This window comes from Sorex araneus, chromosome 2 (assembly GCF_027595985.1).
Source record: "Sorex araneus isolate mSorAra2 chromosome 2, mSorAra2.pri, whole genome shotgun sequence".
NCBI classification, from domain to species: domain Eukaryota; kingdom Metazoa; phylum Chordata; class Mammalia; order Eulipotyphla; family Soricidae; genus Sorex; species Sorex araneus.
This window is the reverse complement of record NC_073303.1, coordinates 130,560,941-130,689,895: the sequence shown is the minus strand read 5'-3', so window position 1 is coordinate 130,689,895 and position 128,955 is coordinate 130,560,941. Positions and strand designations below refer to the sequence as shown.

General features: G+C 62.4%; 14 protein-coding genes across 30 annotated transcripts in view; 9 read left to right on the top strand and 5 right to left on the bottom strand.

Moving 5' to 3' along the window:
* Nucleotides 1-4,919, bottom strand: part of IQANK1 (IQ motif and ankyrin repeat containing 1) — a 5,467-nt gene extending 548 nt beyond the window's left edge. The window contains exons 1-10 of the mRNA XM_055124495.1: nucleotides 4,844-4,919; nucleotides 2,921-3,054; nucleotides 2,675-2,839; nucleotides 2,390-2,581; nucleotides 1,874-1,999; nucleotides 693-962; nucleotides 510-602; nucleotides 313-421; nucleotides 140-230; nucleotides 1-60 (exon numbers count right to left, since the gene is read on the bottom strand). The exon at nucleotides 1-60 is cut by the window's left edge and continues 75 nt beyond it. Coding sequence (XP_054980470.1) covers nucleotides 1-60; nucleotides 140-230; nucleotides 313-421; nucleotides 510-602; nucleotides 693-962; nucleotides 1,874-1,999; nucleotides 2,390-2,581; nucleotides 2,675-2,839; nucleotides 2,921-3,054; nucleotides 4,844-4,919 — 1,316 coding nt within the window. The remainder of the gene's footprint in view (nucleotides 61-139; nucleotides 231-312; nucleotides 422-509; nucleotides 603-692; nucleotides 963-1,873; nucleotides 2,000-2,389; nucleotides 2,582-2,674; nucleotides 2,840-2,920; nucleotides 3,055-4,843) is intronic.
* A 6,445-nt stretch (nucleotides 4,920-11,364) lies between these two features.
* Nucleotides 11,365-19,079, top strand: FAM83H (family with sequence similarity 83 member H). Its single transcript, XM_055129609.1, has 5 exons — nucleotides 11,365-11,483; nucleotides 13,322-13,783; nucleotides 14,078-14,242; nucleotides 14,308-14,432; nucleotides 14,642-19,079. The coding sequence occupies exons 2-5, from the start codon at nucleotides 13,337-13,339 to the stop codon at nucleotides 17,403-17,405; spliced, it is 3,501 nt and encodes a 1,166-aa protein (XP_054985584.1). The 5' UTR covers nucleotides 11,365-11,483; nucleotides 13,322-13,336; the 3' UTR covers nucleotides 17,406-19,079.
* A 578-nt stretch (nucleotides 19,080-19,657) lies between these two features.
* MAPK15 (mitogen-activated protein kinase 15) lies at nucleotides 19,658-23,520 on the bottom strand. Of its 2 annotated transcripts, XM_055128071.1 has the most exons (13): nucleotides 23,414-23,520; nucleotides 22,633-22,731; nucleotides 22,484-22,513; nucleotides 22,310-22,400; nucleotides 21,735-21,865; nucleotides 21,505-21,668; nucleotides 21,275-21,414; nucleotides 20,998-21,055; nucleotides 20,653-20,790; nucleotides 20,470-20,572; nucleotides 20,292-20,391; nucleotides 19,996-20,210; nucleotides 19,658-19,905 (listed from the first exon to the last, which is right to left on the bottom strand). In XM_055128071.1, the coding sequence occupies exons 1-13, from the start codon at nucleotides 23,480-23,482 to the stop codon at nucleotides 19,729-19,731; spliced, it is 1,515 nt and encodes a 504-aa protein (XP_054984046.1). In that variant the 5' UTR covers nucleotides 23,483-23,520; the 3' UTR covers nucleotides 19,658-19,728. The 2 variants fall into 2 exon arrangements, with proteins under 2 accessions (XP_054984046.1, XP_004618758.2); XM_004618701.2 differs by having other exon boundaries at nucleotides 20,292-20,572.
* Nucleotides 23,521-26,227: 2,707 nt separating this feature from the next.
* On the top strand, nucleotides 26,228-27,555 carry CCDC166 (coiled-coil domain containing 166). Its single transcript, XM_004618700.1, has 2 exons — nucleotides 26,228-26,629; nucleotides 26,713-27,555. The coding sequence occupies exons 1-2, from the start codon at nucleotides 26,228-26,230 to the stop codon at nucleotides 27,553-27,555; spliced, it is 1,245 nt and encodes a 414-aa protein (XP_004618757.1).
* Nucleotides 27,556-31,156: 3,601 nt separating this feature from the next.
* On the bottom strand, nucleotides 31,157-39,975 carry ZNF623 (zinc finger protein 623). Of its 4 annotated transcripts, none has more exons than XM_055125586.1 (3): nucleotides 39,821-39,959; nucleotides 39,249-39,580; nucleotides 31,157-33,993 (listed from the first exon to the last, which is right to left on the bottom strand). In XM_055125586.1, exon 3 carries the CDS (start codon nucleotides 33,920-33,922, stop codon nucleotides 32,510-32,512), a length of 1,413 nt encoding a protein of 470 aa, XP_054981561.1. In that variant the 5' UTR covers nucleotides 33,923-33,993; nucleotides 39,249-39,580; nucleotides 39,821-39,959; the 3' UTR covers nucleotides 31,157-32,509. The 4 variants fall into 4 exon arrangements, 3 of the variants coding, with proteins under 3 accessions (XP_054981561.1, XP_054981562.1, XP_054981560.1); XM_055125587.1 differs by having other exon boundaries at nucleotides 39,249-39,498; nucleotides 39,821-39,958; XM_055125585.1 differs by lacking the exon at nucleotides 39,249-39,580 and having other exon boundaries at nucleotides 39,821-39,975.
* A 1,676-nt stretch (nucleotides 39,976-41,651) lies between these two features.
* GFUS (GDP-L-fucose synthase) lies at nucleotides 41,652-46,041 on the top strand. Of its 2 annotated transcripts, none has more exons than XM_004618632.2 (11): nucleotides 41,652-41,766; nucleotides 42,621-42,777; nucleotides 43,077-43,191; nucleotides 44,038-44,166; nucleotides 44,362-44,435; nucleotides 44,578-44,711; nucleotides 44,793-44,857; nucleotides 45,097-45,163; nucleotides 45,300-45,379; nucleotides 45,511-45,610; nucleotides 45,761-46,041. In XM_004618632.2, exons 1-11 carry the CDS (start codon nucleotides 41,742-41,744, stop codon nucleotides 45,814-45,816), a joined length of 1,002 nt encoding a protein of 333 aa, XP_004618689.2. In that variant the 5' UTR covers nucleotides 41,652-41,741; the 3' UTR covers nucleotides 45,817-46,041. The 2 variants fall into 2 exon arrangements, with proteins under 2 accessions (XP_004618689.2, XP_054981563.1); XM_055125588.1 differs by having other exon boundaries at nucleotides 45,758-46,041.
* Nucleotides 46,042-46,541: 500 nt separating this feature from the next.
* Nucleotides 46,542-49,317, top strand: PYCR3 (pyrroline-5-carboxylate reductase 3). The gene is made up of 6 exons (XM_055125974.1): nucleotides 46,542-46,682; nucleotides 47,552-47,616; nucleotides 48,031-48,210; nucleotides 48,321-48,533; nucleotides 48,656-48,748; nucleotides 48,850-49,317. The coding sequence occupies exons 1-6, from the start codon at nucleotides 46,577-46,579 to the stop codon at nucleotides 49,030-49,032; spliced, it is 840 nt and encodes a 279-aa protein (XP_054981949.1). The 5' UTR covers nucleotides 46,542-46,576; the 3' UTR covers nucleotides 49,033-49,317.
* Nucleotides 49,318-49,515: 198 nt separating this feature from the next.
* On the bottom strand, nucleotides 49,516-52,832 carry TIGD5 (tigger transposable element derived 5). Its single transcript, XM_004618697.2, has one exon. The coding sequence runs from the start codon at nucleotides 52,677-52,679 to the stop codon at nucleotides 50,847-50,849; it is 1,833 nt and encodes a 610-aa protein (XP_004618754.2). The 5' UTR covers nucleotides 52,680-52,832; the 3' UTR covers nucleotides 49,516-50,846.
* A 61-nt stretch (nucleotides 52,833-52,893) lies between these two features.
* On the top strand, nucleotides 52,894-60,312 carry EEF1D (eukaryotic translation elongation factor 1 delta). 12 transcript variants are annotated; one of them, XM_055125966.1, is made up of 10 exons: nucleotides 53,075-53,207; nucleotides 54,421-54,435; nucleotides 55,383-56,416; nucleotides 56,976-57,099; nucleotides 57,291-57,362; nucleotides 59,323-59,419; nucleotides 59,489-59,586; nucleotides 59,672-59,890; nucleotides 59,971-60,165; nucleotides 60,239-60,312. In XM_055125966.1, the coding sequence occupies exons 3-10, from the start codon at nucleotides 55,383-55,385 to the stop codon at nucleotides 60,275-60,277; spliced, it is 1,878 nt and encodes a 625-aa protein (XP_054981941.1). In that variant the 5' UTR covers nucleotides 53,075-53,207; nucleotides 54,421-54,435; the 3' UTR covers nucleotides 60,278-60,312. The 12 variants fall into 12 exon arrangements, with proteins under 12 accessions (XP_054981948.1, XP_054981941.1, XP_054981938.1 ...); XM_055125963.1 differs by having other exon boundaries at nucleotides 54,421-54,504; XM_055125967.1 differs by lacking the exon at nucleotides 53,075-53,207 and adding an exon at nucleotides 53,674-53,795 and having other exon boundaries at nucleotides 56,979-57,099.
* Nucleotides 60,313-61,108: 796 nt separating this feature from the next.
* NAPRT (nicotinate phosphoribosyltransferase) lies at nucleotides 61,109-64,452 on the top strand. Its single transcript, XM_055124494.1, is given in 12 exon segments — nucleotides 61,109-61,334; nucleotides 62,019-62,146; nucleotides 62,223-62,305; nucleotides 62,421-62,551; nucleotides 62,622-62,737; nucleotides 62,835-63,031; nucleotides 63,099-63,239; nucleotides 63,364-63,448; nucleotides 63,546-63,626; nucleotides 63,799-63,901; nucleotides 63,974-64,128; nucleotides 64,213-64,452. Coding segments are annotated over 12 exon segments (1,686 nt in total).
* Nucleotides 64,453-64,730: 278 nt separating this feature from the next.
* On the top strand, nucleotides 64,731-70,038 carry MROH6 (maestro heat like repeat family member 6). Its single transcript, XM_004618695.2, has 14 exons — nucleotides 64,731-65,820; nucleotides 65,904-66,056; nucleotides 66,152-66,306; nucleotides 66,496-66,613; nucleotides 66,730-66,914; nucleotides 66,999-67,136; nucleotides 67,245-67,359; nucleotides 67,433-67,576; nucleotides 67,651-67,824; nucleotides 68,153-68,320; nucleotides 68,497-68,616; nucleotides 68,722-68,824; nucleotides 68,931-68,996; nucleotides 69,096-70,038. The coding sequence occupies exons 1-14, from the start codon at nucleotides 65,143-65,145 to the stop codon at nucleotides 69,341-69,343; spliced, it is 2,565 nt and encodes an 854-aa protein (XP_004618752.2). The 5' UTR covers nucleotides 64,731-65,142; the 3' UTR covers nucleotides 69,344-70,038.
* A 1,021-nt stretch (nucleotides 70,039-71,059) lies between these two features.
* On the bottom strand, nucleotides 71,060-74,601 carry GSDMD (gasdermin D). Its single transcript, XM_055128608.1, has 11 exons — nucleotides 74,484-74,601; nucleotides 73,860-74,092; nucleotides 73,592-73,784; nucleotides 72,899-73,067; nucleotides 72,701-72,812; nucleotides 72,540-72,590; nucleotides 72,117-72,173; nucleotides 71,840-72,015; nucleotides 71,624-71,765; nucleotides 71,431-71,504; nucleotides 71,060-71,330 (listed from the first exon to the last, which is right to left on the bottom strand). The coding sequence occupies exons 2-11, from the start codon at nucleotides 74,086-74,088 to the stop codon at nucleotides 71,091-71,093; spliced, it is 1,443 nt and encodes a 480-aa protein (XP_054984583.1). The 5' UTR covers nucleotides 74,089-74,092; nucleotides 74,484-74,601; the 3' UTR covers nucleotides 71,060-71,090.
* A 4,589-nt stretch (nucleotides 74,602-79,190) lies between these two features.
* ZC3H3 (zinc finger CCCH-type containing 3) lies at nucleotides 79,191-113,826 on the top strand. Its single transcript, XM_055126279.1, has 12 exons — nucleotides 79,191-79,292; nucleotides 79,709-80,849; nucleotides 81,156-81,349; nucleotides 91,439-91,592; nucleotides 101,653-101,837; nucleotides 103,860-103,902; nucleotides 103,976-104,137; nucleotides 104,430-104,499; nucleotides 105,456-105,587; nucleotides 112,031-112,212; nucleotides 112,291-112,640; nucleotides 113,603-113,826. Exons 1-12 carry the CDS (start codon nucleotides 79,205-79,207, stop codon nucleotides 113,632-113,634), a joined length of 2,733 nt encoding a protein of 910 aa, XP_054982254.1. The 5' UTR covers nucleotides 79,191-79,204; the 3' UTR covers nucleotides 113,635-113,826.
* Nucleotides 113,827-113,975: 149 nt separating this feature from the next.
* Nucleotides 113,976-117,943, top strand: MAFA (MAF bZIP transcription factor A). The gene has a single exon (XM_055126280.1). It carries the CDS (start codon nucleotides 116,031-116,033, stop codon nucleotides 117,402-117,404), a length of 1,374 nt encoding a protein of 457 aa, XP_054982255.1. The 5' UTR covers nucleotides 113,976-116,030; the 3' UTR covers nucleotides 117,405-117,943.
* The last annotated feature ends 11,012 nt before the right edge of the window (nucleotides 117,944-128,955 follow it).

The window sequence follows — 128,955 nt, the reverse complement described above, 5'->3', positions numbered from 1 at the left end:
GTGTCCTGGTAGCGCAGGAAGGTAGCCGCCTGGCCCGAAGGGTCTATTACGAGGGGCCATCTGGGGCAGCACAAGTCAAAAGGGTGGGCCAGAAACCTTGGTTGTCCCCATTCCAGTGTCCCCAGCCCTGGCCACTGACCGGCCGTCGGCATAGATGCGGTCACCCACATCCTTGATCAGGACATCATGCAGCTCGGTGACTTGGCACTTCAGCCCGGGAAACTCCTCCTCTGCAGGGACGGGAGGTTGGGGTCCACCAGGGTCCCCCACTGGCACACCCCTGCACCTGCTGCCCTGGCCGAGCCCACCCACCCTCCGGGGTCTGCTCCCGCAGCTCCAGCCTAGCCAGGGCCAGCGTCTCCTCGGCCTTCTGGGCCTCCTGCCGGAGCCTGTCCACTCGGTCCTCTGCGTCCTTGATGGCCTGGAGGAGGTGCCACACTCCCCTTAGCACCTGCCAGCCTCCCTATGGGGGAGCACCTGCCCCCAGGGCCAGATGGGGCGGGGCCCACCTGTAGTGTGATCTGGGACAAGCCCTGGTGCCGCTGCTCGCATTTGTCATGCTCCGCGACCCTCCGGTACAGCTCACAATAGGCCTGCTGCAGCTGTGGACACAGGCTGCACACCTCAGGACACAGGCTGCGGACTAGGTCCCCCCACCCCGTCCTCCCAGTCTCCCCCACAGCAGGGCTCACCTCCTTGTGGCACTGCTGCTGCCCTTTGGTCAGCTGCTGCACCTTGGTGGTCAGGCTGGGTGCGAAGAGACACAGGTCAGAGACCTCCTTGCTGCGTGCAGCCCGCCCACCCATGCCCCACTGGCCACACCGCTGGGTCTCGGCCTCCTTGCGCCGCTGGGCTTCCTGGGCGCGGCGCTGCTGCTCCGCCTCCATGTTCTGAAGCATGGCGTCCGTGAGGCTCAGGTCCCACGACTGCAACACGTGGACCACAGCATCCAGAGAGGCCACCTGAGGGGAGAGGACACTGGCCAGGGGCAGTGGGGCATATGCAGCCCCTCCCGGGAGGCACTCTGCCACCTGCAGCACTTCCACCACAGGGCCTGTCCACGGAGCCTTTATGACCCTCCTGGACCCGGGGGGACTCCCCTCAGACCTGGGGGAGCCTGTCCCCTCTCTTTGGTGAGAACTCGTCATCCAGCTGCTGGGTTCCTGCAAACCCCTCAGCCCTCCACGCTCTGCTTCTGTTCTGGATGACCTCTGTCCTCGGGTCCCTCTTTGTTGTCATCGGCATCTACTCTGCTGTTCATCCCACCCAGTTTCCAGCTTCAGTCTCAGGCTGGCTGTTTCAGTCTGTTTCACTCGGAGAGTCCCTGCAGAGCTGTGGATTATTCCCCCACCCCGGGGTGCTTGGAGACTGTCCATGTGCCTCTCTTTGTCACCCATTTCAGACAGCCTGAAGGGTGAAACTCAGCCTCAGGAACACCAGATCAACACCCCTAAGAGCCACCTGCACCCCACCCCCTCCTTGGCACCCACAGCCTGGGGGACCAGGCTGGAGCAGGGGGCTGCCTTCCAGACTGAAAGAGGAAGAGCCCAGAATCACCAGGGGGTGTGGAAGCTGGACTCGGGCATCCACTTTACAGTAGGGGGCGCTCTGGATGCCTGTGAGAGTTTGCAGGTGTCCTAGCTGTGTCCTCTGCGCCTGAGCCTCCCTCTGCGGACCACAGGGAGTCCATTTAGCAGGACAGGGAGGGAGCTATGGTGGGGAGGTGTTCCGATACCCTGCAGAGCTTCTTATCTGAGGCCCCGGAAGCACCTGCTGCCTCCCTACTCGTGGGGTGGAGGAGGGTGGGAGAGGGACCTGCGGCACTTGGAGACTAGCGGGAAGGCTCCGGGCTCTGTCCCTTCCAGTCCCACACCTGGGCCGGCGTGTTCCCATCCTCGGCGTACACGCGGGGGTCGGCGCCCAGCTGCAGCAGCACCTCCACGGCCTCCAGGTGTCCACCGAAGGCAGCGCGGTACAGCGGGGTGCGCCCGAACGCTCCCTAAGGGGGGGCCAAGCCTCGCAGCCGCCGCCCCACCCCGCCCCTGCCGCCTCCCGACACGCCCCTGCACCCGCCCGCGCCTGCCCCGCCCCCGCGCCACGACCCTGCCCCACGCCCCGCGCCCACTCTCCCCCACGTCCCGCACCTGCCCCCCCGCGTCTCGCGCCCCTCCTTCCCACGCCCCGCCCCTTGTCCCGCCCACGCCCTCCCCCCACGCTTCACCCCTCCCCACGCCCTGTCCCGCTTTTCGCACTGCCCTGCCCCTGCGCCGCCACGCCCCACGTCACGCCACACCACGACCCCCGCGCCCTCTTCCCGCGACACACCCCTTACCCGCACCCTGGCCGCCCCGCGCCCCGCCGCGCCCCCACGGCCCTGCCCCCGGCCCACCTTGCTGTTGGGATTCGCGCCCAGCTCGGCCAGCAGGCGGATGGCCTGTGGCTGCCCGCCCGCGGCCGCCTCGGACAGCGGTGTGTTCCCGTAGCCGTCCTCGCTCTCCACTGTGGCCACGCGCCGCTGCCGTCGCCGCTCCGCGCCCGCCTCGTCGCGGCCCACGCCGTCGCGACTCATCTCCGCCTCCACCTGCGGGCGCCGCGTCACCCGCGCCCCGCCTCGCGCCCCCGCCCCCGAGCCCCGCGTTCCCCGCGCCGCGACCCCCGCGTCCCCCGCCCGCACCTCCTGCAGCACAGCGCCGATCTCCGCCAGGTTTCCGTCGAAGGCCGCCTCGCGCAGACGGACGCACCGCCGCTGCTCCTCCCGCCGCCGCCGCTCGGCCTCCTCCTCCTCCTCACGCCGCCGCCGCGCCGCCGCCTGCTCTCGCAGCACCACCTCCAGGTAGGCCTGGGGCCGGGGGTCGGGGACCAGGGCCGTCACTGCCCACTGTGGCCTCGCCCCTGCCTCCTGGCCCCGTGCTGCACCCACCTCCCGCTGCAGCCTCTCCATCTGCTCCAGGTAGGCCTCCCGCTCCAGACGCCGCCGGGCTGCCTCCTTCCGCGCCAGGTGCTGGCGGACCGCGCACTGCAGCACCGTGGCTGCCTGGTCCTCCCGGGTGGGTCCTACGGAGAGACGAGGTGGCTCCTGCCCTGGGGCCAGGCGGCGGCACGGCCTCCTGGTCCCAGGCTACAGACTGCACAGCTCCTCACCCAGTGCCCTGCAAGCTGGCAGGGACATGGAAGGTGGGGGGGTCCCTCCCAAGAGCCCAGGACTGCTCAGGCTGCACGAGGGAGCACAGTAGGAGCGCCGCGACCTGAGTCCCTGGCCTCACTGACCCTTTCTCTAAACCGGGCTGATGGTAGTAACTGGTGACCACCCCCAAGTTTGTCCAGTCTGACTGGCGCACACCCCCAATAGTCCAACACCCACCCTGGCATCACATACAGGCCCCTGAGTTCTGCCAGGAGCAGTCGCTGGTAACTGCCAGGTGTGCTGGCAAAACAAACCAAAGCATCAGAGCCAGGCCCGCAGGAGTCCCATCCATGTGTCCCCAAATTCAGGACAGCAGGACAGCAGCCAGCAGCCTGGGGGTGGCAGGAGAGAGCAGGTTCTTGGCCAGCAGAGGTGGTCGGGAAAGGTGAAGCCGAGTGGGATGGCAGGGAAGCAAGATGGGGACGATGTCACAAGAACACGTGTGTCAGATGCAGACTGAGGGGTTACAGAGGACAGTGCAGGGGCAGGACATGACACGCCAATGAAGCTCCAGGTGCCACCTGCACCGAAAAGAGAAGAAAACTCCCCAGAATGAACGCAGGGCCTGACCCATTCCTGGGAAGAATATGGCACCTCCTGGCCAGTGCCACATGCTGGGGAGGGAGCAGGCCTGCCCTGAACACCTCTGGTAGGAAGCCAGCCTCAGTCTGGTGCCAGCCTGCTGGGGCACTTCCTGGACACTTCCCTCTGGGTACTGCTGAGTCACTCCACTGATGGAAGACCTCTGGTGCTGCCCCCTGAGATCCTGCTGCGGGGCTGGCCAGTATCTGGTCTGCATCTGGCCAAGGGCTTGGAGCAGTCACCTCTGAGGGTGGCCAGTGGTCCAGGTGACCATATTCAGGAGCTGCAAGGCCTCCAGACCCAGCAGCCAGCTGTGTGAGAGGCCAGTGATATAAACTGAGGGGCCAGGGGAAGGCCCTGCTGTGAGCCGGAGCCTCCAGGCGCCACCACGCTCCAGGGCTGTCAGCCTGAAGATGGAGTGGTGTAAAGCCCAGAGAGGCTTTGTCAGTGGGGGCTGGAGAGTGGGGGTGGCCTCCCTGCCCCCCGTGGGCGGGGGTTCCCGAGACACCCTCATCCCTGCTCCTTTCTGCCCCTGCCCTGCCCTGTTCAGGGTGTGGCCTGGTACCCAGCTTGCCTTCAGGGGCCCTGTGACAGCCAGCCCTGCACTCCTGGACCCCAAAATGTGGCAGAGAGGAGGTGACGAGACCCCAGAGGTATCTGCCAACCACTGTGTCCAGGGAAGCCACAGCTTCTGACCACCGATGGAGCTGAGTTTTCTCCTGCCTGCTGGCCAGGGGCTAGCGGCACCTCATTGCCCACAGGGCTGATGGAAGCAGGCATGGAGCAGGAACTCTGACCTTCACAGGGGCTAAGTGGGCATCTGGGCCTCTCCCTGCTGGCCCCTCTGCTCTTTTCTTTTTAGTTTTGGGGCCATGCCCAAGAGTGCTCAGGGACTCCCCTGGATTTGGGGTGGGGACCCTGTGGATTCAGCCCTTTGAGCCTCTTTCCTGCCCATCCCTGGCCATTGGGCCTCCACTGCCTATTTTCAGAAGATCCAGGTTCCAGCTGGGGAAGTGACAACCCAAATGTGGGGTCCCTCCGAGGGGAGGACTGTGGTTCAGCTGCTTTATTCCAGACGCAGGAGCACGATGTGGATGGCCTTCCGTGGGGGAGGCCACCCTGTCCCCCGCTTCTCAGAGCCCATGGAGGTCATCCTCTGCCAACCTCTGCTCTCTGTGTCACTGTGCTGCCGGGGTCTGACCAGGGACTTGTCCTTGGGGCAGCGACAGCTCAACACACGCAGAGCTTCCTTCAGAGCTCACTGCGACAGACAGGGACTTAGCCCCGAGTGCATACTTCCGGACTCTCAAGGGCAGAAGCACGATAGCACCCCACCCTAGGGTGTGGAGAACAGACTCCCCAGTGCCATGCTGGGCATCTGCGGGACATGTGGCTGAGTGGGATAGAGGGAGGGCTGGTAACAGGTCACCTTGGTGCTACCACATCTGGTCTGTATCCTGGTGATGGCACCAGTGATCAGTGTATGGGAGGGCAGAGAGAGCAGGGCAGAGGAAAGCAGAGGGGGGCAGAGGAGAGCAGGGCAGTGGAGAGCAGAGCAGGGTAGAGGAGAGTAGGGCAGAGGAGAGCAGGGCAGGGCAGAGGGCAGGGAAGAGTAGAGAGCAAGGCAGGGCAGAGCAAAGTAGAGGAGAGTAGGGCAGGGCAGGGCAGAGGAGAGAAGTGCAGGGTAGAGGAGAGCAGATCAGAGCAAGGCAGGGCAGAAGACAGCAGTGCTGGCCACCCGAGAGAGGCTGCACCTGCTCCTGCAGGTCCAGATCCCACCTGGTGAGGTGGGACTGTTCTCAAGGCTCATCGGAAGCCACTGCCCTAGACAAAGATGGCTTGTCAGTAGGGAATGTGGACCACCCTCGGAGCCGCTCCCAGTTCCACATGCACAGCTGAAAACGGGGCCATCTCTCACCTTCCTGGGCAGATGCAGGCCAGACCTCTTTCTTGGCTTCTGTCCAGGACTCAGCCAGCTACCCCAGGACATGGGCCAGGTGGGACAGGGCCGACAGACCCCAAGTGGCCGAGCCTATGACAGCTCTCAGACCCAGAACCAGCTTCCTGGCTCTGTGCCCCAGTCTGGGCAGCCCAGCTGCCAGGTGCCAGCTCAGCTCATCCCGATCCATAGTGGATAATGTTTCACACACACCCCCTGCACAGGGGCGGCTGTGCTGGGTCCCAGGGACCAGCTCAGGGAGTCGCTCGCCGGCACTTTGCAGAGCTCTTACCAAGGGGGGCCATGAGCAGAGAGGAGCTCTCAGCCTGGGATGGGAGTGACAGCTGTCAGTTTGAACATGCTTTGGGCTGAGACACCGGAGAGGGTTCAGTTGAGTGTGGGTTCGGGGTGGAGAGAGAAACTCATCACGGCATAAAGATGCACCTCTGGTGCCAGGGCTAAGATGGAGACGTTAGGAAGTGGCTCAGGAGAGGCCTGGGGATACCAGGTGTCCTGCTGGCCCTGGAGACCCTTGCCTACTGCCCCAATGTTGGCTCCTGCCACGCGAGGGCGCCAACGCGCAGACCAAGGGCCCCACCAGGGCCAGTAGCGTGTTCGCTCTTGGCTTCCAGCTTCGGGTGGCCCCTGGGGCACTTACTCTGTGGTGGGCAGTGGCAAGGACTAGGCCCTGGGACCCGTATGAGCTGCACACCCACCTAGACCCTAAGTACCAACATGTGCCCTCCTGCACGCCAGCCACCTTATGTAGGCCTGGGACTTCCGAGCGCCTCCTGGCACCCCGCACCCTCCCACAAACCCTCTGGCACCCCTCCCACACCCTGCACCCCTCTTATGCACCCTCCCACACCCCCACACCCCTCCCGTGTATCCTTGCGCACCCGCGAACCCCTCTCATGCACCCTCCCACACACCTGCACCCCTTCCATGCACCCTCCCACACCCCTCCCATGCATACTCCCACACCCCCCCATACACCTTCCACACACCTGCACACCTCCCTTCAACCCTCTCGCACTCACACTTTGACACACACCTTCCAGAACACACACAAACCATCCTGTGCACATTTTTATATGCCTGCAGCCCTCCGCACACCTTCCAGCACCCCACACAGTCTCACCCTCCCTCACACCTGCACACCTTCCAGCACAACAGCACAACCTCCTTTACACTTTCGGCACACTGGCACGCATGCACACCTTCCTGCACACCGGCTTGTGGCCCGACTCACTTCGACTGATTCCCCCACACACACCCACCTCACCCCTCCTGCATGCCTGCTTCACCCCTCCTGCACGCCCACCTCAACCCTCCTGCACGCCCACCTCACCCCTTCCTGCATGCCCTCTCACCCCTCCTTCACACCCTCCTGAATCCCCTGCACACCTGCACACTGGTGCTGTGGCTCGTTCTCCCACACAGCTGTGAGGCCCTGTTCTCTCTGCAGTTGCACCACTGCAAGCATGGAACCCGGGGCTGACCCTGCCCTTCTGGCCCCAGTCAAAGTCCTCAAAGCCTCTTACCTATGGGGGTCTCTGGGTCCTGAGTGGGTGCGGACTCCTGTGGCTGCTGGCCAGGCTTCCTTTGCAGCTGGGATGTGTCCCTTGGCTTCCCTGGAGAGGAAGCTTTCCACAGACAGTCCCTTCCCCTGCAGACTCAGCTGAGTGCTGGTGGCTGGGGGAACCCTCCCTGGGGCCCATATGCCAGCGCAGTCCATGACCAGGGAGCAGGACCTCATCCTCCCAGACCCCGCCTCCTGGGTAGGTGTCTCTGACAGGCAGCTCCTCCCTCTACTGCCACCTCTTCCACTGCTCTTCCGGACCCTTCTTCCTGGTGTTCTGTCTGCAACAGCCAGGCAGGGCAGGGCTGGCAGGGCAGGGCAGGCTGGGAGAACCAGTCCAGCAACTGTGGCACAGCAGGCTGGGATGGGGCCCTGGGCGTGGGGTGACTCAGCCAGCCTGAGGCCGGGGAAACAGGGAGCAGGCTGTCTGGGGCCCTCCCAGCAGGAAGCCAGGGATGCCAGTGACCCACACCGCTCTGTCCGTGACTCCTCAGACCCCAATTCCGTGGGTAGAATGGCCAGACGCCAACAGCAGCGCTTCGGGCCCACCCCAAGGCTGGACCGTCCCCTTCAGCCCACCACTGTCCACAAAACGCCACAGGCTTTTCCCGAGCTGCCTCAACCACCAGCCCACACTGCTGGCCAGCACCCTCCTCGTGGTCCCCACAGGGCCCAGGCAGCTCAGGGCCTGCTGGCACTTGGCACTGGGAACCTGGGGCCAGCGGGCAGGAGAGGGTGTGGCCAGCAAGGGTGTCTGGACGGTCACCGTGGCTGGGATGCAGCTGCAGCTGCACCAACCCAGGATGGAGTTCCCAGACCCGGGCTGGAAGGGGGAGCTGGGCGGGGCAGGGGGGGGGGCGCAGTGCCTGCGCAGGGCAGGACCAGACTCGCTGTGCACACAGCCTGGCCTGGCTGCGGAGCCGCCTCCCCGAGTTTCTCTGTCTCCCTCCCCTCCTGGCCCACGAGGCCCGTGTCCGTGAAGTCCTGCCCTGTGTCAGCGTGTTAGTCAGCCCGGGCCGGCGAGCCACCGCACCGCAGAGGCCCCATAAACTTAGGGGAGTGGGGCTGCAAAGCCCACAGGCAGACCTGCGCCAGGCCAGGAGCAGGTGCAGGGCCCTCCTGATGCGCTGGGCCCCCGGGAGCAGACGCCTGCGAACAGGGCACAGGAAGCAGCATGTCTGGGAAACGGAGCCGCGCTCGAAGACCCCGTGCCAAGAGGGTGGGCAGGGCACAGCAGGCATCGGCTCTGGCAGCGGGGTCCCCGCCCCCAACCGCAGGGGGCGCTCAGGACCAGGTGGGGGTGGCCCCCACAGGACACGTGACCAGTGGCCAGCTGTCTCGCCAGGGACACCCCACACTGGCCCAGCCAGAGCAGGCCCAGGCAGCTGAGAGGCCACTGCCGGCAGCTGCTGCGGGGTCCGAGCTGGCGCTAGTCCCCACCACGGACATGGACGGCTGTGGGGGCAGGGGCCTCACGCCAGGCCTGGGCCCAGAGCTGCTGAGGCTGCATGAAGTCCAGCTCTGCCTGGCCCAGGAGCAACTGCTACTGGAGGACCGGCAGCAGCAGGCCCAGCTGCAGATGCAGCTGTGGCAGCAAGAGCAGGCCTGGCTGCATCAGCTGCGGCAGGACCAGGCCTGGCTACAGCTGTGGCAGGAGGAGCAGGCCTGGCTGCGGCAACTGCGGGAGGACCAGGCCTGGGTGCGTGTGGAGGGACTGGAGCTGGCCATGGCCTTGGAGCAGCTGCGCAGCCAAGGCCTCGAGGGCCTGCATCCTGACGGCCAGGTAAGTTTCTCCGGACTCCGGGTGGCAGGGGGCCACTGCGGGTGAGGGTCAGGAGGTGGGCTGCGGGCTGGCCTCCCTACTGCAGTCAGGCTGCTGCTGCCCCGGCCCCATGCAAAGACCAAGAGACCTCGCTGGGCAGGTGGAGAGAGGGGGCCCAGGGCAGCACCTGTTAAGTGCAGGGGGAAACTAAGGCAGAATCGTTTCCCCCCGGCCCCCAGCCACCCAGGGCCCGGTTGGAGGCCAGGTGAGCACTCAGAGCACCCCCAGCCACCACAACCGCTTCCTGGTCCTCGCCCTGTTTACTGCACTGTGTCCCCAGGCTTGAGGCTGCGGACGCGGCACGCAGCTCGCCTCCCTCCTCCTCCTCATTCCAGGAGGGCTGCGCCTCAGACGCCGCTGGGGCTATTTTGGGGATGCCGGGTCTACCCTGCTTGGCACGGAAGGCCAGTCACCACTGGGCAAGCCGTGCTGGATCCAGGCGTCATCCAGGGCCCACGCAGAAGCTGGGGCCAGCGAGGCAGAGAGGTCCCCTGCAGACCTGCTCACGCAGGGCCCAGAGCTGCAGATGTTCTCAGCTCAGAGAAGGAAGGGATAGAAAGGAGAGAGGTGACAAGACGGACAAGAGGTGCACAGGGCAGAGTGCCCCTTCCTATCCCACAGAGAGCAGAGCCCAAAGATGGATGGAGCCTCAGAGAGGGTGACCCGAAGGGGCTGAGGGGGAGAGTGGACCCCAAACCTCGCCTGGAAACCCCAGCTCGGACTCAGACCTGCCTCTACCTCTCCACGTGCTCTCACAGCAACCCTGCCAAGAGCTGCAGGGGTGTGGACTCAGGGTCAGCCCAGAGAGGACATCCAGCCCCGAGCCCTCAGTCCACCAAGCCCAGCTCAGAAGGCAGGGGCAGTGGGGACAGGAGACCCCCAAACATCGGTGTGGGCCTGGGGTTAACTCACCAGTAGCAGCCCTCGGCTTGGCCCCTCGGGGTGATGGTGGCCCCTTCCGAGGCACGGGCGTGGAGGGCCCCTTCTTACCACTCATTCTCTGAGGCTTGTGAGGAAAGGGGGGTGCGCAGGGGCCCTGCTGGGAACAGACCACAGCGCCCCACCACGGGGCAGCCTCCTGTTCTGTCCACCTGTGCCGGTGTGAACAGTGGCCATGAGTGGACATGCTGGCAAGGACCACAGCCTCTTGCCAATCCACTCTTTCATTAGCCCTGGACCCCCCACCAGCATTTCTTTTTGGATCACACCTGGCGATGCACAGGAGTCACTCCTCGCTCTGCACTCAGGAATTACCCCTGGCGGTGCTCAAGGGACCATATGGAACGCTGGGAATCGAACCCGGGTCGGCCGCGTGCAAGGCAAACCTCCTACCTGCTGTGCTATCACTCCAGCCCCCCCACCAGCAATTTTGCCCCTGACCTCCACCCTGCAGCAGTGGGGGAGCCTCCTTCCTACTCCCCAGTCCTCTTATTGACCCTAGAGTCCACTTCTGGGGCCGGGTGACAGTACAGTGGGTAGGGTGCTTGTTTGCCTTGCATAGGACAGACCCAGGCCTCATCCCCTGGGGTTTCCTGAGCACCACCAGGTGTGGTACAACAACCCAAACCAAAAAAGTTCACTTCCTTTGGGGTACACGCTGGGGCGCCTCTGCGAGTGGCGCCTGGCTAGGGGACCTGAGAAGGGCCCGGTGCAGAACAGGTCAGAGAGGACATGCGGGGGCGTGTGGCGTGAGCAGAGACGCGCAGCGAGGGGAGCGGGGGGCGTGGCCGCGCGCAGAGCCGGTCCCGTGGGGTGCTCGCAGCCGGGAGCAGAGGAAGGGGCAGTGCAGGCAGGCGCCGAGCAGAGGCCGTGCTCGCAACCGTGCGTGCGGGGTCCGCGCGGGGCCGCACCTGCCTCACCTGCCCGCCCCGCCCCGGCGCCACCGGTGGCCCCGCCTCCCGCGTGGGCCGGCGGTCTCCTAGCGACGGAGCCGGAACTTCCGCGTCCCCTTGACTTCCGGGGCGAGGGTCAGTGGTCAGACGAGTGGACTTTGCACTTGGGGTTACCACTGGGGCCCGGGGGGCGCGGGGCCGGCAGGGGCGCGCAAGGCGCGCGAGACCGAGTGCGCGCGGGCCGGGCCGGCGCGGCCCGCGGGGTCCGGGCGGGGGTCCGGGCGGGGGGCGCGCGGCGCGGCGGCGGCGGGGGTCGGCGGGCGCAGGAATGCGGGCGCGCCGGGGTGGGGCGCCCCGCCCCCAGGTGCTGCCCGGGCAGGCCGGCAGCGGGAGCGGCGGGCGGGGCGGGGGCGGGCGCGTGAATCAGGCCGTGCGGCGGGCGGGCCGCGGCTGGGAGTGGCTGCAGGACCGACCGGACCGCGAGGCCGCTGGGCGGCGGTCGGCTTCTGCTGCCTGGTCCCGAGACCCCCGCACCTGGCCAGGTAGGGCCCCCTCCCCGGCGCGAGCGGGGCGGCGCGGGGCGGGCCCCCCCGGCGCCACCGGTGTCCGGCTGCCCGCGGACCAGGTGGATTTGACGCCCCAGCGGGGAGTGGGAAGGGTGGGGGAGGGAGACGGGGGCGTGAGGCCCCGGCTGGAGGCCGGGGGTGGGGGCGGCCGGCCCAAGCCCAGACCCTCCTGGGGGCGCCCTGCAGGGACCATGAGCTTGGTTGGTCTAGTGGCCTGTGCCAGGGCAGAACCAGCGCGAGCCTCGTCCATCGGGAACAGACCAGTGCACCGGGGCTGGCCGGCGGACGTCCAGTCCATCCCGCAGCCGCTAATTTCCTAGGGTGCGCTAACCCCGTTGAGCCCAGCGATTATCACCCCGCAATCATGACTTCCGGTCTGGACTCGTGCGGGTCCCACCGTCCTGCCCGGCGCCAATTCACCTGGGCACATTCCACTTCCGGAAGGGCAGGGGTCTGCAGACCGGGCTAGGGAGCCACTCGGTACCCCCACCCCAGGCCCGGGGAGCTTTATCTGGTTGTTTCGGAGACCAGAGGTCAGTAACTGCTGCTGAGTCACGCCAGTGGGGTCCAGCTGCTCCCTCCCAGCCACAGGTGCGGAGGGACGCAGCTGCGGTTCCCCACTGCTGGTTGGAGTGACCCTGTCCCCAGCCAGGCTGGGGGATAGTCCCTGACTTTGTGAGGCCCCAGGCACCGGGACCCTCATTCCAAACCAGCCCTGTCTCAAGAGGCGCCTCTGGCTCCTTCACAGCTTCCCCCAACCCCCACACTTCTCCTCCCACAGGGACCCTGTAACCACCCATTCAGAGCGTCCCAAGCCTGTGGGGCCTATAGCATGAGGCGGTGCAGCCCATGTGCTCTACCGGCACAGCCCTGCGCCCCGCCCGGTTGGGAAGCACACCGCCCAGCCCCGGGAAGGCTGGTTCCTGGCACCCTAGGCCTGCAGCAGGGGCCCTGTGGCCCCCAGAGCTTGCCCCTCCTGGCTCCTTCAGCCCAAGGACCCCACCAGGACCTGTGCCCAGGCCCCTGGGCGCTCGGCAGGTAGCAGCGCGTCTGAGCTGGCCCCTCCTGCTTGGCCTGCCACTCCTGGGGCCAGCTCCCACACAGACCCGCCCCGCAGACTAGAGGGTGGAGAGGGCAGTGCGGTTCTCTCCCAGGTGGGGTAGCATGGGCGGAGGGAAAAGGTCTGGGTGAGCTGGACACAGCAGTCTCAGGACAATCCTTGTGTGCCGGGGTGGCAGGAAGAGCTAAGGGAGGGCTCGGCCCTCAAACCCTACAGGCACGGGGAGTAGGCCTGACTCACCCAGCACCCGGTGCAGGCCGGAAAAGTGTCAGAAAACCAGGCAAGATGAAGGTTACCATAGCAAACATGTGATGACTCGGACCAGCCTCGCATTTTCTATTTTTTTTTTTGTTTCTTTTTGGGTCACACCCGGAAATGCACAGGATTACTCCTGGCTCTGCACTCAGGAATTACTCCTGGCGGTGCTGGGGGGACCATATGGGATGCTGGGAATCGAACCCGGGTCGGCTGCGTGCAAGGCAAATACCCTGCCCTCTGTGCTATCGCTCCTGCCCCCGCCTCGTATTTCCTTTGTACCAACAGTCGCCCACCAATTTTTCTGTCAGAGAAGCTGGGGCTATATAAGGTAGAAGTGATGGCAGGGAGTCAGGACACCCGGGCTGGGCCCCCAGCTGGTTCTGGTTGCCCCAGCAGGCCCCAGGCCTGGAGCCATGTCCACTGTGTCCGACAGTGTGAGGGCTGGGCTAGGCCTGGTGCTCTGCCCTGGTGATATGCTTCCCTACCCCCTCCCCAGGTCCCTGGCCCCGACATGGCTCGTCGCTCACAGAGCTCCTCCCAGGGGGATAACCCCCTGGCACCCGGGTACCTACCACCTCACTACAAGGAGTACTACCGCCTGGCAGTGGACGCACTGGCCGAGGGTGGGCCAGAGGCCTACAGCCGGTTCCTGGCATCGGAGGGGGCACCGGCCTTCCTCTGCCCAGAGGAGTTGGAGCATGTGAGCCGCCACCTTCGGCCCCCCCAGCACGCTACCCGGGAGCCGCCGGAGGGCAGCCCCCCTGACGTGGACTTGGACGGCTCCTCGGGCACCTACTGGCCCATGAACTCAGACCAAGCAGTGCCCGAGCTCGACCTGGGCTGGCCGCTGACCTTCGGCTTCCAGGGCACGGAGGTCACCACACTAGTGCAGCCCCCTCCGCCCGACAGCCCCAGCATCAAGGACGAGGCCCGGAGGATGATCCGCTCAGCACAGCAGGTACCTGACTCTGGGCCCGAGGCGGGTCACTGCAGGCTACCCTTCCCTGCCACAGCATATTGTCCCCCTTTGCATCTTCAGAGAATCACTTCTAGTCCTGTTTTTGGGTGACAGGCTGCTAGTTCCGATGGGGGGGGCAGGGGAGGGGGGCAGGGGCCATCTGAGGGCAGCAGCACTGGGCTGTCCTTCGGGGCTTCCGTCTGGGGCTGGGAGCCCCCCAGGACGGTGGAGCCGTGGCAGAGAATGGTGGAACAGTGAGGGTCCTGCCCTTTGCACGTGCCCTGACCCTGGCAGGTGGTAGCTGTAGTGATGGACATGTTCACCGACGTGGACCTGCTGGGGGAGGTGCTGGAGGCAGCTGCGCGCCGGGTGCCCGTCTACATCCTTCTGGATGAGGTGAACGCAGAGCACTTCCTGGATATGGCGGACAAGTGCCGTATCAACCTGCACCACGTGGATGTGAGTGATTGGGCACGGTGGGAGAGGGGCAGCTCAGAGCCGATCTAAGGCCTGTCCTCCCATAGTTTCTGCGCGTGCGCACCGTGGCGGGCCCCACCTACTACTGCCGCACGGGGAAGTCCTTCAAGGGCCACGTGAAGGAGAAGTTCCTGCTTGTGGACTGTGCTGTGGTGATGAGCGGGAGCTACAGGTGCGCCCAGCGCTGGGCGGGGGAGGGGGGAGGCCTCCCACATGGGACCCAAGCAGCAAGGCTTTACTCCCCCAGCCCCGTTGACTCCCCTATCAGTCCCCACCAGGCCCCCCATCAACCCCCACCTGACTCTCCCCAGCCCCCCACCGGACTAGCCCCACCCTCCCCTGGTCAGCCCCTCTACTCCTGACTCTGGCCTTCCCAACCAGTTTCATGTGGTCCTTCGAGAAGATCCACCGGAGCCTGGCGCACGTGTTCCAGGGCGAGCTGGTGTCTAGCTTCGACGAGGAGTTCCGCATCCTCTTCGCGCAGTCGGAGCCACTGGTGCCCTCGGCCGGGGCGCTGGCCCGCATGGACGCCTACGCACTAGCTCCGTACATGGGGGCCGGGCCCCTCCTCAGCAGCCAGATGACCGCTGCCCCAACCCCCTTTTCCTTCCCCAAGCGAGCACACCTCCTGTTCCCGCCGCCCCGGGATGAGGGCCTGGGCTTCCCGTCCTTCCTCGACCCCGACCGCCACTTCTTGTCGGCCTTCCGCCGGGAGGAGCCCCACCCCGGGCTGCGGCCGCTGGCGCGCCGGCTGGACGCGGAGCCCGCGGAGCTGGCGGGCGCGCGCAGCTTCTTCCAGGCACGCCACGTGGAGCTAGACGCCTTCAAGCGGCACAGCTACGCGGCCGAGGGCGCGGGGGCTGTGGAGAACTTCGCGGCGCGCCAGGTGTCGAGGCAGACGTTCCTGAGCCACGGTGACGACTTCCGCTTCCAGACCAGCCACTTCCACCGCGACCAGTTCTACCAGCAGCATTACCAGTGGGACCCGCAGCTGGCGCCGCCGCGCACTCATGGCCTCTTCGAGAAGCTGCGCGCCGGCCGTCCAGGCTTTCCGGATGCCGACGACCTGGCGCTGGGCGCTGCGCCCCGCTTCCCCGAGCTCGGCCTGGATGCGCCCCAGCGGCTGGACTATGTGCCGTCCAGTGCCTCGCGCGAGGTGCGTCACGGCTCGGATCCCGCCTTTGGACCGGCGCCTGGCATGCGTGGCCCGGACCCCCGCCCCAACCTCGGCCAGCGCTTCCCGTGCCAGGCCGTGGCAAGGCTGGGCACAGAGGCGACACCCGATGCCGAGCCCGAGCCCGAACGCCGTGCCGGGCCCGAGGGCCGTGCTGGCCTGCGCCACTGGCGCCTCACCTCTTATCTGAGTGGCAGCCACGGCGAGGACCCGGCCGAGGAGGGGCTACCCACGCCCATGGATGCCGAGCCCTATGAGGATGACGCACTGTCCGGCGGCCGCGGCCCCGCCGGCGACCCACTGCCCTCTGCCTTCCGCCTGCCCGGGCCCTTCCCACCCAAGGGTCTGGCACCCGGCGGCAGCGGGGGTGAGGGCCCTGAACGCGAGGGCCCCGAGGACACCGGCCTGGCCAAGCAGGACTCGTTTCGCTCGCGCCTGAACCCGCTGATCCAACGCAGCTCGCGCCTGCGCTCCTCGCTCATCTTCAGTTCCTCGCAGGCCGAAGGCACGGGCAGCGCTGCCGCTACCGAGAAGGTACAGTTGCTGCACAAGGAGCAGACGGTCAGCGAGACACTGGGTCCCGGAGGCGAAGCTGTGCGCACGTCCGCCTCCGCCAAGGTGGCCGAGCTCCTGGAGAAGTACAAGGGCCCCGCCCGCGACCCCAGCGCGGGGGGCGCCGTCACTGTTGCCAGCCACAGCAAGGCCACGGTGAGTCAGTCATGGCGAGAGGAGGTGGCCGGCCCGGGCACAGCGGTCAGCGAGCGCCGCAGCCTGGAGAGCTGCTTGCTGGACCTGCGGGACTCGTTCGCACAGCGGCTGCACCAGGAAGCGGAACGGCAACCTGGCGCGGCGGCACTCACGGCCACGCAGCTGCTGGACACACTGGGCCGTGGCGGCACCGACCGGCTCCCCTCCCGCTTCCTCTCTCTGCAGGGACGGGACAGCCCCCCGCCAGAGGTGCCGCACTCGGACCCAAAGGGCAGCCCCACACCAGGGTGCCCCCCTCCAAGAGGTAGTTCGACTGAGCAGAAGACCAGTCCCGCCTCTGGTTACCCCGAGCGCAGGGGCAGCCCGGTGCCCCCCGTGGCTGAGCGCAGGGGCAGCCCGGTGCCCCCCGTGGCTGAGCGCAGGGGCAGCCCGGTGCCCCCCGTGGCTGAGCGCAGGGGCAGCCCGGTGCCCCCCGTGCCTGAGCGCAGGGGCAGCCCAGTGCCCCCCGTGCCTGAGCGCAGAGACAGCCTCACTCTCACTTTCCCTGGCGAGTCTCCGAAGCCTGTGTCTGCGGAGGAGGCCGGTGGCGCCATGGACGTCCTGCGCAAGGGCTCCCTGCGCCTCCGGCAGCTGCTGAGCCCCAAGGGCGAGCGGCGGGCTGAGGATGACAGCGGCTTCCCTGCGCCACAGGAGAACGGGCAGCCTGAGAGTCCCCAGCGGCCGTCCCTGGGCCGAAGCGACAGCTCAGAGGCTGCCCCTGGAGACGAGCGCAGCCCGCGGGCACGCCTGGCCTCAGCCACAGCCAACGCCTTGTACAGCAGCAACCTGCGGGACGACACCAAAGCCATCCTGGAGCAGATCAGCGCACATGGGCAGAAGCACCGCGCCCCCGGCCCCGGCCCTAGCCCCGGCCCGGCCCACAGCAGCCCGGAGCTGGGCCGCACCCCCGCAGGCGGCGGACTGGCCCCCGACATGTCCGACAAGGACAAGTGCTCGGCCATCTTCCGCTCGGATAGTCTGGGGACTCAGGGCCGCCTGAGCCGCACGCTGCCTGCCAGCGCTGAGGAGCGCGAGCGCCTTCTGCGCCGCATGGAGAGCATGCGCAAGGAGAAGCGCGTCTACAGCCGTTTCGAGGTCTTCTGCAAGAAGGAGGAGCCCGGCAGCCCCAGCGCGGCCGAAGGTCCCTCCGAGGAGGATGCCAGGGACAGCAAAGTGGGCAAGTTCATGCCCAAGATCCTGGGCACTTTAAAAGGCAAAAAGTGAGTGTGGAGCCCACAGCATGGGCCTTGGGACACGCCCAGGAAGCGGCTAAACTGGCCCCAGCACCTCTCTGGTCCAACCCTCCTTCCTGTCTCTCCCCTTCACTCAGGGAGCAACTGCCTTAGCCTGCCCCTTCGGCGCCCCACCTCTGTGCCTCAACCGCCTCTCAGGGCTCTATGCTCAGGTTCCCCACCCCATCCTCTCCAGCCATGCCTGGCGACCCGGGACCCCTCCCCACCTGGAAGCCAGCTCCCCACTGAGTCTACCACCTTTCTTGGGGGCTCACCGTTGGAGCTGGGCTGCTGGTTGTGAGACAAGTGGGACCAGAAACAGGATGCACCTCTGATGAAGCCCAGTGGGGTGACAGAAAACCCCTGCCGCCACTCATTCGCCCCAGACTCAGGGCCCTCACGCTCTAGCACGTGTCACAGGTGCCATCTCCGGCCATACTCCACAGGGGCTGGAACAGGTGAGGGCTGAAGGTGGCCACAGCCATTGCTCTGAGGGCCCCGGCACTGCAACCTTGTCCCTCCAGGCTTCCCTTTTGCCTCCCGTGCCTTTCTCACCACCAGAGTGTCTTCAATTTGGAATGACTCATTCTAGTGCCATTTGCTTAGAAAGTTTCTCAGTGCAGGTGCTAGTGTTGGGAAATTTATTTTTGCTATTTTGAGGGGGGCACATCCAGTGATGTTGGGGGTTACTCCTGGCAGTGCTCTGCGGGGTGGGGGTGGGTGCCCTATGGGATGCCAGGAATTGAACCTGGGTCAGCCACATGCAAGGCAAACGCCCTACCTGCTGTATTACTGTTCTGGCCCCAGGTTTTGCTGTTTCTTCCTGAGGTTTTTTTTTTCTTTTTTGGTCACACCTGGCTCTGCACTCAGGAATTACCCCTGGTGGTGCTCAGGGGACCATATGGGATGCTGGGAATTGAACCCAGGTCAGCCACGTGCAAGGCAAATGCCCTATCTGTTGTGCTATCTCTGCAGCCCCTTCCTCCTGAATTTTTTTTTTTTTTGCTTTTTTTGGGGGGGTCACACCCAGCGATGCTCAGGGGTTACTCCTGGCTTTGCACTCAGGAATTACTCCTGGCGGTGCTTGGGGGGCCATATGGGATGCCGGGGAACGAACCCGTGTCGGCCGCGTGCAAGGCAAACAAACGCCCTACCCGCTGTGCTATCGCTCCGGCCCCCTGAATATTTTTAAGTAAAAAAATCTCCAGTCATTCAGGCTGAGTAAAGAATTAAAAGCAGGACTGGATCAGGAGTACCCTGGGGAAGTCACTTGCTTTGCATGCCTTCGACCCAAATTTGGTCCCCAATGCCCCATATGGTTCCATGGACCCACTGGGAGTGATCCCTGAACACTGTTGCATGTGGCCTAAAACCCCAAACTTAAAAACTACTGTCCCAATGTTTGGGGACCGGAGGTAGTGGGCACAGTTTGGTCACGAGAGCCACCATTAGGTGAGGGCTGGGTAGGGCCACTAGGGCCCAGATTTGCCCTTGGACGTTAGTTGTCCCCAGGCAGCTGGAGGGGAGCCCTAGGCGGGTCCAGGTGCTGCCAGAAGAGCCAAGTGGGCATCCTTCCCAGGGCAGGCCAGAGGCGGGCTCCATCCAGGGGCCTCGTGTCTGCCCTCCCAGCTCCTCAAATGTGATTTCTCTCCTGGAGTCAGCAATAAAGCAGCACACAAATGACTATCAGGCTTTTTTTTTTTTTTTGGTGGGGGGGGAAGGGGCACACCTGTCTGCATTCAGGGGTCACTCACTCCAGGCAGGGCTCGGGGAACTATGTGGGGGTGCCAGGGAGCCAACCTAGGTTGGCCAGCAAGGCAAATACCCACTGAACGCTCTGGCCCCTTGCACTGACTTTTAGCTTCTAAACTCGGTTTCCCCCTGGGCACAGCTCCCCATCCCTGTAGGGTGCCTAAAGGTCTCCCCAGTCTGGCCCGTGCCTGTGCCTGCGTCCACCAACCCAGCATAATCTCCCTCAGCCACATGCCAGGCCAGGAGGGGGACATTTCTCTAGGGAACCGTCAGCATCCCCAGCTGCCAGGCCATGCTCCTGCCCCTTAGCAGTAATGGGGTCCACAGAGGACTCACCAATAGACCCACAGGCTAGCCTTGCCAGCACCTGGACTGTCAGGACATGTTGGGGACACAGGCCATGCAGAGGTGAACTCTGGGCCTTAGACATCAGATGGGGTCTCCAGGGGGGGTTGCCCCCCAGAGGTCAACAATAAGTGGGTAGGGGTAGACAAGACTTTATTGGAAGAGGGAACTGGGAGTGGAGGACTTGAGGGCCCCCAGCAGGCAGTGGGGGGGAGGGTTCAGGTGCGGGGTCCAGGGAGCAGGGCCAGGCGGTTCAGCGCAGACTGGCACACCGTCCCATATGCTTGAGAGTAGCCCCCCAGTGCAGCTCGCGCGGCCCCCTGAGCACCCTGCGAATCTGAGGAGCTGAACATCCTCCGACCTGGCCGGTGCCCCGCGGGGGGCGTGTGGGGAACCTGCAGGGGCGCAGAGAGCGCGGGTGAGGGCCCAGCCCAGTGGATGCAGCCTAAGAGGCCAGGGCCGTCCAGGGTGGGGGCTGGGCTCACCCGTCGCTCACTGCCCATCCTGGCCCCTCGGTCTGGGTTCCCGTCACTCCGGATCAGGACACGGTTGGCCACCCCCGCGGCAGCCTGTGAGGTCAGGGAGGGCGCCGGGCCCGCCCGGGGCGCGGGGGACTCCGCCTGCGGGGTGGGGTGCTGACGACCCTCCCGCGGCCGCGCCCCGCCCTGCCGGGGAACGTTCTGGGCTCCATCGAGAGATCCTGGGAAACGGAGGGGAGGCCCAGGTGAGTAAGGAGGGGCAGCTGAGGTCCCGGGCGCGGGGGCGGGCCGAGTTCACGCACCGGGCGGGCGTCGGGGGTCAGGCGCGGCGCGGGGACGGAGCGCAGGGTCCGCCCCGAGCACTGCGCCCCCCGGGCCGCTCTCTCTGCGCTCGACGACCATCTGCGGAAGAACGCGCTCAGCGACCAGCGCGGGCCGGCACACGGCGGGCAGCGCGAAACGGGCAGGGGCTGCGCGCACCCGGTACAGGCGGCTGCGGAACTCGCGTGCCGAGAGCCGTTCCTGCTGCCCCGGGAGCCGCACGGCCGAGTCCAGGGCCCACTCGCTGGCCGGGCAGTGGAACCTGCGGGAGGGGAGGCCGCTGGGCAGGGCGGCCACGGCGGCCTCCGCCCCCGCCCGCGCCGGCCCGCCCCCTTCCCCCACCTCTTCACGTAAGGGTGCCGTAGCGCCTGGGCCGCGCTCAGACGCTTGTCCGGGGTAAACACCAGCAGCTTCCCGAGGAGGTCCAGGGCCTCCGGGGGCGTGTCGGACGGCAGGAGAGTATCCAGAGGCCGCGGGGGCCTGCGGGTGGCCTGCATGTCACCCCCTCCAGGCAGAGCCCCTCCCGACTTTCCTGCCTCCGTAGATTCCCCCCCCCCCGCCCCCCGCACCCTCAGGCAGCCGCTGTGGGCCTCCCCTGTGCAGTGAAGGGCGGGGAGGGGGGGAAGCTCCCCAGAACAGCACCATTGGACTTTGATCAGGGGTAGGACTGGTACGGCTGGGCCTCACCGGCAGTCCAGGCGGTGCCTGATGGCGGCGCTGAAGCTGGAGCCCAGAGCCTGGAGGTCTGGTGGGGGCAGAGGGCAGGGTCACTGCGCAGCAGGGATGTCCACACTCGCCCTGCCTGACGCCTGGCACCCCTGCACCGCCTTCTGGGGGCAGGACTACCACCCCACGTGCTGCCTCCTTCCATGGAAGCCCCTTCTTCAAAGCTCCCACGACTTCCCCTTGCCCTGTCTCTCCTCCACCCCGGATGTCCAGGGAAGATACCCCAAGCTGTGCTTACCCTCCTGGCACGGAGGCGGCACAGTGTCCAGAATGAGCTGCAGCTGGTGGAACGTGGATGTGCCAGGGAACAGAGGGCAACCCCGAAGCATCTCCCCCAGGATGCAGCCCAGGCTCCACAGGTCAACCCCGGGGGTGTACCTGGGGCAGGAAGGGTAGATACTGGGGGGAATCCACAGGCAGAGGCAGGGGAGTGGGGGCCTTGGGCAAGGACACGAGGGTACAGGTTACCAGCAGGAGGACAGCAGCACCTCGGGTGCCCGGTACCAGCGGGTGGCCACATACTCCGTCAGTGCCTGGCCCTCAGGCCCCTGTGGGAAGGCGCTCAGAGGCCGCGCCATGCCAAAGTCGCATAGCTTCACCACACAGTTGGCATCCAGGAGCACGTTGGCTGGCTAGAGGAGAGGAGGGTTAGGGAGCCTGTGGGCGCATGGGGGTGGGCCAGGGGCAGGTGCAGGCACCTTCTGGTCCCGGTGGATGACGCCTCCAGAGTGGATGAACTTGGTGGCCCGCAGTAGCTGGGCAAAGATGTAGCGTTTGTGGATGTCCTTCAGCAGGGTCCCCTTGCAGATGGCAGCATGCAGGTCAGTGTCTGGGGGCACAGAGCTCCCCTGTGAAGCCATCCGGATAACCCCCGGCCCCGCCAGCCCTCGGCTTCCTCACTGACTTTGTCTCGACAGCAGGAGAGTTTGCAGGTTTACTTTTAGTCCTTTATTTCATGCTTCTTTCGGTTTAGATAATGGGCCCACACAAGCTAGGGGAAAGGCCGGGCCTGGGTGGGGGTCAGTGGGGCCGCAGGCCCTACATGTGAGGTGCCATGGTCCCCTAGCACCACCAGGAGTGAACTCTGAGTTGGGTGATGCCAAACAACAACAACAACAAAATTAAAGAAAAGACAGTGAGCAAAGCAGGTGCTGGGGCAATGGAGGTGACGCTCGCCAGCTGCCCCTGCTCAGGGCCACCCAGTGTGAGGGAGTCGGGAATTGGGAAGCCTAGGCATGGGGCAGAGGTAGTGGCGCTGAGTGACCTCACTCACCCATAGACTCAAACACCAGGTAAAGATCCTTATCATTGGCCGCCGGGATCACATCCAGGAGGCGAATGATGTTGGGATGGCCCTGAAATTCCTGAGGAGAGCCAGGGAGATGCTGGGGAAAAGGTCTGGGGGCTGGACTTGCCCCCTGCTGGTCAAGAGGGCTAGGCCACTCACCTGGAGCAGCGCAACTTCCCGGAAGGTCCTCTGCAAGAGGCAGATGTCAGCGTGGGGGTCAGTGCACCCCCCACACACCCCAGGGGCGCTCTGAGAAAATCCAGAGTCCTGCTGGGCCTGGGCCCAACCCCACACCCTGACTCACACACCTGGGCATCCATCTCGTCCCTAAAGGCATCGAAGATCTTCTTGATGGCCACCACCTCACGGGTCCTGCGGTCCACTGCCTTCCACACGATGCCATAGGCCTGGGACCGCAGCAGCACTCAGAGCCCGGTCCAGTGCACACGCGCCCCCTGCCGGGCCCTGACAGTGGGTACAAGGGTGGTGCCGGCACCCTGGGGGCCCTGCCCAGCCTTGCTGGAAACGGATCCCCAGAGAGGGCAGCCTCTCTCAGTGCCCCACCCTGTCCCTCCCTCTGACCACTCGGGGTCAGCTCCTGCCAGCTGTGCCACCCATCTGGTCCCTAGGCCAGCTTCCTGGCAACCTGTCACCCATGCCTGTCAACCATGCCTCACCAGTCCTTCCCATCCGTCTCAGCACACACCAAGCCGTTGCCTAGGCCACAGGCACCGCGGGTACAGTCTCTGCCCCCACAGAGCCCTCAGCCCCACACCTTCCACGCTGCTCACGCCGGGGTCCTTCCCACAAGCTCTAGAAACTCTGGCTAGCCACTACCCTGGGAGCCCGAAGCTCCTGGAACCTCAACACTGGCTAATCCAGGGGCCTCGCAGTGGCTGGACCACACCTGCCCGCGCGGCCCTGCAGCCCCGGCCCTGCACATCAGGTGGGCAGGGATCTGAGCCCTCCCTGCCCCCCCCCCAGTGCCGCCCCCGCCCCGACGTCCCGCCCACGCCCCAGGGAGCCGCTTGCCCGAGGCCGCCTCTGCGGGCATCTGCAGGTGGCAGCGCTCGGCCTGGACCTGCTCACCCCCTTCCCTAACCGCCGCCTGAGCAGGTATCTCTGGACGACGTGACCGTCCACCTCAGCCGTGCACATCACGAACGGCCAGACGGCCGAGCCCGAGCCCAGCGGCGGAGCCGGAGCAGCAGAGCCCGCGCGGCCAGAGCTGCTGGACGCAGTTGCCAGGGAACCCGCGGGACGCGCCCCCAGCGCCGAAGCCGTTGTGGGCGGGGCTAGACCGTGTGCTGCCAATCCCGGGCCGCCGCCAAGCCGGGCCCGGCAGCGCATCCCGGGAGGGGGACGCGGGCCTGGGCAGCGCAGCCCCCGAGGAGGGGCGACATTCAGGCCTGACTGGGCGCTCAGGAGGCCCAGCAAAGAGGCCCACTCGGACGGATCCCCCTGGCCATCAGGGTGGAGGAGAGAGGGCGAGGGGCAGCGCTGGGGTGCATCACAGGGATTCTCAGTGTAGAGTGGACGTGAGAGAAGGGGTCCCAGATGATTCCGTGGTGGGAAGGAGCGGACTGGGAGGAGAGGGAAAGGGAAAAGTTTGAGCGTGAGACGTGGAGCCGCCCCAGGATGGCAGAGTTTAGGGCCAGCAATTGATGTGGCTGGAGGAGGTGCCGAGCCGCAGCTGGACAGATTCCAGCTCAGGCAGGGACCAGAGATGGTAAGCAGACTGGGCCTCAGCTGTCACTCAGGGCCAGGTGAGACGCTGAGGGTGGGGCATCCCATATACACTGGTTTGGTTTGGTTGCCAAGTTACTTACTCCAAAAAAGCCCATAAACAAAACACAAGGCCCTGAAGTTCGATCAGGTCCACGGTTGTCACTGCTCTGTCACTGGAGGCATTTCTCAATGATCCTCCTCAAGTCACTTAGGAGCAAGCCAGTCACTAGCAATTGGGGACGATGCCTGAGAAGGTGGAGTTGGAGCAGAGGGAGAGGTGAGCAGCTGAAAAGTCCAGGTGTGGGAAGGATACGAGTGAAGGCCACTGGCCACCTGGGGCAGCAGAGTGCTCAGACACTGGTGAAGGATGGTGAGTGTGACCCGAACAGAGAAGCAGGAGCTGGTGGGGGGCTGGGAGCATGAGGCCGGAAGCCTTGTCACTGACCCCTTGAGAGGCCTGAGGGAATGAGCATGTGTGAGACACCCAGAGGCCAGGCCAGTGGGCACCTCTCCCTTCTGGTGTGGCCACCAGCTGTAGGGTATGACCGGAGTAGCAGGCATGCCGGTGACTCACATCAAAGCTGTCAGGTCAGCCTCACCTTCCACCTTCCCTGTGAAGACCCCAAGCTGGAGGAGGTCCTGACCCCACTCCCTCGCTGTCAGGAAGTGGCCAATATTCAGAATGATGCCAACACCAATGAATTGACATAAAAAGTAAAATCACAGAAGTTGGACTTCACTTTGTCTTTCTGCAGAGGCCCCACGCCAGGGACTCCAAGTCTGGTGGGTTCTGGCTTCTGTTCCCAGGTTTTCAGCTGTGGCCACCTGAGGAGGGGTCCAGAGCCAGCTTAGTGTGAGGGGCTGGCATGATACAGATAGTACCAAAGGGGGCAGGGAGGGGGGCTGCAGGGTTTGCCGCCCCCAGAAGGCCCAGTGGACAGGCCGTCTCCGTGGCTGCTGAGCACTCCACTGGCGCATGGTCCCTGTGCTGTGGGGCTTTGCTCACCAGCACCAGGCCGAGCTTCCCACACAGGCTGCCAGCTGCTGCTTCCACCCAGCAGAACCCAGCCCCCACCCAGGCCTCATGGGAGCCTTCCCAGCACCGCAGCCAGACTGGGAACGTTGAGTGTGGTAGAGGGAGACTCAGCAAGAAGCAGGGGACATGGTCTGAGCCACAGCTGGGCCCCCCTGGACAAGTGCCCTATGCCTTAGTTTGTCCATCTGTGAAAGGGGAGCAGAGGCTGTTACAAGAACCCACCCCAGCCCACTGGCCACTCTCAGAAAGTGCTCACTATGTCTCAGGAGCTGGCAGAGCTACAAGACACAAGAACAGCAAGGCAGGTTGTGACTAGGGGCCTCCAGGGCTGGCTGGGCAGTAGGTCCAGGGTCCTGGCAGAGAGCCCTGGGGTGGCATAGCAAGGCTGGGCACGGTGGCCACCACCACAAACCCAGATCAGGAGGTGATCCAGCCCCAGATGGTCACCGCTGTCTGGGAGTGAGCCACAGAGAGAGGGCAGGAGGGAAGGGTGGGAGACCTCTGCTGAGACCTGGAGCTTGCTGGTTCCGAGTCACCCCTCACATCATGGCCCCAGGGGAAGTGCTGGCCAGGCTTGGACGTGGTCCCGGAGAACGCGACCAAGTGGGGGTGAAGGCTGGGAAGGCAGCAAGTGTGAAGGAAGCCACAGAGGAGGAACAGGGGTCCCCGAGGTGGCGGTATTTCCGAGCCTTACAAGGACACATTGTGGAGAAAGCTAGAACACTGGCACGCTATTCAGTCTCAAAGCCTGTATGTCTTGAGAGGTGAACCTGAGTCCAGGAGACAGTCTGGAGGCCCAGGATGACCTGTCCTCAGCCTCTCTCTCTCCCAAGCCAGGAGGAGCTCGCATACCTAGCCAAGGTGAGTGGAAAGATGAGACTGGTCATTTCCAAGGCCAAAGGGCGAGACCCAGCACAGCCGTCTCCTGCGACACGGACTCCAACGGGGGTGAGGCTGGGGGCAGTTGTCCAAGGAACCGGCGTGGGTGGGGGAGGGAGACTGAGTTCTATCTCCCTAGAGACTGGGCGACTGTCAACATTACTGCAGCTGGAGCTGTTCCGGGGCAGCCGGTCCCTCTCCTTCGGGGCCTGGACACGAGCAGGGGCAGGGCCAGGGCCAAGAGGGCCGAGCCCGGGGCCATGGCGCCCAAGAAGCGCCCGCCGGCAGTGCGGCCGCTGCCTGAGCGCGTGCAGTATCTGCAGCGCGAGTACGTGCTGCTGTCGGAGCTGCTGGGCGCCTGCGAGCAGCGCGTGGACCGGGTGCTGCAGGAAAACGCCTTCCTGGACCGCGAGGCGCTGCGCCTACGCGAGGAAAACCGTCTCTACGCCAGTTTTGTGAGCATGCGCGCGCAGCGCTGCGCCAACGCCATCGTGGGGCTGGACGAGCAGAACCGTGTGGACCTCACGCAGATGCAGTTGCAGCGGGCGGAGCTCGAGCAGCTCTACCACGGCCGCGAGGACTGCGTGCGCGCGCAGCTGCAGGAGACGGAGGCGCGCGCGGCGCTCCTGGCACAGCAGGTGCAGGAGCTGCAGCCCTACAAGGCGGGTGCCCAGGCCCGGGGCGGGCGCGGGACTGGGCGGGGCGGCCGAGCGCCGGCCCGCGCTGACCCGCGTCTCCGCCGCAGGAGCTGCAGCTGGAGCAGCTGGCCCGGATCCGGGCGCTGGAGCGCGAGCTGCTGCACAAGCGCGTGGAGCACACGCAGCTGCTGCACCGCGTGAAGCGGCGCTTCCAGGACGACCGGCTGGCCTTTGAGCGTGAGGCGCGCCAGCGTGTGCAGTCCCTGGGGCGGCGCGCCGAGCGGGAGGCGACGCGTGCGCTGCTAGCGCACACGCAGGCCATCCGGGTGGATAATCGGCGCCTGCGGCTGGAGCTGCTGCGGCTGCTTAGCCGGGCCCAGGTGCTGCACGACATGCGGCGCCAGCTGCTGCAACAGCGCCAGCAGCTGCGGCAGGAGCACGAGGACGTGCGGCACCTGGCGCGGGTGCATGACTGGCTGCGCCGGGAGCCCGGGGGCCCGCCACTGTGGCAGCGGCCACCCTTCACCCTCCGCCCCAGCGTATTGGACAAGCATCCGACGCCCGTGGTATCCACCTCCTCAACTCTTTCCACCTCCCGGCGGATCCCGGTTTCCGCCCCATCCCACACCCGGACTGAACTGCCCCCTTGCTTGTCCCAGTCGTCCATGCAGAAGGCCTCCAGGGCGGGCTCAAGGGCCCTGTCACTGTTCTCGTCCAAGGCAGACTCACAGGGCCTGTCCTTGACCCAATCCCATCCCGAATCCCACATCATGTCTCTGCCTGGGTCCCAGCCCAGCTCCCGGGCCCTGTCCTTGGCCAGCAGCTCCCAGGGCACCTCCCCCCCGCGCCCCCACCTGAGTTCCCAGGTCTCCCTGAGGCCTTCTCACAATACTCTCCCCTCTGCCAAAGCCGAAGGGACCCTTGTCAAGGAAGGCAGCAAGCAATACTGAGCAAGCATGTGGGCAGGGGCACTGTGGGGGAACCGGGGCAGGGCTGGGGGCAGGGGATTGTTAATAAAGCAACACTCCTTCGGCTTCTGCCCAGCACTACTTGCTTCTCTGCCCGGCTGCCCTGACCTGTGCAGAGCTGCTCATCCTTATGTCCATTTCCAGGCTGATGCCCACTAGGTCCTACGGCAGGGTCTGCTGGATGCTGCATCCCACCACACCAGGGGCCTGCAGGAAGCTCAGGAGCCTGACAGTCTGGTGACAGCTGACATGGCAGGCAGAGACCAATGGTGGAAGGCTGGAAAGGGACTCCCAGTGCTAGGGAGCTCAGGGAGGTGCTGGCTCAGGGTGGTGGCTGGGAGTGCCAGCAGGGGCAGTGCTGCTGGCTGGCGGGGGGCATGGGCTCTGCCAGGGGTCCTGTTCCACAGTGCCAATGCTGTGGGTGGCTGGCAGACTTTCCTCCCCAGTCTGCTCTTGGCTGGTTTGGGCGCCCCCTGCCTGCATCATCTGCCCCCAGCACTTGCTACCTGCTACCTGCCGACACAGATGAGCACCCAACCTGCCCTCCTGCTGGTAAATGCCTTCTCTTTGCCCCTGGATGACTGCTCTGCAGTCCTGTCCAAAGGAACCACTCATGGGGTGCGGTGGAAATAACCATCACAGCCCCAGGTACACCCTGACTCAGGCTAGCCCAGAGGATGAGAAGCAGAGCAGCTAGCTACATCTGGCACTGAGCCCCCAGGAGCTGCTGCCCTTTCAGCTTCCTGTAGCTCCACGGGGCAGAGGGAGTTCCCTGCGAGGGCAGGTGAGTGCTCCAGTGAGGAGGTGATTTGGCCCGGCCCAGAGCCAGGCCCAGGGTATGCTGCCAGGATAATCCTGGGATCCCTGGAGAGTTGGGCTCATACAGCCTACTGTCCTAGGGTCTGGCCAGGCCAGGGGGCAGGGATAGCTCTCTTGAAGGCCAGCACTTGGTGAGGAAGGTGAGCATGCCTGTCAGTATGACCAGGGTCCCCATGCAGTCACACCCATCTCGGGAGACAGACACCCTGTGTTGGTCGATGTCACAGGGTCCCTCTGGTTCCCGGAGCTCTGGCTCTGTTCACCTCCTTGGTGGTCCCAAGACAGGCCCCATGGGTGCTACTGTGGGTAGCGGCAGTCAGGTTTTCCTGGGCCAGGTTGGAAGATGGGTCCCAGGCCCAACTTCCCAGCCAACCTCTTCCCTGCAGCCACGGTGGCAACTGGCCAGGCTGAGGGCAGGCTGTGTGTACAGGAGCCTCAGAGGCAGATGTGAGCTGTGAGGCGTAGTGATGACAGACGGGGCCCAGTTCCACCAGCGGCAGCTGCTGCCCTGCCCCGTGCAGTCCTGCCCAAGGTGGGCCGGGCACCGCTGATTCTGTAATCTGCATCCAAGTGCCCACTCCTCTGAGGGTTGAGAGGCATCTGCTTGGGGCTCTGCTTGGGGCCCCAACGTGAAGTCTGAAGAACTGGGAAATGACTCATGTCACCCATTTTGTCTTTTTATCGGACTCTAAGATCAGCTGTGTGCAAGGCACCCACCCTACTAAACTATTGTTCTGGCCCCATGTCCACTTCTTTAAAAATAAAATCCTGCTGTGATTTTTCTTAGCATGGAGCTGCAGTTCTCTATCAGTTTCAGCAGAACAGGAAGCATACTACTTAGAAATACAGGCAATGCACATGCAGCACATACTCCACACCAGCCTTCCTCAAGCTGTTTATACCTGCATCAGGTGCTTGCCTGCATACTGTCTCCAACAGCCATTTGGACCAAAGTGATGGACCAGTGGCCTTCAATATTCCTACACCTGTGTGTGACAAAGGTCCATGGATGTGCTTCAGAAACACTAACTTAGGGGCCAAAGTGATAGTGTTTGCTTTGTATGCAGCTGACCTTGGTTTGATCCCATATAGTCTCCTGAGCACGCCAGCAGTGCCTCCTAAGTGCAGAGCCAGGAATGACCCCTGAGCACTCCTGGGTGTGGCAAAGAAAAGAGAGAAATACTAACTTAAAGCAAAAGGTGTCCTTAAACTCACAGGAAGGGCCCAGCTCTGCGAGAGCAACGTCAAGTGCTGGCAAGGATGGCCCAGGGGAGCACCCACTCTTGTGTCCTGTGCACAATGGTGCCACCTCAAGGGGGAACTCACTGACACTGCCCTGACAGTGGTACAGAGAGACAGGACAGTGAGTGAGGTGCTGGCCTTGGTGTTCTGGCTTTGCCCCTGTAACAAACAAATTGCACTTATCTGGTAATGTAGGATAACATTGGTTTGTCCCTCCTCCCTTGCCACAAGTTTAGGTTAAGTGCTCTGGAGACACTCCCATTCCTTTATCTCTAAACTCTTCTCTGCACCCTCCTTCCCAACCAGTTAACCACCTTTTCTCTAATCAGATTCTTTTATATTGTAAGATCAGATTCTTCTTAAGGACTCTGAATTTGTATTGTGTCTTTTGCAGTTTACCTTAAAGCCTTTCTGTATGGACACAGGAAGACAGTTAATAATATGTTTTGTAACTTGGGAGCTGATTGACTCCAATAATATTTACTCCTGGGCATCTGCTTTCTTGACTCAGTTGTCCTTAATTCCTAGCACCCCAAAAGCAGGGTCCCGACGAGGGATGGAATAGACCCAGAGCAAGCTGTGAGCTACCCTAGCATCGAAATGGGCCAGGCCAAAGAGCCACAATACTCAACTATAAGTTGAGGGCATGATCATGGACAATGCTGTCATGATCCAAAAGTAACCGATGAGATTAGGATCCTGCTGGGGTTAGGAAGACTAACCTGGCCTGAGGACTGTGGTCTGAATTATATAGTGAATGTCCTCAGGAAGAACCAAACTTTAAGGTTATATCTCTTACTGTGCTCATACAGAATGACATTGCTAGAAATATTAAAAGTAGATTTACTATAACTATTTAAGTAGATTATTAACTCACACCCTGACACACCCTTGTTTGGACCCCCACCCTTGAGTGGATCTTCTTAGATGAGATTTCCTTAGATGAGATTTTGTTAATCTCCTCGAGAAATGGTTCTACCCTTCTTCTTTACCCTTCTTCGTTGATTTGTTAATGTTCAAACCACCTTTGTGTCACCACCCTATATAATTTGCTATATAAACTAAGACTGTGGGGCACTGAGGGGAGACAGACAGAAGGGGCAGAAGAAGAAGACAGAGAGACAGACACAGAGAGACAAACACAGAGAGACAGACAGAAGAGAGCACAGTGGCACACACATAAGCAGAGCACAAGGTGAAAGAAGTGAGAGTGAGCCAGGAAGAAAGGGGGATAGAGGAAGATCCAGAGAGAGATCGAGAACAGGGAGAGAAGCAGAGAGAGAGAACGAAATAAACTGATCGAGCAACCAGTTTGGCCTTCTTCCTTCCTTTGCCTGCCTCATCATCGCCATCAACCTCCCCCGGGGTGGGGAAGCGGCGTGAGACTACTGAACTCGGGCAGCGGGAGAGATAGAGCCTCATTGGCCCTTTTCTCTTTTGTGTTTTTACACATGGTAACCCAGCAACTCAATTCCTAGGGTTCACCCAAGAGAAATAAAAGAGGCACCTTCAAACAAACGCCTTTACATAAATGCTCAGAATCATTTTATTACTAAGAGTCAAAGCTGGGAGCCATATTTCCATCAGCAGACAAGGGACAGGTTTCACACTTACACGCCACAGTAGTCGGCAGAAGAGGAGCTCCCGGGGTACACAGCAGACAGCCTGGCCACGGCGGGGAGGGGGCCGGAGCGTGCACTGTACCAGCCCCCTTCTGAACAGGGAGCGCTGGATGTGTGTGTTCTCCAGTGACAGAAAGTGGTCACCTGGGTGTAGGAGGTGTTAACGGGAAAGAACAAATATCTGGGACTGCAAGTGGCCTTTTCCCCATGAGGTGAATTCTTGGGGGCACGGATCTGTCAAACCTCTGTGCACTGTGGAGAGTCACTGTGTGGAAACCAGATATCCATGTGATGGTAGAACGAACCTGTCTACCCTGCCTGCAGCCAGGCCAGGCTCTTTGAGACACAGGCTGTAGTCACCAGCAGAGTGAAGCTCTCACTCCCTTGGAAGTATCTGACCTCTGGAGGCTCGAGTTTCCAGAAGAATTGAAACAAAAGAGCCAAACAAAAAGTCTTCACAGGTAAACACAATTGAGTGTGGTGTGCTGGGTGCTGTTTGGGTGAGCAGATTCAGAGGCCGCACTAACAGTGCTGCGCTGGGCCACAGTGACCTACACTGTCGGCTGCCTGGATGTGCAGATGAGACCATCCAGCACGGGCGCATCTGAAACAAAGCAGCAGCTCAGGAAGGAGTAAGCAGAAGCAGCAGCTCAGGAAGGAGAAAGTCCAGATCCCTGTCTCTTTACTGTCTAAAGTGACAGATGAAACACACCCCTCCCCCAGAAAGTCACTGTCCTCAGGAAAGAACAGTGTCACAAGGGAGCGGGGGCAGCTGAGACAGGCGCTGAGGATTCCCACAGGGGAGAGGAGGGATCCCTCACATCAGGATGAGGAAGGACAGGAAGCAGCAGAGACATGTGAGGGGACACTTGGCACCAAGCAGCTGTAACAGGGAACTGAGTGCAGGGAGGCAGCACTGGAAGCAGAAGGTCTTCAGCTGCAGGAAGGGGGCGCTTCTCCCTTAGGACAGCAGGAAACCCACTGGTGGTTTGAACCAAGCAAGGATCTTTCTCCAACTTGCCTTTCTGTAGAATAGTTGTTATCATGGACTCTTTTAGGTCAACCAGGATTAGAAAGAGTGCTCTAGCTTTAAAGAGGTGAGACTCATAACTGTGCAATCTAGAACCTTTTCTCCAGGCCAGGTTCCTGCCCAGTTCCTTCACTGTGGTCCCCAGAGTGGCTGGAGGGCTCACGGCCTGCAGGGGAAGGAGGCCCTGGCACATAGCCTGAAGCCAGTGGTTTTCAAAGGGTTCTCAGAGCTGGGGACTGTTCCCAGGCAAGTCGGGGTCGCCCTGGCCTCCAGACTTCTCGCCCAAGTGCGCAAAGGACTTGTTCAGGGCAAGCCCCTCTTCCTGAACACCTTCGGTGCTTTTCAAGTGTGGAATAGGGTTGAAATTATTCCCGCACTGGCCGCGCTCATAGAGCTGCTCCTCGGCGTGGACTTTCTGGTGCTGCAGGAAGTTGGACCGCTGGATGAAGCCCTTGCTGCAGTGGCTGCACACATAGGGCTTCTCCCCAGTGTGGACCACCTGGTGCAGCAGCAGCTTGGAGCTCTGGATGAAGCCCTTCCCGCAGTCCTTGCACTCGAAGGGCCTGTCCCCGGAGTGGATCTTCTGGTGCTCAGTGAGATGGGCCTTCTGGAGGAAGGCCTTCCCGCACTCCTTACACTCATACACCCGCTCCCCGGTGTGGATCTTCTGGTGGCGGATCAGGTAGGAGCTCAGGAAGAAGGCTTTCCCGCACTCGCTGCAGGTGTACAGCTTCTCGCCGGTGTGGATTCTCTGGTGCTGGGTGAAGTTGGACGTCTGGCTGAAGCACTTCCCACACTCACCACACACATAGGGTCTCTCCCCGGTGTGCACCCGCTGGTGCTGGATCAGCTTGGAGCTCCGGATGAAGGCCTTGCCGCACTCGCTGCACTCAAAGGGCCGCTCACCCGTGTGGATGCGCTGGTGCTCCGTAAGGTCGGAGCGGTGGCGGAAGCCCTTGCCGCACTCTTGGCACTCGTACTGCTTCACCTGCGTGTGTACCTGGTAGTGGCGGATGAGGCTGGAACTCCGGATGAAGGCCTTGCCGCACTCGCTGCACTCATAGGGCCGCTCCCCTGTGTGGATGCGCTGGTGGCGGATGAGCAGGGAGCTTTGGCTGAAGCCCTTCCCGCACTCCCGGCACTCAAAGGGCCGCTCCCGCATGTGGCGGAGTAGGTCGGAGCTGTGGCTGAAGGCCTTCTCTCCGGCGTGCACCCTCTGCTGCTCCGCCAGCTCCGCGTAGTGCAGGAAATCTCTCATATTCGCATTGCACACGTACAGCCTCTCTCTGCGATGGGTCCTCGGGGACTCAGCAAGGGGGGGGATGTGATTGAAGCCATCCTCGGGATCAGGATCAGGATTGGCTGGGCCAGCCTTCTCCCCCGGGGGAGAGCCTGGCGCATCCACAAGGTCAGGATCCCACGGGAGGTCCACGTGGGCCTCTTGCGGCTGCACTTCCCCCATCAGGACCTGCCTCTGTAGGTGCAGCAGGCTGCCGGCCTCGCCACCTGACTCGGCTATCCCTTCTGTGTGGATCTCCTGGTGGGCAATGGGCAGGCTCTGCCCCCCTGATCCTGGTTCAGAGGACCCCCCAGACCTGGGGGCAGGGGGCTCCATCACTGCCAGAATTTCCGACATGATCTTGCGTTTTACATCCTCAGAAATTCAAGTTCCACGGCTCCTTCCTGAGGCCAGGTCCCACACCAGACCTGAAACGGACAGAAGGTGTCAGCTGTCCCCATAGTCAGATGGGTCGGAGCGTGACACGGTCCGGCACACACCGACCTGCATATGGCCCCACACCAAGAAAGCAGGGACAGACCAACGGGTGCAGGGCAGCAGTGATGAGGACTGGATCCTGCCTAGAATTCGTAATGTCTCCAGGGGTCTGGGTGAAAGCACAGAGGGGAGGGCACTGGCCTTGCACAGGGCAGGCCCGGGTTTGATCTCTGGCATCCCAGAGAGTCCTCCAAGCCCACTAGGAGTGCTCCCTGAGCACAGAGTCAGTAGTGAGTCATGAGCACTGTCTATGTGCCTCCAAACAACAGCAAAGGAATTCATGATGTTTCCTCACTGCCCTCTTCTCCCCAGCCTGAAGCTGGGGCCCCCCAGCACTGACCGAGTCTATCCTGCTGACTGGGTTCCTTCCTCCCTCCACACACCTGCCTGGAGAAGGTGACACTCCCACACAGTCTCGCGGAGTCTCCACACAGGCTCGGGGAATACCAGCACTTTCTACAGTCTTCCTTTCCAACCCTGGCCGCCCCACCCCCACACAGCAGAGGTGAAGGCATCTGCCAGCAGTTGTGCCCACTCTGCACCCCTGCATTAACAGATGCAGACATCTTTGATCCCATGTGAGAAGGCAGCAGCCCCCTCCCTACTGTTCCCTTCCCACCATCTTGAACCTCATTTCCAGAGCACAAACCTGGCCTACCACCCATCTCCTGCACACCACTTCCACCCCAGAGGATAGTGCCAGCACGAGCACAGTGCCCAGGGGAGTGACCATGGCTGCATTCCTTGGGACTGCTAAGAGGTGGCTTTCTCCACCCGCGGAGCCCATGTGCTCCCTGGCGCCTTTCGTTCCTGACCCCCAACCAGCCCATGCATAGGCGGATCCTGTGAGGTGCTCCCACGGCTCCCAGCCATCTCCCAACCTCCAGCTGCCACTTCAGGTCCCCTGCCAACATGGCAAGGAACTGTCACTGTCCCCTTCCATGTATCAGCCTCCCTGAGAGCCACAGGTCACGGGTGTAGTGGCAGGATGTGCCCGTCTGTGTGGCGTGTCACTTCCAGCCCAGACTGAAATGTAGAGTAGGACACACATCAGATGCCAACCTCCTCTGGTGACCTGGCTCTCTCGCAGAATTGCTGCCTCCCAGCACTCACCACATTATGAGTCCCTGTCTGCCCCATCACAGCCCATCTTCTGGGGGAGGGGAGGACACCAATTGGTGTCAGGGCTCATCCCCAGCAGGATTTAGGACAGCATATAGGGTGACGGGAAATTGAATTCAGGTCAGTCACATGCAAGGCAAGCACCCTCGCTCTGTACTATTATTCCAGCCCTGCAGTTCGGCTTCTTGTGGAACATGCCAAAATCTCAGGAAGTGAGATTATGACGCAGGACACAACCTTGGAGTTCTTGGGGCCCCACAGCACTGCACACACTGCCCACGTAACACAGCCCAGGAATGTTTGCTGCGGTCCCTCCCTGCATGGCTCTGACATAGTATGGGTACCACTTGCCTGAGTGATGAAAGCCAGACCCAGTGCCCCACAGCATGGCACAAGCTGGACCTCTGGCCACACATACTAGCACATTCATGCAGTTGGGTGGCAGGTAAAGGGCAAACCCTGTGTGCCCAGGTGCTCAAGGCTCAAACCTGCATGCGGAGGCTGCCATGCAGGAGGCAACCAAGCTCTCCAGTGAGTGTGACCTGGACCCGCAAGGGGCAGGAAGAAAGCTCTGAGGAACCAGGGCACCCTCCACAGGAGGCTCTAGGAGGCCAGGCCAGTGTCCTCTGGAGGAAGCAGGCATGTCCCTCAGCACAAGGCAGGTGCCCAATCCTGAAGCCCAGACCAGTGATGTGTGACACAGGCAGAACCCGGTAGAGCAAGAGGCTATGGTGGCAGCACTGGGACTGGGTCCCCCAGGCTCACAGGCCATGCTGGGGGCTCTGCAGCCAGTTCTGTCCATGTCTGCCTTTGAAGCCTGCCCCTCTGTGCCATCTCCGTCTCCACCCTGCCCCCTCTCCAGTCCTTCCCCCCAGGTAGCATCCCAGGCTAGCCCCAGAGGCCAGGCCGCTGCTTGTGGTCATTGTGTCCAAGTCGGGCTGTGGGCAGAAGTCTGCTCCGTGGCCTCAGGAGCGAGCCCCACACCCTCCAAGCAGACGAACACGCCCTCTGTCCTGAGCTGTGGGCATGTGCTTGGTCTTGGCTTGATCATGGATGGATGTCTCTCGGCAGCTACGTGAGCCAGGTGGGATGTGCTGGGAGTGAGGCCAGCTTGGAACTACTGGCAGAAAGAGGGGCCATGAGCACCTCCATTGTCACGGCCTCCACCCACCCCACCTTTCATGTGGAGTCCATTTCCAAGGGCCACATGAATAGCCAGCCAGTTGCTCTTGACTCATTCTGCACCAGGGAGGCACTGGCTGCCTTCGAGTGAGGAAAAGGTGCCCCCCCCCCCCCAGCTGAGCAGGTCTCAGTGCTCCACAGCTGCATTAAGCACACTGTACCTCCCCCTGCAGACGTGTCATGGAAGCCACCGGGTGCGTGCTGGGCTGTGAAGTTACCTGCCTCTGACATGACGCCTTCTCTTCTGGAATGTGTGCCACACACTGTGACTCCTCCACTGCATGCTCTTCAGCGTGGGGCTCCCCCCACCCCCAAACCCTGCTGCTTCGGTCAATCCTCTGCTTTTCCCTCCAGAGACAGGGTCCTTGGTTTATCTGCATGGATGCCTAGAACACCCCCCGGACACCCCATTGCTCCTGGGGGCTGCATGGAGAGCCACTTGCCACCCAGGGCCTAGACCTGGCTGGGGGGTGGCCCAGATGGGAGACAAGTGACCAGTGTGAAGACCACCAGTGTCCCCACTTCCTCTAGCGACAGAAACCTGTGGATGACCCACACAACCATCCACAAATGACACTGCAGGTGCCCAGAGCCAGGTTCAGCTGACGAGATTGGGAGAGGGAAACACACACACTGATCCGGGCACAAGGGACCCAACAGGTGCCTGCGCACGTGACGAGCAGAGTTCCAGGCCTGAAACTGGTCACAGAGGTGTCAAACACTGAACCATACCAGGTCCCAAGCGACAGCGTGCAAGTCTGAGGTGCCTGCCACACACCAGCCAACATGGGGTCACAGGCGGCCCGCTTGGCTTGGGGTGGGCGGGTTGTAGGGTCTGGGCCAGTGCGTCCTACAGTCCTCTCCTGTCAGTGCCACTTCCGGTCCATGTGAAAGCGCATGCAGATCCTACAAGGCTTCTCTGAGACCACCTGCTGCCCTTGGAATAATTCTCGAATTTGTTTGGGCTTTTGGTGTTTGGGGCCCGCCCGAGGGCTCGTCAGGGATGCCTACTCCGGGCTCTGCACTCAGGAGTCACTCACGACAGGACTCGGGTTAGCCTATGCTGTGCCTGGGATTGACAGTGCCAGCTCAAGCCAAGCAAGCAGCTTTCCTGCCGCACTGCCTCCCTGGCCACATACTTCTTTAACTCCAGAGTAAGTGTGTTCTTGGTTGGGGCACGTCCATCAGTGCGGAGGGCTGCCTTTGGAGCTGCTGGGATCAAACCTGAGACAACAGCTCCTACCTCCTTTTTTGGTGCTGCTGTCACTGTTGTTCTGAAAAGGTGGTCACTCCAGCCAGTCAGAGGGGGTGCCTCCAGCAGCAGTGGTTGGGGGCTATGCGGTGCTCAGACCTGGACTCAAGGTCTCACACTAGGCATATACTCAGCCTTTTTTTTTTCTCTTCTTTTTGGGCCACCACACCCAGCGATGCTCAGGGGCTACTCCTGGTTCTGCACTCAGGAGTTACTCCTGGCGGTGCTTGGGGGACCCTATGGGATGCCAGGGATCAAACCCGGGTCGGCGTGTGCAAGGCAAACGCCCTATCCGCTGTACTATCTCTCCAGTCCCATGTGCTTGGCTACTTGACTAATCTTCTGAGCCCCAAGGCTATGTTTGGCCGATCAGGCCTGCGATGCCCCAGGGTCCAAGAATACAGCATTGCTGGACCCGTGAGGCCTGAGACCACCAGGACTACCCCAGTGGTGCTCAGGTCTCCTGGGAACATACCCAGTGATGCCTGGAAGTCATGTGGTACCCAGGTCCAAACCCGGTCAGGCACAACTAACCATGTAAAACTATCACTTTATCTCCCAAGTCTCTTAGAGAAAGTTTTAAAAATTCAAATCTGGGGGCCAGATAGTACAGTGGGCAGGGCTTTGCAGAGAGCTGACCTGGGTTCAACTCCCAGTACCATAGTTCTGCCAGAACACTGCCAGGAGCGACCCCTGAGAGTAGTGGTAGAAGAAAGCCCCGAGTATTGTAGCTTGTGACTCCTCAAAACGTTTAAAAAAAAAATCAATCAAAAAATCAAATCTGCTAGGATCACAGAAATAGTACAAAGGTCAAGGTGCCTGCTTGGCAAACCCTAGGTTGATCCCAGCACACGTGGTCCCTCAAGCATCGCCAGGGTGAGCCAGACACTCCCAGGGCAGGAGCATTGCTGCATCCTCAGGTCTCACACTGAACTACTAGCTCCACTGGCCAATAATCAGATGAAGGGGCCCCAGGCTCTCCTTTGCACTGTGTAGGAGAGCTCTCCACACCAAATGCCATGAGCTGGGGAGAGAGCTCAAAGGGCTACCTGGGGTCAATCCTTGGCACCACGTGGTCCCCTAAGCACCCATCCAGGAGCAGCTTCCTAGCACTGCCATGGCAGCCCCTGAAACAAATGCACTTTGCATTGAATATACATGTGGGGGGAAAAATCAATATTTCTGGTTCCGCGTCACTTATTTTTGTGCATTCAAGAAAAAATTAGGTACTTTTTCACTTAGAGAAAATATGGAGGGAAAGAACAAAAGGAAATAATCCACCAACATACTACTAATCAGTAGACCCTCCCTTCTGCTAGAACAGAAAACACGCTGGATCAGGCGGCCCATGGATTGACACAGGGTGGAGGGAGAGCGGGTAGTTCTTGGAGATAGGAATGAAGTGGGTGCTGGGCTGGGCAGGGAGCTGGGAGTGGTCCTGAGCAGCTGGGTGGCAGGAGTTGAAGGGGTGTCGGAGCCTCAGGCTGGCAGGATGGCCAGTCACTGCACATGGAAGGGAAGAAGGGAGGGCAGGAAAGAGGGAGGGAGGAAGGGAGGGAGGGGGAGGGAGGAAATTAGTCTCAGGAGCTGCACCTTCGGGAACAACCTGACAAGAGCAAAAAGACACACCTGAGCAAGAAGTGACGCTGCCCCGTGACAGCCTCCTGCGACGCCCGACCTCCCCACATTCCCCGGATGCAGTAATGAGGGGCTCCATCTTCCTCTGCATCTCCCTCAGCCGCCCATCACGTGCCGCGAGGTGACGTCTGCCGTGTCCTCTGCCGGGGATGCCAGCGGCCTGCCCTCCTTCGCCATCAGCCAGCGCCTCCCCCCGCGCCTCGCCCATGTCAACGCTAGTATCGGGGCCGGCTACAAGGTCCTATTCTCAATAGGGACAAACATTCCGTGTCCGTGGAGAGCAAGGCGGGGCCGACGCTTCCATTAGTCGCGCATCCCGGCTCCTGCGTGGGAAGAGGCTGCGCGACGTCGCCGGCGAGGGCGCGGGGGCCGCGGCTGCGGCGCGAGGCCTGCGGGGCGCCCCTGGACGTGCCCCCGGCCCGGCCCCTCGCAGCCCCTCGCCCCTCGCCCCCGCGCGGGCCCCGGGAGAGACGCCGCCCCCGCCCCGCGCCCCGCCCCCGCCGTCCAGCTACGCCCGGGCCGCGGGCACCGCCGGGCCGCCAGCGCCCGGCCCCCACACTCACCCGACGCCGGCGGCCCGGGCACGGCGCGCACCTGCGCGGGCGCCCGCCGGCAGCCCAGCACGACGCGACAAAGCCACTCGGCCGCCCGCGCACGGCCGCCGGAAGTCTCCGGAGCCCCGCCCGGGAGACTTCCGGGGCCGCTCTAGCCGCGCCGCACTCGCAGCCTCTCGGCGGGCCGCAAAGTCGGGGGCGGGGCGGAGGCGCGGTCGGGCGTCTGGAGAGGCGGGTCGTGAGGGGGGACCGCTGGGTCTCAGTCCTGGGACGGGGGCCGCCGGGCGCTCTCCCTTGGGAGCTCGAGGCCGGTGTGTGAGGCCGGTGGAAGACTCCATACAGAAACCCACCATAAGCCCTACAGAATAACCGTACACACCACACATCCGCCATAGCCACCTCTCACCACACAGACACCACACGCACCACAAGAACTCATACAGACTTCACAGAAACCCACACGGACACCAGCCCGACACCGCAAATGCCCACATATTCACCACAGATACCACAGACACTCACACATACAACCACACAGATGCCCACACAGATCCTGCAGAGACACCACAAACATCACACATTCACTACACAGACACTACATACACATATACACCACCAAGACACCCACAAAACACAAGGCACCAAACAGACATCACATACACCCACACAGACACCACAGAGACACAGACATGCACACAGACACCCACACAGACATTTCATAGACACCACAGACACCAACAAAGACACCAGACACCACACAAACTCCCACACAGACACCACACAAAGCACATAGACACACACAAAGACACCACACAGATGCCCACACAGACACATACTTAGGCCACACAGACACATACAAACACAACAGACACCACAGACACCAGACACAACAGAGATTTCAACATAGATATCACACAGACACCACAGACATTGTACACATATCTCACAGACTTCCACATAGACACAACAGACACCCAAAAAGACACCCACAAGACACCGCAGATATAACAGCACCCACAAAGTCACCACACACGCCCACACAGATACCTTCAGCTGGCCCCATCTGCATAATCATCAGAATTTCTCCACCCTGAAGACCCAGGCCCAGAGCCGGCTAATCCTCCTTCTCTCCAGTACCGTTTACCCACCCACAGCCTCTGTGAGCCCAGCTGCCATCTGCGGGGCAGGTGGGTGACATGGCAACTGGAGGCCGCGGTACCATTCTGCAGCATCTGAGGCACAGAGATGTACTTAAGCGGGTTCTTGGAGCAAGCTGGGTGAGGGGCAGCGGCAAGTTCGGTGGCAGGACTGCCTTAGGGAGCCTTGCGGACATCAGCCTCATCGAGGCTCAGCACAGCTAGAGCAGTAGGGAAGGGGCCCCCCTACACTACAGCTCTATCCGCCGGAGCCGAAGGAGCCCCTCAAGTCCCCTGGCAAAGCCCTCTGCTGATTCAGACACTCCCCAGCTGCCCTTGCAGCTCCTTTTGTCTGTCCAGCTCCCTCAAGTTCAGCCAGGGCTGCCTCGGCCAGCGGAAGGGGAACGTGCCTACATGCCCCCTGTTTCTGCCTCTGGGAACCTGCAGCCCACCGTGCGCTCCACCTCCCTGAGGTTTTGGCCTTTGCTCCACGCCCTGTGCTCTCCCAGTGCCAAGTAGGGTGAAGGTGGTGATGACCATCGGGAAGGCGGGGCAGGCGATAAGAGGGGCAATCCCTCCCGCCCCCCCAAAAAGAAGAGCATTCCGCAGGCTGCCGCAGCTCCTCGCCCCCTTGCCCAGAGTGCTGCGGGGCGCCTGCCCCGGACTCCGTTTCCCAGAATGCCGCGGGGCTCCGGCCCGGGACTCCATTTCCCAGAGTGCCGTGGGGAAGCTTGCCCGGCCCCACCCCTTCTATCTGCCCAGGGAACGTGGCTGGAGACTGGGTGAGGACGTGGATGCCGCTTCCGGGGAGTCAGGCAGGTACGTCCAGGTGCTGGAGAGATGTGCCGGCCTTCGTGGGGATGCCTGGGTAGCTGCGTGAGAGCCTATTCGGGTGCTTCCGGAGGCCCAGAGCCCTGAGGGGTGCCAGGAGCCGGGCGCGGGAGAGTTCCGGGAGTCGGGCAGTAGCGGGGCAGCAGGCGTGGGGGGCGGCAGGCGCGGGGGCGTCCGCGGGCACCCGGGGGCGGGAGAGGCCTGCCTGGCCGTTGGGATGCGTTTCATTCTTGCTGGGATGGCGTCTTCGCATGGCCCCGCTGTGCTCGCAGCTTCCGATTCTTTCAGTATAGCTTCCAGCATATGCTGACCAAGGCAGTGGCGCCCCAAGGCCCGCCCAGTTCTGAACCGGATGGGCCACGCCACCTGCCCAGGAGGAAGCGAGGTCGCCCAAGCCCAGGACTGACCTGCGGGGTGGGCCGTGGGCTGCAGACAGGCATGTCTCCCAGCCCCCAGTGTGTGGTGCACTGGCCGGGACCAGCCCCAACTTCATCTCCTCCCCACTTGTCAGCCAGAAGGGAACTGGAGCTACCCTTTGTCAGGCTTTAGAGGGGTTTAGAGGGGGCTGTGTGGGATGCGTGGCAGATACGGGGGCAGGCTCTCTTGGCTGATGACTCCAGAGATCTTTGGAGCACCGAGCAGAGTCCATTGTTGCCTGCACCCTCCCGAACAGGGCCGGGTTTCAGGGATAATTGGAGGCAGCTTCGTGGGCTCTGTCCCTCTCTGGGCTCCTCACACCTACCTGGGAACCTTGGAACAACCCTTGGACATTTGTGGGGCTGTGCTGATGGTAGCCGGTAGGGAGCACATAGGTCTCGGCCCCATACCATCTGGCCCTACAGGTACAGCCAACATGGGGGAGCCCCAAGAGGGGACACGGATCCTGGTGACTGGGGGCTCAGGGCTGGTGGGCAGAGCCATCCAGAAGGTGGTGGCAGATGGGGCCCGGCTGCCCGGAGAGGACTGGGTGTTCGTCTCCTCCAAGGATGCCGATCTCACGTGAGTGCACCCCTGCGCACACACCCAGCCCTCTGCAGAGCCCTAGGCTGGCCTGAGGTACAGCCACCTGCTCATCTGGGCCCCACCAGGTTCTGGCCTGGCCTGGGGGTGCCTAGTTCTACTCCTGGGCAAACACCCTTACGCCACTTCCTGGAAGTTGGCCTCCTCCTCCCAACCAGTCCCTGGTCTGTGGGTGCCTTTCCCCCTTGGTCCTGGGGAGTCCCTGCCCCAATGCCTCCCACCCTTGGGCGCTGATTCCTTCAGGATCCAAGGGGTCCCTGATGTCTGATTCCCCTCAGGGATGCAGCCCAGACCAGAGCCCTGTTTGAGAAGGTCCAGCCTACACATGTCATCCATCTTGCTGCAATGGTGGGGGGCCTCTTCCGAAACATCAAGTACAATCTCGACTTCTTGGTAAGAACTGAGTGCTGGGAGGCAGGATCCTGCTCTCTGGCTGGGTTCCACCCAGAAAAGTCCCTGAGGGTCTGAGGTATGGTGCTTTTTTTCCTGGTTTTGGTTTTGGGACTACACACAGAAATGCTCAGGGGATCACTCCTAGTGGTGCTTGAAGGACCACATGGGATGCTGGGGATAAAGCTAGTTCATGCATGCAAGGAAAGTGCCTCACTCCCTGTCCTTTGCTCCGGCCTCCTGAGGGTCAGCGTCTGGAGCACCTGCAAGACCTGGACATCCCTGATGTATCTGTAGGGAGCAGGGGATTTGGTCAATTGGAAAAGCCCCAGAATGATGGGGAGCTGAGAAAAGCAGTTTCTACTGTGGATGCTGCTTCCTGAGCCCTCTGGGCCTCCAGACCTGCCTTCTCACCTGCCTGCAATGGTCCAGCTGTACTGAGCCAGGCCCATGGGTGCTCCAGGGATGAGGTGAAGGGCACCTGGAGGAGAAGGGGTGCCTTGTGCCTGTGAGCATTGACTTTCTGGCCTGGTGCAGGTGCTGTTGTCGGGCTTAGTTGATATCGACCTGCAGAGGATGAGTAATGGCGCCATTGCTGGCTTGCAGGAGTGGAGGGACTCTTCTCCACAGCTCCCCAGCAGTGGGAGCCCTGCCCTGCCCTAATGGGAGGGAGATGGGTCCGCTCTCAGATCCTCTCAGCCGGGGATGAGCGCAGAGCTGCCTGTTGGCAGGGAGGGAACAGTGATTTCTGAAAGGTCTGCCCAGGAGCTTCGCCTGGGCCAGGGCAGCAGGCAGGTGGTGTTTTCACTTCCGTGCCTGGAGGCTCCTGACTCTCCCTACCCCTTGCAGAGGATGAACATGCACATCAATGACAATGTCCTACATGCAGCCTTTGAGGTGGGTGTGCGCAAGGTGGTGTCATGCCTGTCCACCTGCATCTTCCCAGACAAGACCACCTATCCTATCGATGAGACTATGGTGAGAGGTCAGGGCCTGACTGGGCGGGGCTGGGGCGGGGCCTGGCGGAGCTGGGGCTGCTGGGGTGGGGACTGGGGTGGGGACTGGTAGGGCTGGGGCGGGGCCTGGTGGAGTTGTGGGGTGTGTGACCTGACTGGGGCAGGGCATGGCAGGGCTTGGGGCCGGGTCTGAGACGACTACCCTCTTTTGGCGTAGATCCACAATGGTCCTCCGCACAGCAGCAATTTCGGCTACTCCTATGCCAAGAGGATGATTGATGTGCAGAACAGGTCCTCAACTGCAGCCCGAGCTCAGGGGGAATAATGGAGAGGGTGGAGTTCTGCTGCCGTCGGGGTCTGTGCTCCTTTTCCTAGCCTTCCTCCGGCCTGGGTGAGGCAGGCTTGGGCTGTAGGACTCTGCTGTCCTCTACAGGGCCTACTCCCTACAGCATGGCTGCACCTTTACGGCTGTCATCCCCACCAACGTCTTCGGGCCCCACGACAACTTCAACATTGAGGATGGCCACGTATTGCCAGGCCTCATCCACAAGGTGCACTTGGCCAAGAGTGAGTGCCTGCCCCCACACTGCCCCACCCCGTGAAGCCCCTGGCCTGGCGCGTGCCCACATGGCCCTCCCACCTCTGCAGGCAGCGGCTCGGCCCTGACGGTGTGGGGCTCGGGGAAGCCCCGGAGGCAGTTCATCTACTCACTGGTGGGTGCCCCAGGCCCTCCATGTCACCTGTGGCAGGCTGGGAGGGGGCAATGCTGGGACAGAGACCAAGGAACACTAAAATTGTTGATGCAATTCGGAGCTCAGCCTGAGATAGACCCAGGACAGTCAGATCTGGGCTGACCAAGGGTGGCCCAGGAAAGCTGGACAGCAGTGCGGGTAGACCCCAGGCAAGGGCATTTAGGGGAGGTGCCCTTTGATCTTACTCATTTGACCTCTAGGACCTGGCCCGGCTCTTTATTTGGGTCCTGCGGGAATACAATGAGGTGGAGCCCATCATCCTGTCAGGTATGTGCCCTTCGGACCCCCGGTCCCCACAGGGCAAGACCCCATCTATCTCCAGAGTGGTTGGGGGTGTGAGTGGGGATGCCTGGTAGTCTGAGTGCAGAAGAGGAGGTTTCACCTGGCCTTTTCCTCCACACAGTGGGTGAGGAAGATGAGGTTTCCATCCAGGAAGCAGCTGAGGCTGTGGTGGAGGCCATGGACTTCAGTGGGGAGGTCACTGTATCCTTCGTTCTGCTCAGGCACCATGGGCCTTTGTACAGACTGGAGCTGACCACTCGGTGCCCCCTGTGGGAGGCAGGGGTGAGGGGTGGTCAGTTGCTGCTTCTGTGAGACCTTAACTTGGCTCCCAGTTCGATGCCACCAAGTCTGATGGACAGTTTAAGAAGACAGCCAGTAACAGCAAGCTTCGGTCCTACCTGCCCGACTTCCGATTCACTCCCTTCAAGCAGGGTGAGCCCCTGGCCCACCCTATCCACTGGGACCTGGACTTGGGTCCCAAGTCCCATCCCCACCTCTCCCTAAGCCTCAGCTTCCCCTGTGTGAGGCACAGCGGGACACCTGCAGGCTTGGTGATGGATGACATCCCCGTGTGTCCAGCAGCCGTGCGAGAGACCTGTGCCTGGTTCACTGACAACTACGAGCTGGCCCGGAAGTGAGGGCGAGTGGCATTTCCTCCCAGACCGACTCTGCTGGGACACTGGATCTACCCGGGACTCCAGGCCAAGGCCCACCGCCTCTTCCAGGGCAACTGACCAGAGGCATCCTGTCTACATCCCTATCTGTCCTCAGGGTAACGAAGGCCAGACCTGGCTACCGAGGCCAGCATCTTCAACCCTGCCGTCCCTGCCCCAGGACTCAATAAAGTGCATTTCATAACCCTGGCCCAGCAGGTCTTGTCAGCTGTCCCCTGTGTGCCCACACCTTCCCCCACAACTTGGTGTCCTGAACTGCCAGTGCCCAGAGGGCGGCCTTGGAAGATCACTGTCTGCTCATGGGGTACGGCGCTGGGCAGAATGGGTTCTCTGCTCGGGAACCCAGGCCCTCCACACCTGATAGCCTGGGTCTCCCCAAGAGGGAGCCGGGGCTTCCCACCATTGTGATTTCAGCAACAGCTGGCACGCGGGGCAGGCTGCTGGCACCAGCCGCAGGGACTGGCAGGCGGGTCCTTTCCATGGGAATTGAGCAAGGCACACGGCTCTTCGGAAAGCCGGGATCCCCTGTGCGCGCCGTGCCCGTGCCAGCAGCGCAGTATCCCAGGGTTTGAGTGCCAAGCCCCTACCCCCGGCTCCGCGGGGGCGCGTTGGCCCCGCCCACCACCGGTTTAGCCAATGGACGGCGGGGACGGGGCGCTGCGCGGCAGCCAATGGGCGCCGCGGCGGCGGCGGCGGCGGCGGCGGCGGCGGCGGCGGCGGCGCGATGGCGGCGGCGGCGGCGGCTGCTCCTGGGCCCAGTCCGCAGCGCGTGGGCTTCGTGGGCGCGGGCCGCATGGCCGAGGCCATCGCGCACGGCCTCATCCGAGCAGGTGGGCGCGGGCGGGGCCGTGTCCGGGGATTGGGACCGCCGTGGGCCGCCCCGACTTTTCCTGCAACGGAGTGGCTGGGCAGCCCGGAGGTGTCCGTTCTCCGGGCAGCGTCGGGCCAAGGCATCGGCCTGCTTCGTCGCCACGGTCCCCTTGGTTGGCCTGAACTCCCCAGGGTTGCAGCGGCTGCGCTCCAGGAGGTGAAGGAGTGTGGGCACTGCGGCCAAAGCCTGGCGTTCTCCCTCCACCTGCGGGGGGGGGCCTCTCCACGGGGGTGGGGGGTGGAGGTGGTGTCACTGAATGCCTCCAGCTTCCCGTTACAGAAGGGCTGACAATGCCATGCTTTTGAAGCCTTTTAGGTAGGTTTTGGGTTGCTTCCTGCCCTCAGCTGCCCCCACCCCCGCACCCACCCCCCCAGGCCTTGAAATCAGCCTAAAAAGAGTTTACTGCAAACCTCAGGTGTTAGATTGGCAGAATAGGCCGTGTGACTTTGGGCTGTGGAGTTCCTGCCAAGTGCTGTGCTGACCCTGAGTGGCACCAGGGCCACTGTCACTGCTCACAGTCGCTGCCCCTCCTGAGGAAACTCAACCCCCCTCCCCTTGGACCTTTCTTGCCCACGTGTCCCTCCCTGTGCAGGAGGCATGGGCCACTCGGATTTGGGTGTACCCCATTGCCGGCAGGCCACCAGCTCCAGAAACAAATGGGTCTGATGCCAGGTCCCAGGTCCCATCTGCACAGTGCCATGCTGAGCATGGGATTCCTGCAGTGTCTGGCAGCAGGGACCAGGGTGCCAAGGCAGGGCTGCACCCAACACCTTCTGGCACAGCCAGGCAAGCTGCTCCCTTGTCCCAGCTCTGTGTCTTTCCCTCCAGGAAAAGTGGAAGCACAGCTCGTGATGGCCAGCGCACCATCGGACAGGAACCTCTGTCGCTTCCAGGTGAGCGGGCCAGCTCCTCACCAAGTTGAGGCTTCCTTGTGGTCAGGGGGTCCTTTTGGTGGGTGCCTTTTGGCTCCTACCCTCTGACACAAGGACTTACTGGGTCAAAAACTGAGCTAGTTTTGAGACTGGCCGGGCTGGGGAAGAGGAGAGCAAAGTCCGGACAGGAAGTAAGGGTTGTGGAGCGCCAGGGGAAGGGTTCATGTCCACATGCCTGCGTGTGCATGATGTGGCTGCATGCAAGTGCATTGCAGTCAGGGATGGTCATGGGTACGCTGCATCAGGGGCACACTGGAAGGTGCAGATACTGGGGTCTGTGAAGTGCTAGTGTATGTGATTGGAGGAGGCGGGGTGCCCTGCTGCAATGGTGAGACCCACAGGATACCCTTTTATACCGGGGCTGGTGTCGCACAGGCCCTGGGCTGCCAGACCACCCATTCTAACCACGAGGTGCTGCAGACCTGCCAGCTGGTCTTCTTTGCCACCAAGCCCCATATCCTGCCCTCCGTCCTGACAGAGGTGGCCTACTTGGTCACCTCTGAGCACATCTTGGTGTCCGTGGCTGCAGGGATCTCGTTGAGTACCTTGGAGGAGGTGAGTGGCTGTGCGGGGTCAGCTTCTCATTCCTGGCACCCCAGACTACTTTCAGTCTGGCTTGGGTTTTTCCTGAGGCAGCACCCCCTGATGTCAGCCTCTGTCCACAGCTGCTGCCCCCCAGGGCACGGATCCTGCGGGTGTCACCCAATCTGCCCTGTGTGGTCCAGGAGGGAACCATGGTTATGGCACGGGGCCGCTACGCCAAGAACAGTGATGTCCAGCTCCTGCAGACCTTGCTGGAGGCCTGTGGGCAGTGTGAGGAGGTGCCTGAGGCCCACGTGGATATCCACACTGGCCTCAGTGGCAGTGGTGTGGCCTTTGTGAGTGACACCTCAGGACTCAAGGGGTGGAGCCCTGGGCCAGGCTCAGAGCCCAGGAGTCTGGAGCTGTGTGCCAGTTAAGTCTGGGCTAACGCCTGCTCCCCCCACCTCCGCTGCCATAGGTGTGCGCCTTTTCTGAAGCCCTGGCTGAAGGTGCCGTCAAAATGGGTATGCCCAGTGGTCTGGCACATCGCATCGCTGCCCAGACTCTGCTGGTGAGTGGGGCAGGGACAGGCCCAGCAGCCTGCTACCTGGGTGTAGAGCTGGATACTGGCCTGTGAGCTTCCCTGGCACTGGCCCATACCCTTCTTCCCAGGGGACAGCCAGGATGCTGCTGCAGAGTGGTCAGCACCCAGCCCAGTTACGGACAGACGTGTGCACGCCTGGTGGCACCACCATCTATGGCCTGCATGCCCTAGAGCGGGGAGGCCTGCGGGCAGCCACCATGGACGCAGTGGAGGCTGCCACTTGCCGGGCCAAGGAGCTTAGCAGGAAGTAGGCATGAGGCAAGGCCTAGCCCCATGTACACACCCACTTCTCACCCTCGCCAGCTTCCCGAGTGGGATGGGTGGGGATGAGTTAAAGATCCTTCTCTGGGTCCAGGAGAGGCCCTGGCTAGCAGGATGTAGCCTGCAGAGCCCGGAAGGCGCTATAGGCAGTACCGCTGGATCTCGCCTCAGTGTACCTGCCCCAGGGGTAGCCCTTCTGACCTCCTGGTTTCAGTCCTCCTGAGATCTAGCCTGTCCTGGTAAGGGTAATAAAGACACTGTCTAGGCATGGGTGACCGTGGCTCTTGTGCTGCTTGTCTCAGCCGTGTGTGTGTGTGTTTGTGTGTGTGTGTGTGTGTGTGTGTGTGTGTGTGTGTGTGTGTGTCCTGAGTAGGCCAAAGAACCTGGGATGCCCATGCAGGTCACCCCACAGCAACAGAAGACAAGGTGTTCCAGGCCTGAGCCCACTACAAAGGTGCCAAGAGGGGACAGTGTGACCATGTCTGACCTTTATTACAGAGCACTGGGGTCCCATGGCCCCCCAGGACTCATACTCCAGCCTTGCCCAAGGGTGCCCCTACCTGAGCCAGGGCTGGAGCTGCCTTAGGGTCACAGGTTCTGACAGATCTGGAGGTGAGCAGTGCCCTGAGCCACACCACCTCTCCAGGTGAGCACCTCTTGGAGTGACTTTCCGCATCCTGTAGTGCCAGAAGGCCCTGACCAGGGTACCCAACCCTGGTATGAGCATGTGGTCAGGACAAGCCCCCATGTGCAGCAGAGCCCCACCCTCATGCAAACTCCCAGACTGGCCAGGCAGGTGACACAGGGAAGGTACCTAGCTGGGGTCACTAAGCCAATCTGTGGCAACTCCAGGGTTCCTTGAGGAAGCCCCTGGCCTGACTTCCCCGTGACTTCATATGAAACAGGGCCCGGGTGGTGGGTCTACATGCTAGTGCCCCAGGGGACCACATGGCACAAGGGGACCACAACCCTGCTATCCTGAGGAGACTGCAGTGGCTGTCCCCAAAGGGCCTAGCCAGTGCCAGGGGGAAACCCTGGCAGAGGCTTCTAGGCGGCCAGCACAGGCCCCTTTCCACACGGAAGGCCATCAGCTGGACAGCTGGGGGAGGGGACAAGCGTCCCCAAGCAGCCTTGCCTGTCCTGGCTCCTCCAGGTTCAGGGCCAGTGTGGCTCTCGCAGCCCCACCCAGGGATCCAGAGCCTTTCCTCTCACACCATCACGTGGCAGCCCCGTTCCACAGGGCAAGGAGCAACTTCCTGGCATCCCACAGCACTGCCCAGAAGGGCCGTGGGGCAAGAAGGCACTGAGGGTCACCCTGGCATGGCTGTCAGTGCTGGGCCCACATCTGGACAGGCAGCTGCTCAGGGCTGTGGCCAAGGGAGACCGAGCAAGCTGACACTGGGGGAAGCACCAGGGCCCAGCCTGAGGCGTGGAGCAGCTCCAATGGGATCCTGCACCCAGGAAACTCCCACTGCCACCTTCAGCCCAGCTGCACTGAGTGGCTCAGGAGCCCCAAGGCCGGCCGGCCCTCGAAAGTCTGAGATGGACTCAACACAACAAAGGCCAAAATAGGCCAGGCCTCCCCCATGGGATGGCCATGCAGCGCCAGGGCTCTGGCCAAAGCCACATCCAGGTCACGTCACTGGGGTGGCCACAGTGGAGGCACTGCAAGGGCTGGGGAGGAGCCCTGGAGAGCTGCCCCTCAAGGGTGGGATGACCCTTCACAGAATCCTGCAGGTCAGGTGGCCACAGATCCCAGAGGCAGGAGGATGGGAAGACCTCGGGTCCAAGTGCAGTGGCGGGCTCACTCACCCTGGGCAGGGCCTGCTGGGGAGGGCGTGACGCCCCCCAGCCTGCGGGCCATGCTGACCAGCGAGCGCAGCTGCACCAGCTTGAGGGGCCCCACTTCCAGTGGGTCCCGGCTCTCCAGCCACCGCAGGGCCGTCTCCAGACCCCGCACAGCCTCCCCGGCTGTAGGCACTGGGGCCACTCCTCGGTCAGGAGCGTTCTCCTCCCCCAGATCAGGTAGGCAGGGACCGTGGGCGGGGCCCGCGTCGCCCCTGCTGCCATCTGACAAACCCCCTTCGTCGTCCAGATGCAGCCACTCGGCCACCTCCTCAGGAGCCAGGCGCTGGTAGGCCAGGGCGGTCAGGTGCGTGAGGTCGCTGAACACAGTGCTGTGCTCGGCTGCTGACTCCACCTGGCTGGCCAGCTGCCTCCCGTGCTCCTCCGCAGGCCGAGGCTCAAACGCCGCGCGCAGGCCCAGGAGCCAGCAGCGCTCGATGCTGCCCGCCTGCACTAGGTCCCAGGAGAGGCCGGCCAGGTAGAGCATGTCCTTGAGCATGAAGCTGCGCATGAAGTCCAGCGGCGAGCCCGCGGCACACGACACCGCCAGGCGCAGCAGCTCCCGCTTGTACAGTTGCTTGAAGGCGGCCACCACGCCCTGCTCCAGCGGGGCGGGGATGTGCGCACCATCGCTGCCTGCGCTCAGGAACAGCATGCGCACGGCCCCGTCGGGCGTCTGTAGCTCCTCCGGGGAGCCGGCGGTGTGGGGGAAGCGCAGCCTGCGGGGCTCCTCGCCCTCCTCCGGGGCAGCAGCCCGCGCGGCAGCGCCAGAGCATGGCGGGTGGGCCACGAGCAGCACAGCCTTCTGCTGCAGGCAGCTGCGGCGCAGGTAGCGCCGAACGCCTGGCACGAACTCCTCGAAGAACCAGCCGCGCAGCAGCGGGCGGCTGAGCCAGGCGTAGGGGCTGTAGCGGTAGGAGGCGGGGAACTTGTCCTGGTTGTGGTGGCGGAGGCTCGGGGGATCCGGCAGCTGCCCGATCACCAGCGGCTTCAGCTTGTGGCTGCCGGTCAGGTTCGCGGCCAGCAGCACGGTGACCCGGTCCCCACGTCCGTGGTGGCCGCGGCCCCCGGGGCTCCGGGGTGCCGCCCGCTCGGGCAGTAGCTTCCAGTAGAGGCCGGTGACGTTGGCGTTGTAGATCTGCTCGTCCCCATAGCCGCCGTCGGCGGGGCCCGGCGTCGCGGACGCGCGGGCGGGCGCGGGGCCGGCGCCGGGCGCGGGCTCGGGCTCCTGCTTGACCGGTGGCCCGGGCGCGGGCGCAGCAGCAGCAGCCTCGGCCTCACCGTAGATGCGCTGGCTGGAAATGCCGTGGCGCTTCTGCCAGCGCCAGAACCAGCCGTGGCTGGCCTTGAAGGTGCACTCGGGCCCGTGGATCTGGCGCGCGAAGGCCTCGGCCTGCGCCTGGATGAGCGGCCCCGACAGCGGCACGCCGTGCCGGCGCAGCGTCAGGAACCACGCATACACGGCGCGGTCAATCTCCTCCTCGTTGGCCAGTCGCATCTTCTTGCGCTGCGTGCCCACCTCGCCGCCCAGCTGCTCCAGGAACCAGCGCAGCTTGGGCTCGTCCTTGAGCCAGCCGCGCAGCGTGCCCCCGGGCACGCCGAAGTCGCGGCACACGCTGGCCTGCCGCTCGCCGCCCTTGACGCGCTCGATGGCCCGCAGCTTGTCCTTGATGGAGTAGGCCTTGCGGAAGGCCACGCTCGGGCGCGGCGCGGGCGCGGGCGGCGGCGCCGGGAGCCGCGGCGAATCGGCCGGGCGTGGGGCCGGCCCAGCAGGGTGTCCCGCAGGGTACATAGCGGCGGCAACGGTGACGGTGGCCGCGGGAACGCGGGAGCCATAAGCCCCGCGGAGCGACCGCGCGGGGCGGGGCACTCAGGGGCGGGGCCGGCCGCGACCCTCCCCTTTGTCTAGCCGGCGCAGGCGCGCTGGCCCCGCCCCGCCGCCTGGCCCGCCCCGCGCCCGCAAGCCCCGCCCCGAGCGTCACCCGGTGCGGCCGGTCCGCACCGCCCCAGTCGGGCGAGTCCACGGGAGGAGCAGCGGAGGGGGCGAGCGCGGCACGGGCAGCCGCCCGGCTCCCGGCCGCTCGCTCCGGCTCTTGCGGGTAGAGGCTGGCTCTGCGGGACTCCCGTTCCCCTGTCCTCCGCGCGGGCGTGGGGTCGCTCCCCGCGCGCGGGAGCCGCGCCGCCGAGCTGGGGTCGTCCCCCGCGCGGCGCGTGGGAGCGCCCGGGGCTTCACTTCCGTGCGCGGCGCCCGGGCCCGCCCTTTCCTCCTGCGCCCCGCGCCGCCGGTCTGCTCCGTGCTCGCCGCGTCCTTGGCTGGCGTGTGAGTACCACTGCCTGCGCCCGCCCACGCCGGGACCCCCACGCCGGGACCCCTGCGCGCCGGCCGGGCCGGGGCCGAGCACAGCTCTGCGCGCACCGGGGGCGGGGCCGCGGCCACGTGGCGGCCGAGCGCGGGTTCGGGCCGCGGGGTTCTGCTGACTCTGAGAAGCGGCCGGGGGCCGGTGGGCTCCAGGCCAGGTGGACGTAACCCCATGGGGCAGGGCGGCCCCGGGGACACGGGTCCCCGAGCGTCCCTGCGCTGTTGGCAGGTGTGGGCGTGGTGCGTGTCCCCACCACCCCAGGCCCCGCGGCGCCTATCGGACCCCCAGAAAGCCTGGTCGGGGATGTGGCCAAGGCCAGGGTGCTGCCTTGCCCTGGCTTACCCCAGTTCCATTTCTGCACCACATATGGTTACCTCCCACACCCCGGTTATTACAGCCGTATGTGGCCCCAAACGCTGGGAAAAAGAAGATTCCTAGAAAGTGATGATTTTCAGAAACTGACAACGTGCTCTGCTGTTGGCGCCAGTGCCAGGCTACGCTGATGGGGTGCGGGCACAGGCTATGAGGCCGAGTGGAGAGCAGTGCAGGTGTGTGGGGGGGCAGTGTTGGGTCAGGTCGCCCCCCTGCACTGGCATCCAGCCCACAGTGCCGTGGGTAGGGGCATGTGAGGGGGCAGCAGCCTTCCCTCGGGACCTAGCCTGCACCCCCACTCTGGCCACTGTCTTGTGCTGTCCTGGTGGCTGCCTTCACCTCAGTGCCCAGATTCCCCTGGAGAAGGCATGAAGGTTCACTGGCCAGGCGTGGTAGGCAGGGGCCCGGACCCTAGCCTCCCGAATTCCACACCTGGGCACGCCCTGAGAGGGTGGGCGCCCACTGGCCCTGCAGAGGAGCCAGCCACCTCTGGAGGCCTCATGTCTGACCCAGGAGGGTTCTGCCAGCCTGCTTTGCTCCAGATCTTCAAGACTCCTTGAGCCCTCAGGGTTGGGATCCTCTTATGGGTCTCGGGTTGGTGTCCATGGCCTGCCCAGGCCTCATCTCCAGGGACCCTCATTCTGAGTGAAGTCCGAGCAGCCCTCTGGGATTGGTGGTGGGTCGGGCCGGTGCTGTGCGTCCTTCTCTTGTCAAACTCACCCGTGCGCCTCACCAGCTGTTTCTGAAAAGGGCTCCCTTCTGCTGCCTCTAACCTGCTGCTTTCTCTTCACGCTCTCCTAGGAGATTAGAGCCAAAGTGAGTACCCGGGCCCGCCTGCTGGTGGGGGACAGTCCTCCCAGACCCTGTCAGGGTCCTGGCACTGGGGTACGTCCAGGGGGCCCAGTCTGGCATGCCAATCCCCGCTTGTGTGTCCTGTGTCAAGCTGTGAGAGAAGCCTAGTTCCTGAACGGGCCCCTGGGCTTTGCCCCTCAGGCATAGTGGGTGATGTCACAATGCCCAAGCCCCTGGGTGCACACTTTGCCCCTACTACTGCCCAGCTGGTAGCCTGGCCTTGGTGAGTACCACTACCAGCCTGGGGGAAGGCCAGGGCAGACTGGAACTCAAGCCCTGGGCTCTGTCCCGGCCCTCAGCCCTGCACTCTTCCCCCAGGGACCTCACTGTACCTGTCCCTGTCCCTGTCCCCGCTGAGTTCTGGGATGCTGCCCGAGGTCTCTGGGGCTGAGACCTGCCTCTGTGCTGGGGACAGTGCCCCCCCCCGCCCGGGGACTGTTCCTGCTCAGGTCCTTGGTTAGTTTATGGGCCTAGATGCTGCAGAAGCCAGAGGCAGGTCTATTCTGGGAAAACCCCCACCGGCCAGCTGCCGGGTGGTCCCCACAGGAGCAGAGCTCCAGGATGCAGCTTGGTTGTCTGGCCAAGTGTCCCTTGCCTGCTCCCCACCTTCAGCTTCCCGGGGGAGGGGTGGGGGGAACGACACAGGCTGGGGGGCCACCTCTGCCACAGGACGTGCCCTCGGGGTCTGTCTGGGCATGTCCTGCACATGTCCTGGAGGCTTGGCGGCAGTCTGGCATGCATGGCGCTTTTGCTTGGCTCCACCTTTGCACGTGGTCTTCTGGCATCCCTGTGGTCGTGTCCCCGGTCCTCCGCAGCATGCCCGCAGGGGGTGGGGGGTACCCTGCACCCACCGTGCATGGGCCGACTGCTGCAACTGCCACCCTGTGCTTGCTTTTCACGCTGCGCCGAAGATGAGGAGCGGGAAGGCCCCCCCTGCCCTGGAGAGCGTCTGGGAGGACACGCAGACGCATGGGGAGGCCGCACAAGCTGCTGCCCCCCTGCAGCCCCTGAGCGAGGCTCTGGCCGTGAACGGGCCCGGCCCTGAGGACACCGGGGAGGCCAAGGCCCTAGAGAGTGGCCGGAGCGAGCCAGGCAGGGAGCGCCCAGGGAAGAAGACTCTGCAGAAGAAGAGGAAGCGCTCCCCCAAAGGCGGGCTGGGCCAAGCGGCCCTGGCCCTTGTGGGCCTCTCGGCGGACCACGTCTGGCTCGACAAACCGCTTTTCGACCAGGCTGAGAGCCACTACCGCCAGAGGCTGGCAAATGTGGCCGCCCAGGCAGCCCAGCCACCGGCCCTGGGCCCACGCGGCCCCTGCACTCATGGCAGCCTGGTGGCCTGCCACCATGTGACCTGGGGCATCTGGGTGAACAAGCCAGCCTTCGATAAGGCTGAACGGGCCTTTGTGGAGTGGTCACAAACCCTGCTGATGGCCACGGAAGGGAGCAGTCTGCAGGGCATTCCCGACACTGGCCAGAGGGTCCCTGCGCCTGACCTGGCCCCCCCCTGCCAGCTCAGCCTGCCGACCAGAGGGCAGCCCCCTCTGGGCAGCCTGCAGACCCTGGTGCAGGAGGCCTGGCTGGAGAAGCCCCACTGTGACGCGGCCCTGTGCGACGGCCACCCGCCCGGGAAGGTGCGTCTACAGGAGCGAGCTGGCCAGGCTGAGGGAGCCCGGCGGGCCCACAGAGATCGGCGGGGCCGCAACGCCACAGGAAGCAAACGGGCAGGGCCACGGCGGCCAGACGGGGAGGCCCCCTCGGCCCTGCCTCACTGGTACCTCCTGCACAAGGACGCCGAAGCCCCCTGGCTGAGCAAGCCCACCTACGACTCTGCTGAGTGCCGCCACCATGCTGCCGAGGCACTCCGCATGGCCTGGCGCCTTGAGGCCGCGGCCCTGGCTCACCGTCCCACGCCCCGGGTTGGCCCATCCATATCCAGCCTGAGACCCAAGTAGGAGCCACGTACTGGGACCCTTGGCGGGGTCCTGAGACTCTTGGACCCGCCCAGCAGATGGGCTCTCGCGCTGGGTGTGGGGGAGGGGCGGGAGATGTGCCATCAGGCCATGGGGATGGGCATGCCTCGCCCGCTGGGCAGGTGGGGCAGAAGCTGGACCTGAGAGAAGCCAAGTGAACCCTCTTCTCCCGGGGTGACCCCTCAACTTGGCTTTGGAGGGATGGGAACAGGCCGTGAACTGATGGCGGTGGCCTGGCTGCTGTCATTGGGGCCGGGCACACTCGGGCCTGCTGGGGGGAGGGTTTCTGGGCGGTGGTGCCCCTGTGGGCCATGCCACAGTGCTCCCAGCTTGCCGGTTCCAGAATCAGCCACACAGGTGCAAGCCTGCGGCCTCTGGTGGCATGAACCTAACCTTGAACAGGTGTGCTCTTGGCACAGTTCCCTGCCGTTGTGACTGCCCTGAGCCGCTGGTCTCCCCAGCTTTGAAGGGCACGGGCGGGGGTGCCCCCGAGCAGGCCTTGCCGCAGCCGCCTCAGCCTCCCCTCCACTCTCCCAGCAGGAAAATGGCCACAAACTTCCTTGTGCATGAGAAGATCTGGTTTGACAAATTCAAGTTCGATGACGCAGAGAGGAAGTTCTACGAGCAGATGAATGGGCCAGCAGGTGGCTCCACACGCCAGGTAGGGGCTGGGGGCGGGGCTGGCCACCAGCCACCGGTCTGCCTCGATCCTTGCCAGGGTGACAGCCAGTTTTCGCTTCTGCTAAGCTTCTGCGCCAGGCTTTCACCCCCACAGGAAGGCCCTTTTATTTATTTTTTTTTTAACTAAAATTTTTGATGAGGGAAAGACAGTTCTTTCTGCACTGTCCGCAGGAGAACGGCGCCAGCCTCATCCTCCGCGACATTGCAAGAGCCAGAGAGAACATCCAGAAATCCCTGGCTGGAGTGAGTACCACGGCGTGGTGTCCAGTGTCCTTGCCTGGCCCGGTCTGCTGGCCTGCGGCACCGCACCTACTTGGGCCTCCTGCCCCCTCATGGAACTGGCCCCTTGCCTCTCCTGGGCATGTGGCCCCAGCAGCAGTGACCTTGCCTCACTGCCATGCTGTCCCCATCCCTGGGGATGGAGGACAAGGACCTTCAGTGGCACCTGTCTGGTTTCAGCCAGTGACCTCACTGTAAGTTAGGCTCAGGGTTCCAGGATCTGGTTCAGCCACACTCTGCAGGCCAGCCGTGGTCCCCTCAGAAGAGGGCAGCTGCCAGCCTCCCACTCCTGCCCCAGCCATTTGCCTTCCCTTTATTCTTGCTTTTGGCTCTCCTGGTGCTGAGGGGCTGCTCCCAGGGCTTCTTGCACCTTGTGGTGCTGGGGATGGAGCGAGCCTCGACTTGGCCCCCACTTTGAGAGCTTATTGGCCGCTGAGGTTTTATCAGCCATTTCCAGCCCTTTAGTCCTGGCAGGCCTTCGGCCTTTGGTTTTTCCTCTGCCCCTAGGGGCCAGGCTTGCGTGTCTGCTACTGCCTGGCCAAAAGCACTGTGCTCAACCCGACAGCCCAACTGTTTGACCCAGGACTCGGGGCCCTGCGTCCAGACTCTGGGAGGACCCACACTCGCAGGCCCCTAGGTGTCCCCGCTCACCGGCACCAACTTCTTCTGTTCCTGGGGAGGAGTGGCTGTCCCCGGACTCCCAGACCCGTCCCCCAGTTATCTCCTCATGGCCAGTGACCTTTAGGGCCCAGTGCAGCCACCACCTCTCGAGCGAAAGTGCCAGCAGCTCCCCCGTGCATTCATGTCCCTGCTCTCTGACTCGCACTGTGGCCACTGGACCCTGCCCTACTTACTGCCCTCTGGACCTAGCAGGCCTGAATTCATGGACACTGGAGTGTCCGTGGGCTGTGCTGCTGCTGCTGGAGGCCCCAGGCTGTCCCTGTTCTGTCCCACAGTCTGGGGCCCTGCTGCTGTCACAGAGATACTGGCCATTATACCCAGGCTGGGGTACAGAAGGCCTGTCCTGGGGCTCTTGGCTGCAGGCACCCCCACCTGATTCGGGACACCTGTGCTGGGTGCAGCAGCTGTGCCTGGGCCTGGGGAGACGCTAGTGAGCCGCTGCTCCCAGCGCTGTGGTGACCCATTGAGCCACACAGCTGCTGTGGGGTGCATCTGCAGGCAGGCTTGGTGGGGGTTGGGGTGTCTCATACCTCACCCTTCTGGGCACCACCTGCCTGATGGGTGTGACCCAGAGTCACGCTGGGGGTTCCTGCTCCTGTGATCTGCCAGCTGCTCAGGAGCCTAGCGCACCCCCCATAGGCACATGTGCCACTGTGCCCCCGATTTGAGACACTGCCCCCAGCAGGCAGGGCACCTGAGTGCCTGCCGGGCTTATGACAGGAAGGGGTGGGGGTAGGATCTCCAGGCCGTGGTGCTCCAGTCCACCAGAAGCAGTGGGGAGGTGTGTACCCTTGCTCTGGACCCCAGAAAATTGCCATCACCTCGCTTCAGCTGGGAGTGAGGCTTCCACATGGCGGGTTCTGCAGGCTGGTCGTGATGCCACTCGGTACCCAGCAGGGAGCTGCAGTGGGCCGGGAGAGGCCACAGCGCTCCTCACCGCTGCTGTGCCGAGTGGCCACATGGGGAAGGGGGGCTGCCCCCTGCATATTCTCGCTCCACCCATACTCCCCTCAGTGGCTCTCCCTCCCCTTCCAGCTCCAGGCAGTGCTCTCCAGCCCTGCTGATGCGCCTGGGACTAAGTCCTCTGCCTGGTCCTGTGTGGGGCTGCCGGGGCCCTGCTTTGTGCTTGTCTGAGTGTGGCAGTGAGCCAGCACCCCACCCCTGCCCGGCACTTGACTTTGGAGGGCTGGGAACAGGGCTTCTGCTGGCCAGACACCAGCCCTCTCACCCTCCTGCCTTTCAGGGCTCCGGCCCAGGCGCCAGTGGGCCAGGAGGAGACCACAGCGAGCTTGTGCTGCGCATTGCCAGCCTGGAAGTGGAGAACCAGGGCCTGCGAGGCGGTGAGGCCCGGGCTGGCGGGTGGGTGCCGGGGCCCTGCACCACCTGCTGACGCTCCTCTGACCCCGCAGTGGTACAGGGCCTGCAGCAGGCCCTCTCCAAGCTGGAGGCCCGGCTGAGTGCGCTGGAGAAGAGCTCACCTGCCCAGCGGGCCACCCCGCAGACCCAGGTGTGTGCCCTCCCGGCGCCCTGCTCCCAAGGCCACAACCCACCGCACCCACAGCCTCACCCCTCCCCACCCCTCCCCCTCGCAGCACGTGTCTCCCATGCGCCAAGTGCAGCCCCCAACCCAGAAGGCGGCCACGGCCACTGAGGACGATGAGGATGACGACATGGACCTGTTCGGCAGTGATGAGGAGGAGGACAAGGAGGCGGCGCGGCTGCGGGAGGAACGGCTGCGGCAGTACGCTGAGAAGAAGGCCAAGAAGCCCGTGCTGGTGGCCAAGTCTTCCATCCTCCTGGATGTGAAGCCTGTGAGTGCCACGAGTGGCTGCCCCCTGTGGCTTCCCGCCATCCCTGTCCCCCTGCTCACCACCTCTCCCTCTGCCCTCAGTGGGATGACGAAACGGACATGGCACAGCTGGAGGCCTGTGTGCGCTCTGTCCAGCTGGACGGGCTGACCTGGGGGGGCTCCAAGCTTGTGCCCGTGGGCTATGGTATCCGCAAGCTGCAGATCCAGTGCGTGGTAGAGGACGACAAGGTGGGCACGGACCTTCTAGAGGAGGAGATCACCAAGTTTGAGGAGCACGTGAGTGGGCAGCCCAGGGTGGGGGCCGGGGGTTGGGGCGGCGACCCGCTCACCACATCCCTCCCACCTTCAGGTGCAGAGTGTGGACATTGCTGCCTTCAACAAGATCTGAGCCCTCCGTGCCATCAATAAAAATAGATTCTCGCACCTGGCTCTGCAGTCTTCTGAAGTGGGCCCCTGGGGGCCTCAGGGAGGCGAACGGGATGCCAGGGGTTGAACCCTGCTGGGTCGTGGGCAGGGCAAGCTCTGGCCCTGCTCCTATTCTGAGGTGGTTAGTGCTGGACGTGGCCTGGACGTGGCTCAGCACCCTGCCCCGTGGCTTCCGCCCATCCTGTGTGTTTTGGCCACTCCCCCTATGAGCTGTACTTGACACCCTGTGCCCGCCCATCTGTCCCTCAGCAGTTTCCTTCAGGTGCCTTACCAGCCCCCTGTGCTAGCACCTGGGGGAGTGGCCCACTGGGGCCCGATGGGGCCTGCTGCCAAGGCCACAGCTCTCCTGACTCCCTGCTGCCAGGTGTCTCCTTGCCCCAGGGGCCACCCAGCCCCATGCTTGCCCTGCCCCCCCCAACAGTACATATCCTATAGCCCTGGACACCCAGATGGCTCAGCTGTGTCCAACCCTTCTATACCGGGGCCCAGGGCTCTGTGGGCTGCAGTTGGCTGGAGACTAGGGGTGCAGGGGCCTTCCCACAGGACCTGAGTCCTGGTGCCCTGCACCTGGATGGCTGGGTGTGTTGGGGGACAAAGGTTAGCCAAGCGGGGCCTGCCCCGCCTTTTCCCTCTCCACCCTCGCTGGGAGTTCCAGGCTGGAAACTGGATCCTGCCCCAAGGGGCCCTGGGATGGGGGAGGGCAGCTCAGAGGAGGCGGAGGGCTGGGCGGGCCGAGGGCGGGGAGGCACCCGCTGCAGCGTGTCACGGCAGGGCGGGCTGGGCATTAGACCCGATGGCGACGGAGCAGGACCCTGAGGGGCTGGCAGCGGCGCGTCCACTGCTCACCGACCTCTACCAGGTGACCATGGCGCTGGGCTACTGGCGTGCAGGCCGTGCGCGGGAGCCCGCTGACTTCGAGCTCTTCTTCCGCCGCTGCCCGTTTGGCGGCGCCTTCGTGCTGGCCGCTGGGCTGCGGGACTGTGTGCGCTTCCTGCGCACCTTCCGCCTGCGGGAAGCAGGTACACGCCTGACGCGGGGGGTTCCTGGACGTGCAGTCCCAGGGTGTCGCACCCTCCCAGCATTGCCCAGCCCCATGCACTCTGTCCTGGGACGTGTAGTTCTCGGGGGTAGGGGGAGCACCCCTCTCCCTGCGCTCTGTTCTGGGACATGCAGTTCCCTGGGGAGCCTGCCCCAACCCGCTCTGTCCCTACATGCAGTTCCAAGGGGGGGGGGTGTCACGCCCATCCTGCTCCAGGCACTGTCCCAGGATGTGCAGTTGCGGGAGGGGGGAGTCACCTGCCCCGCCCAGGCTCCCCCCAACTCAGTCCTTAGAAGTGCAGGATCGCGCCCTCCAAGACCCATGTTCTTCCCCCGGGAACACGCCCTGCCCACCCCCGCCTCCTCCTACCCCCCTTCCCCTGCCATGTACAGCTCCTGGTTGGGCTGTCCGGGATCCCAATTCCCACTCAGCCCCACGTGCTATTCCCCAGACATGCAGTTCCAGGGGTCGCTCCCTGCTGGCTGGGCTGTCCCCAGGGTCACACCCCTCATGACCCTGCGCTCTGTCCCCAGACGTGCAGCTCCTAGTCAGGCTCTTCGGGGGTTGCACCCCGCTGGCCAGATTGTCCCAGGGGTTGCACCCCACTTGTCTGGGCTGTCCCCAGGTTATAGCATCCCACTCAGCTCCACATGCTTCTCCCCAGATGTGCAGTTTCTGGCCTCGGTACTGCCCCCAGACACGGAGCCCGCATTCTTCGAGCATCTTCGGGCCATTGACTGCTCTGGGGTGACTGTGCGGGCCTTGCCCGAGGGCTCGCTTGCCTTCCCTGGCGTGAGTACGGGCAGGGCGAGTGGGCAGCTGGGCGGCGGGTCTGTGGTGGCCCATGCTGAACGCCCCTCACCTGCAGGTGCCACTGCTGCAGGTGACCGGTCCTCTCTTGGTGGTGCAGCTGCTCGAGACGCCGCTGCTCTGCCTGTACAGCTATGCCAGGTGTGCACTGGGGGCAGGGGCATAAGATAGCTGCCACTGGGCACACCTAGAGGGTGGGGCACTAGGGCTTGGGGTGCCTCTCTGGCCCTCACTCACCCCCGCCCCACGCCCCCAGCCTCATTGCCACCAATGCTGCACGGCTCCGCCTGATTGCCGGTCCAGGGAAGCGGCTGCTGGAGATGGGACTGCGGCGTGCCCAGGGGCCCGATGGGGGTCTGTCGGCGTCCACTTACAGCTACCTGGGAGGTGAGGCGGGCAGAGGGTGGGGCAGCTGCCTCCTATACCACAGACCCTCTGACCCGCAGCTCTGCCACAGGCTTCGATGGCACCAGCAATGTGCTGGCCGGGCAGCTTCGGGGTGTGCCGGTGGCCGGAACCCTGGCACATTCCTTCGTCATGTCCTTCTCAGGCACGGAGGTGCACCCAGACCCGGTCAGTAGCCCCCGTCCACCCAGGTCAGCCTTGTCTGGAAGGGGCACCAGCATCCCTGTTGGCCGAGTTCCCTGCTCACCATCCGTCTCCTCAGCAGATGTTGGCTCCAGCCAGCGGCCACGGCCCCACGGTAGATCTGGCCACACATGTGGAGATGTGGCTGGAGCGTGTGTGTGTCCAGCTGGGTCTGGGGGTGCAGGAGCCACACAGAGGAGAGCGGGCAGCCTTCGTGGCCTACGCACTGGCCTTCCCCCAGGCCTTCCAGGGCTTGCTGGACACCTACAGCGTGCGGAGGTGAGACTCGGGGTCCTGCCCTCCCCCCAGGCCGCCCTAGCCCCTCCATGCTTGCCTCTGCCAGCAGGAGTGGCCTCCCCAACTTCCTGGCCGTGGCCCTGGCCCTGGGCGAGCTGGGCTACCAGGCAGTGGGCGTGAGGCTGGACAGCGGCGACCTGCTTCTGCAGGCCCACGAGATCCGCGGGGTCTTCCGGACCCTAGCAGCCCGGTAAGTTCCTGGGGAGTCCCGGGCATGGAGCAGGGCCAGGAACTGCAAGGAACAAGCCAGATGCTGACCGGGGAGGCCTCCAGGGTGAAGCCGGGAGAGGGAGGTGGACACTGCACCCCCACAGGTTCCAGGTGCCCTGGCTGGAGTCCATCCCCATTGCTGTCAGCAATAACGTTAACGAGGAGGAGCTGGCCCGCCTGGCCCAGGAGGTAGGCAGTGCTGGGCTCCTGCCGGTTCCTGCGGGAAGGGGCAGAGGGGACAGGGGCCCTGTAGGCTTAGGCTGAGCCACCTCCTGTCCCCTTTCAGGGCAGTGAGGTCAATGTCATTGGGATCGGCACCAGCGTGGTCACCTGCCCTTTGCAGCCTTCCCTGGGTTGTGTCTACAAGGTGGGGTAGGGTGTGCTGGGAAGCAGAAGGGAGGTGAGCCGAGCTGGGGTGGGGGCAGGCCTATGGAGGGGTAAGCCTGTGAGGGTGCTATGGGGTCACAGGGGAGGGCCTGAGGCAGGGTACCAGAGGGCAGGGGCCAGGGCGGGTTCATTGTCTGGGTCCTCTCCCACAGCTTGTGTCCGTGGCCGGCCAGCCTCGCATGAAGCTGACTGAGGACCCCGAGAAGCAGACACTCCCCGGGAGCAAGGCTGCCTTTCGCCTCCTGGATCCCAGCGGTGAGCACCCTGCCCCCCACCCCCCTTCCCTGTCCCCAGGCCCTCGACATCAGCCCTATCCCCCTCCCACAGGGGCTCCGCTGCTGGACTTGCTACAGCTGGTAGAAGAGCCGGCACCCCAAGCTGGCCAGGAGCTGAGGGTCTGGCCTCGAGGGGCGCAGGAGGCCCTCACCGTGCGGCCAGCGCATGTGGAGCCACTGCTGCGGATGTGGGTCCAGCAGGGACAGGTGACCATCTGCACCTTGCACCCAGAGGAGCCCTTGACCCCTGGCCCTGGGCCGCCTCTTACTTGCTTCCTCCCCACCCCCCAGCTGTGTGAGCCCCTCCCACTCCTGGCCGAGTCCAGAGCCTTCGCCCAGCGCTGCCTGGGCCAGCTGCGCCCGGAGCACCTACGGCTGCAGCAGCCTGCAGAGTACCAGGTGGGTGGGGCCCCAGGCACTCCCGTCCACTGCACCCCTCCCCTCTGACCGCCCACCCACCCCCTGCAGGTGGCGCTGTCTGAGAAGCTTCGGGCCCTGGTGGACAGTTTGCGTGCGGGAGCCCCTGTGTGAAGCCTGCAGTGGGCGGCATGGAAATAACACGAGCCCCTCTCCACAGCAGTCTCCTGTCTTTTTTCCCAGGGCCTCCTGCGAGCCACTGCCTGGTTTAGTGTCCTGGGCCCAGGGCTGAGGGGCGCCCATGCAGGGTCTATGCGAGGGGCCAGGGGTTCAAGAATTCAGGTGCCCTGTGCTGCCCCTCAGTGGCTCCTAAGCTTTCCAGGCAAAGGAAGAAGCCAGGGGTTGCCTGCCACTGGACCCAGCCCCCTCCAGCTCCCATGGTCTGACGTCTTCCATGGGGTCAGGGTCAGCCAGGAGGATGCCTGACCTGCCGCTGGGCCGTCAAGTGAGTGACCTCAGACCCACTAGGCTTTAGCACAGGGCCCCAGGGAACTGCCCAGGGCAGGGGCTGGCAGCAGGCGGACACCGGGCAGAAGAGGGCGTGAGGAAATGCTGACAGTCTGGGGCACTGCAGGGAGCACTTCCGCTGCCCAGGAATTCCACCCAACCGGCTCTCCTGGCTCCCTAAGGACCTGCGGTGCTGCTGGCTGACCATGCATTGGGGGAGGAAGGCGGGGACTCTAAGGGCAACCCTCGGGGCCCCTGGAACCAACTTCTCAGACCCTGGGGGGGCAGCAGACACTAGTACCTCCTCCGGCCCCGATGACCCAGCTCTGAGCCGGGAGGTGGCAACATCTCGCAGTCATGCCTGTCCTGCAGTGTGGCAGGGTTGGAATGCAGTGGGCACAGCCCAGTCCCAGCCCCCTGGCCCACAGCTTCTCCAGGGCTGAGTCAGCAGTGCCAGGCTGGAGCCAGGTACAGACCTCTGGGCCTTGCTGGGCGTGGTGTGTCCTCCTAGTCAGGCCCTCTGACTCTCCTCTTGACCACCCCAGACCCCCAGCCCAAACCCAGACAAGGGCTCGGCGTGAGGCTGGCCACTCTCGGCCAGCAGCCATAGGAAGCCAGCACTGGTCTCAGTGGGCGCCACACCCCGCACACCCTGTGTGGCTCCCTCCCCCACAGCACACGCTGACACAGGCCGCCACGCCTGTCCCTAGTCCCGCCCGCCAGGGGCCTGTTCTGGGTCAAGCCTGGGCACGACTTCCTGAGAGGACCAGAGGCGGGTGCTCCAGGCCGGGCTCTGCCGAGATCATGGCTTGGGGTATGTGGGGCCGGGCCCAGGGGCCTCCCGTGGGGGCACTGACCCTGACAGCGCTGGCTGAGGGGATCCGAGCCGGCCAGGGGCAGCCCACAGGGCCTCCTTCCACGGCGCCTGGGCCTGTTGTGGAGTCGGACATTGGAGTGGTCCTGCCTGTGGCTGGAGCGGGGCCCTGCTCCCCAGCCTGTGCCCCGGAACCACAGGACTGTGAGGAGCCCCACCAGGTGAGTGCTGGTGGGCCAGGGCAGGGAGCAGGGAGACTGTGACTAAAGAGGTGGTGACACTTCCTGCGCCCCACTTGCCCTAGGTTCCCCCAAGCTCCTGGGAGGAGGGAGCCCTCGCCGACCTGGCCCTGTGCACGGCTGCCTGCATGGAGGAGGCGGGCTACTCGGGCACCCAGGCCACAGCACTCACCCTGTCCTCAGCACTGGAGGCCCAGGGGCAGCGGCTGGAGGAACAGGTCAGCTTCTACCCCACCCCCACTCCAAGCCCCAAGCCCAGAAGGGTGGGCCCGGCAATGGGGTGGTGCGCCCACCGGGCCCTGTGCTCCTGCAGGTGCACGCGCTGGTGCGGGGGCTGCTGGCGCAGGTGCCCAGCCTAGCGGAGGGGAGGCCCCGGAGGGCCGCTCTGCGCGTGCTCAGTGCGCTGGCTCTGGACCACGCGCAGGACGTGGTGAGCGCGTTGTTGCCCTGCTCGCTGCCACCAGACAGGTGAGGGCCCGCCCCCGCTCGGGGCTTCCTTCCTCCTTCCTTTCCCGCTTGGGCCTGGAGTCTGACTCCCCGCTCTGTGTCCCTGCCTCGCCTACCTCAGGGTCACAGGGTCACAGGGTGGCTGCTCTGTGCAGGGGTGCAGGGAGGGAGGCAGGTCTGCCCCAGCCTCCACTGTGTCTGCACCTGCAGGGCCGCCACCGAGCTATGGCGCAGCCTGAGTCGGAACCAGCGTGTGAACGGGCAGGTGCTGGTACAGCTGCTGTGGGCACTCAAGGGCGCAGCAGGGCCGGAGCCTGAGGCCCTGGCGGTAGGTGGCCCCAATGGGGTCCAGGCCTGGGTCGGGGTCCAGACCTGGTCGCACCCCAGAATACTCACCCAATCCAGGGAGTGTGGACCCCACTCTGAGCCCCCTTCCCCACATAGGCCACGCGCGCCCTCGGGGAGATGCTGGCCGTGTCCGGCTGCGTGGGCGCCACGCGGGGCTTCTACCCGCACCTCTTGCTGGTGTTGGTCACGCAGCTGCACGAGCTGGCCCGGAGCACACGCTCTCCTGACAGCCCCAAGGTCTGGGCACCGTCAGATCCGGGACCCCCGCATGGCCACGCCAGGTGAAGGGCAGGCTGGCGGGAGCGGGGATTGGGCCCATGCCTGCAGCCAGTCTCACTGCCCCCCTGTCAACGCTTGTGTTCCAGCTGTGCCGTGGAGGCCTTGAAGGCCCTGCTCACAGGGGATGGCGGCCGTATGGTGGTCACATGCATGGAGCAGGCCGGAGGCTGGAGAAGGCTGGTTGGTGCCCACACCCACCTGGAGGGTGTGCTGCTGCTGTCCAGGTGCGGGGCAGTGTGGAGAGACAGGGGACTGGGGGCAGTGTGCAGGGAAGGCCTTTGGTCAAGGGAGCACATATGTCTGCCCACCCTGTGTCGCCCTTCCCCCCCCAGTGCCATGGTGGCCCACGCCGACCACCACCTGCGGGGCCTCTTTGCTGACTTACTTCCACGGTTGCGTAGCACGAACGACACGCAGCGCCTCACAGCCATGGCCTTCTTCACCGGGGTGAGCCCGCTGCGGGGTGAGGGGGTGGCCACGGCCCTGGCCCTGAGCGTGCTGACCCCGCTGCCCGGCCCAGCTCTTGCAGAGCCAACCCACTGCGCGGCTCCTGCGGGAGGACAGCATCTTGGAGCGACTCCGCGCCTGGCAGGGTGACCCTGAGCCCACCGTGCGCTGGCTCGGCCTGCTGGGCCTCGGGCACCTGGCTCTGAACCGCGGCAAGGTGAGTGTCGGGCCGGACAAGCAGTGGCGGGGCATGCTCTGCGCCGGGTCCGCCCACCAGCCCTGTTCACGCAGGTGCGGCATGTGAGCACGCTGCTGCCTGCACTGCTGGGTGCACTAGGCGAGGGCGACGCGCGGCTTGTGGGCGCCGCGCTGGGCGCGCTGAGAAGGCTTCTGCTGCGACCACGGGCGCCTGTGACACTTCTAAGCTCGGAGCTGCGGCCACGCCTCCCACCTCTGCTGGACGATGTGAGCCACAAGCCCTGCACGCCCCCTTCCCTTAAGGCCCGCCCCATAGCACCACGCTCTCCCTCCAGCCCCACCCTCAGTGCACCACGCCCTCCTTCGGCCCTCCCTCAGCCCGGTCCCTTGCCTGGCCACGCCTCATTCAGTCACGCCCCTCATTCGGCCACGCCCCGGTCACGCCCCTTCCCCTGCCCTGCCCCTCTCCCCTGTACCTGGCCCAACCCGTCTTCCCTGCCGAGTCCACCTTGCTGACCCCTTCCCACCCGACCCCTTATCGCGTCTTTCGTGCCAGATTCCTTTCTTGCTCCGCTGACCGATCCCTCCCACACAGGCCCGGGACTCGGTCCGCGCCTCTGCCGTCGGGCTGCTGGGGACCCTGGTGCGGCGAGGCCGTGGCGGGCTCCGGGTGGGGCTCCGCGGCCCCCTGCGGAAGTTAGTTCTCCAGAGTCTGGTGCCACTACTGTTGCGTCTGCATGATCCCAGCCGGGATGCTGCTGAGGTTGGCTGCCCCCATGGAGTCCCAACCCTCCCCACAGCCTCTCCAGGACACCGGTTGGGGTCTGGGGCAGGTGCTGGGGCCCCCGGCTTCCCGTGGCCTCGGGAGTGTCCTTGGGCTGCATGACCCTACCCCCCTACAACCGCCCCCTTGCCTTCCTGCTCTCTTACGGGTCCCAGAGCTCAGAGTGGACGCTGGCCCGCTGTGACCAGGCACTGCGCTGGGGGCTGCTGGAGGAGATGGTCACTGTGGCCCATTACGACAGCCCGGAGGCCCTGAGCAGAGTGTGTCACCGCCTGGTCAGTGGGGAGATGGGCAGTGACTGTGCATAAAGGAGTCCTCAGCGGCCTTGTGGTTCCCCACATCTCCATGCCACAGGGATTGACCCTCCTGTCCACACCCAGGTTCAGCGGTACCCGAGTCACGTGTGTCGCTTCCTGAGCCAGACACAGGGCTACCTCCGTAGTCCTCAGGGCCCCCTGCGCAGGGCAGCTGCCGTGCTCATAGGTGAGGTTCTGCCTGGCTGGTCCTAGACCTCTGACCTCTGGATGTGACATTCCCTTCAGGGGGTTGAGGAGGTGTGTTAGGCGCTTACACACTTTCTTTGACCCAGGCTTCCTCGTCCATCACGCAAGTCCCAGCCGTGTGGACCAGGATCTGCTTGATGCCCTCTTGCAGGGTGAGGAGCCGAGAGCCAGAGCACGGGTCCTGGGGAGGCAGTGGGTGCTGGGTGCGGCCGGCCGGTGTGGACATACTGACAGCCTCCTGTGCCCCACAGACCTGGGTCAGCTGCAGAGCGACCCGGAGCCAGCAGTGCTGTCCGCTGCTCAGGTGTCCGCCCAGCAGGTGGCGCTCCTGGCCCGCGCGCAGGCCCGACCCCGCAGCCCCCGCCTCGCCCGCTTGGTGCGCCTGGTGCATGTGGGCCACCGGTTTGCACGCCCCCCCAGGCCAGAGCCCGTCTACACCGACAGCCCCTTCCAGCGTCGGAGCCTCGCAGGACGCTGGGGCTTCTCGGGGCCTGGCTGAGTGAGCAGGGCCTCACCCAGCCGTGCCTGTACTTGGCGCCAGAGCCAAGCCTGGGGGCACCTCATTCTTCCAAGAACAACCTGTGACCCGCCTGGGGCCCAGACAGTGAGCAGTGCCTTGCAGGCACCATCTCCCCAGCGGCCCCTCCCCCTTCTGCCAGTACTCTGCCTACCCCATTCTGGGCGTGGTGTCCTCTGCTGCCCAGCCTCCCCAACACACTGACCACCTGTTCCCACTTCCCCCCTCCCCCGCCCCACCGTGCCCATGGCTACTCCCCACTCCTAAGGTTTCTCTGGGAAGTCAACAGACTCCCCTGGGCCCACAGACTGGGGTCACACCTGGAGCTCAGGTCTGGGGTGAGGGCGTCAGACCCCTCCTACCTGAGTCCTCAGGCTGGCCCCCAGCATCCGCCTGGCCTGAGTGAGGAATGAGGAAGACATGGACAGCCAGGGCCCCTCCAAGGCACTGCCACGCTCGGAGGCCTGGCAAGTGGGTCTGCCTGCAAATCCTCAGGCATCCCCCACACACAGCCACTTGGAGGGCAGCGACCACGCCCCCAGATTGCGGCCTGTCCAGTATGTCTGGAGAGATGGCACTGGGCTAGGAGGCTTGCCTGGCATGTGGCTCACCTGGGTTTGACCTCCAGGTTCTTTGAGCACTGCCAGGAGTAAACCCTAAGCACTGCCAAGTGTGACCCCCAAACCACAACAAATGTAATGAAATAAACAATGTGGACCGAGGGCTGAGCCTTTGTCGGGCCGAGCAGCACTCCTGGTGCACTGATGGGCAGGGATTGGAGCTTGGGAAGGGGCTGAGGTATCTGCTGTTCCCAGGGGAGGGGGCAGCTGGCGCTTTCCAAAGCTGCTGTGAAGCAGTTCACAGGGAGCTGCCCAGCACCACAGCTCCACATGGTCCCCACCTCACATGGTCCAAGTTCAGACTTTGAGCGCCAGAGCCCGCTCACTGCAAGGGCACTGGGTGGCCCTACCTATCTTCATGCTCACTTCCTGTGGGGCTCCCTGAGCCCCCAAAATGGAAGCAGGCGGTGCTTACTGCGGCCTGTACTTTAAGGCTTCAACTCTCGAGACTTTCCCAGGGCAGATGTGTGTGGGTGTCCAACTCACCAAAGCAAGTCCCCAGAAGGTCCTGCTCTGCCCACCGGGACAACCCCAGGGCGTCACCCCTACTGCTGCCATCTGCAGCCCTGCAGGCGCTCTCTGACCTCAATGCCCTCCAGGCCAGGTTAAGAGGAGGGCCCGGGTCTGTGCTGAAGGGTCTGTGCTGAAGTACGACCGCAGGAAACCTACCCTTAGCCTGTGGGAAACGCCGTACTGTGAACAGTGAGAGTTAAAATCTTTTTTTTTTTTCTTTTTGGGTCACACCCGGCGATGCACAGGGGTTGCTCCTGGCTCTGCACTCAGGAATTACTCCTGGCGGTGCTCAGGGGACCATATGGGATGCTGGGATTTGAACCTGGGTCAGCTGCATGCAAGGCAAACGCCCTACCCGCTATGCTATCACTCCAGCCCGAGAGTTAAAATCTTAAAGGACCCTCCAACCCCACCCCCGTCTGCCTATCCCGCGCCCTACCCGGCACCCTCCTGTCTGTCTTAAGAATCTCCCAGCTCCTGCGCAGTCTCTGGCCCCCACAGAGCTCCAGTCACACACGATCCTCAAGGTCACTTTACTGGCTCCAGGTTAAGGAGGGGGCTCTGTCCATCCCAGGTTGGCCATGGGCAGCTCCAGCCTACAGGTCCTGGCTCAGCCTCGATAGCACCACCAAGCAGGCATAGAGGGCGTGGACAGCCTCCAGGGCCTCTGGCACCCAGTGCACTTGGGGTGCATCCTCCTGCAGCCTCAGGCCACAGTGCTCCAGCAGGATCCAGGTGGGCGCCCCTGCTCCCCACTGGCTCCCTGGGGGAGCTGCGGGCAGGGTCACTTCTCTGCCCTGCTGCCATGGGTCAGCTTGTTTCAGAAGACTCTGCACCTAGGGGGAGACGCAGTCCGAGGGGCGGCCCTGGGCACCCAGTACCCAACACCACTTGCCCGGGCTCTTGGTCCAGCCCCCCTGCTAGCCCCGTACTCACCAGGCTGAGTGGTTCTGACAGGGCCCTGGCCTGCAGCTCCTGGGCCAGCAAGGCACGCTGAGCTGCACTGAGAGCTGTGGAGAGACAGCATGAAGGAGGGCAACCCCTCAAAACCCACTGCTTCCCCTAACTCGTCAGGGTCCACCATCTAGTGTTCCCCATGGCTCCCAGAGCAGCGCTCCCCAGGACTCACCAGACAGTGCTCCCAGAAGATACACAGCATGTTTCGTGAGCTCCTCCTCTAGTTCTCTGGAGGACTTCACCAGGCACTCCAGGATGGTGCCCACTGGCCCGTCCTGCTTCTCCACGTGGCCCGAGCACACACCTTCCTCCAGCTGGGGGACAGGGCAGGTGAGCCTGTGGCCCAGCACATTTCCCACCCACTCTCGCTGGTTGCCCAGGGGCTCACCGCCTCCTCGAAGGCCTGCAAGGCCGTCTCGTCCCGCAGCACAGTGTCCAGGCCCTGCAGCAGCTGGCGGCACAGCTCCCTGGACAGGACGCACAGGCCCTCGGCCTGGTCCTCCACCTCCGCCTCCAGTAGCCGGAACCCTTCCACAGTCTCATTCTTGGTCCTGCCAACTCTGTCTGTGGGGACAAAGCTGCATTACCCGGCGCCCGGGGGCTGGAGAACGCTGGTCAGGGAGGGATGACCACAGGGGCTGCCGGGGCTGCAAGAAGGTACTGACCAGACAGCTTGGAGCCTTTAGAATCCAGGCACCGCGAGATCTCGGCCGAGGGCATGGCTGTGTGGACATCAAGGTTCAAATGCTGCCCTCCTGCTGTGGCCACCCTGGACACTGCCCTTCCCGACCCAGCAGCCCACAATGGCAGCCCTGGGATAATGCCTTGTGTGTGTGTGTGTGTGTGTGTGTGTATGTGTGTGTGCGTACCCATGCTCTGTGAGTATGTGTGTGTACAGGATACATCTGTGTATGTGTGTGTGTGTGCGTGTGTGCAGAATACATGTGTGTGCCTGTGTGTTTGTGTGTACATGCCTGTGCCCTGTGTGGAATATATGTGTGCACATATACAACTGTAGTTAGGATTGCACACATGTGTGTACACAAGCATGTGTGTGCATGTCTGTGCCCACAGCTCCATGGCCTCACCTGCCTGGTTTGGCCTGAAGGTCTTCTGCTTCTCTGGGAACAGGATGACATCTGGGGAGCAGACCCAAGGCAGCAGTGCACACGTGTCCCAGCCTTCCACGCTCTAGATCATGCCCAGGCTGGGGTGCCTGCTGCACCCCTGCCCACACCCCAACACTCACCCCAGCCACGCGAGTCAGAGTCGATGACCAGCAGGGCCACCCGGAAGGCCAGGATGCTGCCCGCGGGGATGGTGACCGTTGTCTTGCTGCTGAGGTGGCCCTGGCCCTTGCCCTGAGGAGTGGCAGGGCTCAGACCCATGACGTCTCATCTGCAGGGACCCGTGCCACCCCCTGCACATGGGGCTTTCGCACCCCCACCTGCAGGCTCAGGGGTCCAGGCAGTGCAAACTGGCCCAAGCCCTCGTGCTTGCGCGTGCGCGTGGCCTCCACCTTCTCCTCCGTCCGCAGCACCTCTGTCACCACGTACACGTTGACCCCATACTGGCGTAGCTGCTGCAGGATTTTGGGTTCTGGATTCTGCAGGCGCCTGTGACAGGAGGGAAGCTCCAAGGGGCCTTGGCCAGCGCCACCACCAGTGCCATCCTCGCACCATTACCAGTACCAGCTGCGCCAGTGCCAGGAGCAGCATCAGCACTTGGCTGCCACTAACCCTCAGCCCACACCCGTGTCCACACCAGCTTCAGCACAGCCCTCAAGCCTGCTGGTCGGCGGGCCCTGGGGTCCGTGCTGCCCAGATCTGGGCACTACTCACCTGGCCTGGGTGTTCCTGATGGTGCCCAGGGTGAGGGGGCACCGAAGGCCCATGCAACTCTGTCCCCAGGCCAGCTGCACACCTGCTGCACACCTTCCAGCCCTCCACCTTCCACACCCAGGCTGACATGAGGGACCTCCTGGGCGACCCTCTGCTCCAGCCCAGTGTGGCCTGAGCTCAATGGCACTCCCCAACCTCATCCTGTCCCTAGGCATGCAACCTCCTGGGGCTTCTCCCACTGTCCCAGCCTGTCCCCAAGGTGCCGGTGGCCAGTCACAGTGCCATGCCCAAGGGCTCACGTTTTCTGCTGCAGAGTTGTCCAGGTGTGGGGGTCCACCTGCAGCTTGGCCACATGCATGGAGGCACTGGAGCTGTTGGACATGGAGGCCCCGGCCTTGAGCATCCCCTGACTGGCTGCTGCCAGCTCCACACTGCCCTGCAGCTGCCCATCCACCAGGTCGAGGAAGTGGAACGTGCTGACGAGGCGCGGGGCTGTGTGAGAGCAGGGTCTGAGTACAGGGTCCTAGCCAGAGCGCCCTACGCGCCCCCCTCCCGCCCTGTCCGCACCAGGAGGGCTTAGGGGCTCCGGGCCGCTGCCCTCCAATATGTCCTGGATGGACAGGTTGATGCAGCTGTAGCGGGACCGTCCGAACCACTGCCTGGAGAGCTTCTTCATCAGGAGGTGGTAAGGCTGGAAGTTGGACGCACTCTCCAGGCTGTCCACGGTGCTCAGCTCCCGGCGAGGGTCAAGCTCCCGTATCACACTCCTCACCACCCCGTTGAAGGCTGATGCCATGCTTCTGAAGAGGGCAGTGGGGCCGGCTTTGCAGCCTCACTCACCTCGCCAGGGCGGGCCAGCAAGGACCAGTCAGTACGTGGCTGCCTCCAGCGCTGGCTGCCTCTGGCAGTGGGGGACCAGGCCCCACTCTGTGGCGCTGGAACCACCCCAAGAAAGGGCAAGGCGGGGCCGCTGTGGGCAGGAAATAGTCCCCCTTCCTGCCCCCTTCTGGGGCCCCAGCAAGGCCCCACTCCCCCCAGAGTCCCAGTGACCAGGGGGTCCTCCAGAATGTTCTCTGCACACAGCAACTGGGCTGGGTGGGGCCCCGCACTCCCCAGGAGCCCTGTTTCTTAGCCCTCCCCCACCCCGGGCCAGGCCATGGCAACCCCCCACTCCTGGGTGGCACCTCTCACCGAGTTTGTGGGAGCCGGGGAAGAGAAGTGGGAAGTAGGATGCCTTGCTGAGACTCACACGGGCGCCCCTGGCCCCTGGCACTGCTGGCCCCTGCCCTGTCTAGGACCCGAAAGTGAAACCAGCAGCCGTGTTCTGGCCCGCCCCGTCCTGCCACATGTGGGCTGCACCCAGCCTGCTGCTCCTGGCTCCATGTTCTGGCCCGCCCCTGTCCCACCAGCGCCCCCACAGGAAACGGGGAGATCCTGGCCCACACCCTGCCCCTGCCCTCTGTTCTCTCGGCTATCTCACTCTGACACTCTGGCCTGGGAAATTTGTAGAAACCCTCCAAAATGCAGCCAGTGCCTCAGACACCAGCTGTCAGGGAGGTCCTGACCTCCCCTGTGGTGAAGGGCCAATGGAGACCCCCCAGGGGCAGGAGGGATCAGTGTGCACGTCACTCAGGCAGTGACAAATGTTCACCAACTGGTGATGAGCCAGAGGCAGGTGTGGCCCAGGAGGAAATTTCCTCTTTTTTCCTGCAGGAGGGCAGAGGGCCAAGTGGACAGGACAGCAGCCCCAAGGATGGCAGAGTGGGCTCTGCCTCCCACAGCCCGCGGGCCCTGCCAGTTTCCTGGGAATCCTCAGGAAGGCCTGTGCTAGGAGATCTGGGCCCCCTCCCACACCATGAGCCTGAGGTCCCAGCGAAACTCTGCCCTGCAACGGCAATGCCGGGGGGCGGGCAAGGGCCCCTGAGGCCTCAGTCCCGCTCACAGGGCCGTTCCCTCCCTGCTTGTGTGCTGCTAAGTGTGAGCCTGTGTGCCCCTGTGTGCTGGGAGAGGCGTAGGACCCTCCCTGCAGCACAGTCAAGCATATATACGTGTGCGTTTGTGTGTATATGTGTGTGCGTATGTGTGCATGTTTGTTTGTGCATGTGTATGTGCACGTGTGCGCAAGTGCATGTGTTTATGCACTTGTGTGGAGGAGGCTGCATGGTTGACCTCTAACCTCTCTAGACCAGTGTTTCTCAACTGGAATGCCCTCCCAGGTGTTGAAGGGAGCGAATAGGGAGCCACAGCACTAGGGGACATTACTCAAGGCTCAGGGGGCACCGGCAGGAAGCAGTTCAGGAAGGCCATGTGGTGCGGGCAATGGGCCCAGGATCCCTGGGGTTTCCTGTGCAGAAGCCGTCTGTGTGGCTCGTTTCTTCTACTTCTTCCATTTGGTTTCAGAGCCACACCCATTGGTGCTCAGGCTTCCTTCTGCCTCTGTCCTCAGGACCAAAGGCAGGTCAGAAGAGTACAAGGCAACGGACCTGCCTGCTATGCTATCTCTCCGGTTTTGTTTTGTTTTTTCATATTTTTTGGAGTGGGGTGTGGGGGGAGTTGCAGCTGGCAGTGGTCAGGGCTTACTCCTGGCTCTGTGCTTCAGGAATCACTCCTGGTGGGGCTCAGGGGACCAGAAGGGGTGCCCGGGAATCTAACCCAGGTCCTTTGCAAGGCAAGTGTCCTCCTAGCTATGCTATTGCTCTGGCCTCTTTTGAATTTTGTTTTTCCCTTTTGGCTTTTTGGGTCATACCCAGCTCAGGGGTTATTCCTGGCTCTGCACTCAGGAATCACTCCTGGAAGTGCTCAGGGGACTGTATGGGATGCCGAGGATGGAACCCGGGTCGGCTGTATGTGCAAGGCAAGCACCCTCCCTATGGTACTGTCACTGTTGCTCCGGCCCCTCTTTTGAACTTTGTGACTCAGCATGACACCTGACAATTTCATCTATGTGAATATATTGTGTATATAGATTACAATTCCTTCTTTTTCTATGCACGTAGTTTTGGGCTTTGCCACACCCTGGGGACCCTGCAGTATTGGGGACTGAACTGCAACTGACCACAAGTCAGGCATGCCCCTTACTTCCTGTGCTGCCTGCTGGTACTTTAGAAAGGTTTTCTTTTTGCCACACCCTGAGGTGCTCAGGACTTACCCCAGGGTCTCGCTCAGGGATCACTCCTGACAGGGCTCAGGGGACTACATGTGGTGCCGTGCAGGGCAAGTGCCCTTCCTCTGTCCTATCACCTCAGCCCCAGAAACTCCTTTTCTGTTACATGTGTACTTTTATTGCAATGGAGCCCGACCTTAACCCAGGCTTCATAATTGCAAGGCAAGCACCTTCCCCGGAGCCAGCACCCTGACTCCCAGGGATGTACCGGACTGTCCTTCACTCATGTTTGCAGTGCCCAGTGGACAAAGGCGCCACATGTCAGAGCAGGTGCTTCTCCTTGGAGCCACATGCCAACCATGCCCCCTCCTCAGGGACCAGCAAGGGAGGCTGGAGCGGTCTCTGGGGAGGAGGGTGATGCTTGGGAAATCAAACGGACTGCCAGAATAGAGGGGCTGGACCCGCCCCACTCCTACCTTGGCCCTATTAGGTGAGGGGGTTGCTGGGGGTCTCCAATAAATTAGCTCAGACTCTCTGCCCACCCCCACAGAAGGCTGGAGAGAAGGTGGGCCTGAGGACCCTTGTGTGGGGGGCTGGCAGAGGCAGGAGTGGGGGCCCAGGGAGCCGTCACAGGGTCAAGATCATACAGATGAACCGGTAGCCAGCAGGGGGAGGCAGGATAACGTGTAGCAACCTGGCCCCCTGCCCCGCCCCATGCTAGAGAAGCCCATGGCCCTGATCCTCCAAGCTCATGGCCGATGCCGTGGGGTGGGAACTGGGGGGACAGTTATCCCTAAATGGCCCAGGCAGTCCAGGGCTGGAGGCGATGTACTGTTGAGGTCAAGCAGGGTTCCACACTGGTCACTACTTGCTACCTCCTGGCTCACAGCATGCACACAGGCGCAGGGGCTGCCTCCTAGCACCTCTTCCTACCCGAGGACCCCACAGACCAGGCAGGGGAGAGGCATATGGGAAACTGCCCTGGAGAACCAGGTGGTGGGGAGTGGCCTCTGCAGGGCAGGACTCTGGGCTGAGGTCAGCCTGAATGCAGGGACCTGTCCATGACTTGGGCTTCCCACCAGACTGACCCCCAACCCCAGGGGTCCATGTTCGGCTCAGTCACTGCAGGAGACAGGAGGGAGCCTTGGGCATGTTGGGCTAGCAGTGGACAGGTAGGGCATGGGGCTGCTTCCTGTCTGTGCCTCCCCAGGCCCACCAGAGCCCACAGTCCCTTGAGTCCTTGTTGCTCCGGGAGTCCTGAGTCTGACCCCCAGTTTCCTGACACTGAATGGAAGCCAGGTGACAGGGTGGACACCCTTGGATGTCAGAATGATGAGAACACAGGCATTTCAGTATGCAGGCAATGCGTGCCCCCTTGCCCATGGTTCCAGAACTTTCTCATCACTCCAAAAGAAACTGCCCAGCCACTCCCTCGGAACTCAGCCATGTCTAGATACCACATGGCAATGCAATGAGGCTCTTGTTGTCCTTCTGAGCTGGACTTAATTCACTCAGGTGGTTTTTGGAATACCCCTGGAGGTGCCTGGGGGCTACTCCCAGTTCTGTGCTCGGGGTTGCTGCTGGCTGGACCAAACCCAGCCTCCTGCAGCAAAGTCATTAACATTATCATCTCCTCAGTTCTCCTTAGATGCTTTTGAGACTCCTTGTGTGGGAGTCAGGGCCAGCACCCTATTTTTGTTTTGGTTTTGGGTCACACCTGGTGATGCACAGGGGTTATTCCTGGCTCTGCACTCAGGAATTACTCCTGGCCATGCTCAGGGGACCATATGGGATGCTGGGAACTGAAGCCGGGTCAGCCGCGAGCTAGGCAAACACTCTACCTGCTGGGCTATCACTCCAGCCCCAAGTACCCTGTTTTTAAGGTGTGGCTCTGGCAGCCTGGGGCTCCTTTACCTGCACTCAGGCAGCATATGTTACTTCCAACTTCCTCCCTACTTTTTTTACTTTTTTGGGGGCCACACCTGGTGGTGCCCAGGGTTTACTCCTGGCTCTGCACTTAGGAATTACTCCTGGTGGTACTCAGGGCACCATATGGGATGCCAGGGTATCAAACCTGGTCAGCTGCATGCAAGGCAAATGCCCTCCTCATTGCTCCAGTCCCATTTTTTCTGCTTTTCTTTTTTTGTGGGGGTGGCATGCACACCAAGTCATGCTCAGGGCTTACACTTGGTTCTTGGAATTGAACCTGGGTCGGGCCTGCAAGGCAAACTCCCTACCTGCTGTGCTATCGCTCCAGCCCCAGAAAAGGGAATTTCTGGGCCATAATGGCAGCTCCCCGTAACTATTTTTAGGGCCACACCCTGCTGGCTCTGTGTCCTGGGATCACTCCTGGCGGTGCTGGGGGTGATCGGGTGAGCACCTTGCTTGCTGTCCTCTCTCCAACCCCACTACCCTAACTTTTTGAGGATTCCCCTTTTTAATTTTGCGTCACTAGGGATGAAATCCGGTGAGATTTCTGCCGCAGAGCCGCACGCCCGGCCCGGAGCGCCCAAGGGCCACGGCCAAGCCAGCCCTAATCTCACTTTCCCAGGGCTTTTTCCTGAGGGGCTCCTGGGCCCAGGGCATAGGGCCAGAAGCCTTGAGGCCCGTAGACGCCGGGTAGGCCCGACCCAGCACAGGCTCCGCCCACAGACTCACACCACCAGCCCCGCTCGGAGCAGGCCCCGCCCACAAGCCCTTCGTCCCCGCCCCGCCCACCCGCGGCCGTTGCCGGGGCGACCGCGCGTCCCTCGCACTGCGCAGACTCGGCTCGGCCCCGCCTCGCCCGCCGGGAAACCGTCGCGCGGCGATGACGTCACGGGGGCCTGGCTGGGCATCGAGGACTCCCGAGATGGAGGAAAAGGAGCAATTACGCCGGCAGATCCGTCTCCTGCAGGGTGGGTCGGCGGGCCGGGGTCGCGCGTCGCTCTCCGTCGCCGTCCTGGCGCCTGTCCCGCGCCTGCCCCCGCGAGGGTGTCGTTCCCTCCGGGGCGCCGAGGCGGCGGGGCGGGCGGCCGCGGGGCCTGAGGGGCTTGGGCGGCCGCGCCGGGGCTGGCCGGGACCGTCGCCTGGTAACGGGCGCGGCGAGCCTCGTCCCCGCTTCGCTTTCGGGGGCTGGCCGGGGGCTACTCCACAAGGAGGAGACTCTCTGGGCTCTCCCGACCGTCCAGGGGCTGCCCTGGGAGCCGGGAGCCGGTCACTTCTGCACTCCTGGACCTGTGGCCTCCCTGGGCATGCTCGGGCGCCGCCCCCGTGGCGAGGAGCAGGGCTCTGGGGAGGTGGTTCCTGGCCAGCCTCGCTTATGTCTCCGCAGGTCTGATCGATGACTATAAAAATCACCACAGCAGCGCCCCTGCCCTTTCCCGGTGGCAGCCGCCTGCGTACAACAGCTGCCGGGTCTTTGGCACCCGCTACCCGCGGCCGAGCCGGAGGGGTTTCACCCCGAACCGCGGACCCGAGTGGCGCAAGAAGTACTCCCTGGTGAACCGGCCACCCGGCGCCCTAGACCCGCCCGCCGATGGCGCCCCACGCCCGCCGCTGGTCGCGGAGGGCAGCCGGGGGCCTGACCCCCCGCAAGGTGGCCCCGAGAGGCAGGTGCAGCTCAGCTCGGATCAGAACATGGTCATCAGGATCAAGCCGACGCCCTGCGCTGCGGGAGTGGGACAGGGCACGTTGGAAGCATCTGCAGAGCCCCGCTGGAGCGAGCCCCCTCAGGGAGGTGAGGGCGAGCCTCCCGTGGGCCCCGCGTCGGCCAGGGGCAGCTGTGGCTCAGAGGACCCGCTCCTGGTGTGCCGCAAGGAGCCCGGCAAGCCACGGGTGGTGACGTCGCTGAGCGGCAGGAGCAGCAGCCCTGCCGAGCCCCGGCGCACAGTCAGTGAGAGTGCCCTTGGGACCCGGCCCTGCTTCCCCAGTGCCAGCCAGCTCCAGCGCAGCAGCACTGCCCTGGGCCAGCGGGGGAGCCCACCAGCCGTGGGAAGTTGTGACCCCTTGGGTCAGCCTGCCGCTTCCGGCTCATTGGGAGCCCCAGCCAGATTGGCCCAGGGGTCCCGGCCGACCCGTGAGGCTGCTGCGCTCGGGGCCTGTCGGAGTGGCAAGTTCCGGAGGAACAACTACAAGTGGGTGGCTGCCTCTGCCAAGAGCCCCCGGCCCAGTCGGAGGGCCATGAGCCCCCGGGCCACAGAGCAGGCACGCAGGACACTCTCCACGCCCGAGCGGGAGCCCCACGCACCCCCTGGGGCCTCCCCCAGTAAGTACAAGTGGAAAGCATCCAGCCCGGCCGTCTCCTCGTGCTCCTCCTTCCGCTGGCAGCCCGAGGCTGGCAGCAAGAATCTGATCAGTCAGCTCTCTCCAATCCTGTCGGGTTCTCCCCCTGGGGACACACCTGCCCAGCCGCCCCCCTCGGCTTACAAGGTGAAGAGTCGCACCAAGATCATCCGCAGACGCGGCAGTGCCAGGTGGGTATCTGAAGCCACCCAGCCCCTCTGCCTGCCTGAAAGATAGAGCACAGGCCTCCAGGCACTGAGCGGCCAGTGGATGCCTGCTGGACACAGGCTCAGGGACAGCTGCCAACTGCCTTCCCTGGCCGTGGGTCTAAGGGCGGAGGGGCTGCTGGGGTGCAAGGGATGGCCCTCTGAGGGGAGGAAGGGTGGCGCACTCGAGCATCTCCCCCTGGCATGTGTGTCCAACCAGCCACCCCTCCCGCCGAGGTTCGGGATCCTCTGTCCAGGAGCCTGCTGGCAGCCGCTGCTCTGTCTTTGCAGCCTCTCTGGGGACAAGAAGAGCAGCTCTCCTCCCGTGGCTGCCACCAGGAGCCAATTCAACCTGCGGCGCAGACAGGTCCTGCGGGCCAAGAGCAGCCCGGTGCTGAAGAAGACCCCGCACCGGGGCCTGGCGACGCTCAGCAGGCAGCGACTGAGCCAGCCTCAGGTCCGGGCCGTGCTCTCCAGCAGGGAAGGTAGGACTGGCCGGGCACAGGGCGGGGCGCAGGGCAGGGCGCGGGTTCCACCTGGGCCGGTTCTTCCTGTACTCCAGGAGCTGGGGCCCAGTGCGTGCGTGCGTGCATGTGTGTGTGTGTGTGTGTGTGTGTGTGTGTGTGTGTGTGTGTGACAGCTGAGCGGGCCTGGTATGGGTGGCAGGGGGGCCACGAGCTGCAGCTCCTGTACTGGTGAGGGCAGAGGGTTGGCAAGGGCGGGGCTGCTGGTTTGGGGGGCTGCTGAGGGCAGGCAGGACCCTTGCCCAGAAATAGTCATGTGGGATCTGGGGTGCGGCTCCCGTGGTTGTGGTGCTGACCTGCTCTTCCTCTCGGGAAATTCTTGTCTGCAGTCCCCTGGTGCCCCTTTGAGGCTCCAGGCTTCTGGGAGCTGGCTTCCTGGGGTGCCTCGCACCCCCCCTCCCCGGCACCCCAGCTGGGCTGGAGCAGTGCGGGGCACGTGGGCAGCAGGACACCAGGGAGCCTCTTTCCTGCATGGAAATCCCAGGGTGCCTCAGCTGCTCTTTTCCTGGCTTGGGGGTTGGGCCACATCTCCTAGTGGTGCTGACACTCCCTTTGGGCATTCTTGCTGCCCTGCTGAGGGTCCAGCACGAGCCCGGGAGCCCCCCGCTGCTGAGCAGTAGGAGGTGGGGTGCTTCCCCTCGCTACACTCCTCCTATGCTCCTCCCTCCTTGCTGTGCAAGCGCTGTCCAGGTGGGGCTCCTGCCTGTGGGGAGACCAGCCGACCTGGGGTGCCGCCCCGGTCAGTGCCCAGGGAAGCCAGGTGGGCCCCCAGGCTGGTGCAGTGAGTCCTGGGGCTCAGTGTAGGGGCCCAGCAGGGAGAGAGGTCTGTGTCTTGAGGGGGTAAGGCCAGCAGGTGGCCTCCAGGCCCTTCTGTGGGCCTCTTTCCATGGCTTCCATAGGACGCTCCCCATGCTTGTGGGGAGCCACAGCTGGTTACTGGCCCCCTCACTCTGGGTACCCTAGGCCTCCCGGGGACAATTGCAGGCAGTGTGGCCCTTTCCTGGCTGCCTTGAGGCTTTCCTCTCCTCACTCCTGAGCGGTGCCAGAGGGACTTGACCCCCAGCACCCTGGAGAGGGCGGGGCCCTGTGCCCTCTGAGCCCAGTTGTGTGGCCTGGTGGGCAGCAGGGGGCGCCCTTGTCCCTCGCGTCCCCTCTGCCACCTCTTTCTGGTAATTGATTGCCTAATTTCCTCTTTATGTGAAAGAAAGCAGATATCGAGTAATTTGCAGCAATAACCTGCTAATGCCGGGCCAGTATTGAAACTCCCCTGTTCATTCCAAGTGGCAGATAAAACACTAATACATAATTATCCTTGCAAATTGGATTGTTTTAAATAACCAAAAGGCTACGGCCGGGAGAAAGCGATCCCATCTCCCTGGAGTTCCTATTGCAGTGTAATTGCTGCGTTCAATCAATTTCCCTGGCATTAGAAATTCCATCACAATCAACATTAAGCTTTATTCATTGTGATGGCTAAGAGCCGGGCCATTTCTCCTCTTTTTCTTAACTGGCAAAATTAATCAGGGAAAAGATTTTAAACATTTACCCGTGCGAAAGAGGTCAGTGCCGCCACTATATTGCTCAGCAGATAAGGGGGCTAATAAAAAGAAAATTGAATTACTAATGATCACCAGGCACTGAGTATATAAAACCTGGCAATCGCTGGCGCAGGAACAGGGAGAATCAATTTTCGTGGGACAAGGTGCGCTCATTTTTTATTTTGGCGCATATTATCAGCAATTTAATTTGAGAGCGCATAAACAGGAGGAAACAGTTAGGGAATAATGAGCCTGGAGGTGTAAAGTGCCGCAGGATATATGCTGTACACAATTTATTTGGCACTACAGATAATCACTTTAATTGAATTCAAAACTGCATTGTTCAGCAGCGTCAGCTTGGTCCTGCAGGGCCCCTCCGGTGCTCCCTCCCGTGCTCCCTACCCTCTGACCCATCTCCGTCATCCAGTCCCTCCCGCCCTCCCTGTCCCCTTTGAGTTCTCTGGGCCTCAACTTGGAGGGAAGGAAGGGGCAGCCATCAACCAGGACCTCCTTTGCCGCAAAAGCCTAGCACCTAGGTGACACCCAGGAAGGGTCTGGGGACTGGAGAGGCACAGGGCCTGGCGCAGCCCCTCTTTCCCAGCTGACCACAACCCCACTACCAGCCTTTTCTCCCCTTAATGACCTGGGAGAGTGCGGAGGGGGGACAGTGTGGCCTGCCATGACCCTGGCTGACCGGAAGGGCAGTTTTTGAGGTGCCTGAGCATTCCGAATGCCCCTTAACTGGCCACTGAGGGCTTTGCCATGTACCCCACTCTGCTGGTGTGGAGGTACTCAGGCAGCCCGTCCTGTGACCTGCCCCGCAGCAGGACTCCAGGGACTGGGGAGACTTTGGGCTCTCCACCTCCCCTGTCCCTCTGCCCCCACAGTGGCCCGCGCAGCTGGTCCTGCTGCTGGGCCTGTCCTTCCTGGCCAGAGACTGCCCTCTACACCCTGTTCAAGGTATTGGGGGACTCAGAGTGCACGTGCACTCTGAGTGGGAGGCCAGTGGCTCTTAATGTATCCACAGTGGGAAGCGGGAACCTGAGAAAGGTTCCTGGGCAGGAAAACCCCAGCTGTCACCCGCTTTCTCTACCTCTGGACAGGCTCACCCCTCAGACTAGCAAGGCCCCGCCCCTCCCAGGCCACACCTTCTCAAGGCCCCGCCCCAAGTCACACCCTCTCAAGGCCCCTCTCTTCCTTGGGACACCCTCTGAAGACCACGCCTCCACCAGACCATGTCCCCTACCCCACCCTCTCCCTTTCACACCCTTCCCCCCGCCCCACCCTCTCTCCAGGCCCTGCCCTCCTCCGTTGGTCCCCTTCTACCAGCAGTGGACCTGCCTTTGCTCTCTGGAGAGGCTTCCTGGAGCCATTGCCTGTGACCCCTGGTGTGCTGTCCAGGGCTTGGCCCTGCCACAGTCACCCAATGGAGAGGGTTTTTTGGGTGACTGGAGGCAGAAAGACCAGCAGTTATGAGTGTCTGCCCCACTGGCACTGAAGCCAAACTACTGGGGGCCCTCTGGGCTGGGCAGTTTTCCCTGGGGGATGGCTGCCAGGGAGGTGTTTGAATCGAGGCTTCTCTGAGCCTAGGCAAGGACAACAGGCTCTGCTCACGTCCTTCTGGTGCCAGCCAGTTCCTGGTTTGCCTGAGACCACCACTCCTAGCCTGGCTCATGGGCTGGGACACCAGGTGACCCTCCAACAACCCCACTGGAGGGAGCAGGGCTGTGTCTTGGCCGGGACACTGGTGCCAGGTCAGAGCTGTGTGACCTTGAGGCGTGGCTGTCCTGGTAGCACTTAGCTGTGGTCTGGGGGCTCAGTGGGGAGGTGGGAAGGCTGCAGTGCATTTCGGGGGCTGGCTTGCACTCCAGCTGTCGAGTCTCACCCTGGCAGACGCGGGAAAGCGCACGAGAGCGCAGTTAAATCTGGAGTCCTGCTTCATAAGGGAAAAAGAAAATGCTGAATTAGGCGCCAGCCAGCAGCCCAGCAATCCTGAGCCCTGCATAAATCCCAGCCCGTTGCAGGCCTCCGGTTTTACGTCTGCTGAGGCTGTGCTAATGAATTATTCTGGAAGAACTGGCGAGGGAGCGTGTTTGCTCATGCTTGGGGGTGCCTGTGTGGCACCTGCCACACCAGTGCCCAGCTGGGGGAGGTGCAGTTTGCATGGGGCACTGCAGGGCAGAGGGTGGATATCCTGGGGATGGTAGGATGCTGGCCACCGGCCCAGGACTGTCCACTCCTGCTGTGTTCCTGGTGTTGGGGTACTCTCCTGGGCACTGGGCTCAACAGGGAAGTGACCTGAGGGACAGTGGCCATTCCAGGCTGAGGCTGTGTGTGGAGGAGCTGCTGAGGCACCCTCTGTGTAGGGTGGTGGGGAGCTGGCAGCCTGTGCCTGGGTGTGTGGGCACATGTAGCAGGGTTGTATGGGGCCGTCCTTAGCAGGGTGGTGTTTGCCCTAGGGGGTGACCCTGAGCTACGGCACTTCCTGTCTGGGCATTGTTACTTAGCAGGGCAGGAGCAAGGAGAGAACCCACTTGCTCACTGTCCTTGCAGCTATAGCTTTTGGTTTTGTTTTGGGCCACACTTGACGATACTCAGGGATTACTCCTGACTGTACTCAGAAATTACTCCTGGTGGTACTCAGGGCACCAAATGGGATGCTGGGTATCGAACCCAGGTTTACCATGTGCAAGACAAGTGCCCTCTCCACTGTACTGTTGCTCTGGCCCCTGGGCTGCAGCTTTTTTTTTTTTTCCCTCTTTGGGTGATGCTCAGTGGCTACTCCTGGCTCATGCACTCAGGAATTAGTCCTGGCAGTGCTCGGGGAACCATATGGGATGCTGGTCGAACCTGGGTTGGCCATGTGCAGAGCAAATGCCCCACGCGCTGTGCTATTGCTCTAACCCCATGGTTGCAGCTTTTGAGGGAGTGAAAGTATCAGTTTTTCTTTCTCTGGGCCATGTGGATATGCAAGTGCTGAGCTGTGCCCTGGCCAGGGAGGGCCTCCTCATGCACAGCGTGTTCCATCTTCCTGGACGTGTGTCGCCTGCACCAGCACACGCACTGGTTCCGGCCCGTGTCCGTTGAGCTGATACTGGGCCACCCCGAGAAGCGCATGATCTGCGGCATCAGGGCTTTGGGGGCACTTGGCCACATTTCTGCCTTTTGCCACCTTGCGGCCTGGCCCCTGGTGCTAGCCCCCTGTTACTTAACCCGTCCTCTCTCCCACCTCTGTGTGGCAGGTAGGCATCAGGGTGCACACTTCCCATTTTGGGGCCATCCCAGGGTCTGCTCTGTCGACCCTGAACTCCCCACACACTTCTCAGGGTGTCGCCCAGAGAAGCTGGCTCCCCGAGGACACCCGCCTGCTCCCTGCAGGTGAGAGGCTGAGGGTCTCGACTTCATCCCCTGCAGTGCCCCCCAGGCTTGTCTCCTCCTTGGGGCCCCCAGAAAGCTGTGTGCAGCCCCGTGGCCGTGTGCTGGGAGCATTTGCACGAGGTGGGACAGGGACTGTAGGGCCTGGAAGGGCGGTGGGTGGGCAGCCAGGACAACACTGCCCAGCTCTGGACGGTTGCCCCTGTGCACCTGTCCCGGTAGTGTTGCGGCAGCTGAGCTATGGCCGGCCACTGTCCCTCCTGACACCAGCCAGGCCAGTGTGGGCAGGAATGGTGAATTACAGGGTGGGAGTGCACTTATGGAGCAGAGGGTGTCCTCAGGCCTTGCTTGTCGGGGTACATAACTGACCCCACATGGCCCTGGCTGCTTTGCAGGGGTGATCAGCTGCAGGTGGAGGGGTGCAGCTGGCTAGGCTGTGGTCTGGGACCATGCTGCCAGGAGGGCCTAAAGGCCTTTCCCAGACTTGCACGAGCTGCAGTGACCACAGGAGTGTCATGGGCAGAGGACCCAGGCACAGGCGTGTGCTGGAGTCTGGATGTGCCCCAGACCTGTCACTCGGGCTCATGGCCCCGGTTCAGACCTCAGGATCACTCTTCTTGCTCAGCATTAGCTGGGCTGGCCTCGCCCGGGCAGCTGCCTGACCATGGTGCTATGGGGAGTCCAGGACGTGCCATCTCCGAGTGCTGGGCCAGAGCTGGGGACCCCGATCCCGTAATCTGTCAGACTGTCAGGGAGCAGAGCCCCACAGTGAGAGGGCCATGTGCGCGATCGATGCGTGCGTGGTAATTACAGCAGCTCGCGGCTTGCGCTGTTGCAGTGAGCCTTGGAAGAGTGGGCCTCAATCTTCCCCCTAATAGGGCGCTGACAATCTGCCGTGGCGCCATTAAACACCAGGTAGTGCGGGACAGGCGGGGACAGCTAGTGACACAGGCTGTTTATCTTCACCCCACTGCCCGTACTGTCAGGCTGACGCGTGGCCCATCTGCTGCTGGGAGCTGTTTGCGGGGACCGGACAGTCTGTGGGATGTGGGTGCCTGGCGCGTGACCCCAGCCAGGACCCCCACCAGACCCTCCATCCTGGCTCCGCTTGATCTTGCCCTGACGTGCATGACCCTGTGCAGCACATCCCCAGGGTCTCGCCAGCTGAGGGGTCCCCAGGGACCTCAGGTGCTATGCCAGTGGCCTGGCCTCCAGCATGCTTTCTTCTATCAGAGATGCACAAATTCTCAGCAGGTCAAGTGGGTTGGCAATCAGACTCAGAATGCATGTGCTGCATTTGTCCTGCCTTGGCTCACACAGTACCCACTGCACACACAGTACCATAGTGCCCACTGCACACACAGTGCCTACTACATACACAGTACCCACAGCATACATAGTACCACAGCACACACAGTACCACAACATCCACTGCACCCGTAGTACCACAGTACTCACTCTACATACAGTACCCACAGTACCACAGTACCTACTGCACACCCAGTACCCACAGCACACACAGTAGTGCCACAGTGCCCACAGCACACCCAGTACCCACTGTACATAGTACCCACAGCATGCAGTACCACAATACCAATGGTACACACAGTACCCATAGTACCGCAGTACTCACAGCACACACAGTACCCACAGTACCACAGTGCCCACTGCACACATAGTGCACATACTACACACAGCACAACATGCACAGCATACAACATACAGTACATGTGGCATACATGGCACACAGTACACATGTCACATACAGTACATACTGCACACACAGCACACAGCACTGCATCCACAGCATTACACACATAGCACTGCATACCCAGCACTGCACACAGCACTGCTCAGACTCTCTGAGGGGCCCCTGTGGCACAGTCTACCCATGGGTTCCGTCTTCTTGCCAGCTCAGCCTTCCCAGGAGCACGCTTGAACCCATGAGCTGTGCTGTGTGTGGGTGCTGAGGCGCTCCCATCCCTGAATCTTCTGCAGTAGAGTGTTGTCGTGGGAGCATCCGGCCTGGGCTTGCCCGGAGGATTCCCTGGAGTAGGGGCATGCAGTGTGCGGTTCACAGGCCCCTCCTGGTGTTGTCCCCAAGCGCTGCTTTGGTACTGCCTCTAGCCGACTTTCCTGGCGCAGGGCCTGGGCGGCTGACCCCAGAGCTGGGTGTGCTGGCCAGCTCTTCTTCCAGACCCCCTGGGGGTCTGTCTCCTGGACTTGCCTGGGCGCGAGCTGCCATGGGGCCTGCGCCTGCCCTGCCCTGCGCTTGTCCTTGGTCCCTCAGCAGGGCTGGCTGTGGCCATGACCAAGTGGCTTTCTTTGAGGGCCTGCCCTGAGCTCTGCTGTGGGAGGGAAACCACAGCCTGGAGCACAGTGGCTGGGTTCCCCTCAGGGTGCTGCTGCTCACCCCAAGCCAAGGCGTAGGTTGGCCCCGTCTACCAAGCGCCTGTAGGAACTGGGTCTTTCCCAGCAGGGCCCATCCCCACTGGTGACGTCCTGTAGCTGGACCAGGGAGCAGCTGCTGTTCCCAGTTAGGCCCTGCACACACTGAGGGCCTGGGGAGGTGGTGGGAGCCAGTAGGAAAGGGGGCTGGAAGCCAGACTGTGCACATGGAAAATAGTCTGCATGTGTGCGTCTCCCAAGGCCCCTGTGTCTGCACATCATGAGTATGTGCTTGTCTGTGATATATACGAGTGTGCACACACATCTGTGTATACATGCCTGTGTTTGTACACGTGTGCCTATATACCTGTGCGTGCATGGGTCTTCGTGCCATCACATGTCTGCATCTGTGTCTTGCATGTTTCTGTGCACGTGCCTGCCCATCTGTGCCTATGCCTATGCTTGTGTATCTGCACACACACTAGCACATACGTATCTCAACAAGCTTGTATGCTCATGTGTCTGTACGTGTTTGTCTGCATGTGTGCTTATCTATACATCCAGCCCCTGAATGGCCTCAGCCAGAGCCGGTGCTGGTGGGCTGTGAGCCACACTCTGTGGTCAGCACAGTGGATCCTCTGAGCTCTGCCCCTCAATGCAGATATACAGAGATGTGTATATCTGTAAATATGCATGCCCACACATACATGTTTCCATGAGTTTGTGCTTAAGTGTCTGTGCTGCCTAAACATGTGTCTGTCCATATCCATATCTGAGCTCATTTTGGACTTGGGCTGGCTGGGCTGTGGTACCATTCTAGACTTTGGGTGCAGACCTGTCAGACTGAGGTCAGACAGGACCTGGACCTCACAGGCTGCCAGGAGGCCTTGTACACCCTGGTGGCCAGGGCTGGTGTGGCACCGGCTGCCATGAGATTGGAAAGCAGCCAACTTGTCTCCTGGAGATGGCATTCTCAGGTCCACGCAGCCCGGCTGTGGGGAGTGGGTCCCAGCTTGGCTCCCCCTGCACGATCCAGCGCCCCTGGGCAGATGACTGGCTCTGTCCCAGGACTGTTGCCCTGGCTCTACTGGCATGGTGCCTGCTGCTGCTGCCAGCACAGTCTACATTCAGGTGTTGGTCACTAGCTTGTACTCGGCTGCTGTCTCAAGATGCAGGGAGAAACTTCTGCATGCTGATGGGCAGCCCAGCTGTGCTTTATCCAGGAGGGCCTGCCGGCTGGGGGCGGCAGACAAGAAGCCCTGCCGCTTGGTGGGGTGCACACTCCCTCAGCGTCCCCAGCCCCTGAATGGCCTCAGCCAGAGCCGGTGCTGGTGGGCTGTGAGCCACACTCTGTGGTCAGCACAGTGGATCCTCTGAGCTCTGCCCCTCAATGCACTTCTGAGAGACAGAGGGGCACCGGGGAAAGCGTGAGCCCCTGTGTACCTCTGCCAGGTTCCAGCCAACGTGGACCCTGATAGATGGGCTCGTGGCACCCCATATGACGCCAGCAGTTTTCCGTGGTCTGTCTTTGAGCGTGGCAGTAAAGTTTTTAATTAGGAAAGCTAATGAGATCGATTAGTCATTAGAAATGGCCTCTGCAGGCGGGGGGAGGCTGTGTGGGTCTGATAAGAGTGCCCGGGCACCGCTGGCAATAAAGGCGCACGGGCCGGGTCTGAGCAGAATGTGCCACAGGGAATTCATCATGCTCCGGAGGCTGTAATGAAGGGCATTAAACCAACATGCCGTCAAAATAACACGATTATCTACACCGTCTGCAGCCTACATGGACACAGGGTGCGAGTGGAGGCCATGCCCAGGCCGAGAAGAGGCTGTGGGGGCCCAGTGCCTGCCCCTTCCCTCACAAGGGGACAGTTCTGGAAGTGAGTCTGGGTCTGGACCCAGAGCAGCAAGAAGCCTGGCTGCACAGGCCTGTCCTACAGTGCCCGAGCCCCCAGCCTGGTCCCCTGCCCCGCCATGCACTGGGCGTCCGGATACTCAGCAGAGCCTGAAAGCGTCTGTTCCGGAGCTCTGTGTCCTGTGAGACCCTGCCATTCACCGTGGGGGGGTGCCCCAACCTCCAGATGCTCCCCAGTCGCCGTGCTGACCCTGGGCACTCCCTGGACCCTTATGCTGCTTGGGGCCTCGCTGGGAATTGAGACTGGCAGGTGTGTGGGGCAGGTGCTTCCTGGGCTGTGCCCTCACAGTGGCATCACTCTTGCTCCACACCAGGGCCTACAGGTGGGTCATGTGGGTGCTGGGGCCCAGGGACAGTAGGCTTGGGGAGTGCTGGGCAGTCTAACCCAGGCATGGGGGCAGTTCTGCTATGTATCCCAGTGCTGTTGGCTGCCGGGGCACCCTCTTCCTCAGCCGGGCTCTAGGCAGACAGAACTGTCAGCCTGCCCTGTCCAGCTCCCTCATGCCTCCTGCTGCCCTGCCCTGCCCTGGACAGCTCTCTCCTGTCCCCAGCTCCCCTGACCTGCCCCCATCTCCCCCATCCTGTCCCCTCCTGCTCTGCTCTGCTCTGTGGGGCCCTCGTGGGACTGGTGAGGGCAAGAGCTCCTTCTCTGGCCACGTCCCACCCATCCTTCTCTGGCCATATCCCACCCAGTGTTCACTGTGGGGAGTGCTGCCTGTGGAGAGTGAGCACCAACTGAGTCTGGGGGCCTGTGTGCCCTGCTCTGCTGGGGCTTGGGAGTGGGTCAGGGGTGATAGAGGCCCCACTGATCATCTGGTCTGGCTTTCCCTGCAGTGTCCAGTGCCCATGCTCTGCGGACCCCTCCCAGTAGCAAGGTGATCAAGACCCGCTACCGCATCGTGAAGAAGAATTCTGCGTCACCCTCTTCTGTGCCCCTCGTGGCTCAGGCTGGGCCCTCCTGGCGCTCCCGGCGACTCTCCCTGTCCAGGTAGGAGCTAGGACTGTGCAGGCAGGGAATGGGGCCCTCAGGGAAGTCAGCAGGATCTAGTGCCCCAGAAATACAGAAGACAAAGGCATCTGCAGACATGCCATGCACATGCAGACACAGATGTGTGGACAGACAGGCAGACATAGACATGTGCACACACAGACATGGATGTGTATACAGACATACAGACATGGATGTGTGTACAGACATACAGACATGCTCGTGTGTACAACACACAGACACAGGTGTGTGCACAGAGACACGTGTGCAACATGTGATATGGACATGTGCAGAGACAGACACATGTGCACATACAGATATGGATGTGTGCACATACACAGAGACATGGACATATGCACAGACAGACACGGATGTGTGCAGATAGGCATAGACATGTACACTGACATGTAGACATGGACATGTGCACAGATAGGTAGAAACAGACATATGCACAGACATGGACGTGTATATAGATGTGTTGACACAGATGTGTGCGCACAGACACACATGCAGATGTGGATATACAGACATGGTCAGACACATGCAGACATAGACTTGCACACATAGACACTCATGCAGTTGTGGATGCACACAGACATGCTCGTAGTTGTGGACTTCTGTGTCCATCGGTGCACAAGCTGGTAGCTAGCTCTGTGGCACTGTAGTAGCCACCACTCAGCTGCCGCCAAAGACCTGCTGGCCGGCCTTCGGGAATCTTGTGAGGGCGGCTGCCGTGGGGTGTCACTGTGTGTACACCGGGAGGGAGCAACTTCAGCCTCTCTGTGGGGCTCCTGGCCAAGACCAGGCGTCCTGGGGCGCCTGGGGGCAGCAGCCAGCCAGCAGCAGGGATTCCTGCCGAGGCTCCTCACTGCAGAGGGGCAGCCCTGTCTGGGGGGAGTATGGCCTGTGTCTAGCCTGGGCTTCCCACCAGCTGCAGCACAGACCCTGGGGAAGGCTGGGCTGCTCTGTGCCTTAGCAGGGGCTCACAGAAGCTGCGACCCCGCCCCTCCCTGCCCATGCCCACTGGGCCATAGAACTTGCCAACCGCCTCTTTGCTGGAGGCAGTAACTGGTAGTCTATTTTAAATTAATTTTGGTGCGCTTTTTCTAATATTTTTGTTTTAAATAGATTTATAAGCATCTTGGGGCCTATTTCTGTGAATCTATGAAGATGATTCTCGCTCTCTGGATCAGGTTGAATTTACACCTGCTATTTCCATATTAATTCTTGGTGCTAAGTGGGTCTCGTTTTCTTCCTCCTATCTGGTGAACGTGGCCTTTCCGAATGCAATTTCCCCCTCACTAAATCACGGGCATCGGGAGTCATGATCGAGCTAAATTAACTTAAATTAATTTACTTAATAAGGGCCCGGATCGCTGGGAACGAGCTTCAGATTTATGGGTCCCATGCCCCGCCGCCTCCCGCCCAGAAGCAGCACTCGCCCCCTGCTTGCTGGGCGCCTCTTGCTGCAGGGGCCCCGGGGTCAGTACAGGAGGGACATGACCTCATTCCCCAAGCTGCCTGCCCCGTGAGGGCCCTGGTGGTGGGTGTGAGGTGGACAGTGGTGAGGCTCCCCTCATGTCTGGCGTTCCATATGGTGAGGAGCAGCTGGGCCTGACCTGGGGCCAGCAAGGGGGTGGCTACCTTGGTTGCCGGCCCCGGCAGGGTTCCTGCTTTTAACTGGGCCTAGGCTGGCAGGCTGGGTGCAGGGGCCTGAAGGCATGTGCCCAGTGGCTGCCTTCAGCTCCATCCTGCCCTGCTCACAGCGCCCAGAAGAGTGGCTCTGGGATTGCAGCCAATCTGACCAGTGCTCCCACCTCCCTGAACTGTGCGTGTATGTGTGATATGGACACACATACATATATGTAGGTGTATGCATATGTGCATGTATGTGCATGTATGATTGTGAGTGCATATTGCATGTATGTGCATGAGTAGGCAAACTGTTGAGAAGCTCTACCTCCTGCCATGTTGCAGTTCCCACAGTATCCCTGATAGGAGGACGCCTGGCAGCCAGGGTGGAGGACACTCCCTGTGCTGAGGGCACATGCTCCTAGTAGTGGGCACTGCGGCTGGGGTGGGGCAGTCACTGCCGTCCTCATTTCCCCCAGTTAGCGCTGCCAGAAGGAGGCATAGCCCTTGGAATGCCCCAGGGGGTCATTCTCCTGGGTGGCCGCCATTCTCTCTGCTGGGCAGACCTGCCAGTGTCTCTGGGCAGGATGAGGCTGCTGCCCAGCTGGCTTGGGGGGGGGGAACGCCGTGGGGGTGGGGGTGCAGGTGCATGAGCAGGACCTGGGGTCTGGGTGCAGGATGGGGCTGTGGGCCCTGCTTGTCTCAGCTCCTCTGCCTGTTGGGGCACTGGGATGTGCCTGGTGGAACCCCATGCCCCCGTTTCCCCAGCCTACAGTGACCGGGCTGAGACTGAGCAGCTAATTGGGGGTGGGGGGGCACTGCACCCCACCAGTCCAGCAGCTGCCCTTCCCCGGAGTTTTGGGAAGGGGCATGCCTACAGCCCCTGACTGGGCCTGCGTTGCTGAGTGCCCTGCGGAGTGCAGCCTGGGGCCCAGGCAGACACACGGCTCCTCTGGGGGTTGTTTCCTCCCTCCCTGCCCTGGCATTAGCACCCCCAACCTGGAGGCGGGCCAGCAGGCAGGAGTGGGGTGCATGTTACAAATGCGGGTCTGGCTGCCGGCTCTATGGGGGGCCCCAGGTCTGGAGTGGAGCCCTGTGCCCAGCTGCGTGGCAGGAGCTGGAAGTGGGGTTGACCACCCCCAGTCTGTGTGGGCCCTGGGCTCCCAATTCTGGCTGCTGGCTGTCATCTCCTTTGGGGGTTTCTCTCCCCACCCTTTGCCTGGGGTGCTGCTGCTGTGTCCCTGGCTCAGGGCTCACCCCCTCTGAACTGCAATGACCTGGGTGCATGCTTTCCTGTTCCCTCTCTTCTTCCTGACCTGCCCAGACCTGTGTTCACCCTGTTGGGCCGCTGGCCCCACTGTCCACCACTCCCACATGGAGCCCCCGTCTGGCTCACCACTGCTTGCCCAGACGGGGTCAGAGGTCAGAGCAAGAGCTTCTGTGGGTGGGTCCCTGTAGGCCATGAAGGGCGTCCTCTGGTGGTTGTCTTCGGGAACGTTTATGTGGTGGTTGCCCCGTGCCTGTGCTCATTTTGATAATTTTTTACTTTATGAAACAGGACAGGGAGCTTAGTGACTTATTACTATTCATTTCGTTTCAATGCAGTAAATATTGATTCAGTTGAGGGTTTTCAATTTAAACCACTCTGCGATTATATAAAATATTACTGGTCTCTGAAATTATGCTTACCGATCCCTTCGGCTGTTCGTTAAGGAGGAGCGTGCTGCAGGCCTGTGGCCTCCATCATCCTAATAGATGGGGGCTGCCCTGAAGACATGCCTCGGGATTTGGAAGGCACCTCAGAGGGGGCGGTGTCTGTCACAGCAGCCAGGGTGCCTTTCCTGGAGAGATCCGAGGCTTGGGCAGGGTCAGCCTCACTGCTGGGGTGGCAGGTGAACCCCTACCCTTGGCTCCAGCCCCGGGACTGGGCTCTGGATTGGCTGGTCCTCTGGGATCAGACTCCTTCACCCGGGGACCATGTGGGATGCCGGGGACGGAACTTTAGGTTGGCCATGTGTGAGGCAAACACCCTCCCCACTTTCCTGGCACCTTGGCCCCCCGCCCCCCGCCAGGCCTTAGATGCTTGGCGTTGCCTCACATGCAGGGGTATGGTGGAGTGTGGCTGGGTGGGCCCACCTGGTGGGGGTCCAGCCTCCATATGGACACATGGCCCTTTCTGTCCCTCCCCAGGATCTGGGCTGGGCCCACAAGCAGTACCTGCATCTTGGTCTGCGTGATGGGGAAGGTGATATCCACCAGTGGCTCTGGGCGAGAGGCACCATGGCCAGCTGAGGTCAGAGCAACCTGGCACCCCATGGGCCTGTGCATTGGACTGTCCAGCCTGCTGGACCTTGTATCACGAGAGGCTCCATCGTGATAGCAAAGACACTGCCTCCGTGAGAGCAGGCCACTGGCTATGGTGGCCTCCCGTGGCCACAGCACCGTGGGGCATCTAAAACAAGCTGCCACTAGCTCCTGGGAGGGCCCACCTTCCCGGTGGGAGGGGGCTGCCACACCCATCTGCCCTCTGGTGGCAGTGAAGCTCCCGTACCCCTGCCCTCCTTAGCTCTGACTGCTCCAGGCCAGCGGGAAGATCTCACACACTGGTGCCCATGCTGGCCTCTTAAGCGCCTCAGGACAGGGCACGTGGCACTGTGCTCTTTACCCTCAGGCTGCCCCGCCCCCAGCACTGCCCCGTTGGTCAGGGCCCCCAGTCCTGTGCAGACCCAGGAGGCCCAGGTGTGTCTGAACCAGGTTTGTCCAGTGGAGGGGGGAGGGTCGCCCATGATCCATCCCTTGCCTGCTCAACTCACGCTGCCGCTGTCCTGGCCAGGAAGATGCAGGGAGCTGTGGCTGCAGCTTTCCTCCTGGTCAGCAGGCAGCTGCCCCCCGTGGGGCCACGCTGTAATTTGCGGGTAGATGTCTGTTAAGATTGCGTCCACTTCCCAAGTCAGCACTTAATTGGCAAGGCGCTTGATTTAACAGCGTGGGAGCCTCCACCGGAAAAATGGCTTGAATAAATCACTTCCCGACGCCAGAAAATAGATATAATCTCAGCATTAACTACATTAATAGTAGCAGGAGCTGAATTAAGAAAGCCATAAAGCATAGGCGGGAGCATAAATTAAGGCCTTGCTCCATCCTGTCCACTGCAGGGAGGTGTGGGGGCCCTACCCCCTGGCCAGAGGGAGGCTGGGGGTGGAGAGGTGGTTCAGGCCCCTCCCCTGCCCAGTGTAGTGGCCGAGGCAGCCGCTGCAGGGGTGGGCCAGGTGGGCAGAGCTGAGGTGGCGCGGCCAGAAGTGGGCTCAGCTGGCAAGGGCTCTCGCCCTGTTCTCCAGCCCCGTGCTTGCCTTGCTGCCATAGGTTCTCCAAGGGGCTTCTTTAAGAACTGGGCACTTTCCACCTGGGCTGTCTCTGCCCAGCAGGGCCAGCAAATACGCAAGTGGTCCTTAAGTGTCAGTGCTGCCGCCTGCCCTTCCCGCCCACGTTTCCTTCCCACAGGTGACCTGTGCCCTCCGGTGTCTGCAGCGGGTGGTGCCTCCTGGTGGAGGAAGCAGTTGCCTCCTCATGAAAGCTGGTTCTCGTTGTCATAGCCAGGTGGGGTAGTTCTCTGGCTCTGCTCGGTGCCAGCTGGTGGCCAGAAAGTGGGCAGCAGTGCAGAGAGCTTCCCTGCTCTGCCTGTGCCAGCCTTCCCAGGACAGCCACTCAGCACTCCTCACCCCTCCTGGCATGTCTGCAACACTTGGTCGGTGCTCGCAGGCGAGCCTGGTGTCAGTCGGTTTCCCTGTCATCAGCTCCCGTCAGTGCGATTTCTGGCATGACTTCTGTTAGTCTGAAATCTTGAGAGCAGACCTGGATTTTAGGGTTCAGTTATGTGTTCTTCCAGAGCTGTGGTTTCAGATCTCACATTTAAAGCCAGAGAACTTGTCTAAGATTAAAATTCAAATGTAATTTGGGGGCTTGTTCTCAGGCCACACCTGGCAGTTCTCAGGGCTTCCTCCAGGCTCTGCACTCAGAGTAAGCCCTGAGGGGACCATATGTGGTGCCTGGAATCGAACACCAGTGAGTCACTTGCAAGGCAGTACCCATTGTGTCATTCCAGCCCCTGAATGTAATTTTTTTCTAATGATAGCTGGTTGTCTCAGGACCAATAATTATTCAGCCACTTTACTGTCTCTCAGAGCTCTAGCCCTTATTCTACACAGAAACTTCTTTGCCCTCTTTCTTCGTGTTGGTTGATCAGGGTCGTGCCTGCATTGTGACAGAGGTGCCCACCTGGTGATATTTACAGCACCTTTCCAGTGCTCCTGAGTCATGGAACCATTTCCAGGCCCCAGGACTTTATTTAGGGGGCCTTGCAAGCAGTGCTTGGGGGCCCAGGCTCCATTCCCAGCAGTGCTTGGCCACCAGGTCAGGCGGAGCAGTGCTTAAGCCTAGTGACGTGGGTGCCTGAGAACCACACATGCCAGTGCTCAGGGACCTTGTCAGTGCTGGGGATCAAACTGGGTCCTTGTCTGTGCCAAGTGTGCAGCCCTACCCCGAGTGCTTGTGACCCTGCAGAGTATCCTGGCTAGTCTCTTCACTGCTCTGCTGCATGGGGATTTGTCCTGTATCCATCTCAGGTCAGGACAAGCCGCTGCTGCCCAAAGTTCTGCTTCACAGCCAGGCTCAGAACAGTCCATCCTATCAGCTGTTCCCTTGTGTGACGTGCTCTGCTCAGTTGCTGTTAGTTCAGTTGGTCCTGCCTCAAGCAAGTGGTAGTGGGTCTGAGCCTCTCCTGGTGGGCCCGCCGGCGGCCTGTGCTTTCACAAGAAGTGCTGTGCACCTGGGGCTGCTCCAGCCCTAGGGAACCTCCAGGTGGCTTTTTCGCGGCCTGTGCACTAAGACCCTCTTTTCCTACTGGATATGACTCACCTTAAATCAGCCCTCTTCCCTCAGGCTCCTCTCCAGGCTCCTCCCCTCTGGCTCCTTCTCTCCAGGCTCCTTCCCTCAGACTCCTCTCCTCAGGCTTCTCTCCTCAGGCTCCTCCCCTCAGACTCCTCTCAGGCTCCTTCTCTCCAGGCTCCTCTCCTCAGGCTCCTTCCCTCAGGCTCCTCCCCTCAGGCTCCTCACCTCAGACTCCTTCCCTCAGGCTCCTTCCCTCAGGCTCCTCTCCTCAGGCTCCTCCCCTCAGGCTCCTCTCCTCAGACTCCTTGCCACAGGCTCCCCTCAGGCTCTTCTCCTCAGGCTCCTCCCCTCAGGCTCCTCTCCTCCATCTCTTTCTCTTAGGCTCCTTCTCACAGTAACTAGTGCTCTGGGTCACTGGTTCCCTGGGGCAGGAAAGCACCAGCCAGGGCTTCAGTGGTCCTGCCTTGTGGAATTGGCAGCCTGGGGGCTCGGCGTGGTGGATCGTATGGGTGTACCCCCCTGCATCCCTGGTGTACCTGTCCCTGCTGTTTGCTTGTCGTTTTGTACTACTCAGAGGACAGGACCCAGATACTAGACCTGTCCTGTTCGTCACACACAGAGGGGTGTCCTCAGTCCCAGTGCCAGTACAGTGCGGAGCATGGGCCTGCCTGTCTGTGTGGCCAGAAGGGGCTGCTCCCAGCGGGCTGTGGCGGTGAGGCAGGTCTCAAGTGCAGGTGACCCTCCTTGGGGTGCTCCGCATCCTGCTGCTGGCCTCAGGACAACCCCAGAGGTGCTGTGTGTGGACGTGGGTGCAGGTGGTGCAGAAGAAAGCAGTTGGCTTGTAACGTGCTTGTGGGAAGCAGGTGGTCTGAGGGTTGTCGCCCCGTTCCTGACCCCGCGTAGCTCTGGTCACTTGGGGCTCTGGGAGAGGAATGTGGCCCCGGGGGTCTGAGCTCTGGGAGGCCATTAAGGCTCACTAACCCTTGTTTTTTTTTTTTGCAGCTGACATAGCGAACACCAATTGCTTCAGCTGAAATGGATTTTTAAAAGTGTCATTTTATGGAGAACGTTCCTTTCCATCTCGTTTATTAGGCTCTTATGGGGAAGCTTGTAATGCATGCCCAGATCGAAGTCCTGATCGAGTGGACGGTCACACGCCACTGTGGCGGATTAGAGCCCAAGCGGGCAGGCGCAGCTTCTTCCTGGGGGCCGACCCCAGGGCCCTGTTTCTGACCCCCACCCCCGAGGGGTGGACCCCCGCTTACTTGACGGCTGCACCCACCATGTCCCATTCTCTCTCTCCCAGCCTGCAGCTGCGTGGGGCCTGCGGGCGCTGCCCCAGCAGGGGGGTCGTCAGCGATTCCGTGGAAAGGCCACTTAAAGCAGTTTGCAGGCTGTCACGGCGGCGCTGCGCCTGACCTACTTGGGCCGGCTGCACGGCTGCCCGCCTCACTCCCCCTTCTGCTGACAGCGCAGTCCCATGCACTCCCCCATGCCGAGCAAAGCCGCGCTCCATTTCCCGGGCTGCCCTGCTCTCAGCACTGCTCACACGGCCGCCACCTGACACCCCCCAGCTGAGACTAGGCCAGCCCCTGGGAGATAGAGGTGCCATGGGGTCCCCTGTGGGGACATGGTATTGCTTAGTGCCTGTAGGGACATGTATTATGGAGCCTGGGTAGTGGCAGCAGGGGGGCCGGGTGGGCATGTCTTTTTTTTTTTTTGCTTTTTGGGTCACACCTGGCAATGCACAGGGGCTACTCCTGGCTCTGCACTCAGGAATCACCCCTGGCCGTGCTCAGGGGACCATATGGGATGCTGGGATTTGAACCCGGGTCGGCCGCGTGCAAGGCAAATGCCCTACCCGCTGTGCTATCTCTCCAGCCCCCGGGTGGGCATGTCTTTCGTGACAAACATGAGAGCACGGCCCAGAGATGACTGGAGGATCCAGGACCTGCACCCTCTCGCTTCTGCCTGGCACTGTGAACCCTCAAGTATGCCTCCATTCCAGGGTCTCATGCCTGCCCACCCCTGCCTGCCCACAGGCATCCTGGGGTAACTGAGTCCCTGGCAGAACCGTCGTGTCTAGGGGCTGTTGTGGAGATGGAGCTGTGGGGACATGTGCAGCTGGTGAAGGTGACAGGATTTGTTGGTGGCTTTTGGGCACGGTGGCCCCACCCAAGGTGCTCCCCATGGCGGCTGCTTCCTGGGTCTCTAGACGAGGCCGCTGCTCTGGGCCTTTCCTGGCTCCCACACGGGCCCCCTGCTTGACGGGCGGGACAGGCCCAGAGACGGGAACCCAGGGAAGTCCTGCCTTGGTGAGTGCCACTGGGCCTGGGGTATGGAGGTGGGGGCTGCCTTCCTGTGTCCCCACTGTGCACGCGTCTCTCCCGTTCCCGCCTCACTCTCACTTCAGACTCTGTCTGCCCCCACCCTCCTGTGTGCCCCGCTTGGGCGAGGGGAGCCCACCCTCACCCCGCCATAGTCAAGGTTATGGTGATAAATCCCCGGGCATTGTCACTTCTATTCGGAGTAAATTGGCTGGCCGCTTTCAGGCTGCAGGAGAGATAATTTGCTGTAGTATTTCAAATGGATTAGAAATGGATTTGAGGGAAAGTTCATGCCTCCCATTACAAAGGCGAGAGAGAGGACTGTCTCAGGGCCGCCTCCCTCCCAGCCTTCATTATCCACGCTTAATACCTCTCCTATTCGCCAGTGCTAATGACATTTCCTGGCGGCCGGGTGGGATGGGCCTGAGGATCCTGGGCCCAGGCTCACATCTCACTGCTCAATGCGGCGTCTCTGGGCTTGCCACTCTGTGGGGATGGGACGATGGACACTTAATCCCTCTCGTTCCCCAGGGACCCCCGATGCTGCTCCTCACTGTGGGCAGAGCTCACACTGCTCCTGTGTTGCCCCTGTGCTCCGCTGTCCCCGGACCCCCCTCAAGCCCAGGAAGGTCAAGTGGGAAGGAGGCTGACAGGAGACAGACAGGATGCAGGGGGCTGCAGGTGCCCAAGCAGAGCTTGTCAGGCGTGACCTCGTCCTGGCCTGCTGCAGCAGCCCCCAGGCCTCAGGGCAAGTGGGGGTCTTGCTGCCCTCTGACGAGGCACCTGCAGGCACAGGCTCCCGGCAGTCTGAGGCCAGCACCATTTGTGGATGTGGGGGCACGGGCCCGAGGTGTGGGCTGAGGTGGACATGGTCACACCTTCTGGGGGCGCCCATATGTTCTGGCCTAGGGACCTCCAGAGAACTGGGGATGCCGCAGCCCCTACCCCCCACCGCTGTGTCAGCTGGAGAGGGTGAACACCCCCCACCAGCCACTTCCCTCCGAGTGCCTCAGCGACTCTGCACTGCCTGGACCTCCTCCAGCCCCCAGACTGCCCAGGCCAGCCCTCAGCTTGGCCCTCCCATGCTCCCTGCCGGATTCCTGGCCCCACAGCAGTGTAGTCTTTGTCGCCTCGGTCCTTCCCTGCCGGAAGCCTCAGCTCGGAGCAGCCTGCAGTGCCCGCTCTCCCAGTGACAGCACTCCCTGTCCCCGCAGGTCCCTGGTGCTCAACCGTATTCGCCCGGTCACGGGGGCCGGGAAGGCCCAGCCTAGCTCCCCAGCATGGCGAAACCCAGGCTACCGCTGTATCGGAGGGACCCTCTACCGGGTGTCTGCTAACAAGCTCTCCAAGACAGCCAGTCGCCAGGGCGACACCGGGAGCAGGACACCCCTGCGTGTGGGTGAGTCACCGGGCCGGGCCCCCTCCATGGAGGTGCCCCTCACCAGGACCCCACCAGACCTGCTGGATCAGGCTCAGGGCTTCTGTGTTGAAGGGATGGAGCAGCCAGCCTCTGACAGCTCGAGCCCCACGACCTCAAGGGTTGGTGCAGGACAGAGCCACTGAGGCAGGGGGGTGAGGGTGGGGGTGGGCGGCTTGGTAGGGGTCACATGAGCTGCTCACTTGACTTCCTTGGTGCTGCTGTGGAGAAACGTCTTCCTGTTTCAGCCCCGCTCTCCCCTTGTTCCACCTGATGCCTGTGATTGGTGCCTGCTAGGGCGGTGCCCGGTGTGTCCACCCTCCTCTGCCCTTCCCCAACCCTCCCTGCATGAGTGGCTGCTCCGCCAAGCCAGACTCAGCGCCCCTATGCAGTCACATGCACCCCTGAGACCAGGCATCTTGCAGGGCTTCCTATGGGTCGGGGTACGGGCATGGTCCCTTCCTTGAGAGGCTTCCTAGGGAGCAGCAGGAGGCCTGGGCAGGCCATTCTAGGACTGAGGGGCAGGTGATGGGCACGGAGTGGGGTCGCTCTGAGGAACTCTTTCCTGCATGGACCAGTGATGTAGAGGGACCTGGCCTCCCACGGGCTGCTTGTACGCCCTGTGCCCAGTGGGCCCCCAGTGGGAGCCCCGGCCCTAAGGACTCTGGTGGGCCTTTTCATGGGGCACTGCTCTTGCAGGTACTCTTGGGCATGGCAGGAAGCTGCCTCACTCATCCCTGTGTCTACATGGCACTGGGCCTCCCCACCCACAAGGCCGCCTGGACCACAGTGGAGGGGTGCCCAGGGGGCATGCAGGTCAGTGAGGGGACACCTCTCAGGCCAGGGCAGAGACAGACTATGAGCGTGGATGGTCCCCATGCAGAGACCGTGAGTGTGGACAGTCCCCGTGCGGAGACCGTGAGCGTGGATGGTCCCCGTGTGGGAGGCTGTGCATATGGATGACTCCCTGTGGCAGGAAGCGCTGACCTGCGGCCCACTTAAACGAGCAGTAATTGAAGAAATAAATTTCTTCTGGTGTCAGCACACTTCGACTTCAGCAGGAAAGTGCTGAAGCCTCCTGGGGGGCTCCCTCCTCCCTTCCCTTCTTCTACTCCTCTCTCAGTCCCTCTTCTCCCCGTTGCCCTGTCCAGGAGTCCATCGGCTCCTGACCATCCGGGGCTGCTGGGGCCAAGCACTTTCTCCTGAATGGGGGCCACTGTGTGTCCGTGTGGGCAACTGAAGGACCCTGCAGTCGGCGGGCAGTGCCCAGCCGTATGCCCTCGCAACTTCACCCCATGTGGCCTGTGGTCCCAAGAATGCCTAGTGGGCTGTAGCTGAGAGGGGTACAGGAGCTGCTAGAGCCCGTGGACCTGGTACCAGATGGGGAGCACAGCCACAGCTATTCTGGGAAGACCCCCTAGCCATGCATGTTGTCTGGAAGGTGCTGCGCCTTGCCCTGTGGCGGGCTCAGTGCACTTTGTGCCCCTGTTCCTGTTTCCCGCAGCTCCTTTCTGTGCATTTTTAGTACCGTGCAGTGCCTGGCACCTGCTGAGCAGGACTGTGATTGGAGCAGAGTGGTGTAGGGAAGCGGCCCAGGCCCCACTTAGCCCAGCTGTGCTGTTGTGCCACGAGGGGCCCCTCACGCCCTGAGTTCCCGACCCTGTGCTGGTAACGGGTCCCCCGTTCCTGGGGAGTCTCCTTGCCTTGCCTGGAGAAGCCAGCAGGACTGGGGGCTGGGGGCTGAACTCAGAGCAGGACAGGAGCTCCTTGCCCTCCCCCTTCTCAGGGTGCCTGCGCCAGACCTCACCCTTCCTGGGTGTGTGTGCCGGGCAGGCTGGGCTGCATGTTCTGCCACCCTCAGCCACCACCAGCCTGGGCAGCAGGAGCTGGGCAGACCTTCCTCTGCATCTGTTTCCTGGTGCTTATTCCTGGGGAGCCCCTGGGCTGGCCGAGGTGTCTGTAGGACAGTGTGCTACCCCACGGTCACCTGACTTCTCCCCACAGGCCGACTGGACTCTGCCAGCAGCTGCGGCCGCTCCCTGGCTAGGTATGTCCCTGAGGGGTGGGAGAGAGGGGCGCCTCGTCCCCCCTGGGACTCACCAGCCTGTGCCCTCCCACAGCCGGGCCGTGCAGCGCAGCCTAGCCATTGTGCGGCAGGCTGGGCAGAGGCGGCGGAAGAAGGAGGAGGAGTACTGCACGTACTACAACCGCTTCGGCCGCTGCAGCCGCGGGGAGCACTGCCCCTACATCCACGACCCTGAGAAGGTGGCCGTGTGCACCAGGTGTGTGCTGGGCATGTGCACAGGTGTGTGCAGGGCATGTGCACAAGTGTACGGGGGCTGTGTATACAGGTGTGTGTGGGGTGTGTGCACAGGTGTGTGCTGGACATGTGCACAGGTGTGTGCTGGGCCAGGCTGTGTGAACAGGTGTGTGCTGGGCTGTGTGTACCAGGTGTGTACTGGGCCAGGCCGTGTGGACAGGTGTGTGCTGGGCCGGGCTGTGTGCACAGGTGTGTACTGGGGGTGTGCACAATTGTGTGCTGGGCCTGCTGACACAGCCTCCCCCCATGCGCAGGTTCGTTCGGGGCACCTGCAAGAAGACCGACGGGACCTGTCCCTTCTCTCACCAGGTGTCCAAGGAGAAGGTGGGCCCCTACACAATGTTTATGGGGACCAGCCTGGACCTCACCTGCCCATCAGGGTGGGGAGGGGCCGCTGAGGGGGGCCGGAGGAGGAAGCGTGGGAGGAAGCAGGTTTGGGGAGCAGGCTGGGTGCTGCTGCTCCAACAGCTTTTCCCCTTGAAGAGCTCGGGGAGAATCAGCATTTTTCTCCCTAATAGAGCTCCGAAACTGTCGCGAGCGATCTGGAAATTCCCGTCTAGTTTCGGGTTCATTAGCTGGCAGCTCGGAAGCCATGTGCGTTCTGCGCTGTCTAATGTGGACGCCGCGCTTGGCCCTGAATTAATGTTATTGTTATTTGTGTGGACGTGGGGGGGTGAGGAGGTTAATTGAAACGAGAACGCGGTTTCCGCTCAGTGCTGGAACGCTGACAGTGAGGCGGGGCTGTGCCGGGCGGGAGAGTGGGCTCAATTGCCCCTTTTTATTAGAGCTAATTTGGGCTCTATATCAAAAGCCACATTAAGGGAATCGCCTGTAGCCGCACCACCGCCAGCCCCACTGGCCTCACCCCTCTGCTTCACGTTAAAAGACAATTAAAAATAAAGTTTCGTGTTCAAGCACCCTTTGTTTGCTCGCTCCTCTCAGACCACTGCCCTGTTCACTGGGGACCCATGGCCTGGAGCCCTCCAAGGGCACGGTGCTGCTCTGGGCCTGTTGGAGACACTGGCTTGCCAGGGAGCCTCGGGGCCTTTAGGGTGGGCAGACAGGTGAACCTGAGGCTGGTGGCTGCCCCCACACTGTTCCCTGCCGACCCGTGGGCATCTGGCAGATGTCACCCAGGAGGCCGTCTCCCGCCTGAAGCCCACCTGGCCCTGGCCCAGTGCCAACACCTGTAGCCCTGACTGCACACAGCAGCACCTTGGGGTGGGCACAGTGCGTGGGCCACAGCCCGTGTGGGCGCCTCACCCTCCCTCTGCCCACAGATGCCCGTGTGCTCCTACTTCCTGAAGGGCATCTGCAGCAACAGCAGCTGCCCCTACAGCCACGTGTATGTGTCCCGCAAGGCCGAGGTCTGCGCTGATTTCCTCAAAGGCTACTGCCCACTGGGCGCCAAGGTGAGGCTTGTGAGCAGCCCTCTGGCACCCTCCCTCTCGGCTTGTGGGGCCTGCGGGCGGGGCAGCGAGCAGGAGGCTCTGCAAAGCGCTGTTTAAGCAGGGCTGCAGAAACGCTTACGGCGGGTGGGGCCGCGTGATGGATGGGGGCTCGTAACTGCGCGGGAGCCGCAGGCCGGCGGCAGGAGCGCAGCAGCCGGGCGCCGAGGGTTAATTTTATTCTCTAAATAATGTGGAAAGTGCTGAGTCGTCACCCTGCGCCTGGAGCACAGTCCTCGAACGGGCCCCAGAGAGTTTCTAATATTCCACCGAATCCAGGGAAATTGTTAACCTGCTCTTGCCGTACGCTCGTTAAAGTGCGCCGCCCCCGGGCCCCCTCCCTCTCCGTGTGCGTGACGGCCTGGGACTCACAGGTCAGAGGTCAGCTCTAAGCACTGGGCTGATGTCAGAAGACCCAGCTCTCGCCGTGGTGGGGTGCAGTTCACTGCTGAGAGTCATGACCCCTGTTTGCTTTCTGCTGTCCCAGGATTGCGGGTGGGCTGAGGTGAAGCTGGCAGCCCCTGCCCAACCCTAACTACCCGGCAGCTTATGTGGGGTGGGGAGAGGGGACCACTCCAGCAGTGTTCAGGGGCTGCTTCCAACTCAGTGCTCTTAAGAAACTACAAGGTGTTGATAATGGATTGCGCTTGGGTGGTCTGTGTGCCAGGCAAGCACACTGGGCCTTTGTGAGCTGGCCTGTGCCCTCCTGTGGCATGCTGCGGCCGGCATGGCTTCTTGCCTAGTAAAGGATGAAGGGAATCCCCACATTTGCCTTGGAGTGCACAGGTCAGCTGAATCCACCCCCAGACTGTTGCAGCAGCAGCTCGCCTGCCCCATGCTCATGCCCCTCAGCCTGGAGCCTCCTGGTCTCAGGACAGGTGCTGACGGGGCACTGTTGAGGGGAGGAGGGTGGCGGCTGTGGGTGCCCGAGAGTGCCAGGCTCTGTCCCTGAGGGAAGGGGACACACTCCCACCTCCAAAAGCTTCTCACACACCCGCCCTGTTTCAAGGGATCTCCTGGGTTGCTTTCTTTATAGATAGCCTCCTTTTGCGCCCCCTTCTGCATCCCCTCTGCCCTCCGTCCTTCTGTGCCCCCTTCTGCCCCATTCTGCCCCACTTCCATGACCCCTTCTGTCCACCCCTTCTAGCTCCCTCTTCTGTGCCCCCTTCTGCCCTCTTCTACCCCCCTCTGTGCCCCTTCTACCCCCTCCCCCGCCTCCTCTCTGTGCCCCTCTGCCCTAGGGTGGGTTTCGTTGTGCTCCTCTTGCCTTGCCGAGTCCTGCAGAGGCTCTGGGAACGGAGCTAGCTGTGAATCCTGTTCCGTGGGCTCATCTGCCTGTTCTTTCCCTTCCCCTGTGGGATGCCATGGGCCTTCCCCCGGCCCTTGGGGTGCTCTGGCACAGAAGCTCTCGTGTGGGGTGAGATGTTGTCTCCTTTCCCTCTGGCTATCATTGGGATGGATCTGTTTGGGAGTCTGACCCATGTGGCGGGCTTTGCCCTCCCTCTAGGGGCTTGGGCTTCAGTCCTGGAGTTGGGCCGACAGCTCAGCCTTCACCCTTGCCTGCTTCTCGGGGCCTCCGCAGACTCCCCCTGTGTAGCTGCTGCCAGGTGGGCCTGCCAGGAGGGGCTGGGACATTCCCCTGTGGCTGTGCCCGATGACAGACCTGCCTTCTCTCCCAGGGGTAGTGTGTCTAGCCATGAGAGGCTCGCTGGCGGTGCGGCTCTGTCTTGGTGCCTGACTGATCACATTGGCCACCTCAGTCACAGTGACACTCTTGGTCGTGTTCTGTGCGCTCTGGCCCTGTGGGATCCGGTGAGGCTCGGGTCTGCGCCCCGGCTCCTTCCTTTCTGGGCTGCTCTTAGTCTGGGCTCCCTGTGCGCCCAGCCCGGAAGACCGAAAAGTGGCTCTTCTCATCCTCCTGTGGTGCTGCGTTCTCTGCCGCTAGCCGCAGGTCCTGCCGGAATCAGTATCTCCCCAGGTCTGTCTGCGTTTCTGGCACCGAGCCCATTTATCTCCCTGCCTGCAGAATAGGAGCCACTGTCCTGTTCCTTAGACAGGCATTTGTGGCCGAGGCTTGTCAGTTCTCCTGACGTTTTACAGACCCAGCTGGGCTTCACTGCTCAGCCTCTCCTGTGCGCGGGGTCTCTGCTCTTGTCAGGATGCGGCTTTGGGGGGCTTTGGGTTTATTGTGCACTTTTTGTTTCTTTGTTTGGGACACACCCAGCAGTGCTCAGGACTTACTCCTGGCTCGGAACTCAGGAGTCACTCCAAGCAGGGCTCGGGGGACCCACTGGGGTACTGGGGATCAGACCCAGGGGGCTACGTGCATGGCAAGAGCCTTCCCTGCCGTGCTGTGGCTCCAGTCGCTGAGGTGCCCACAGAGCCGAGGTTCCTGGTGAGCTTTGCAGAGGAGCCACGTGCCCACGCTGTGCCTCTGCCCCATCTGGGGCTCACCTCTCTGCCGCTTCGGACGAGAAAGTGGTCATCCAGGTAGCTTAGGTTCTTTGCTTCGTCACTCCCAGGAAATCTGACAGTTTGTAGTTCCTCTCAGCCACCGTGCTGAGGTCCCATAGTGGCAGCATCTCCACAGTGGTGCAGCCCCCCGGGCCTGTGTCTTCTTCAGTGTGCCCAGAGCTTGTTGTCCAAACTGCGGGTCAGAACCTGGCTGTAATTCCTCCACTGCCTTCTGCCTGTCCAGAAGCAGGGCCATGGTATGTGAGCGTGGACTCTGCACAGTGGGATCAGGTATCCCCGCGGCCTCCTCGAACTCTCCTGCCCCTCGTGAGGTCAGTGTCTGCTGTTCTCAGCCCCGCAAGAGCACACCCTTCAGCAGGATTGGCCAAGCCCAGCTCTGCTGCCCGCTCCGCTGCCCACCATGCTGGTGCTGAGGATGCACAGAGTGAGCTGGAGCCTCAGTGACAGTGCAGTGGCCACCTGTGGAAGGGCACTTCTCTTTTTTTCATGTATGAATTTAGATACCTGTGTCTCACAAATTTAGAAGTGTTAGACTTCTGTTCTGGTCATTATTCCCCCAAGACTTGCCTTTTGATACACAGATTGTTCCAGAAGCATACTGTGTGGCTGCCCCGTGGGTGAGGATGCTGTCCCTGAGCCTGTGTAGTGAGAAGAAGCGGGATGTGACAGTGAGCGAATACATCGCTATTCTCTGGGCTTGATTCCTTGAGGTGTGTCTAGCTCGAGAGCGTGTGTGGCCTGCTGGACTCTTCTCCCCTTGTCATCTCAGTCTGGGATCCAGTAGCCTCCAGCAAGAACCGTGACCACCTGGGCTGTCTGCTGTCTCTCTTTTTTTTTTTTTTTTTGCATCACACCCGGCGATGCACAGGGGTTACTTCTGGCTCTGCACTCAGGAATTATCCCTGGCGGTGCTCAGGGGACCATATGGGATGCTGGGAATTGAACCCAGGTCGGCCGCGTGCAAGGCAAACGCCCTACCCGCTGTGCTATCACTTCAGCCCCTCTGCTCTGTCTCTTACAGGGACTGCCTTTCCCATCTTCTTCCTGGCAGACTTGGGTCCGCAGGGCTGGGCTGGGCTTTTGGATTAGTTGTATTTTAGCCTTTCATGTTTTGGGGGACAAGCAGTATGAGGTATGAAGCTGGGGCGCTCACAGGGCAGACCGCCTCACCCTGTTCACGTGTTGTGTAATTATCCCGGGGCTGTGAGCTTTGCTCTTTTTCACTCTCATTGTTTTTGCAGTCTTCTGCTGAACCATGGGTTTCTTGAACCTGTTTTAGAAGGTTTTATTTTCTATAGTATTTCTGGGTGTGTGTCCATAGAATGTGTCTGGGTGTGCTGTAGTGTCTCATTCAGGGGTCTGTAGTGTCTGGGATGTGTCTGAATGTGATGGTGTCTGTAGTGTCTGACAGTGTCTAGTATCTGAGGGTGTCTGTAGTATCTGAGGGCGTCTGTAATGTCTGGGTGTATCTGGAATGTCTGAGGGTGTCTGTAGTGTCTGGGTGTATCTAGAGTGTCTCAGGGTGTCTGTGGTATCCGTAGTGTCTGAGGGTGTCTGTAATGTCTGGGTGTATCTGGAGTGTCTGAGGGTGTCTGTAGTGTCTGAGGGTGTTTGGAGTGTGTCTAGTGTCTGGGGTGTGTCTATAGTGTCTGGGTGTGTTTTAGTGTCTGAGGGTGTGTGGAGTGTGGGGATGTATGTGTCTGAGGGTATCTATACTGAAGGGCTGTCTTATAAATCTTGGATATTAGCCCCTTATCAGATGAGTATCAGGTGAGTACCTTTCCCATTTCATGGGCTGTCTCTGTATTCTGGTCACTGTTTCTTTGGAGGTGCAGAAGCTTCTTAGTTTAATGTAGTCCCATTTGTTTATCTTTGCTTGCACTTGTTTGGTCAGTGGTGTTTCATCTTTGAAGATACCTTTAGCTTCAGTATCATGGAGGGTTCTGCCTGTTTTTCTCCATGAACCTTATGGATTCAGGTCTGATGTTGTGGTCTTTAATCCATTTTGATCTGACTTCTGTGCATGGCATTAGAGGTCTGAGTTCTTTTTTTTTTTTTTTTGCATGTAGCTGTTCAGTTTTCCTACCACCACTTGTTGAAGAGGCTTCCCTTGTTCCACTTCTTATTTCTGCTCCTTTATCAAAGATTAGATGATCATATATTTGAGGGTCTGTGTCAGGATACTCAACTCTAGTCCATTGGTCTGCAGGTCTGCCTTTATTCCAATACTAAGCTTGAACATAGAATTTTATATTTTGTTTTCAGTAATTTTACTAAACTAATCATTTATCCATAGATTCTGAGATTTTGGGTTTTGGTTTTGTTTTTTTCCCACAAAATGCTGACTTTGCAAATAACGACAATTCTTTGCCCTTTTTTTTTTTTTTTTTCTTTTTGGGTCACACCCAGCGATGCTCAGGGGTTACTCCCGGCTTTGCACTCAGGAATCACCCCTGGCGGTGCTTGGGGGACCATATGGGATGCCGGGGATCGAACCCGGGTCAGCCGCGTGCAAGGCAAACGCCCTACCCGCTGTGCTATCGCTCCGGCCCCTCTTTTTTGATGTTTTGCTCCAGCTAGGACCCCAGTAAGTGTTGGTCAGTGGTTATTGGGTTCCAAGTTTCCACATTGATGAGTGATGCTTCCTAGAAGATTCTTTCAGAAACCCCGAGTCACACAAAAGGTGCTTTCAGTCACTGATCACCAGGCTCAGAATCAGCACAGGACAGGGGAGACAGTATGGAGTGTTCACCCAGACTGAGGCTGGGAGCTCTCCTTGGACTCTACGTGGCACTGGGCATCCTCCCCCAACCCGTGGACACTGGCACTGGGCGTCAGCAACCATGGGACTTCTTACGTTCACAAGTCATTCCAGACTCCTTCCCCTTTCTTCTTTGGAGGCGGGGCAGCACCCCGGCGTGCTCAGGCTACTCCCAGCTCTGTGCTTAGGCCTCACTGCTATCGTCATGGGGTACCAGTGTCAACCCCCACATTCCTCTGCTCAGCCCACCAGCCACGAGTGAGGTTGGCCTGAATATTCTGGCGTCCACTTTGCTGGGTCCTGACTTGGAGACCATCTGGCCTGTCCCCTGGCTGGCCTTCATCCGTTACTTCTTGTCAGTCTCCATTGTGCATCCAGTCCCCTGGCTGGAAGCCTGTCCTTTTCTCTCGGGCGACACACCCTGTCCCCCAGCTTGTGCTGTCAGGATGTGGTCAGCTTGGTCTGTGTTCAGGGTCCTCTCCAACTGCAGCCCCCATCCACAGGATGAGGTGGGGCAGTACTGGCCATCCCCAGGTCTCTGGAGAGTGTTGAGGTATGCAGGAAGAGCGTACACCTGCAATTGGTGCACCTGGACCCCATGGTCTGGGGTCTCCACTTTTGGGTCAGCCCTGGGCATCGTGAGGCGGCTTCTGTGCTGCCACCATGGTCTGGGCGGTTCTTCGGAGGAAGGAGGATGCAGGACAGGTTCCCACCAGTGACCGTGGTGTGCCCCTACCTGCTGATCACTGTCCCTCTCAGCCTCGGGGCAGGGCCTCCACAGGACAGCATGGGCACCGGACAGGGTCTGTCTGGCTTGGCCAGAGAAGCTTCTTATCCTATGAAGGTCAGTGGCTCTGGACAGCTGCTCCTAGGCCACCCAGCCTGGCCCTCTGCAGCGTGGTGGGGGAAAAGGCTGTAGCTGACTGAGAGGGTGCCCAGCTGCCTGCAGGGAGTGGGTGCCCCACTGGTCAGGGGGGGCTGCTGCCTGCACCCCAGCCCTGGGTATAATTAGCTGCAGCAACAGCTGTGCTGGTACAGGCATGCGGCCACCCCGTGGCCTGGCCTCAGCCGACCTGTTGTGCCCAGCTCAGGCCTGGCCTGAACCCCACCCGAGGTGCCCGCTGCGTCTCAGACTGTTGCTCTGCACCCGATCCCTCTGTCTGCCCCACAGTGTAAGAAGAAACACACGCTGCTGTGCCCCGACTTCTCCCGCAGGGGCTCCTGCCCCCGGGGCGCCGAGTGCCAGCTGCTGCACCGAAACCAGAGGCGAGCTAGCCGGCGGGCAGCCACTCCGGCCCCAGAACCCTGCAGCACGCCCCCTCGGAGCCGGGCCTCCACCAGCCACGGGCCCAGGTGAGGTGCGGGCCGCCCTGCTGGGGCTGCACACACCTGGCCCTGTCTGCTCTCACCGTGCTCCCTTCTGCCTTGCAGGAAGGTCTTGGCCACCCAGCGCCCCGCCAGACAGATGTGCGGTGCCTCTACCTCCACGGCAGCTGGCTCAGCCTCCCCCCCATCCCCACGGGCTGCACCCTCAGTCTCATCCTCATCTTCCAAAGCTCCTCCCCGCACCTCCTCCCCCTCCTCCTCCTCATCTCCCACACCCCTTTCCCCATCCCTCTCCTTAGACCAGGAGGAACTGTCCTTGCAGGAAGCTGCCCAGGCAGTACCCAGCTCCGGGGGCCTCTCCAAGCTGCCATCCTTCATCTCGCTACAGTCCACGCCGAGCCCTGCAGGGCAGCCCAGGGCCCAGACCCCTCGGACACTCCCCATCAAGGACTCAGGTAGGGAGTGGGCCCAGCACTGGATTTCTGAGCACCTGACTCAGCCTTCCACCTCAGAGGCCCATGGATGTGGCCCGGACGGCTCCAGAAAGCTTCGTGCTCACTGCAGGGCCCACGGGCCAGGGCAGCCTTGGGACTGCTGCACAGCCCAGCCCGGCGAGGCCCGTTTAATTAGCGGCCCCCATTTCCTCTAATGCGTTCTGGAGAGCAGTGCCCGCGCCTGTGGAGAACAGATGTTCTCACTCCCTGATGCACATTTGCAGCCCAGCGAATGGCTCCACGCAGCCTTGTTTAGGAGAGAAAGGAGGATTTTATGGCTGCAAACGACCCTTTCTGTAAACATTTTACAGCTCTCCGCGCGTTTGAGTGACGATAAACCCCACGCAGCTTGGCGGGCTGCAAATTTGTGACCATACGGCTGTCATTTGATCGTCATATTTCACAGTCGTAATGTTAATGGAAGCTGCTCTTCGAGCCTTCTCAGCTCCCGTGCGCGGCCCCTCCCCAAATATGACCCCACCTGGGCAGCTGACCCCAATGGAGGTGGCCAGTTGGTGGGCCGGGCTGAGCCACAGGGCAGGTGAGAAGAGCTGACTGCCCCGGGACAAGACCAGGTGGCACCATCTCTGCCCCCACAGCAGGGCTGGGCTCCATAGGATATAGGGTGATGGCACTAGCCCCAGGGTGCCAGGACAGCTCCATCTATGCCCACGGGCTGCCTCACAGAAGCACCTGGTCAGGGTGAATCAGACCCCGGCAGGCCCTCCCCTCCAACCCCCAGGCCTTGCCCTGCATGTTATTGGCACCATCCTGGCCCAGGTGTGGCTCCTACATGCAGACACCAGTCCATGACCATACCTGCTGCCCAGCGCCACTGAGTCCAACTGCCACTCTACTCCTGTGAGCCGGGACTATCAGTGACCACCCCCTTCCAGCCGTTCAGGGAGCCTCTTCTGTCACAGGGAGGCCTCTGCACATCAAGCCTCGGCTGTAAACTGGCAGGACCCACCACAGCCTCGTCTGGAGAAAGGCCGTCGCAGAGAGCCCGCTGCCGGCCCCACGGTGCGAACAGGACCCCGCAGGCCTGGACCTTCTGTGAGTGAGTGACATGCCACGTCGCACCGTGCCCAGGACGCCAGCCCTTACACCCTTTGTGACCAGCAATAAAAGTTCTGTCCTGATAGCACATTGTCTGCGCCCTGCCAGCCTGCCAGTCACGTCATGCCCCAGCTGAGGACCCAGCAGAGCTGAGCTGCACGTGCCATGCTGTGGGGGGCCCCTTGTGGGCCCCTCCTTCCTGTGAACCTGCTCGGTGCCATCTTGGACACCCTGGCCTCAGTCTCCCCAGGGCTCTGGCCCTTTGGCCCAGCTCCAAGGGGCTCCTGTGGGTCTAGCTTAGGCCTCTGCATCTGAGCAGGTCCCACAGCCCAGCTGAGGTGGGCACATGCTATACCTCAAACCTCAGCATGAGCTCTCAAGGGCCCTGCCGGAATTTGGGGTCAGTTGCTGGTGATTGTGGCTGCTGGACTTAGCCTGGTCATGGGTGTCCCTGCGCCCACTCACTCCCAGGGGCAGAGCTGGGGAGCCCTGAGCCTTGAGGTGGAGGGCGGGGCTATACCTGCGTAGCAGGAGGTGCCCCAGGCCTAACCTTTGACTTTGGATTGGGGGTGGGGCTCAGGAGCGTTATTTGCTATGGAGGTGGACTAGCCCAGCCCCTCCCCATCTCTGTAAACCCCCATCCCTGTAAACGAGGGGACACTGGCACACCTCAGACCCCAGAGGGGCCTCATGGGGGCCGTTGTCCAACTCTGCCTGTCACCTGACCCCTCCTCAGAGGCAGCTTTGGGAGCCCACAGGTTTGTGCCACCTTATGTGTGTAGCAGCGAGAGGGTGAGATTGGGAGCAGATGGGGCCCGCCTACAGCCCTCCACCCTCAGACCAGGGGCAGCTCAGAACCTCCTCACCTGGGCCTTTGGGCATCCACCCAGCCCAGAGCAGAGCCTGTGAGGTGGCATGCGATGCACTGCCTGGGCCACAGTGCCCTACACTGACCTGTGAGTGCCTGAAACCTCAGCCCCACCAAGCGCCAGGTGGGGCACCTCAGGGCATCTCACCCTTTGATCTCGGAGCAGCGAGTGGGCCTAACTGACAGCTGTGACATCTGAGAGATCAGGAGCCAGGGGTCCCAGGCCCTAGCCCCGCCTTTTGCTCCACTGAATCATGTCATCAGTGTCCAAGTGGCCATAGCAGAAAAACGGTTCCCAGGGGGCCAGAGTGCTGGTACAGCGGGAGAGGGCTTTTGCCTTGCACATGACCAGCCCAGGTTCCTGGCACCCCATACGGTCCCCTAGGTCATGCCAAGAGTGATTCCCAAGTGCAGAGGCAGGAATCACTCCTGAGCCCCACTGGGTGTGAGCCCCCCACAAAAAAAGAAAAATAGTTCCTGCCCTTGATTAGATGCAAATAAACTCCCTAATTTCTGAAGCTCTGCCTAGGAGAAGGAAGGATGGGCACCTTTGGCCCCCAGGAAGAGGCTGCCCCCGCCTGCAGCTCCTCCATCTCAGTGTGATTCTGTCTGCAGAGCCTGACAGCTACAGCCCCTTCAAGACCCCAGTCTCCTGGCTGGGGCCCAGCGGCCCCTGAGCCGGAGTCCACACAGTGGGTCAGCGGGCAGGCCTGGCTGCCTGCCCCATGACCATGAGTGACCTAGGAGACATGAGAGTGAGGTGAGGCAGCTGGTGTGGCTTGGCTCCTAACAGACGCAGGGGACAAGGTGCAGGCCTGGTGTGCCTGTGACGGGTCAAACTGCCTGGCCGGACCAACCCCCAACCCCCAAAAGACAGCCCCTTTAAGTGGGGGTCTGGGCTAACCTGCCCCTGCCCAGCCTGCGGGAATGGAACGTGGGGTCCCGCCCAGCTCAGAGGTGCCAGCGGGTTTGTTGACTAGATTCCTGCACCCGCCTGAACTTCTCGGCTAAAAATAACTGGACCGCCCAGTGTCACCGGTTAGAGGCCAGAAGGTCCCGCAAAGTCGCTCTAGTGCGCGGGGAGCGCGGGACGGGTCTTCGCGAAGGCCGCTGCCCGCAGCTCGGCCTGGCCTTGGCGCCCCACAGGCCTGAGCCCAGAACCCAGCGAGGAGAGCCTTGCCCGGGTGTCCCGCACGGCCTGCGCCCCGCGCCGCCCCGCCCGCGCCCTGTGGCTGCCCCGTGCCGCCTGGCCGCGCCCGTGGACCCGATGGGCCGCGTCCCCGCTCCCTCCGCTCCCGGGCCGTGCAGTTCTCGCGGCGGCCAGCAGGGGGACTTGCCCCTCCCGCGCGCGGCCCTTCACTTCGCGGTCCCACAGCTGTTCTCAGAAGTAGATTGGCAGCGGGGCTGCGGGTTGCCATGGGGATATGCAAATAAGGGGGCCGGCTCGGGGCTCCGATTGGCTCGCGGGAGCGCGCCCCGCCCAGGAGGGCAGGCCCGGGCGCTCGGCTCTATATAGGAGAGCGCGCAGCTCGCCGGCCGCGGAGGCGGGGCCGGAGCGGGGGCGGGGGCGGCGGCGGCGGCGGGAAGCTGCAGCCGGGGCAGCTGCGGGGCGCCTCCCACGCGGCCCCGCGTGGGTCCCGGGGCAGCGGCCGTCGTCCGCCGCGAGGCCCAGCCCGGGACGTCTCCGGCGGCCGCCTCGAGTTGGCGGCGAGAAACTTTTCTCTCCCGCGGCGGGCGTCCCGGCCGGCCCCGCAGCCCGCGGGAGAGGGGGGGAGCGGCCCGGGTCCCTCCGACCCCGCCGCCTCCCGTCGGGGCAGAGCCGCGCGCGGGCTATGGCCGCGGAGCTGGCGATGGGCGCCGAGCTGCCCAGCAGCCCGTTGGCCATCGAGTACGTTAACGACTTCGACTTGATGAAGTTCGAGGTGAAGAAGGAGCCCCCCGAGGCCGAGCGCTTCTGCCACCGCTTGCCGCCCGGCTCGCTGTCGTCGACGCCGCTCAGCACGCCCTGCTCGTCCGTGCCCTCGTCGCCCAGCTGCTGCGCGCCCAGCCCAGGCACGGGCGGCGCGGGGGGCGGCGCGGGCGCGGGGGGCGGTGCGGGACCGCCGGGCGGCACGGTCGGGGCCGTCGGGGGCGCGGCCGGGAAGGCGGCGCTGGAGGATCTGTACTGGATGGGCGGCTACCCGCACCCGCTGCACCCCGAGGCGCTGCACCTGACGCCCGAGGACGCGGTGGAGGCGCTAATCGGCAGCGGCCACCCCGCGGGGCCCCACGGCGCGCACCACCCGGCGGCCGCCGCAGCCTACGAGGCCTTTCGGGGCCCGGGCTTCGCGGGCGGCGGCGGCGCGGACGACGCGGGCGCCGGTCCCCCCCACGGAGGCCACGGCCACCACCACCACCACCACCCCCACGGCGGCCACCACGTGCGCCTGGAGGAGCGCTTCTCCGACGACCAGCTGGTGTCCATGTCGGTGCGCGAGCTGAACCGGCAGCTGCGCGGCTTCAGCAAGGAGGAGGTGATCCGGCTGAAGCAGAAGCGCCGCACGCTCAAGAACCGCGGCTACGCTCAGTCGTGCCGCTTCAAGCGGGTGCAGCAGCGGCACATCCTGGAGAGCGAGAAGTGCCAGCTCCAGGGCCAGGTGGAGCAGCTGAAGTTGGAGCTGGGGCGCCTGGCCAAGGAGCGGGACCTGTACAAGGAGAAATACGAGAAGCTGGCGGGCGCGGCTGCCTTCCCGCGGGAGCCCTCGCCGCCGCAGGCCGGGCCCGGCGGGGCCAAGGGCGCGCCCGACTTCTTCCTGTGAAGCCCCCGCGCGCTCAGACCGCGCCCCGCGTCCGCGCCCCGCGCGCCCGCCGGCGTCGGACTTTGCAAGTATCTCGGAAGCGAGCGGAGGAAGCTGCCTCGTTCCCCGCCGGTCCCCTCGGCCCCCGTCCCTGCATGTGCCCCCGCCGGAGCGCCCGCCCCGCCTGCCGCCTGCCGCCCGCCCCGCCCCGGCCGCGCCCGTTCCGCCGCTGCAGGACCCCGGGCTGCGCACCCCCGCCGCCGCTTCTCTCCGCGCCGGATCGTTCTGTTCATGCTCCCGGGAAACGCGCCTGCTCTTAACCCGAGCGGGAAGGTGACCACAGCCCTCTCCGCACAAACAGCCCCCTTCCGAGGAGATACGCTCCCGGGCCGCCCGGCCTGGGGTCCGACTGTCCTGTGAAGCCCGTTTCCTTCTGCCCGTGAGCCCCACGGTGTTCCGGGCTCGCAGGCGCCGGGAAAGTTTCTCTGGGTGCCTGGCTTTCCCGGTCTCCCCGCACTCGAGGAAGGGCGCGTCGGCACCAACAAAATAAACCCGTTTGGATCACCAGTCTCCGGAGCCTGGGCTCTCTCTGCCGCCTGAGTTTCCCCTACCTCCTCGCCGCCCCTTTCGGACGGGAAAAAGTGAGGCCCCGGGGCCAGAGCGTGGGGGAGCATCGTCCCGGACCCCAGGGGGCAGTTCAACGCTGGGGACCTAGTAGCTGGCACTGCCCCCGCTTCTCGGAGGCAGCTAGTGCCCCGGGAGGGTGTCCCTGGGCGTCTTGGGAGTCCTCAGCAACCGGCTCCTGTGTTCACGCTGGGCGCCCTGCCTCCCACTGCCGTCCCCTCCTCGCTGCTGAGCAGAGCCCTGGGGCCTTCCCCGGCTAGGGGTGGGCTTGCCCACTGTGCACCCAGCGGCAGTGAGTTTGTGGGTTCTCCTGCCGGACCCCCCACCTGGAGGCACCAGCACTGCGTGTCGTTTAGAAGTGAATTTAGACGGAACAAATGCCAGAGGTGGGCCACTGAGGGGAGGGGAGGGAGCCGGCAGGGACAGATTGGGGGCTGCTCACATGGGAAGTCCAGCCTGAGCAGGACCCCAGAACAGAACTGGTGGGGGTAGAAGGGGAGTCGTATCCAGGTCCATGGGCTAGGCTCTAAGACTGATTTCCGGGAGGTGGATGGGCAGAGCTGCCAGGTCTCCTCTGCCTGCCCCTTGCCCCCCCCCCCACCTTTCCTTGGTCCAGGCAGGAGCGCTGACTGGGTTTAGAGGTGTAGGGGGATCTGTGAGCCTGGCAACTAGGGGCCCTTGCCAGCCCCAGCCCCTCCCATCCTGGCCCTGCCACCCTGTCCTCCTGGCAGGAACCTGGGCCTCAGCGAACAGGGACAGCTTTGGGAGGCTGGGCGGGGAATGTTTTGGGCTCAGTGGGCAGAGGAGTCATAGACACTGCACCCCGACGACCTCAAATCCCTGGGGCCTGGGCCTGGCCACATTCCTTGGCTTTGCACTGCTCATGGCCCCGATTCCCACCTTGTTGTCATGGGGGTCTCCAACCATGTCCTCGCCCCCTATTTGCTCTTTTTGTCACCTCCAGCCTGGCCTTGGGGCACCAGGGGCCCCACCTATGAGAAGCGGGTCCCCTGAGGTAGCAGGAGCCCCTCCTGGCACCACCTCTAGCAGCATCTTGGGGGTCACAACAGGTGTGGGGGGGTGCATGCAGGGAGAATGAGAGCAGGGCTTTACAGAGCACATTCTACCTGCTACCCTCAGAAGCCACCCCAGCCCTGTCAGTGCCCCCCGGCAGAGCCCCTGCAGCCTCTGAAGCCTCTCCTACATCCAGAAGGCCCGCCCCAATTCATGCAGAGTGCAGGACCCCACAGCCCCTGTGCATGCAGAGTGCGGGACTCTGCGGCCCCGTGCATGCGGAGAGCAGGACCCATATGTACCCCCAGTAACAGCAGCTTGCATTGCCCAACAGCCACCAAAGTGCACAGCTCCTCATAGCCCACAGAGCACCCTCCCAACCTCCAAAATCCCTCACACCCCCTCACAATCCCTGACGGCCACCACAGCTCTCCGCCCCCACAGCTCTTTACAGCCCAAACAGGCCCTCACACCCCCCAGAGTCCCTCACAGCCCCCACAACCCCTCACAGCCCCTCGCAGCCCCCACAGTTCCCCCACACAGCCTCTCATATCCCCTACAGCCCCCAGAATCCCTCATAGCCCTAGCCCCCGAACAGACCCCACAGACCCCATAGCTCCTCACAACCCCCACAGCCCCTCAGTTCCCATAGGTCCTCACAACCCCTCACATCCCCCACAGACCCTTACAGCTCCCCACAGCTTCTCACAGACCCCCAACAGCCCCTCAGCCCCGATAGCCCCCCCACAGCTCCACAGCCCCTACAGGCTGCAGCCAGGCGTGGACTCCGGCAGCTGGATGGTGGAGTCTTATGCACATCCCATGGTAACTGCGCTCCATGCGGGCCCCACTCTCTACACCCTGCACCCAGATCCAGGTGCCACCAGCTGCCCTCAGCAGCACCCACCCTGCCCTTGGCTCATGATGTGTGCCGGTGCTCAGGGGCTTGACAAGACCGAGACTGTGCCCTCAAGGTGGGCCACACAGACACCCTCCAGAGATGTTCCATGGGGGACTAGGACAGACACGGGGACTCCTGGGCTTCATCCATCCCTCACCCTACCCCATGGAGCAGCCCTGGGGACCTCAACACCTGCCCTGCTGCCCTGGGGCCCTCAGATGGGCAGAGGGGCCTATGGGTGCTGTGAGGATATGGGGGTATGGGGGTTATGAGATCTGTGGGACCGTGGGGGTGTGGGGGCTCTGGAGGCTGTGGGGACAGTGGGACTTTGGGAACCATGGGGCTGTAGGGGCTATGGGGGTCTGTGAGGATCTATGGGGGCTGTGGGGGGCTGTGGGGGACCTGTGGGAGGCTGGAGGATCTGGGGGGCTGGGGGAGCTGTGATATGTCCAGCCCTGTCCCATAGGCCTATGTCAGGTCACACCCCATCTATGGGCCTGAGGGAATCAAAGCACCAGGAATCCGGGATTCTCCTCCCTCCAGCCACTGCGAACTACAGGGAGGTGAGAGGGTCCCGTTGCTTGGAACACTCCTGGGAGTCCCTAACCTCCCCTGCCCCGTCCAGCCCTACACAGCCCTGCAGGCGCCTCTGGGCTGACTCCGGCCTATCACCCCAGGGCCACTCATGACTAGGGTCGTGGGGCTGCAGAGGGCCTGCTGGGGAGCGGGGAAGGGGCCCAGAGTCCCCATTCTGGAAGGTACCCGGGAGCTCAGAGACCTGAGGGAAAGGGTGTGGTGGAGCGGTGGAGCGATGCAGGGGGCACTGCAGCTAAGAGGGACCAGCTTGAGAGCAGAACCTACCACGAGAGGACACTGCCCACTCCTGATATTAGGGCCCAAATTAAGGAGTGCAGAGGAGAGGAGCTGGGAAAGCCAGATGCTCACTGACCACGTTTCTAGAGGCCTGGAAGTGAGATGATCCAGGGGTTGGCTTCATTGTTTGCTGAGGGACAGGTAGGTAGGTTGGCAGAGTGGGAGGAAGGGAATGGAGGAAGAACAGGGGGAATGAATGAAAGGTGATGGGATGAAGGGGATGGAGAAGGAAGAGGAGGGGAGAAAGGAATAGAGGAGGGGAGGAGTGAGATGGGGGATGGGGAGGGATGCAGAAGGGGGAGGGACGGAGGAGGGGAAAGATGGTGAAGGGGAAAAATGGAAGAGGGATGGGAAGAAGGGGGAGGGAAAGGGGTGGAGGGAAGAGAAGAAGGGGATGGGGAGGGGAAGGAAGGAGAGGGCTGCAGAGGGAGCCAGCGGGAGCAGAGAATGGGTGGCCAAAGTGCCACAGGGATGGGAGGATTTGGGTGGGAGATGCCTAGGAGTCCCCGCAGAGCCCCAGGTGGGGAAGCTCCCCGCCATGCCTTCCTTGCTCACTGCAGGGAACAAGCGCAGAGAGCCGACTCATTTGCTGGTGTATTCATAGCCCTCCTGGTTCACTGCGACTGGGGCAGTGCAGAGGGGGTAGGCGTGGCTAGAGCCGAGTGAGCGTGGCTAGTAGAGCAGAGGAGGCTAGAATAGACTAGCAGCTGGGGCCGTAGCAGGAGGCGGGGCTAGAGTTGAGTAGGCATGACTGGAGACTAGTGGGAGTGGCTATGATAGAGGAGGCGTAGCTAGAACCGGGAGGGCGTGGTTGTATCCGAGTGGGCGTGGCTAGAGCAGAGGAGGCATGGAGAAGGGGTGGGGTGAATACCGAGGGGAGGTCTTTCACCTTGCACAGTGCCAACTGGGTAAGATCCTCGGCATCCCTGAGCTCGCCAGAAGTGATCCTTGAGCTTAGAGGCAGGAATAAACCTTGAGCACTGCCGTGTGCGCCTCCCACGGAAAAAAAAGGAATCTTAACAGCAGCTGTGCAGGCGACAGGCAGGTCTAGCCTGGACCCTCCTCCCACCCCCCAGTCTCCCTTCCTCCTGCCTTCCAGGCCTTTCCTGCCAAGCTTGCTGATCTGGGCAGAAAGCTCGACTGGCTTAGCCTGGGCACCGTCAAAGCAGCGTTTCCACAGCGGCGGCTGCAGGGGCTTCCTGGGAGGGGAGGTAGCTTGTGTGCAGGTAATGGCGCAGTCTGTGCAGACGAGCGAGGTGGACAGTGGGTTCGGGCTAAGAAAGGGGACCTGGCCTGTTCTGACGTGGCCTCAGCAGGGTTCTTTCGCTGCCCTCTAGGCAGTTCCTTTTCTCAGCCTTCCTCCTCCAGGCTGGCCTCCCTGACTCCCCAGTTAAGTGTCCTGAGGTCCTTGGGAGCAGCTGCTCCAACAAGGGCAGGCGCTCCCCATTCCTGTTGGAGACCCTCTGGCCTTGTCCCTGCCACCACCCTCCTTCCTGTCTTGCCGGCCACCTCCCCTGAGCTTCCCTCTGTGGCCCCCAGCCTGTCCTCCATACAGCACAGCTCACTCACGCGATCGGGCGGCCCTCTGAGGCTTTCTGAGAAGCTTCCTGGGGGCCAGCGCCCCTTCTACCCTTGGGAGCATCTGTGGGCCCCAGCACCAAAGGGTCCCAGTGGGGCTCGGGCTAGGGGCGGCTGCTAGTCCAGTGGTGTGAGGTTTGCCGCCGTCTCTCCCTCAGTCACATGGGCCAGGGTCTCCTTGAGGCCCCCAGCACTCTGCAGGAGTCTGTGTCACGGAACTGTGGGGGGCTGCAGGGAGCTGCGGGGGTTGTGGGGAGTTATAAGGGGCTGTGAGGGGCTGTGGGGATTGTGGGGATTGTGGGGAGCTGTGTGAGGCTGTTGAGACAGTGGGGGCTGTGGGGAGTTATGGGGAGGGGATGGGGGAGAGGGGAGGGAGGAGGGGCTGAGGGGAGGGAAGAGGGAAGGGGAGAATGGAAGGGGAAAAGAGAGTAGGGAGATGAGGAAAGGGAGAGGGGAGGCAGAGTTTTGAGGGGAGTAAGGGAAGGGGGATGAAAAAGGTAAGGGAGGGGAGGGGAGAGGAAAGGAAGGGGGAGAGGGGAGAGTGGAGGGGGCAGGGATGGGAAGGAAGGGGAGAGGGAGAGGGAGGAAAGAGAGAGGAGGGAGGAGGAGGGGGAAGGGGAGAGGGAGAGGCTGAAGAGGGGAGGGCGGAGGGTGCCAAGGCCCGTCTGCGGCCGGCTGGCTGTGCCTGGGTCTGGCTGACTCCTGGTGGGCTTGAGGAGTCAAATGAAGCTGAGCTCAGAGCACTGAGGGCCATGTGTGCCGTCTCCGCAACCCAGAGGGGTTTTTATTTTTGGCTTTTTGGCTCACACCCGGCAATACACTCAGGAATTACTCCTGGCGGTGCTCAGGGGAACCATATGGGATGCTGGGATTTGAACCCGGGTCGGCCGTGTGCAAGGCAAACGCCCTACCCGCTGTGCTATCGCTCCAGCCCCCAACACCTGGTCACTTCTTACCAAATCCTCTAACGGTGGGGCCAGAGTGATAGAGCAGTGAGGAAGGCACTTGTCTTGCCCACAGAGGACCCGGGTTCAATCCCTGGCATCCTGTGTGGTCTCCCAAGCTGCCAGGCATAATTCCTGAGTGCAGAGCCAGGAGAAACCCCAAGAGACAAACAAGCAAATAAACACAAAAGAATATCTGTGACAGGTGAGAGCAATAGTACATCAAGTACAGCTCTTGCCTTGGACATGGGGACCCCGTTTGCTCCCCGGCACCCCACATGGTCTCTGTAGCTTCCCATCCACATAGAGCCAGGAGTAAGCTTGATCTCTAGGGGAGCCACAGAGGCGTCCACCTCTCCTGTGACTGACAACCCAAACCTCCATCAGGAGTGGTCCCAAAAGCCAAAAACCGAATGAAATGTAATAAGTCGAGCTGGACATTTCCACTCAATCCTCGGGGCCAGAACCTGTCCCACTATGCCCCAGCAGGAAGGCCCGGTGCTCTCCGCGCACAGGTGTCGAGTGGCTGAGGATTTGCTCACTCACCCCTCCTGCCTTTGGGGAGGACCCAGGAAACAGGCCCAGCATCTGTGCTGAGGGCACAGACTGGACTCCAGTTCCAAAGACACAGTCCAGGCCACTGATGGGTCAGAAGTTAGAACCTGGGCTCATGCGGGACGCCGAGGATGAGCAGAAGACGACCTAATGTAGGGGAATCAGAGGAGACACGGACAGAGGACCAGGGTCCTGTAGGAGGTCACAGCAGGAGGGGCCCGGGGACTGGATCACTGGGACCATGTTGGAAGGCAGGGGACACTGGTGAGACTGTGGTCTGGATTGTGTGATGCAGAAACCTGATTACTAATAATACTGTAAACCTAAAATAAAATTTAACAGAAAGAAAGAAAATTAGATGCATGATTAGGAATTTGTAAGAAAGAAAGGGAACTGGATGCATGCCATATAGATGGTTGGTGAGGGATAAATGCATAGTCAGCAGGGGGAGGGCAGAGGGAGGGATGGCAGCTGGGGGGGGAGGGAGGGGAAGAGGGGGCGAGTGGGTGGAGGGAGGGACGAAAGGATGGGTGGGTGATGCTTGGATGAAAGGGTGGGCGAATGAGAGAGTATAGGTGATCCGTTCATGGACAGATGGGTGAGAGACGCGTGGATGGACGGCTGGGTGGACGGCTGGATAGTGGGAGGACAGATGGTGGTCTGTAGGAGAGATCATGTACAAGCTTCTGTTTTTCAAACACCAGGGCTTGCTCCTGTGTCTAAAGAAAGACAAAGGGGCCTTAAGAATCCATGTCAGGGGCAGGAGAGGACAGTGGGGAGGGCACTTGCCTTGCACAAGGCCTGCCTGGGATTGATCCCTGACACCCGATATGGTCCCCAAGCACCACCAGGGATGATTTCTGAGCCCTTCTGAGCGTGGCCCCAAAACAAACAAACAAAAAGAATCAACCAAACTGTCTCGCTGTTCCCAGCTTCCTGATAAAAAGAGCCTCTTGCAGAGAGTGACAAGTGACAGGTAAGCGGGGTTCAGGGCCCCAGCCTCACGGTGGCTTCAGGGGGTCCTCTCATGTGGTCCATGGCTGTGGCACCTTCCCTAGAGGCCTGCCCCATGGGGGTGAGCCGCTGGTCCTTCCTGCTGCCCCCCCCCCCGCAGTCTGGCCCTGGAATTCTTTCTCTGACAGATTGGAGCCTGGTTTCCACGGCCACACTCTCTCTCCAGGCCTGAGCATTAGCGGCACTGTGGGACTGGGGGGTGATGCCCACGAGGCGCGGGGTCTCCCGAGGCGCAGGGCAGCCTGTCTGCTCTGGTAGAGAGCGGGAGGAAGCCAGTCCCCACAGCCCGACTCCCCCTTCTCTCTGGAGCCTCCTCAGGCCGGCACCCACCCTCCCACCCTCAGACAGGAACCCCGTGAGGGAGGGCCTTGAGAGTTGCTGAGGGGGATGCAGAGGAAGGTGGGTGCCCCTGAGTGGGCATCGGGCCTGGCCCTGGGGGATCCGGCAAAGCCCCACATGCTTGCTAGGGGTTCCTTGGCCTGGAAGCAGCATCTGAGTGCAGGTGCCCCTAGCCGTGGGGCTGGGCTCTGGGTGCCGCCCTAAGTGGCTGGAGCCACTCTGCGTGTCCTGGTCACCAGGGCAGTTTGTGCACAGGTGACAGGAACACGGCAGGGGGGCAGGGAGGCCAGGCCCATCAGTAGCCACTGGCCCCCAGCAAGTGTTCTCTGAGGAACCCTGTCCAGCCGGGGCTCCCCCCATCTCTGACACCTGCTGGCTTTGGTGGCTGGAATGAGGGGGTGCTCCTCATGCTCGTGGACAGGCTGGTCACTGCTCCGTCCCTTGTCCCCATTAAAGGGACAATGGGAGAATAAGCACTTTTCTTTCTTCATTTGCTGCTGTCTGCTAATACCATATTGATGATAATTTCTCTTTAATGGGCTATTTGCAGTAATTATGATACACGGAGTAATTGTCTCTGACTCGGCAGCCCGCGGCCTCTCGGCCACCAGCTCTGCCCTCTACTGGCCCTCCCCAAGCGTGCCAGGGCACTGTCCCCGGGGCTCCATCCTCTGTGCCCAGAGCCGCCCTCCCACCTGTGTGCCACCTTCCTTGCTGCTAGGGACCCTCCTGCTCCCAGGGACAGGCCCAGTGTTCCAGCTCTCTGCTGAGACACAGGCTCCCCACAGTTTTCTGCACCATCTAACTGCACTGGAGAGGGCACCCCATCACAGGACGAGGGACCCTGCTGCTCTCAAGTCAGGACTGCTGCCAAGTTCCTAGCTGCAAGCCCCTCAGGCCCTCACACCCCTGAGACCCTCAGACCCTTACATCCAAACTTCTCAGGACATCATACCCCTCAGACCCTCACCCTCAGGCCCCCCAGACCCTCAGACCCCTCAGACTCTCCTCAGACCCCTCAGAGCTCAGACCCTCCTCAGATCCTCAGACCCTTCAGACCCCTCAGATCCCTCAGAACCTCAGATCCCCTCTGACCCTCAGACCCTCAGATCCCTCAGACCCTCAAACCCCTCTGACCCTTCAGACCCTCAGACCCTTCTCAGACTCCTCAGAGCCTCAGACCCTTCTCAGACCCCTCAGAGCCTCAGACCCTTACACCCCAAACCCCTCAGAGCCTCAGACCCTCCTCAGAGCCTCAGACCCTCCTCAGAGCCTCAGACCCCTCGGATCCCTCAGAACCTCAGATCCCCTCTGACCCTCAGACCCTCAGATCCCTCAGACCCCTCAGACCCTCAAACCCCTCTAACCCTTCAGACCCTCAGACCCTTCTCAGACCCCTCAGATCCTCAGACTCCTCAGACCCTCAGACTCCTCAGACCCTTATACCCCAAACCCCTCAGACCCTCACATCCTTAGACCCCTTAGACCCTCAGACCCTTACACCCCAAGCCCCTCAGACCTTCAGACCCCTCAGATCCCTCAGACCCTCAGACCCTCACACCCCTCAGACCCTCCTTAAACCCTCAGACCCTCAGACTCTTAGACCCCTCAGACCTTCAGACCCCTCAGATCCCTCAGAACTTCAGATCCTTCTCAGACCCACAGACCCCTCAGACCCTCAGACTCTCAGAGCCCTCAGACCCACAGACCCCTCAGACCTTTCTCAGGCCCCTCAGACCCTCAGGCCCCTCAGACCCTCCGACCCCTCAGACCCTCAGACGTTCAGCCCCTCAGACCTTCCTCAGGACCCTCAGACCCTCAGACCCCTCAGACCTTCAAGCATCTGCTGGTGACAAGGTCTGAAGGCAGCGGGCTGGACATCCAGACTGGACTGGGCTCGGGGGAGGGCAAACAGGAGAAAACAGTGGCCCCCCTACAGGCCTGGTGGTGCTGTTGGCAGGGGCGGCCTCTGGCGTTCTGGTCAGCGCACCCTAGCACTGGGGGCCCAGGGTGCGGGCACTGGCCCGGCCCCCACACTCTGTCATAATTAAGCCTCATTGGCTAATTCATTGAGTGGCCAGAACACCAATTAGCAGCTTGATTGAGACGGGAGGAGGGTGAAGGGCACCGCAGCCTGTGACTGCACCCAGCCTCCCCGCCTCCCTGCTCCCCTCTGACCCCCACTGGGCTCCCCTGCAGGGCCTGCCACTCTCTCTGCCTAGCCAGCAGCAGAACAGGAAGCACTGCCCCTCTGCGGACCTCTCAGGCTTCATCCCAGGAAGAGCCTGTCCCTGGAGAGGGACCTCGGAACTACTGCTCACTTTGCACTTGCCCTCCCCTCCCCCTCTCCTTCCCTCCCCCTCCCCTTATCCTCCTCCTCACCCTCAACTCACCTCTCCCTCTCTTCCCTCCTCTCCCCTTCCTCCTCCTCTCCTCCCCCTGGCCCCCTCACCCTCTCTCTCTCTCTCTCCCCAGGGTCTGTACCGAGGGCTGTGGACACACAGGGGCCTGAGCGTGGGCCTGTCTGGAGCCTCCTGCCATCACGTCCATTCACCTGGTTGCTCCTCATTCCTGGCCTGTGACAATGCAACTTGACAGGGCTGTGCCCCCGCCCGGCCCACAGCAGTGGGTCCCGCCAGTAGTCTGGGTGCAGAGGTGAAGCATCGTGGAGTCTTGCAGGGCTGAGGGACATGCTCAGAGACTCCTCAGGAGGCACTGTGGGGGTGCAGGGGGTCTGGAAGCAGGAGCAAGGTTTGTGCAGATGCTGAGGCAGGCACAGATGGACAGGACGCAGGTGGGAACAAGACACAGGTGGACAGGACACAGGTGGGGGCAGGTGGGGACAGGACACAGGTGGGCAGGACACAGGTGGGGACAGGATACAGGTGGGCAGGACATAGGTGGCAGGACACAGGTGGGGACAGGGCACAGGTGGGCAAGACACAGGTGGCAGGACACAGGTGGGGACAGGGCACAGGTGGACAGGATAACAGCCTAGGTACCTGTGGCAGGGAGCACCCAGGGGCCGGCCGGTCTTGCCTGCGGCTCTGTGGCTCCATCCCAGGTACCAAGGACCCACAGGGTCACTCCTGAGCAGAGCCAGGATAGGCCAAGCCGCTCCAGTGTGGCTCTACCTCCACCCCCAAGTGATGTGTGTTTGTATCAGCTCTGACAGAACCGACCCCACCCTTGGCACTGCCCAAGCCGCCCAGTGGGTCTCCACAGAGCAGGGCTGGGCCTGAGGTGGACGGGGGCGTGTGAGGGCCCAGGAGGCCCCATTGCCCTGCCCCCATACCTGAGTCTGCATGGTGACAGTGTCCGGGAACCCTGGGTGCAGCGTGCAAGGAGCAAGGGTGCAGCTGTGCTCACCCGGAGCCAGGGCACCTGACGGGTGCCACCCCCTGCCACAGGCTACAGCTCCTGTGTCCTGTCTGTGTGGGCAGGAGCAGTCAGGGGGAGGTAGTTTTCCCTCCCGATTGCTCTGCCTGCCTGTGCCCTGGTCTCTGTCCGTCTGTGTCTCTCTGTCTATGCTCTGTATCTCTGTCTTTTATGCGGGGGGCGAAGAGGGTTGGCACACACCCAACGGTGCTCAGGGGTCACTCTGGGCAGGCTTGGAGACTGTGTGGGATGTTGGGGACCAAAGCAGGGTTGTCCTCGAGCAGGTCAAGGCGCTGTCCACTGTACTGTCCAGCTGCGTCTGTGTCTCCATCAGTCTCTCCAGCCCAGCCCT

What these genes read in the sequence shown, in the direction of transcription:
- FAM83H (XM_055129609.1), top strand. Translation starts at nt 13,337, where the DNA reads ATGGCTCGTCGCTCACAGAGCTCCTCCCAGGGGGATAACCCCCTGGCA. An exon ending in TGATCCGCTCAGCACAGCAG is followed by an intron (nt 13,784 to 14,077) that starts GTACCTGACTCT and finishes TGACCCTGGCAG; the next exon opens with GTGGTAGCTGTAGTGATGGA. An exon ending in TCAACCTGCACCACGTGGAT is followed by an intron (nt 14,243 to 14,307) that starts GTGAGTGATTGG and finishes GTCCTCCCATAG; the next exon opens with TTTCTGCGCGTGCGCACCGT.
- GSDMD (XM_055128608.1), bottom strand. Translation starts at nt 74,088, where the DNA reads ATGGCATCAGCCTTCAACGGGGTGGTGAGGAGTGTGATACGGGAGCTT. An exon ending in ACAACTCTGCAGCAGAAAAC is followed by an intron (nt 73,068 to 73,591) that starts GTGAGCCCTTGG and finishes CTCCTGTCACAG; the next exon opens with GCGCCTGCAGAATCCAGAAC. An exon ending in CTCTGACTCGCGTGGCTGGG is followed by an intron (nt 72,591 to 72,700) that starts GTGAGTGTTGGG and finishes TCTGCTCCCCAG; the next exon opens with ATGTCATCCTGTTCCCAGAG.
- MAPK15 (XM_004618701.2), bottom strand. Translation starts at nt 23,482, where the DNA reads ATGTGCACGGCTGAGGTGGACGGTCACGTCGTCCAGAGATACCTGCTC. An exon ending in GGCGGCGGTTAGGGAAGGGG is followed by an intron (nt 22,732 to 23,413) that starts GTGAGCAGGTCC and finishes CTGCGGTCCCAG; the next exon opens with GCCTATGGCATCGTGTGGAA. An exon ending in TCATCCACCGGGACCAGAAG is followed by an intron (nt 21,669 to 21,734) that starts GTGCCTGCACCT and finishes CCTCTCCTCTAG; the next exon opens with CCAGCCAACGTGCTCCTGGA.
- ZC3H3 (XM_055126279.1), top strand. Translation starts at nt 79,205, where the DNA reads ATGACGTCACGGGGGCCTGGCTGGGCATCGAGGACTCCCGAGATGGAG. An exon ending in ACCAGGTGTCCAAGGAGAAG is followed by an intron (nt 104,500 to 105,455) that starts GTGGGCCCCTAC and finishes CTCTGCCCACAG; the next exon opens with ATGCCCGTGTGCTCCTACTT. An exon ending in ACTGCCCACTGGGCGCCAAG is followed by an intron (nt 105,588 to 112,030) that starts GTGAGGCTTGTG and finishes TCTGCCCCACAG; the next exon opens with TGTAAGAAGAAACACACGCT.
- MAFA (XM_055126280.1), top strand. Translation starts at nt 116,031, where the DNA reads ATGCAAATAAGGGGGCCGGCTCGGGGCTCCGATTGGCTCGCGGGAGCG.
- MROH6 (XM_004618695.2), top strand. Translation starts at nt 65,143, where the DNA reads ATGCCTGTCCTGCAGTGTGGCAGGGTTGGAATGCAGTGGGCACAGCCC. An exon ending in TGCTCGCTGCCACCAGACAG is followed by an intron (nt 66,307 to 66,495) that starts GTGAGGGCCCGC and finishes CTGCACCTGCAG; the next exon opens with GGCCGCCACCGAGCTATGGC. An exon ending in GCAGAGTGTGTCACCGCCTG is followed by an intron (nt 68,617 to 68,721) that starts GTCAGTGGGGAG and finishes GTCCACACCCAG; the next exon opens with GTTCAGCGGTACCCGAGTCA.
- EEF1D (XM_055125966.1), top strand. Translation starts at nt 55,383, where the DNA reads ATGAGGAGCGGGAAGGCCCCCCCTGCCCTGGAGAGCGTCTGGGAGGAC. An exon ending in CAGGTGGCTCCACACGCCAG is followed by an intron (nt 57,100 to 57,290) that starts GTAGGGGCTGGG and finishes CACTGTCCGCAG; the next exon opens with GAGAACGGCGCCAGCCTCAT. An exon ending in GGGCCACCCCGCAGACCCAG is followed by an intron (nt 59,587 to 59,671) that starts GTGTGTGCCCTC and finishes TCCCCCTCGCAG; the next exon opens with CACGTGTCTCCCATGCGCCA.
- GFUS (XM_055125588.1), top strand. Translation starts at nt 41,742, where the DNA reads ATGCCGCTTCCGGGGAGTCAGGCAG. An exon ending in GCTTCCGGGGAGTCAGGCAG is followed by an intron (nt 41,767 to 42,620) that starts GTACGTCCAGGT and finishes CTGGCCCTACAG; the next exon opens with GTACAGCCAACATGGGGGAG. An exon ending in TCCAAGGATGCCGATCTCAC is followed by an intron (nt 42,778 to 43,076) that starts GTGAGTGCACCC and finishes GATTCCCCTCAG; the next exon opens with GGATGCAGCCCAGACCAGAG.
- CCDC166 (XM_004618700.1), top strand. Translation starts at nt 26,228, where the DNA reads ATGGCGCCCAAGAAGCGCCCGCCGGCAGTGCGGCCGCTGCCTGAGCGC. An exon ending in AGGAGCTGCAGCCCTACAAG is followed by an intron (nt 26,630 to 26,712) that starts GCGGGTGCCCAG and finishes TCTCCGCCGCAG; the next exon opens with GAGCTGCAGCTGGAGCAGCT.
- ZNF623 (XM_055125585.1), bottom strand. Translation starts at nt 33,922, where the DNA reads ATGTCGGAAATTCTGGCAGTGATGGAGCCCCCTGCCCCCAGGTCTGGG.
- TIGD5 (XM_004618697.2), bottom strand. Translation starts at nt 52,679, where the DNA reads ATGTACCCTGCGGGACACCCTGCTGGGCCGGCCCCACGCCCGGCCGAT.
- PYCR3 (XM_055125974.1), top strand. Translation starts at nt 46,577, where the DNA reads ATGGCGGCGGCGGCGGCGGCTGCTCCTGGGCCCAGTCCGCAGCGCGTG. An exon ending in GCACGGCCTCATCCGAGCAG is followed by an intron (nt 46,683 to 47,551) that starts GTGGGCGCGGGC and finishes CTTTCCCTCCAG; the next exon opens with GAAAAGTGGAAGCACAGCTC. An exon ending in TCGCTGCCCAGACTCTGCTG is followed by an intron (nt 48,749 to 48,849) that starts GTGAGTGGGGCA and finishes CCTTCTTCCCAG; the next exon opens with GGGACAGCCAGGATGCTGCT.